The sequence below is a fragment of the Girardinichthys multiradiatus genome, chromosome Y, assembly GCF_021462225.1.
Source record: "Girardinichthys multiradiatus isolate DD_20200921_A chromosome Y, DD_fGirMul_XY1, whole genome shotgun sequence".
In the NCBI taxonomy this organism is placed as follows: Eukaryota; Metazoa; Chordata; class Actinopteri; order Cyprinodontiformes; family Goodeidae; genus Girardinichthys; species Girardinichthys multiradiatus.
Window position 1 is genome coordinate 25359169 of NC_061818.1, and position 144179 is coordinate 25503347.

General features: G+C 39.4%; 4 protein-coding genes across 10 annotated transcripts; all 4 read left to right on the forward strand.

Annotated features, from left to right (window-relative positions):
• Positions 1–2076: 2076 nt before the first annotated feature.
• Positions 2077–14538, forward strand: LOC124863864 (metalloproteinase inhibitor 2-like). Its single transcript, XM_047358396.1, has 5 exons — positions 2077–2532; positions 12747–12847; positions 12947–13055; positions 13178–13299; positions 13431–14538. The coding sequence occupies exons 1-5, from the start codon at positions 2403–2405 to the stop codon at positions 13626–13628; spliced, it is 660 nt and encodes a 219-aa protein (XP_047214352.1). The 5' UTR covers positions 2077–2402; the 3' UTR covers positions 13629–14538.
• A 3893-nt stretch (positions 14539–18431) lies between these two features.
• LOC124864996 (ubiquitin carboxyl-terminal hydrolase 36-like) lies at positions 18432–41846 on the forward strand. 3 transcript variants are annotated; one of them, XR_007037418.1, is made up of 20 exons: positions 18432–18545; positions 23184–23449; positions 23572–23793; positions 26786–26896; positions 28166–28268; positions 28353–28420; positions 30326–30396; positions 30484–30566; positions 30669–30780; positions 32074–32214; positions 32311–32411; positions 32500–32638; positions 32727–33089; positions 34697–34921; positions 35243–35367; positions 35446–36111; positions 36459–36667; positions 38595–38783; positions 38870–39091; positions 39148–39980. XR_007037418.1 is itself a non-coding variant. In XM_047359973.1 (20 exons), the coding sequence occupies exons 2-20, from the start codon at positions 23197–23199 to the stop codon at positions 40120–40122; spliced, it is 3429 nt and encodes a 1142-aa protein (XP_047215929.1). In that variant the 5' UTR covers positions 18432–18545; positions 23184–23196; the 3' UTR covers positions 40123–41846. The 3 variants fall into 3 exon arrangements, 2 of the variants coding, with proteins under 2 accessions (XP_047215929.1, XP_047215930.1); XM_047359973.1 differs by lacking the exon at positions 39148–39980 and adding an exon at positions 39991–41846 and having other exon boundaries at positions 38870–38985; XM_047359974.1 differs by lacking the exons at positions 18432–18545; positions 39148–39980 and adding exons at positions 22191–22209; positions 39991–41846 and having other exon boundaries at positions 38870–38985.
• Positions 41847–46035: 4189 nt separating this feature from the next.
• LOC124864607 (cytohesin-1) lies at positions 46036–93644 on the forward strand. Of its 4 annotated transcripts, none has more exons than XM_047359453.1 (13): positions 46036–46235; positions 76309–76391; positions 79623–79687; positions 81229–81295; positions 81377–81495; positions 83661–83741; positions 83893–84005; positions 84697–84845; positions 84932–85044; positions 90033–90111; positions 90188–90256; positions 90363–90517; positions 91615–93644. In XM_047359453.1, exons 1-13 carry the CDS (start codon positions 46217–46219, stop codon positions 91691–91693), a joined length of 1191 nt encoding a protein of 396 aa, XP_047215409.1. In that variant the 5' UTR covers positions 46036–46216; the 3' UTR covers positions 91694–93644. The 4 variants fall into 4 exon arrangements, with proteins under 4 accessions (XP_047215409.1, XP_047215407.1, XP_047215408.1 ...); XM_047359451.1 differs by lacking the exon at positions 46036–46235 and adding an exon at positions 53396–53561 and having other exon boundaries at positions 84932–85043; positions 90035–90111; XM_047359452.1 differs by lacking the exon at positions 46036–46235 and adding an exon at positions 64207–64452.
• Positions 93645–126842: 33198 nt separating this feature from the next.
• On the forward strand, positions 126843–128317 carry LOC124864481 (suppressor of cytokine signaling 3-like). Of its 2 annotated transcripts, none has more exons than XM_047359278.1 (2): positions 126843–127024; positions 127411–128317. In XM_047359278.1, exon 2 carries the CDS (start codon positions 127505–127507, stop codon positions 128108–128110), a length of 606 nt encoding a protein of 201 aa, XP_047215234.1. In that variant the 5' UTR covers positions 126843–127024; positions 127411–127504; the 3' UTR covers positions 128111–128317. The 2 variants fall into 2 exon arrangements, with proteins under 2 accessions (XP_047215234.1, XP_047215232.1); XM_047359276.1 differs by lacking the exon at positions 126843–127024 and adding an exon at positions 127031–127259 and having other exon boundaries at positions 127392–128317.
• The last annotated feature ends 15862 nt before the right edge of the window (positions 128318–144179 follow it).

Here is a 144179-nt window from a genome sequence, read left to right on the forward strand (position 1 = left end):
TTTTAAGTGGAGTTGCAATGCTTGATATGGTCGGATGTAGCTTTGTTATAGAGTAGTACATAAATAAAAATAAACAGAATCTACTTTTTTGTTTCTGTTCATGAACAAGCCAATGTTAGCACTGCAGCCCAGTTAGCTGTGGCAGGAAGTTAGAAAAGAAGCAATTTAAAACTGCCATAAGGTATTTTTCTGGCTACCAATTAATTTTAAAGTAAGTTTAACATTTCATTGAAGACATTGAAGGTTATTGAAGGTTCACTTTGAACATTATCTAGATGGTCAGTTAGACTAAAAACGAACAAATAATAAAAGTAATAAGCTTGATGCATGGATAATACAGCATCAAAGATTTCCAGCTGTTTTTCACACAGTAATCATGAAACATTCATCTTTAGTGCACAGAAGGGTTGGTGCATGTTTTGGTATTGTTATCGTCAAAAAATGAAAACAAAAATTGGTTATTTTGTTTTTCCTTTCAAAAAACAGATCTCTGAATTGGAATTGCTTTTTTTTATTTATTGAGGTCAAAAACTGGTCAGTATAAAGTTTTATTTAGATTTTTTTTTTTTAGGTTTAAAATTATTTAAAAAAGACAACCAAAAGCAAGGTGAAAGAAAAGAGTTTTTTCTTTATATTGCTAGAGGCATCAAATGCTGTTACAGTAGGAGGCGCTGTTTCTTCTTTTCAACTCAAAGTTATTTTTTTCACCACAAAACAATACGGAGCAACAAGAACACATGACCTAAGCACATATCAAAAATTGTGAAGAGTAAAATAAAATAAAAAGTTTTTGTGCATGTGAGCATCCTCTCCAAAACACTCAACAGTATCATATATGGGCAATGATGTCATAGGAGGTGATGCGTAAATTCAAGTTAAGATTTGGAGGAGGTCAGAATATGAGAATTTTTCTTATTTTAAACAAACAAAACCTGCCCATCCAGTTTTGATCACACAAAATAGACAAAAAACTGCTTGTATTTTAGTTTAATGTTTTGTAATCTCTAAGAAATCCCTAATTTGTGTATTCAATATTGTTTCTGATGAGAAAATCCAATAGTCAAAATATCTATGGAACTAAAAACATATAAAATAAACAATGATGAGTTGTTGTTTTTTTTTAAAAAGTGGTTGTATTTTTATTGCATGTGAGCTGGATGTCAAAAACACATACCCCTATCAAAATATGAGCAGTGACATCACAGAATAGAAAGGAAATACTTTACAAGCACAAGTTTAGGCAGTCAGAATGAGAGAAAACAGGTCAACTTTTTGTTTTTCTTTGCTAGTGAATGTGTTTTACTTAAATTGTTTTGTAGAAACAGAAAATCAAACCAAACCTATATTTTTGCTCATCTGCTTTTAAGAAAAAGAAAATTGGCTGCTATCTCAATTGAATATTTTGTATTTTACTATGAAAATAACTAACCACTCATTTGTCATTGTTGTTTTTTAGCATTTCTGTTTAATGATGATCAAAACATGAGTTGACATTATAAACACAAAGAATTTTCATGAGTATGGACAAGGATATGTTTCCTACGTGATAACCCGCACACTTACCATATTTGCTCAGTGAGGCCATGGGGTGAAGCATTTTCTTTGGTAGATCAAGGTCAGATGTGAAGAGACCCGGAATGTCACAGATGGGGATCAAATGTGTAGTTTTTTTTCCTGGTGATTTCATGTGTTTGGGTTAATATTCAAAATAACAAAATACAATTTTACATTTTACTCCCCAAAGAACAAACAAACAAAAAACATGTATTCTGTTTTGATGTATTATTTTGTGTTTCAAAAAAAATTTTAAAAATTGTGTGCTTGATTTCCATTTCTGGTTTTTGATGAGAATATGTAATTGTCAAAACATGCACGGCCCAGAAATATATTATTATTATTATGATTATAAAGAATTTTGACAATTTGGCAATCATCTAGGAGACATAGGTCAAGTTTAGTTCAAGAAAACATAGATTTAAGAAATGCAGCTTTTCATAAAAAAATAGAGACAATCGGACGCCGGAGTGTGACTTAATTATCCGGTTCCTTGATGCAACACACGTGTGTCAGGTCGGGGCTGACGGAGTTTCTCCTCACATGTGAAAAGTTGGGAGTTCCTGACCTCTCAGCTCGTCGCCCTGAACAAGAGGCGGAGCCTGATGCCAGCACATAAAACTCGCCTTCTCTCTGTGGTGGAAAACAGACGGAGATCGAGGGTGATCGCCTTTGCAGTTGAAAAGATCCTCTACTCTCCTCCAGACCGTCTCGTATTTTGACAGCTGCACCGTCTGTTCCTCACTGAAAGCTGGGGATCACTCTACTTCTTTAGTCTGTAACCTTCACAGAGTACTCTTCCCAACCTCCTCCTTCTAGCCACCTTTGTAAGTTAGAAGTTTTTAAAGATGAGCTGCACGATGAACAGCTGTTTAGTCGCTCTGGCGATCCTGTTTCTGTGGCGTGTTGAAGAAATGGCAGAAGCCTGCAGCTGCTCCCCTGCGCATCCTCAACAGGCATTCTGCAACTCAGACGTTGGTAAGTTCATTTTTTGGCAAATAATTTATCAAGCTGTCTATGAAATGTTGCATTTGTTTATGTTGCACATAAAATGCGTATGGTATGTGGAAAACGTATTAGCAATCTATCTGCTGAATAAAATGTAGGGTTTCCTTCTTTCCGTGTCCCTTCTCCTTTTTCCCCCTATAATCATCTGTTGATATTCCTGAATCTTGCAGTTGCAGTTATTGCACTCTATCTTCTTTTCATTAAAACCATATGCTTTAAGATAAAGCTAAAATAAATGCAGTCAATCTCCAGAAAACATGTTATCAGTATGTTGTAGTTTTTGCCATAGGTATTCTATTCCTACATAAAGATTTAAATAGATTCCTCCTTGGACATTTTTTTTTTTTTTCCAAAAGGGGGAGTAAACATTTTGCCTTCTGCAGAACACCACTTTAAGGAATACCTTGAGCTAACAGGGACCAGCTTGTGCTGCTATTTAAGTTAGGGTTTGCTGAGCCCCCCCCCCCCTTTTTTTTTTTTTTTTAACTCTGCAGCAGCCTGGGTGTGTGGCATTTATACAGAAGGGAACTCATTTAGACATTTTCCTCAGCCATGGCATTCCTAGGCTCTGGAGATTGAAGAAATCACTTTTTTTTTTTAAAAACAGTTTACAACCAATGAAAGGCTGGAGTTTTCTTCTAGTTTTTTTTTTTTTTTTTTTCCGTTTAGATCAGACAGCTGGGAAAAGGGCATTATTTGTCAACTCTGTCGTTGGATTAAGGCCTAGTTTTTGCTACACCAAGTGCGTGAATAATTTGCAGAATGTTGGATGAAAATGATTTTGCTGCTTTGCATGGTTGCATCACTTTGTGAATGTTCCACAGTGTGTGAAATTGTTGTTTTGCCCATGCTGGATAACATTTACAGTGGGAAAAACCCAACATCTCTAATTACAGGCATCAGCCTAGCTACCTGAACACCCCCTCCCTCCCCCACCTTTTTTTTTTTTTTTTTTTCTTCTGATCAGGACAAATCTGGTTTGGAGAGTAGATGGATGTCTAAAGGACTACAGTTAGTTATTTTTAATCATTTAAAGGAACACACTCAAACTCTTATGTCGTTGCCCTTGACTTACAGTATAGACTCTTTTTTTTTTAAATGTATTTATTTTTTTTTTTGTATCTGCTCTGGTTGCAGTTTTACAGTTTCATACCCCTTAGGCTTATCCTTGTTTTGTCACTCTTCAACAACAAACTCCAGTATGTTTTTATTAGGATTTTATCTGACAGACTCACATAAAATAGCACATAGTGGTAAAGTGGAAGATAAATGATGCATGTTTTAAAAACAATTTTACCAATATCTGCAGTTGTAGTGTGCAGGTGTATTAACCCCCCTTTATTCTGATATCCCTTAAATGAAGGCATTGAGGTAGCAAAGAGGCCAATGGTAACTCTGGGGGAGTTGCAGTGATCCACATCTCAAGTGTAAGAATCTGAATAGAGCGATCTTAACCCATGCACTTCACAAACCTGGTCTTTTAGAAGAGTCATTTCTTTAATCTATGTAGGGGACATGGGAAGGATCAGATGGAAGGTGCTCTGTGATCCAAATGTTGCCTGCTGCCATACACCTGACCTAAATGAATAGGTCAATAACATCCTTCTGGTAATGCAATCATCTAATTCAGGTGAATCAGGAGCAGAGACGCATTGAAAACAGGAAGGACTGAGTCCTGAAGACCAGGACTAAGAACCACTGCATTAAAGTACAAAGTTTGTGCAGGTCTTTGAATGAAGAAGGCGCTTTAATCAGATGAAACCAACACTAAATATTTTTGACAAATGTGTAAAAGGTTATGTATAGTGGAAAACACTGCACATCACACTGAAGACACCACTGTGAAACAGGGTGGTGGAAGCATCATGCTGTGGGCATACCGTTCTTCCGCAACCACTTGTAAATTGGTAAAGGTTGGAAAGATGGATGGAGCTAAATGCAGGGAAACCCTGAAAGGGAACTTGTTACAGGCCAAAAAACGGGGGCGAGGTTAACTCTTCAGCAGGACAACAACCCTAATGGTTTAGTTCAAAGCATTTTCACATGTTTTAGGTACAGACCTGAATCCAATTAAGGTGTGGCAAGACTTGGAAATTAATGTTCAGATTGTCCATGTTTAATCTGACCGAGCCAAAGTTATTTAGCAAAGAGGAATTGGGGAAAAGTCATTACAGAGATCCAACACTTTGAGGAACCTGTGTCATTTTCCCTTCATATCACAGTTGTGCATTATTGTGTTGGTCTATTGCATAAAATGGCAATTTTGAAAAAAGGTTTGTGGCGGTAACAGAATATTCCAGATACAAGTCGCATTGTTTTTTTTTTGTTTTTTTTTCCCAACCCAGACAGTGTGGGGCCCTGACTAAACCAAGGTGCTGATAGTCACCTGAACGTCCTGAGTGATTCACTGAATCAGTCTCTGAAGTCAGGTCCTGACACGACTCTGAAACTGACACCTCCGCTGAGGCTTCAGCACCATGGATAGACCCTGAGAAATATATTCTAAACAAAGGTGTCTGGGAGCTCCAAGTCTCTGGCTAAAATAGTTATACATTCTTCCCCCTGTTCTGCCATGTATGATAATTCACTGTAATTGGGATTTGGCATTATATTAGACCAATTTTAAAGAGTCTGGGTGAACTCAAATGGTTTTAGCTGCATCCCAAACGAGACAAGACTTTGTTTTGCTGCATCACTGGAAGATCGTCAGTTTTTTTAAATTTTATTTAAACTGGCAGAACTAACTGCAAACTTTGTTTTTTCCATGATCAGAATAATGATCTGCTGTCTGAGCTTTAGAACATTTGTGAGAAGGTGAAATTATATATTTGTATAGAATTGGTATGCTTGGTGGGATGCAAATTTACTGAATCTCTTGTATTTCCTAATTTGCCCAGATGTAGGGAAACACAGTGTCTGCCACTAATTGCTCAGAGTCCTGCATATGTAGTTCACCAATAGAAGATCTTAAAAATGGAGAACTGGAAATGACAACATTTCTTCTTTTGGAGGAAGATTTAATCAGTGGTTCACTGTAAGCGGAGCTATTGCAGTGGCAAAAACCACTAATCCAGTAGTCTCTTTTTATAAGCTTTTATTGGAGCATGTCTTATTTCTCTCACAATTACAGCGAACTAAATGTGGGCTTCAGAAAGCCTGATGTCTGTTTATCTTATATCAAAGCATGTACCAAAGCATTTCTACCACTAATGAAAATTCATCCCCTGGCTTTTTGCCTGAGGCAGAAGAATGTTTAGGGACCATATGGTGTCCTCATCATGGACTCCTGCACTTCATTTCAAATTTGTATACAGATCATCTGTGCTGCTTTTTATTCAAGAAAAGTGAGTAATTTGAGACCTTGAAAGGAGAACTGGCCTAAATTTGACTTCCTAGATAAACACCGCAGCCCTTCAAGCTGTGCAAACAGTGCTGACACTGAAACCAGGTCTTTCCTTTCTTTCTTACCCTCTCACTACAGCTGCTCGAATCTCCAGTATGTCCTGCAATAAAACACTGGATGCATTTATTCAGGAAACTTGTGGAGAATCTCAGCCTCAAAATTACAAGTGTGATTTACTTGTTAACAACTTTTTTTTTTTTTTTTTAAGTACAGTTCAGAGATTCATTATGCTTGGTGTGTTTTTCTTTTACTTTAATGGTGGTCTGTACATGCAAAAGACCATTCAAGTCACGCAGCCCTGAGTCCAAATTCAAGTTATTCTATCCTACAGAAAACATGTCTTGGAAAAAGCTTTCCATGCTTCCCTTCCAGCATGAAATCACTTTACCATGAAATGTATGTGGAATTTCATTTAGTTCTAAAGAATCAACATGTATGGATAAAATATTTTCCAGTTGGAATCAAGTTATTCATCATAAATTCTTGTTTAGGCAACCTAGTCCAAACATTATATTGTTGTCCATTAAGGTTAAAATGACACTTTAAGATTAAGGCCAACACTGAATTCTGAAACCTACTAACAATGTTGTTCAGCTAGCTTTTATTAGTTTGATAAATCCTGTAGTCTGATTCCTCCAGCAGGTGCAGTTCTAAGTGTGTAGTCTTCAGTCTCTGTCGTGATTTTTATTTTTTTTATTATTTTAAAATAAACACTCAAACTTAATTTTGCAGAGTGATTCAAGTGTTTAAAAAAAAAAAAAAAGTTATAGCCATGTGGGGTTTTCTTTTTTTTTTGTTTTGTTTTTTGTTTCCACAATGATCTAAAAAGCTGCAGAAACTGAGAATCTCTTTAGTTTTTGTTCTGCCTTTGTGGCCTCTCGGAGGAAAGCAGATGCAATTAAATGACATGCATGTTGCTTTTTTCGCCTTTTAAATTTTTTTATTTTTAATCCTCTCCCATGACCAAAATAATGTTTTGCAAAAGGTTATGTTTATTGTTTGAGTAACTGGAAGATTCACCGCTTCCTTCAGTTCCCAGTTTTGTAAGCCTTGTGGCCATCTAAAGGGCTTTGTCAGCCTCTTTTAGTAATCATCACAGCTGAGGATAGCTGTGTATAAATTGTATACCAGTAAAGAAAACCAAATCAACTCGAACAAAAAAACACAAATTACGTGGAATGGAAGTCATGATATAAACGCTGTTGTAGATTTCGATGCTTATTCTGGGCGAAACAGTGGTGTGATGGTTTGCATTGTCACTCCAAAACAAAGGTTGACCTTTTTATGCATGCAGGTTCTTCCCGTGCCTGTGTGGGTTTTCTCCCCACCCACCCACTGGGTACCTAAAATAAAGTGGGATGGGAATATGAATGACTGGATGATAACATTGGTTAAACTGGTGGTATTTTTACATAGTTGATAGGAATGTGTCCTTGAAGGTTTTTTTGTTTTATTTTTTGTTCCTGTATATTTCAGTTTATGGTGTAGTGTCTATGAAACCCTCAGATATGACCTTTTACACACTTAATTTAAGGCTTTCAAAATGTCTTCACCAAGATCTTTAGATCTGGTCAGTTTAACCTCTTATCTCTGACAATGTCCCAAACTCTTCAAGATATAAATGTTTTTAAGAGCTTTCAATGCTGTTATGATCAAAAGTTGTGCATTTGGATGTTTGCCCATACATGTGAAATAGTCCTTTTTTTTTAAAATCCATCTATTTATTTTTCCTTGCTGATAAACTGGAATGATGTGCAATATTATGTCTGGAAAGATTATTGGGGAAGAAACAATTATTTGGATTAATCGACTATAGAAATAATCAGCAAATTTAGTATTGGAATAATCTTTAACTGGAGTATATAGAATCTAAAACACAATATTTATTGCAAGAACAACCCACTTGGAGCAGTAATTAGGAAATTGTGCAAAAAATATCTACATTTTGCATTTTAGATGAGGGGGGGGGGGGCCTTTTGTCTGTAAATATGTTCTATCAGAACTCCTCCAGTGGCATAGCTTTAGCTTCACCTGGTTCAAATTCTGTTTTTAAGGGGGGGGGGGAAGCAGCACCTTTTGAATATTAATCAAAAAAATTGTCGACGGATTAATCAATTGGCAAAATCGTTATTTGCACCCCTATGTTACATAATCCATAATTTATTCATGGTTACTCCTAGGAAATGTTAAATATAATATAAAAATAAGTCTGTCTCTCTGGAAGATGACATGTTGATAAGCTTAAATGAAAAGCATCTCAAATGAGAGTAACATTGCTACAGATATTTTATACTGTTTTGGCACAAAGAATAATTTTGGTGTGGGGGAAAAAAACCCACACAAATGGTGACACTGAAAGAGTGCAAGAAAGAAACAGAATATAGAACCACAAAGGAAGACGAGGCTGACCTAGCCATTCTTTTGGCTTTTTTGGCTTGTTCTTTTGTCTACACTTTAATGTACAACCTGGGTGAAATATGTTAGCCCCCAGGTCTCAGCAACAGGGTGACCCTTGAGTTGGAAAAAAGCCGTGTGCTGGGATTGTAAGACGTGATGCAACAAGATCCGGACCAAAGTAAGATGTTTCCGTTCTTCTGATAAGGTGGCATGCCCAGGGCTCTTGGATACTCCCCCTCCTTAAAACTCCAAATATTATGAGGTTGATTCATATTTTTGCTGTGAAATCACTACTTAAACAGGAGAGGTCAATAAATACTTAAAAGCTAAAATGAATTTTTTGTTTTAATATAAATCTTTTTTTTTTTTTTTTAAACATGATAAATTATTGATTAGAAAAATTTCCCATTCAAATAAGAGGCTAGTGTGTGTTTTTATACAGTTTAACATGGCTTCCAACCCACTACAACAGAATTAAATTTATCATAGATTTATTAGTTTCAGCCCACAGATATTTAGAGTGGTATGTCTTTTATTCCCATTAGCCCCATGCTTTTTGGCCTTTTACAGTCGCCCTACTTTACTTTACCAGCAGTGATCCTATAATCCTGCACATTTGATCAAAAGAGGATTAACCAGTAATCCCCTGCTTCGGCAAAAAACTTCAAGAGTTTCTCAGCACCTATTTAGCATGGGTTCCAATGAGTGATGGGTTGCATGTTTTCTGACCGTGATGCTTCAAAATGCAGTTTTCTCCACATAAACATGAAATGTTTACATTTGCAATGTTTCTTTCACCACTCTGTTTGTGTCTACTGGAAACAAAAACTCAAAATTCCAAAAGATATTCACATTATTACAATAAAACCAGAAACGGTGATGCAATAGTAAACAAAAGTAAGTAATTTAGTAAAACATTCAACAATGAATTGAACATTTTTAAGCCAAAGATTAAGGGTGAGTCTTTTTAAATGGACCCTTTTATAAACTTCTAGCCATTGAAAATCTTATACCTTTCTTATTAAAATCCTCAAGACTGGTGAAAAAGTTGTATGTATTCATATTTTGAACTGCTTGATCATAACCAGGTTGTAGGTTGAGCTTCAAAATGCAACAGCAAAAGAACAGAGGCAGGAGACAAAACAAATGGTAGGTGAATAATTGAATATGACTTTTAAACTCAAACAGGCTCTTCATCCCCTGATCGAAAGTTTATAGCCTCTGAACATTTTCTAAATGGTACCAAAAGTGATTAGCCACACCATTGTTGGTTATCACATCAATAATTAGATATTTTGGGTACGAGTGTTGTTAAGAGGCTGGTGGGAACATTGAGATTGAACGCCCTTCGTAAAACCAACTTCACCACAAGGAACAAACTGATTTCAATCTTTGTAGACATTCCCTGCCTTCCAGTATTAAACCTTTTTTAATATAATTTTAATCAGAGGAACTTGCAGGTTCCAAAAGAGGAACTTTTATGTCCTGGAAGAAGTCTTTTGTCAGGTGCGATCCTGTTGACTCACTCATCGGCATACAAACAAAGGCACTCAGCCACGAGGGATGCCTGCTGTAACATCCCCACATAGCCAGCTACTATCACGCCATTCTCTTGTAGATGCCTTCTTGTATTTATTGGACTGCAGTCAGGATCTGTAAATGGCTTTTTTAAATTTTTTTATTTATGTTGAACTTGCCTGTGTCTTCAGACAGCCCCTTGGATCCCCTGGTGCAGCAGGTGACATTTTCTTTGAGTCTACCTTTTGGTCATATAACTCTAGGGATCTTCCAAAAAATTCAAAATTGTCTTTGTTTATCCTTTTAGAGAAACGGCGCATTGTGGGACTCCTTGCTTGTGCAGCTCAACAATCTTGCCACATTCACACAGGAAACCTTTGTGCCATCAGGGAGTTATGGCAGAATTGATGCCTGATTAAAAAATTGGAAAATGACTAAAAAGACAGTTTTATGCAGTTTTTTTGTTTGTTTTTTTAAGGCTATGGTCCTAAATGTTTGATCAACTGATGAACACAATTTTTGAATCTAAATGAGGTTATTGTTTTGTTTTTTACTTGTTCGTGTTCATCGTTTTTGTATTTTGAAACTTCTTACAATTTAGCTATGATCCACCAGCACAAAACGCAGATTGTTTTAACTTTCTCCTTGGTCTTAAGATTTTGGTTTGTTTGTTTTTTGGCAAATTATTCCATAATTTGGTAGCAGCAATGGAAATTAGGATCACCTCTAACATCTAAAAACATATTATTTAACCTAAGTGCTCTTGCTTTCTGGGCCGCACGGTGGCGCAGTTGGTAGCACTGTTGCCTTGCAGCAAGAAGGTCCTGGGTTCAATTCCCAGCTGGGGGTCTTTCTGCATGGAGTTTCCATGTTCTCCCCGTGCATGCGTGGGTTCTCACCAGGTACTCTGGCTTCCTCCCACAGTCCAAAGACATGCCTGTTAGGTTAATTGGTCTCTCTAAATTGCCCTTAGGTGTATGAGTGTGTGCATGGTTGTTTGTGTGTTGCCTTGTGATGGACTGGCGACCTATCCAGGGTGTACCCCGCCTCTCGCCCATAGACTGCTGGAGATAGGCACCAGCTCCCCCGCGACCCACTATGGAATAAGCGGTAAAAAATGACTGACTGGCTCTTGCTTTCTTTGAATACCTATTTTAAAGAAAAGCAAAGCTTCACCTTGGCTAGAAGTTGCAACTAAAGGAACTGATTAACTTCCCAGCATCTCAAAGTTACCAAAACTTTAAAGTTAAATTCATAAAGCAAGTCATTCACGTCTTGATATGATTAAGACAGTAGTATTAAAAACCTAAATTTCTTCAAATCTTTGACTAAGCAAAATGTTTAGATGTCACTGAACAACAGTGGAAAGGAACATTAAATTTTAAAAAGATAACAAAGGTATAATGAAAACAAGACTGTGCCAAGGATGGAACCTTAAAGAAATCCACATGTGAGAGCTGCTGCTGTATGTCTGTGAATTGAGAAGCTCCTGTTATAATTAAAACAAACGGTATAGATCAACTCTCTCAAAACCAAACATCGTAATGCTCCAGCCATGATAACATGATTCTATTGTCTTACAGTGTCAAAAGAGCAACCCAAGTCTAAAAGCACCAAGATGGCTGAGGTCATTGAAATGTTTTAAGAACTATTTCGGTGCTAGGAAAAGTTTGTTGAATACTGTTTACCTCCAAAATTTTGTGACTGATTTAAAAAAAAATATATATTTTCTTGTCAAACCAGGAATTAAATGGGTACCTTGGAATAGGCTTTTGAGAGGGGGAGACAGACGGAGACGTTTAAATAATTGATCTTATTTGGTAAAGTAGTAGGCAAGTCTTTTATCCAACAAAATCTGCAGCTGCCACCTTGAGAAAGCAAAGACCAAACTGGAATTTGAGAGAGAACATCTGGTTAGCATTAACTCTGTCATTGGTTTCCTCCTCTTAAAAATGTAAACTGTAAGCCCTTTCTTTCTGCTGTGGTGTTAGGAATTTACAGTAATACATTATGCAGGTAATCCAGTGGTATTCGGTGCCATGTTGTGCCCTGAGAATTTGAGCTGCTTTTTTTTTTTTTTTTTTTTTTTTGGGTTTTTTTTTCAGAGCTCATGAGGGAAACATTGAGGCAACATGCAAAAACAATAAAATAATATGTGCTAGATTTGCATGTCAGCACCTCTCCAGATGGCGAGGCTGGCTGGCAGAGAGGCCTGCAGGCTTTTCAAAGACTGCTGACTGACTTCCTCCTACATAGGCCTTAGAAACTACAAACAGGGAGCACATATTCTTCCCTTGGACTGCAGCTGAAACACTCATGTGCTTCTGTCTTCTCAGCAGTTAGCACATGTGAGCCCTCAAATATACAGTGCTTTGCAAAAGTATCTATACTCCATACATGAACACAAACCTCAATGCATTTTAAGATTTTTATAGACTAACAAAAACTACCACATTATTTTTCAAAAATAAAAATCTAAAGTGTTATGTACCTATGCATTGAGCTTCTCCTAAGTTTATTCCCTTGTAAAATCAGCTTTGAATTGCAATCACAACCACAAGTCTTTTGGTGTATGTCTCTACCAGGTTTGCACATAAAGAGCATGAGCAGCTCAGTCAGATTAGATGTGGGAGTGTCTGTGAACATCAATTTTAAAGTTGCATTCATTCCATTGTAGCTCTAGTGAGCTCCTAACACTATTGCACTGTATTTAGCAGATCCATCTGCTGATGTGCTGATGTGTGGCTGTAAAGTGACAATGCTGTTCAGATTTAGCCTAACGTTGTTTTTTTTGGGGGGGGGGGGGGTTTCTCTCCTTTGAAATAAAATCTGTTTAATCTGGGTTGCTATGTTTTGTCCGTTTTAGTAATCAGGGCCAAAGTTGTTGGAATGCAGGAGGTTGACGGTGGCAATGACGTATATGGAAATACCATCAAACGGTTCCGATATGACGTCAAACAGATCAAGGTATGAGGGGAAAGCTGTTTTGGTTCTGTTTGTGACTAAAAGCACCATTATTGATGATGATAAATCTGTTTTTGGATTTTTTTCTGTTTGAATCACCAGATGTTCAAGGGTCCCACTCAGGATATTGATGCAATCTATACTGCTCCATCCTCAGCAGTGTGTGGAGTGACTCTGGGCACTAATGGAAAGAAAGAGTACCTCATCACAGGTAGTGTTTTTGCCTCATTCCCAATTTATTGTAAAAAATTAAAACATTGTTCAAAATGAATCCTAATATTATGATTTTGACCAGATCTAGTTGCTTGACCTATATTATTTTACAAATCGTAGGTAAAATGGAGGCTGGGATGATGCACGTCACCTTGTGTGACTTCATTGAGCAGTGGGAGACTCTGAGCGCCACGCAGAAGAAGAACCTGATTCAGCGCTACGAGACCAGCTGTGATTGCAGGGTACAAACATTGTTTCTAAACTTTGATGAATCTAAAGTATATCTAGATGTAGCTTTGCAATATGAGAGAAAAAGATATATTTATTTCCCATAAATTGGTTTCCTCACCTCAGCATCTTCTGTAACCCTCAGATCACCCGCTGCACCTCCATCCCCTGCATGATCAGCAGCCCAGCAGAGTGTCTTTGGACAGACTGGGTGATGGAGAAAACGGTGAACGGGGAGCAAGCCAAACACTACGCTTGCATTAAGAGGAACGATGATTCGTGCGCCTGGTACAGAGGCAGTGTACCACCCAGAAAGGATTTCCTGGACATTGAAGACCCATAACTCCTCTTCTGTGGAACTATCTGAAGACGGTTGCAGTTTAAATAATCCAACACACACAAAAAAGAAAACAATAATCCTTGTAGACATTTTTTTTTTTTTTTTTTTTTTTTAAGCTGTTGTGTGGAAGCTCTGGTAAGAGGCAAACTATTGTTAATTATGTCAGGTTGCATGTTATGAAAAACTCTGCACCTTTGCCCACTTCAACCCTTTTTGAAGCACTTCCTCATCAACCACTTACACTCCATCTGAAATGAAAAATCTCAGTTTAGTTTACTGTTTTATATATTTCTCCTTCTGTGCTTCTCATCTGTAATGAATTAGTTTTTGTTTTTTTTATTATTTAAACTGAGATTCAAATTTTGAATGCAGCATTCAGAAACTTGAAAATTTTCTCACAGCACCCCCAATTTGTTACAATCTATGCTTTTGCTGTAAAATCAATCCAGAATAGACAAAAATCCACTTTGAATAAAATTTTTGTAAACATTTTCAATAGGAAGGGATCACATTTATTCAAGCATTACAATGAAAACAAGCACACATTCTAATCAGTCTTCTGACAAATAACACCACTGATTTAAAAAATGTAAAAGACCCAATTTTGCATTAGTTTAATAAACTGATTTTGTATTAAATAAAGTAGTTATATCAGTGTTCAATGTCTGACTCGACCTCTTGAGTTGTTGCATATGGAAGGTTTTGTAAGCAAACATTTTCCATGCAGAAATACTCAAAAGAATATAAATTTTGAGCGGTTGTCACTTCGCTTTAATATAAAATTGTATAATTTTTTTTTTTTCCGATGTGATATCTTGTGCGGGTTTCACGTGGGATTTTGGAGAACTGTTTTTTGCATGCATGTCAAGCTCAAACCGTTTTTGTACATTTGGCTATTAAAAGGTTAATACTATGTTGATGTGCTGCATACTGGTAATTTTTAGTATTTTGTGCATAAAACAAGCCTACTTTTATAGGGACAAACTCTTTAGAGTTGGTTGAAGCAGAAATGAAGAATCACTTTGTTATAACTAATTGTTTATGGAAGCAGTTTGAGCTATAATAGAACAATTGACCCTATTATGGCAAACTGCTGCCCCCTGATGGTGAAAAACACAGAGAAGACGAAGACGCACGAGGCAAACCATGTGCCCAGATCAACACTTCATATGAGATGAAACTTGGTTTAATATGGATTGTTTATGACTCAGTACAGTAGTGCATTATATTTATTGGATGTGCCTGACCTGTTTTAAATAAACATACCAATAACTTGCAATAAATTATATTTGACCCTCATTGATGGAATGTTTGTAAATGTGCAAAGTCTTCAAAAAACAAAACAAAATCACACAAGGAAGTGATGAAATTCCTCTAATAATAAAGGAATAAATGGTTGGTACCATTCTATTCTCAGTTCAATTATAATGTCAAACCATATTCCTCATGGTTTTTCTCATTTATTTTTTAGCCAACAGCATTAGCAAGTGTCTGAAATGAAATATCTGTCTGCATTATGATTCCTACTAGTACAAAGAGTAATTCAAGGGCTACAAAAATGAGACTGTTAAGCAGAAAAAGTTCAAGGTTTCACAAAATGCCTCATAAGATGAATTTGTAAAGCAGAGATCCATGATTAAATATTAAGTTCTTACAATTCATGTTCAGGATTTCATATGTTCACACATCACATCTTTTTTTCCCCAGGATATATGACATTTCTGGCTTTGCATCATCTAGCGTACAAGCACACAAGGAGAGCAGCCTTTTGGGTTGTTGAAGCTTGCACTCAATTTAAGCATCAGCTGCCATCTGCACCCCTCAGACCCAGCAGAAGCTGATGTGTGCCTTATTTGAACATATGGTTAAAGTAAATATAACAGGAACTTTTGTTGCCATATTGAAATGTTAAAGTCAGAAGTTGGCAACCTCTACAATTCAAAGAACCATTTTTGACCTTATTTCCTACTCAGTAAAATTTGTCAAGAGCCACAGAGTCTACATGACCCTTCCAAACAACCAACAGCAGATCCAGTTTCATCATCAATACTACAATATAATATTAATTAATTTTATGGTTAAATTAAGAATCACAGAATTTCCAGGTTTTAGAACCAGTTGAACACTATTAACCTTTTTCAATAAGAGAACAAAAACATTTTGTAATGAAATGATGCATATTTATGGAAGATAAAAAGTGGAAACACATGATGAAAATTAGTAAATAAATAATAAATATATTGATTTTTATATAATCATTTATATATATATATATATATATATATATATATATATATATATATTATTGCTTGGACCATTATAGCATTAGTGTCTGTTGTGGAAATCTGTTAATCAGTAGCATTTAACGTTTACTAGAAAACTTCAAAACTCTCTTTTTTTATTTTGTTTAGCCATTCAGAGGATGACTTGCTGGTGGGGTTTACAGGTCCTTCTCAAAATATTAGCATATTGTGATAAAGTTCATTATTTTTCATAATGTCATGATGAAAATTTAACATTCATATATTTTAGATTCATTGCACACTAACTGAAATATTTCAGGTCTTTTATTGTCTTAATACGGATGATTTTGACATACAGCTCATGAAAACCCAAAATTCCTATCTCACAAAATTAGCATATCATTAAAAGGGTCTCTAAACGAGCTATGAACCTAATCATCTGAATCAACGAGTTAACTCTAAACACCTGCAAAAGATTCCTGAGGCCTTTAAAACTCCCAGCCTGGTTCATCACTCAAAACCCCAATCATGGGTAAGACTGCCGACCCGACTGCTGTCCAGAAGGCCACTATTGACACCCTCAAGCAAGAGGGTAAGACACAGAAAGACATTTCTGAACGAATAGGCTGTTCCCAGAGTGCTGTATCAAGGCACCTCAGTGGGAAGTCTGTGGGAAGGAAAAAGTGTGGCAGAAAACGCTGCACAACGAGAAGAGGTGACCAGACCCTGAGGAAGATTGTGGAGAAGGGCCGATTCCAGACCTTGGGGGACCTGCGGAAGCAGTGGACTGAGTCTGGAGTAGAAACATCCAGAGCCACCGTGCACAGGCGTGTGCAGGAAATGGGCTACAGGTGCCGCATTCCCCAGGTCAAGCCACTTTTGAACCAGAAACAGCGTCAGAAGTGCCTGACCTGGGCTACAGAGAAGCAGCACTGGACTGTTGCTCAGTGGTCCAAAGTACTTTTTTCGGATGAAAGCAAATTCTGCATGTCATTCGGAAATCAAGGTGCCAGAGTCTGGAGGAAGACTGGGGAGAAGGAAATGCCAAAATGCCAGAAGTCCAGTGTCAAGTACCCACAGTCAGTGATAGTCTGGGGTGCCCTGTCAGCTGCTGGTGTTGGTCCACTGTGTTTTATCAAGGGCAGGGTCAATGCAGCTAGCTATCAGGAGATTTTGGAGCACTTCATGCTTCCATCTGCTGAAAAGCTTTATGGAGATGAAGATTTCATTTTTCAGCACGACCTGGCACCTGCTCACAGTGCCAAAACCACTGGTAAATGGTTCACTGACCATGGTATCACTGTGCTCAATTGGCCTGCCAACTCTCCTGACCTGAACCCCATAGAGAATCTGTGGGATATTGTGAAGAGAACGTTGAGAGACTCAAGACCCAACACTCTGGATGAGCTAAAGGCCGCTATCGAAGCATCCTGGGCCTCCATAAGACCTCAGCAGTGCCACAGGCTGATTGCCTCCATGCCACGCCGCATTGAAGCAGTCATTTCTGCAAAAGGATTCCTGACCAAGTATTGAGTGCATAACTGTACATGACTATTTGAAGGTTGACGTTTTTTGTATTAAAAACACTTTTCTTTTATTGGTCGGATGAAATATGCTAATTTTGTGAGATAGGAATTTTGGGTTTTCATGAGCTGTATGCCAAAATCATCCGTATTAAGACAATAAAAGACCTGAAATATTTCAGTTAGTGTGCAATGAATCTAAAATATATGAATGTTAAATTTTCATCATTACATTATAGAAAATAATGAACTTCATCACAATATGCTAATATTTTGAGAAGGACCTGTAGATCATTGTTCTGCTGCATAACCCAAGTGTGCTTGAGCATAAGGTCACAGGCTGATGGATGGACCTTCTGCTTCAGGATTTTCTGCTAGAGAGCAGATTTCCTGGTTCTATCAATTACATTATTGTTATGTGGTTTTAATTTGTCTTAATTTTCTTTACATCTGTTTTCTAATTACATTTTTGCAAATTCCTGAAACGAATGTCAGAAATTGCTTTTGTCATGTTTAGTGAATGCTTCTCATGATGTTACTATGTTTATTTTATTTTTTAAACCATGATTCAGATGTCTTTGCTACAGTAAATAATGCATTTCACATACTTCCCATGTTTTCTGCAGGTAGAAAGAATGAAAGTATAATATATAAAGTTTTAGGCCCAAAACATATGAATGTATAAATGTAATTAATTCTCAAAAGGAATGACTTTCAGTTTTTCTGAAATGCTGTTTTTGGATAAGGCTTAAATATTCCTTTGAATGGTAATAAATAAATTCAGGATACCTGTACAGTTTGTCTAGCTATTATATGATTACATCGCTTGCCATTAATTCCACACGTTTTTTCTCTTTTGTCACAGTAGAACTTGTCAGGCATCCATCGCGCCGATTGCGTCAATGGTAAACAGCGAGAGCTGGAAGTCACGTGTGGCTCTCTGCCTACAGCCCAACCTCATCTAAAGCGCTGATTGGGCAAGCATTTTCTGTGACGGCACTGTCTGCGTTGTGGTAGGTTCCTGATCTCTGTCCGTCATTCCTGATCCCGCACCCCCTCATAATGCAGCATGGGCAAAAAAAAAAAAAAAAACCAGATTCGGTAGCTGAGGGAGCAAACTCCTGTTGAGAAATATTTGGCCGATTAAACAAAAGGTGAGTGAACACATGCGTGGAATCCTGTAATACATGGTGTCTATTTTTTTAATCGTAGTTCAGGTTGCCAAACTATAAATATGAATGTGGCTGTCAGAGACTGTTAGCCATCTGGAAGCCTATATGCTAACCCACATTGCAGCGCCCAGGAAGGCAGGAGGCTGTCGCCACGTTAAGTTAGCTCGCTGGCTAATTTTAATACTGCAGCTGTGTCATGTACTGCCGTATAAAACCGGACGGGCTTCAAAAGAGAGACAGTATAATCAGATGTAGATGAGTTAAGCTGCTAAGCTAGGATATGTCTTCGTGTTTTAAATTATCCAGACCGAAAACTGCTGTTGGCGACATTTAGCAAGCTAGCATGGAGGCTGAAATGACTGCCCCCGTAATGCTGAGTTCAAATTGTTAACACAAGCTGTTCACGTTTTACCTAAATGGGTTTTTATTAATTTAAACACTCATCTTAATAAATAAGGCCCATAAACCGTATATTACTGGAATTAGGGAGCAAGTAGGTTTGCTAATTAAGCCTACAATAGTGCCTTATCAGCAGTAGTCATGTCATTTTAGTGGCATAAAGTCAGACAGTTTTAATTCCCAACTCTATACTGTAATTTCAGAATAGTTGCCCGTCAAAACTAATTAGTTTATTTTCACAACCAAAGTTTAAAAAATATAAGAAAACTACAACATATTACAATAAACACTTGGTACTTTACATTTGTTAATTTAAATTTAACACGGGAAAAGTTTCTAATGCAATGCAACTTATGATGCCACGAAGTTATGTATTTAGCCAAAAGGTGTTTTTTTTTTTTTTTTTTTTTACTGTAGAAAGCGATATTTTCACCAGGGATTGGCAAATATATCATTTAAAATTTGTAATTTATTATGATAATATTAAATGAAGTCAAAGTCTAGTGATTGACAGTGTATTCTGCAGCTTGAATTACAGCATTCATAAATGTTCCAATATTTTCAAGTATTGTTAAAGGCTATTGTTGAGTACTGTACGTTATGTAGCCTTTTTGAGAATGAGAAAGTTTTATTGTTAGGGCAGTCGGCACTCTGTACGCAGTGACACATTTATAGCTAAAAAGACTAATGCATTTTTAAACACTTTTTATTTTTAACACTTTAAAAATGGCATCAACAGACTGATAGAATAGTTACATTAATAGGATATTTGTATGTGCAAGTGGATTATATAAGACCTAAAAAAATTCATTTTCCCAGTGATTATTGGAATTTTTTATTTAATTTCCCCCCAATTTCTTCTGATGCTTGAAGTGGGTATGTTAGAAAAATGTTTTAACAGGGGTTTATGTCTAAACAAATGCTGCCAAGATCATACAGCTGCAGAGTTTTAAATAAGAGCTGAATTTCTGGGGTAGTTTGTCTCTTAATCTGAACTTAGATCTATGAAAAGTTAGGACCCAAAATCATAAAAAAAAAAACAAATTAGCAAAATTTCAAATCTTTAATTATTGCCAAATAGTATTTGATACATTTTTTCCAATTTTAGTGGTGAAATGTTACTTGTTTACAGTTTTTGATGAAAGCTGGATCTTGCAAAAACCTCTGTTCCCTAGTTTTCATTTTTGACCAATAAAATGTTTTTTTTGTTTGTTGTTGTTTTTTCATTTTTTCATAAAAACAATAATTTGGGGATATTTCAATAATTTGAAAAAGTGAACAGGACATTGACTGTTGCCTCTTAATTTCAGCACACAAGAGGGCAAAATAATTATTTTCTTTCTATAAATAAAAATTTATCCTACAATAAGGATAACATTTGCTAAAGCTAACACTGAGCTGATTAGTGAAGATGCACCAATCAGTTGGCCAGAGATCAGACATGAACAGTTTTCTTTTGACCAGCTCAGATTTCTGATGGGCAGTTTTAATAAGGGTTATATGCTTTGATGCATAAACTGGAAAAAGTTTTGTAATTTCTTCATTTCTACTTGATTCAAAACAGCTACTTCCATCAAGGAATCTGCGGCACATTCTTTTTCCTGCGTGGGGTATAGTCCTTAAGGATTAAACAAAACTGGAGCTCATACCTCACAGAAAACCAAAAATCGGTATTGGCCAGTAAAGGTGTAATCGGTGCATGTCTTAGAAAAATCCTAGTAGATTTATTCATTATATTTAATTAGGATTACGTTTAAAGGGATTTGTTTTACTTTTCAAGCAACCATTCTAATTATATACTAATAAAACTTAGTGTCTTGTTGAATTTCTCTTGACTTACTGCTGGTTAATTGGATAATTGATTGTAGCTGCAAATCCACAAAATTAATACTTGTATAACAATATTTACCTAGTTTGTTTTCCATATTATTATTGTCATTTTATATTATTCATATATGATCAGGTTTTCATAGAAAAGCTTGCCAGGTGTGACTTTGGTACTGAAGGATGATATCCATAAATTGTAGGGTGATAGGTTAAATCTTTGCCACCACACATGTTGAAGCCTATAAACCGCATGCAAGGCAGCTGCCCTGTGTGTGGTTCAATGCGAAACAAAAATGAAACTGCATGAAATAAAAAGTAGTTTTCGCTTCGTTTTCTCCTACAGCTCTGCATTTAGAACAAATGTTTCTAAGAGAAATTACCTTTTTATTTAACAGCAGGTTTTTAGATGCTAGTAAAATGACTTATTTAAAAAAAATGTTTGTAAAATGAGGTTTTCAGGTTAAACTAATAGTCATCTTTAGAAGATGGAATGGAGTGGGGGCTGTAAAACATGTGCACTGAATCCTTATACACTATGTATGTGCAGCAGACCCCATCTTTCGCACGTGAACGGAATGGTTTCTAAACTATGTGCTGGAATCACATACTTGTCGTAATTACTTTGTAAACACGAGCATGGCCTCAGACATTTCCAATACACGATTGTTACATTTTATTGAGTGTTTTATCACAGCGTATACTTAAATATTGGAATAAAATATTGAGAAAACATAAAATCAAAGAATAATTCTCTAAAACTGTTTGTGATGACATTGAATGGTCTCTAATTTGCCTGTTTTTGGGTCATCAAAAGGGCTATGATTACAACATGGACAACTAGCAAGCACAGAACCTGACAAAAGCATCATTAAACATATTTATATATTTAAAGTGGGGTAGTAATAAAAATGGGGCTGGAGAACTTTAGGAAACGTGTGATATGCTTTAAAATTGGATAAATACATGAATGGCAGGAGTTAGCCTTGTAGATATCAACTAGCAGATATCTCTTAGATGTTGACAGTGTATCAAACCACAGTTGTCATTACAGTATGAACATATGCTATATCATAGTTGAAAAGAACTGATTTGATGCTGTTATTGGCCGACTGTTATGTTTTAGAGAACATGTATCAAGTTCTCCCTCCCAACATTATAATCAGCCAGTTGGATTGACTTTGAATCACCTTGATTCCCACACCTGATAGACTTTAGTGCCTGAGATGCTGAAGCTCACAGAGGGCGATGGGAACATTGTGATTTCCTAATGTTATGCACGCTTAATGAGCAATTCTCTACTTTTTAAAGTTAGGTTAAGGCTTATCCCAGCTCTTACAGGCAGGGGTCAGCAAGGCACGTCACCGGCTCATCACTGGGTTGACTTTGAGGCTACGATGCCAACACACACATAGTCTTAAAGGTAGGTCAGTATAACCAGTTTAGTTATTGTAAATGTTGGGACTGTGTTGTACAAACTGGGACCTAATTCCTGTGAGGTGCCTAAGCGGACTACCATCCCTGCACCAACCAATTTGTATCTCCAAAAGACTGCAATTAGCTGGGTCCCGACAGGCTCCGTTCTTCTTACTTTTAGCAGCTGCATGGGAAGGTCAGGCTGTCCTTGTGCATGCAATGTATGATCATTCCTCCTACTGCTTGATGACGCCACTGCCCGCTCTAATGAGCATAATTTATGTCTGTGTTTACCATCTGCACAGGCCAGGTTTCACTTTGAGAAATCTTTACTACATTTACAGCATCTCAGTTACACAATGAAATAAATAAAATAAATAAGTAAACAGAACGTGCTTAGCTTTGCTATCACCAAGCGTTATTAGATCATTTTTCTATTGACATTTCTTGCACTGTAAGAACTTTTGCTTTAAAATATAGACTCAATATGGTTTTTTTTAGTGCACCAACATACTTAGTCTTCCAAGAAACTGCAAATCAATGTTTTAAAACCAAGATGTCAGCAGTGGTGACTCCTTAACTTCTCATTTTACAGAGATGTAAATACTTCTAACAAAGCAAAAAAGTGTTTAAATGTAACTTGACAGCAGCAGTTTACACCTCGTGATGAGCTGCAATTGCCGCATGTTTGTAGCATCTGATGTCTTGTGTAACTATAGAGGACAGTTGCCAAGAGCCAGCCAGCTCTTCAGATCCATTCAGAGTTCATCTCCTGTAATAAACACTGCTTCTGCAGGTATTTACTGAACTAAATCCTAACAGAAGTGTTAAGAGACACATTTGGCATCTATTTCTACAACAAATTTATTTTTAAACCTCCTAAGAACAAGCGCTCAAACGAGATGCCTTTTTAAAAGTGCTCGACTACTGAGACGATACCACCTACTCCTGTGATGTGATGCTGTCTTTGTTTGTCTGCAGTAATGTTCAAACAATGCCGATAGTGGATAAACTCAAGGAGGCGTTAAAACCCGGTCGGAAGGAGACGGGTGATGACGCGGACCTCAACAAGCTGCTGGCTTCTTCTGCCAAGAAGGTGCTATTGCAGAAAATCGAGTTTGAACCCGCCAGCAAGGGTTTTTCCTACCAGCTGGACAGCCTGAAGAACAAGTATGTGATCCTCAATCCCAGAACCGAAGGAGCCACGGGCCAGAAAGCTGCAGAGCCCGCTCAAATTAAGAGGCAAGGTGAGATTTCAAATGTAGCTGAGGTTACTTTAAAGCAATATCACAAATACAAAACTCTGTAGTCTCAAGATACTAGTTCTTGGAGTTCAGCTCTTGTGCTCTGTGTTGTCCTCCTCCACCAGCCTCTGAAAATGGAATCAGCAGCCAGGGTGACGGGATCCCAGCCCCGCAAAAAATGCTCTTTCCTGGGAACAAGCTCAATCTTAAATGGGAGCGTGTGTACAGGGTGGGAGCTGGTCTTCACAACCTTGGAAACACCTGCTTCCTCAACTCCACCGTTCAGTGTCTCACCTACACCCCGCCGCTTGCCAACTACTTGCTCTCAAAGGAGCACAGTCGGGCCTGTGAGTACTTCAGCGCTGTACTTTTCTCAGCGTTTTGCTTGCCACACATGGCACAGTTTGGAAATTCAATCCAATTGGTGAGTTGAGGGGCCAACAAAAAGAGAATCTTCTTTTTGGACTTTGAATAGTTTTGGAACCGGGTCTTTTTGTAAGTTTCCCAACTTTTGTGATTGCCATCAATCCAGTCTCATTAAAGCTGAGTAATCAGTCCAGAAGAGACTGGTATTTTTAATGAATGAGCTAAGACGGCATCTTTTAAAGGTTAGATAATTTAATTATGTTGGAGGTATGTTTTAAATTGAGATTGTGTAGAAAGTGGTTCTGAGCAGAACTTTGAAAGAACAAAAAGGGTTCCTGGATGGACTAAATAGGATCCCTATTTTTGAAATTTATTTCATGTGAATATGTATTTCTCTTAGGTTAACAACAATCTCATTTGTTTAAGAAGTATATATATATATCTTTTAGTGTTTTTGTCAGCTCTGTATTAGACCTTTGTAGCCTTTTCTTACCAGTTTTTATTGTTTCAAATCATATACCTTTTATTGAGGCTGTAAATTGTCCACTGCTCAAAAAAATAAAGGCAACACTTAAACAACACAATATAACTCCAAGTAAATCAAACTTCTGTGAAATCAAACTGTCCACTTAGGAAGCAACACTGATTGACAATCAATTTCACATCCTGTTGTGCAAATGGAAAAGACAACAGGGGGAAATCTTTGGTGATTAGCAAGACACACTCAATAAAGGAGTGGTTCTGCAGGTGGAGACCACAGACCACTTCTCAGTACCTATGCTTTCTGGCTGATGTTTTGGTCACTTTTGAATGTTGGTGGTGCTTTCACACTCGTGGTAGCATGAGACGGACTCTACAACCCACACAAGTGGCTCAGGTAGTGCAGCTCATCCAGGATGGCACATCAATGCAAGCTGTGGCAAGAAGATTTGCTGTGTCTGTCAGCGCAGTGTCCAGAGCCTGGAGGCTCTACCAGGAGACGGGCCAGTACACCAGGAGACGTGGAGGAGGCCGTAGGAGGGCAACAACTCAGCAGCACGACCGCTACCTCCGCCTTTGTGCAAGGAGGAACAGGAGGAGTACTGCCAGAGCCCTGCAAAATGACCTCCAGCAGGACACAGATGTGCATGTGTCTGCACAAACGGTTAGACACCGACTCCATGAGGATGGTATGAGAGCCCTACGTCCACAAATGGGGGTTGTGCTCACAGGTCAACACCGTGCAGGACGCTTGGCATTTGCCAGAGAACACCAGGATTGGCAAATTTGCCACTGGCGCCCTGTACTCTTCACAGACGAAAGCAGGTTCACACTGAGTACATGTGACAGACATGACAGAGTCTGGAGACACCGTGGAGAGAGATCTGCTGCCTGCAACATCCGTCAGCATGACCGGTTTGGCAGTGGGTCAGTAATGGTGTGGGGTGGCATTTCTTTGGAGGACTGCATGGCCAGAGGTAGCCTGACTGCCATTAGGTACCGAGATAAGATCCTCAGACCCCTTGTGAGACCATATGCTGGTGCGGTTGACCCTGGGTTCCTCCTAATGCAGGACAATGCTAGACTTCATGTGGCTGGAGTGTGTCTGAGCACATCTGTGAGATCATGTCTCGCTCCATCCACCAACGTCATGTTGCACCACAGACTGTCCAGGAGTTGGCGGATGCTTTAGTCCAGGTCTGGGAGGAGATCCCTCAGGAGACCATCCACCGTCTCATCAGGAGCATGCCCAGGCGTTGTAGGGAGGTCATACAGGCACGTGGAGGTCACACACAATACTGAGCTTCATTTTGACTTGTTTTAAGGACATTACATCAAAGTTGGATCAGCCTGTAGTGTGTTTTTCCACTTTAATTTTGTGTGTGACTCCAAATCCAGGCCTCCATTCGTTAATAAATTAGATTTCCATTGATGATTTTTGTGTGATTTTGTTGTCGGCACATTCAACTTTGTACAGAACAAAGTATTTAATGAGAATATTTCATTCATTCAGATCTAGGATGTGTTATTTGAGTGTTCCCTTTATTTTTTTTGAGCAGTCTATTTAATAGCAACCATGTATACAGTTTAGATATGTATATTTATTACACAGCACACAGGCAAAATATTTTAAGCACTTTCTTTGCAGCGGGTGAGGTTTCATCACAGCAAACCAAGAAAAAAAGTCTCAATGCAATCAAGTTTTTTTTTTATTATACAAAAGAATATTGCCTTGCTTAATTTATTTTCATTTTTCTTTATTTTGCTTTTTTTTATTTAACTGTCCCCATTGATAGAAAAACTGATTAATTTCCTATTTACAGGCGCAGGTCGCTCAATTAGAATATCATTGAGAAGTTGTCTTATTTTAGTAATTCTGTTAGAAACATAAAGCTCATAGGCTTATTTCACACAGAGGAATTTATTTTATTGGTTCCTGTTAACTTTGTTGGTTATTTTAATGGCTAATAGCAAAGATGAGTTTCTCAGGAAATTGATCTATTACATAAGACCAATGATTTTTCTATTGTTTTTTTAAAATTCAGAAATGTTTTTTTAGGGCCTTTGACTTGACCTTTGTAGAGCAGACTGCCACAGAAGGTCAATGCTAAAGAATCGGGCTGTTCTTATTCAAGCATACTAATGGAAAGTTGAGTGGAAGGAGCAAGTTTTAGAAAAGCAGACACATGCGACAGGGATAGCCATAGCTCTGTGTAATGAATCTATATAATTTAAATTTCACTTTTTAAATTGAATAACTGAAATAAATAAACCTTTGATATTGTAATATATTGAGATGCGCTAGCAGTTATATGTCAAATTAAAATCAACATTTAGATTAAAGTGTTTTTTTTTTGTAAATTCTTTGTCTAAATCTACCTCGGTCAAATAAAAAAGAAAACAAATTCTCCATAATTTATTGCTTTTATTTAAAAAATTTAAAAAACGGATGTGATTGATATGTATCTTGGTGGTGTTTTGTTTATCTTTCAGGCCACCAGTCAGGCTTCTGTATGATCTGTGTAATGCAGAACCATATCATCCAAGCCTTCGCTAACACAGGCAACGCCATTAAGCCCGTCTCCTTCATCAGAGACCTAAAAAGTAAGACATCCTCAGTATACTCGGCATGATTCTGTCTGAGCAGTTCTGCCCTGCAGTTTTAGAGTAGGTAGAGTCGAGAGTCTGACATGTGGTGGTAACCATTAGGAAATGCATCACATAACTGGAGCCAGTGGGAGCTTTACATGGACATACTGTAGCTTCACTGCAGCCTAGTACCCTACATCCTCTGCTTTCTCCTTATGTGCTGCTGCAACCTTGTCTCCACCTTCTGCACCTCCCCTCCCTCTCCTCCCCTCTTAACTCCCTCCTTCCCCAATGCCCTTTGTGTCTCCTTGTGACTGCAGGCTTAGAGGAGCTGCTTTAGCACAAAAATGTGCGAGCAACTGCTTCTCCTCCCCTCCACCTGGACTCTGATGTAGTTCACCTTACATTTGTTTGTTATGCTAGTACATTTAGAAATCTCAGCATACAGTAAAAAAAGGTTTTTTCATGTGTAAAAACTACCCCCAAAAATGTAAATATACCCCTGCTTCATCACCCAAAAACTGAAAAAGCTGTAACTGGGCTCTCCAGTGGCTAATCTCCCAGTTGCTTTATTAAAAGAAAAAAAAAACATATACCTGCTGACATAACATCCTGCTGATGTCATCCCTTCTCTACTATGAGTACCCCAGATTGGTCATAAATGCTTCGTGTCTTTTTCCTTTTTCCCCACTATGGTATGACTCAGTTATCCATCATTAAAGTGATGCTTTAGTTCTGGGAATGTGATGATGACCACATTAGAATCCTGCCATTTTCCCATCAGGAGACCACAGAAGGACAAAGATCCTACGGTTGCATTAGCTCTAATGTAGGACTTTCCGCATAGATGAGCTGCGAGTCTGCAGAAGCTACCCACTGAGGATTGTTTTTGTAAATGCCCTGTCAAGGCTGCTGATACTGATTTAAAATTTATCTTTAACTGCCAAAAATCTACAATATTTTCTCAATTTTAGGACATAAAAAGTCTTTTAATTGTCTTGAAAATATTTTGTGTCCAAATGGGACTTTTATTTAATCGGGAATTATTTGTAAAATGTTTTTTTAGGTTTGCAGAAATATCTATTTACTAGAAAATACGCACTGTATCAGAACAAATAGCCTGTTTATTCATTAATGACAACTGCAACCAGGGAATCTCCCTTTCTTAAAAACATTACACAGTAATAAAAAATAACCTTTTGTATAAAACTGACATTTTCTTTTTTTAAATCTCACCAACTCTTCTCAGCGTGCCTGAAGTGTTTTGAATATATTTTCCTACAGAAATCGCTCGACATTTTCGCTTTGGAAGCCAAGAAGACGCCCATGAGTTTCTGCGGTACACCATTGATGCCATGCAGAAAGCCTGTCTCAATGGATACCCTAAGTATGTTTATTTATTTTGGTTATTAAAGCTTTCTGGCTCTGGAAGCTTTTGTGGTTTACAGCTTTTTTCCTTCCTGTTGTTTAGACTCGATAGACAGACTCAGGCCACAACACTGGTTCACCAGATCTTTGGAGGCTACCTCAGGTCAAGAGGTAGTATTTTTTTTTTTTTATTATTTATTTTGTTTTATTTCACACATACAGTGCCCTGAAAAAATATTAAGTCTCAATTAACTTTCATGTTTTGTCACATTACAACCACAAACCTTAACATATTTTCTTGGGGTTTTCTTTAATAGACTGGCACAAAGTAGCAAAAATTGTGAAGTGCGTTTATAGTCAGTCCCCGTACGTAAATACCAAGTGGAACCACATTTTGCTGCAATTAGAGCAGCAAGTCTTGTGGGGTGGGTCTCTACCAGCTTGGCACATCTAGAGACGAACATTTTGAATCATTTTTCCTTGGCTAAAATACTCTAGCTAAGGCAGATTGAATTGACATCACCTGGAAAAAAATCAATTTGCAAGTCTTCCCACATACTCCCAATTGATTTGGGTCTGGACTTTGACTGGGCCGTTCAACCAAATGAATATACATTCCATTGTAGTTCTGGTTGTATTTTTAGTAGGGATGCACATTATATCTGCAACAACATCGGTATCAGCCGATTTTAGCCATTTTTTAACATATTTGTATCAACCTGGTAGGTAAAACTGGCCAATATTAACAACCGATGTTTGTTGCCGTTTATATTTTTGGAGGGGCGGGGGGTTGGCCATATGGTACCTGTTTGGTCATGTGATGGTGATGCAACGCAGGGTTGTGGTATGTTTAAATGAATCAGAAAAGCAATGTCAGCGGTCTGATCCTTTTTTCACATGTCAAAAGGGTAACATATATAATCTATATAATAAAGGTAAATAGCGGTTATCAGACGTAACGGCAATATTAGTATTGGATATCAATATCGGCCCAAATTTTCATATCGGTGCATCCCTAATTTTTAGGATTGTTGTCCTTCTGGCTGGTGAACTTCTGCCATAGTTGCAGTTTATTTTTCTTTTAGGATTGTTGTGCATTTAGCTCCATCCGTCTTTCCATCAACTTCGACTAGCTACATGCTGACTGCATTATGCTGTCACTTCCATGTTTAACTGTGGTAATGGTGTCTTTAGGATACTGGATATATACCAGAAAGTTCAATTTTGGTCTCATCCTATTAGAGCACCTTATTCCACATGTTTGCCTGGTACTTTACATGGTTGAAGGCAAACTTGAAACAAGGCTGCTTATTGCTTTCTTTCAACAATTGCTTTCTTCTTGCCACTCCATGAAGGCCAGATTTATGGAGTGCATGATTACAGTTTGTCCGGTTAACAGATTCTCCCACCTGTGCTGCTGTTCTCTGTAGCTCCTCAAGAGTTACCATGAGCTTCTGGGTTGCTTCTGACTGATTGCTCTAAAACCTCTCAACAGCTTAATTGCTGACCTGCCTTTCTTGGTCTTCACTAATGTTCTCGAAGAAATGCCACGGAACGGCTGCCTTTATAAGATAAAAATTACATATTGTGGACCTATTTACCAATTAGGTGACTCCCGAAGGTAATGGTTTGCACTACATTTTACTGGGCTTTCAAAGTAAAGGTCAATAAATATAAATGTACACCACAGTCTAAACCCTGCCTTCTTTTTCTTCCACTTCATGATTATGCACTACCTTGTGTTGGCCTATCACATAAAATCCCAGTAACATACATTGAAGTTTGTGGTTGTAATGTGACACGTTTTATTAAGGTTCAGAGTTGGAAGACTTTTGCAAGGCGCAGTGAATATCTGCATCCAGAACCGTGGACATTTCCACATCTAGCGCTTTTCTTATTGCCTTATTAAATATTCTCCTGCATGTCAGCGTCTATTATTGCAATTGACCATCAGGTCTTGTATTTGTAACGATACATGCTACAATGTTCCCTCTTAAAGATTATTTTTCTGCACAGGCCTCATTTATCCGAGAATCATTCTCAGTCTAAGATAGTATTTTGCTTTTTGTCTTTCAGTGAAATGCTCCATCTGCAAAAGTGTGTCGGACACGTATGACCCTTACCTGGACATTGCTGTGGAGATCCGGGTGTGTTGCATGATTTATTAACCCCTTTAGTTTCCTGTAAATGGAAATGTGCAGCAGCATCACGGTTAAAATGTGTTAATCTTTCAGCAAGCAGCAAACATAGTGCGAGCCCTGGAGCTGTTTGTCAAACCAGACGTTTTGAGTGGAGAGAATGCCTACATGTGTGCCAAGTGAGTGGCGTTTATTTGTTTTCACGGCATGCATAAATATGTCTGGAGGGTGTAAAGAACATTTATTCTGGAAAGGGATGATGTTAAATTAGTTTTCTTCAGGTGCAAAAAGAAAGTTCCTGCCACCAAGCGCTTCACTGTCCACCGAACATCTAACGTCCTCACCCTTTCTCTGAAGAGGTTTGCCAACTTTAGCGGAGGAAAAATAACCAAGGTTAGCATAAACTTTTTGTTTTATTAATATTATCGTTATTCCTTTTTAAATGTCCTGGCAGGGCGTCAGGAAGGTGGGTAGAGCAGGGGGAGGTGGATGGATGGATTTGGGCCTCATCTACAGTAATGTGGGTGCTGCTCTAAACTGACATGGTAAAAAAGAAGTATGGTAGCAAATAGAGATGCAGCGAGAAATCGGCTGGTTAGTCGTTTTGGACGGTTTTTAACTTGATCAGCAGGTCAGAAACTGAAAAATCGTTTTTTCCCTATTAGTTACGACAGGATACCAAGTACTGCCAGGTTGCGCTGACAACTAGGAGTGAGACTCTTGATGCACTTCACTGTTTGATTTAATAACTATTTAGATGCGAGTGTGAATTCATTTATGACAAACAGATTTCATCTCCCGACCCAACTGATAACACCGCTCTCCGGTGTGGTGATGCTGATACTGAGGCGAGAAGACTCGGTGTCATCTTTATTTTTATTTGGGGGGCTGTTCATATATACGTAGCAATATGTCCTTTATTTGTGTCTATTGGTGTTAGAAAAGCACTCCTTTTTCCATGTTGTCGGCTGAAAGTACTTTTTTTAAAAATATCGTTTATGCTAAGAGGCTAATGATTATATCTAACATACACACACACATTAATAACAGTTCCCTGTCAGTGCTTTCACACAAAACCTTTGGAGAGTCTGCTTTGTTGAGTGTTTGACGCTGGCGTGAACTCATCCAAGACCCTGAACCGGACCCTGGCATGGTTACAACTGCTGTTCTCAACACAGTTTATCCAGAACCTGTTTCCACATGGAGCTTTCACAAAATCTCTGTGTGTTAAACCATGGCAGCTAAAGGTAAATGGCCTGACTCCAAAGCACTTTTCAGTCATCCATCCATTCATACACACATTCACACACTGACAGTGGTGAGCTTCATTGTAGCCACACCTGTCCTTGGGCATACACAGGAACCATCGAGCCCTCCGACCACCATCAGTAGGCAAGGTGGGTGAAGTATCTTGCCCAAGGACACAACGACTGAGACAGACATAGCGGGGGCTTGAACCGGCAACCCACCGGTTACAAGACACAACTCTACCAAAGAGAGAAGCTCACGATACACCGATCCATCTTTACTACATCCTTTACCGAAAGCTATGAGATATCTATCATGACTTAAAGAGGAATGTCTGGGATTCTTACTGGACCTGTTTAAATCCTTGACCCAGTCTTTTATAAGCAGAAGATGATGGATGGATGGATGGTGTTATTTCTTTAATTTTCTTTCTTTTAGGACGTTGGTTATCCAGAATTTCTAAACATCCGCCCCTACATGTCTCAGAGCTCAGGCGACCCTGTTTTGTACGGTTTATATGCTGTCTTGGTGCATTCTGGCTACAGCTGTCATGCTGGTCACTACTACTGCTATGTCAAGGTATGCTTAAAGTATCTGTGCATATGTCTTTGGTCTGTTTTACATTCAAGGAGATAATATCTAGTTTAAATGTAATTTTTCCTAACCCAAATCTAGGCGAGCAATGGACAGTGGTACCAAATGAATGATTCAATGGTTCACTCCAGTAACATCAAAGTTGTTTTGAACCAGCAGGCTTATGTGCTTTTCTACCTGAGGTAAGACAGAGCTGATACCGATCAGAACAGATGTCTCTACCCGTCAGGGATGGTATTAAGTTATCTTGCATCTGACTGCATAATGAAGGATCCCTGAATCGAAGAAGAATGCAGACGGGCAGACCACCAAGCAGGGAATGTTGCATTCTGGGAAGAACAGTGCATCATCAGAGCAGATAAAGAGGGCGAACTTAAATGGGCCTCTCTCTTCCCCGCAAGTCACCAAGGTATTAAAACATTTAGTGAAATTATCTAGTTCCGCTTCTTTTCGATGTCAGTCGGAATCATTTAGTCTCAATCAACTCTTCTTTACAGGAACTGGAGCCTGCACAGCTGCGTAAGATCCAGTCTATGGACGGCGGCTTGGGTTTGCCCATTTCCAGGAACGGCGTTAACTCCCAACTGCAGCCCAGACTGTCCAACTGGACGTCATCTTCCTATGTCCCGTCGAAGGTGCCGGGCGGACCCACAGTTATAGAGGAGCCTTTCAAGAAGGTTAAGAAGCCCTCTCCTCAGAGCCAGGCACAGTCCATCAGCACCACGTCAACACCTTCCAGCAACGGGGTCGGGAGGACGGAGGGGGACAAAAAACAAAGCGGGGAGGGCAGGGGGATGGCAGCATCTACCTCATTCAAGTCTCTGTCTGACTCTTCCTCTGCTGACACCACTGACTCGAAGGTACCATAGCCACAAGTATCCAAAAGTATTGAACTTTTTCACATGTTTCACATTACAACCACAAACCTCTATATACTTATATTTAATTATCTTAATTTAGGACCATGTCCAGATTTTTAATAATAGGTTTTAAAATACATTTAGACATATTTTTTAATCTGCATGCTTTTATTTCCTCGGCCGTTCCATAGACTCTCGCCTCTATCAAAGAACCCTTCAATACATTTTTCCTCCTATGTATTATATTCCTTGGTATGAAAATAAATGTAATCAGTCTGAAGTTAATCCGACTTCAAAGAAAACCAGAAAACGGGAGCAGTCAGGAAAGGCCTGACTGGTGGAACTCTTCTTCCAATGCAAGGAAGCAAGAAGCCCCAGAGAAAGGGACTTATCTCCAGGCATTGAGCCTTTCCCTCAAACCTGTAAATAATCCTGCTCCTGAAACTGGTTTACTGGCTTTAAGTCATGTTTAGGCAGTTAAAATCAAATCATTCATGCTATGTTTAACCACTACAAGTTCATCTTATAACGGAAACAGGTATACTTATGGAAGTGTGGCTTGAAAACAGTATGCTGTAGGAGTGTGATAAAAGTTGGGTTACCTTTAGCTATAAAAGCCAAATATAGAAACTCACTAATCAGGTGACTCAACAGTCACCTGATTAGTGAAAAAAAAGAGTCCACCTTTGTTAGTATTTATGCAGCTGTTCTGTTTCTGGCCTCAGAGGTTTATTGGAAAATATTAGTGAACAAACGGCATCATGAAGACCAAAGGTCACAGCAGACGGGTCGGGGATAAAGTTGTGGAGAAATGAAAAGCAAAGTTAGGTTTAACACAACATCCCAAGCTTTGATCATCTCATGGTGCACCGTTCAGTTTGTTATCTGAAGATTATGGCACATCTGCAAACATCTCAAGACAGGGCTGTCCACATAAACTGACCAGCTGGGTAAAGAGAGCATTAAGCGGAAAAGCAGACAACAAGCTTTATAGAAACTCTGGAGGAGCTCCAGAGACCCACAGCTCAGGTGGCTGAATCTTTCAGGACAACTATTGTGGCCTTTATGGAAGAAAGACGTACAGGGTAGGAAGTTCAGATGAGATCAAATTTAAACATTTTAGCCACCATGCAAAATGCTAAGTGTGGTGGCGAACTTGACAGTCCTCGTCGGGCTGAACAAGCTAGAACAATGGTGACATGATGGCGGTGGTGTTGGCTGTATCATGCTACGGGGTTGCTTTTTTTTCAGCAGGGACAAGGAGCTGATCTTAGTTGATGGGAGGAATGGAGCTAAATATGGAGCAGTCCTAGAAGAAAACCTGTTAGAGGCTGCAAGAGACCCGGGGAGGTCCACCTTCTAGCAAGACAGTGACCTTAAAGTTATGGCCGGAGATACAAGGGAATGATTTAGATCAAAGGATATTGATGTGATAGAATAGCCCTGTCAAAGTCCAGACCTAAATACAGATGAGAACCTGTGGAAAGTCCTAAAAAGAGCTCAAGCATAATCAAATTGAAAAAAGTTGCAATAATACATTTGCAAGGTACTGTACATGTGTTTACAGAAACCGTAACAGAACCTACAGTCTCATTTCTTTTGGCCAGGAGTCCATTGGTCCGAAAAGTGAGCCAGTAAGAGAGACTCCGTCTACTCCTCGGAAGGTCTCCGGTAGCTTGGTTTCTCCAGCCCGGAGTGTGGAGCGCTCCCAAAGCACAGAGGAACAAAAGACGGCTAAATTAAAACCCCCGGCGCTCAACAACATCACATCTGAAGCCACCAGCACCATGTCTCCACCGCCTGCCAAGAAACTGGCCCTCTCAGCCAAGAAGGTAGGTTTCATATAATTCCTTACCACGATTAAAGGCAAATATCGAACCTTTTTGTGGTTTATGTAATAAATTATTTCACCAGCTGTATCTGTCTAACCAACCATGTTAGATTTTCTCTTCTTTTTCTTTAGCTCCCCTTTTTTTCTAACCATTTCTAATTCTTCTCTGCCACACCCTTTCTTCCTTGCATTCCACCCTCCATCTTTTCCTGCTCTCCCTTCAACAACCATCTTCCTGATATGATTTTCTTCCTTGTTTTTGTCACATTCATGGCTATTTTTCTTTAGACCACCAAGTTTTTATTTATGTCGATAACTGCAGGCTTACAGTCAGAGTCCGAGGAACATTGATGCTCTGCGCCATTCGCCAAAGCAGCTGCCCACTGTCCCCACGCATCAAAATCAACTTAAATCCCCTGCCGTCGCCTCAGCTAATCACATTGACAGGTATTTTAATATCCAGATTTTTGTTTCTGTTTCTAAATTTCTTGTTCTGGACTTATATTTTTTTTATTTTCTTCCCAGAGTCGGTCCATTCAATCCTCCAAAAGCCCAGTCCTCACCTTTTTCTCAATCATGTGGACCTTTAGTGCAGAAGAGCCCTCACAGACGGCCACCTTTCTTCATATTGCAAAAACCAAAAGCCAGCCTTTCTCACAAAACCAACGGCCTTCACAGTCCAAACCCAATGAGCCCCAAGTCTTCCAACAACCTTAGCTCCGCAGCTCAAGAGCCAGACCTTGACCCTCTGGCTCAACACGTCAGCCCAAAGAAGAAGAAGAAAAGACGACACTCCGAGGTGGAGGGCAACACAGAGATTTCTACATCCTCAGCTTCTGCTGCACAGTCCAGCCCCATGGAGCCAGCGCATGAGAAGAAGTGTAAGAAGAAGAAAAAGCGGAAACACGAGGGGTATGATGGCGAAGATATGAAAGAGAGCGAGTGCGTCCAGTCTCATTTGGACGCATCAAATCAAGAGGAGGATTGGTGTCAGAGCGGTCTATGGAGTCTAACGTCTCATCCTAATGCAGAGCCGTCAGAGCACAAGGTCCGGCTTTCTGCCACTAGGTCAATGCAGTGCGAGTCAAATCCGAAAGAACAGGAGACTGTCCCTGTGAGGAAAAAGAAGAAGAAAAAGAAAAGAATTGAACAGGAGGAGGCTCTGCTGGAAATAAACTCCTTATCACAAAGGTAGATGCAGCTTTGTAAAATTATGATTCTTTTTTTAGTATTTCTATATGAAACTATTAGCTTAATCAACCATTTTGGCTTCCAGCGAGCTGTAGGCACTTGCCTTAAAGCTTTCAGACGTTACCAAATGCTTGCAGCAAGGTTTAGCCACATACTAACTAAGTTTTCTGAAGCAAATCCCATGTGATTAGTTTCATTACTCAGGTCTTCATAAAGTGCTCTGCATCAATTGCTCTTCTTTATCAATGTATAATTTTCCCTGCCTTATAAACATAAAGAGCAGATGCAAGCAGATCAGTTGCCTTTGCTACGTGGATTTCTTAAATGTCTATTTTGTTCCCCAACAGGGACCCAGAGATAAAAACCGCCGATATTTCTAATCGCACCGAATATTTAATAACAATGAACGATGAATTGACCATAAAGAAAAAGAAGAAGAAAAAGCTAAAAGAAAAGGTGCGAGAGGAGAGAAAACTTTCTGATAATGAGTCAGCAGAAGAACTTGCCTCCAAAAAGATCTCCACAGAAGACAGAAAAGTTGGCGAAGAAAGTACAGGTGAGCTTCGAATTATTCACATATTATTTATGCCAGAAAACCTCAGTTAAGTCTGTCTGTTGCACATTGTAATCATCCTTGTGATACGTCTTTTGACATGTTTTCAGCTGACCTAAATTATCAGTTTTCCTCCAAAGGGCTATTTTTTTATACAGGTCCTTCTCAGAATATTAGCATATTGTGATAAAGTTCATTATTTTCCATAATGTCATGATGAAAATTTAACATTCATATATTTTAGATTCAATGCACACTAACTGAAATATTTCAGGTCTTTTATTGTCTTAATACGGATGATTTTGGCATACAGCTCATGAAAACCCAAAATTCCTATCTCACAAAATTAGCATATCATTAAAAGGGTCTCTAAACGAGCTATGAACCTAATCATCTGAATCAACGAGTTAACTCTAAACACCTGCAAAAGATTCCTGAGGCCTTTAAAACTCCCAGCCTGGTTCATCACTCAAAACCCCAATCATGGGTAAGACTGCCGACCTGACTGCTGTCCAGAAGGCCACTATTGACACCCTCAAGCAAGAGGGTAAGACACAGAAAGACATTTCTGAACGAATAGGCTGTTCCCAGAGTGCTGTATCAAGGCACCTCAGTGGGAAGTCTGTGGGAAGGAAAAAGTGTGGCAGAAAACGCTGCACAACGAGAAGAGGTGACCGGACCCTGAGGAAGATTGTGGAGAAGGGCCGATTCCAGACCTTGGGGGACCTACGGAAGCAGTGGACTGAGTTTGGAGTAGAAACATCCAGAGCCACCGTGGGCAGGGTCAATGCAGCTAGCTATCAGGAGATTTTGGAGCACTTCATGCTTCCATCTGCTGAAAAGCTTTATGGAGATGAAGATTTCATTTTTCAGCACGACCTGGCACCTGCTCACAGTGCCAAAACCACTGGTAAATGGTTTACTGACCATGGTATCACTGTGCTCAATTGGCCTGCCAACTCTCCTGACCTGAACCCCATAGAGAATCTGTGGGATATTGTGAAGAGAACGTTGAGAGACTCAAGACCCAACACTCTGGATGAGCTAAAGGCCGCTATCGAAGCATCCTGGGCCTCCATAAGACCTCAGCAGTGCCACAGGCTGATTGCCTCCATGCCACGCCGCATTGAAGCAGTCATTTCTGCCAAAGGATTCCCGACCAAGTATTGAGTGCATAACTGTACATGATTATTTGAAGGTTGACGTTTTTTGTATTAAAAACACTTTTCTTTTATTGGTCGGATGAAATATGCTAATTTTGTGAGATAGGAATTTTGGGTTTTCATGAGCTGTATGCCAAAATCATCCGTATTAAGACAATAAAAGACCTGAAATATTTCAGTTAGTGTGCAATAAATCTAAAATATATGAATGTTAAATTTTCATCATGATATTATAGAAAATAATGAACTTTATCACAATATGCTAATTTTTGGAGAAGGACCTGTATATATGGAAGACTTGTGCAGTTATTTCCTACCACTGGAAGTAAAAAAGGACTTAATATTTATGTATTCACAACTAAAAAAGCCTGAATATTCATAATGTCAACTAAAATGAGACTAAAGAATAAAAGTAATTTAATTAAAATCACATATTGTCATTGATTATGTCAACCGGTCACTGCAGCCGTAACAACAAACTTTTAGTCATTTATGTAAATATAGATTTATCCAGTTTTGGTTTGATCAGTTTCAAGTTGTTTTTTGGGGGTTTTTTTTGTTACATTTGATTGTAATTTGATTATGTCGTGCTTCACCTTTTGGCTAAAACGATAAAAATAATGAACACTACTGGTTTGGTGACTCTGTATCCCCAAACCCCCCCCCCCCCCCCCCCCCCCAAAAAAAAAAAAAAAACTATAACTGCTCATTATGTTTTACCAGACAGCTCCTCATCTGAGTTCCTTTTTCTTTCCGATGATCTTAAGCCTCAGTGGTAGTGTGGGACAGCCAGGTGAGGGACGGGTACAGACGCAGCAAGGTGCCAACGGCTGATGGAGGCGCTTCAGTGAACCCCTCGAACCACGTTGCTTCTGCAGCCTGGGACGGGAAAAGGAGCAGGGATGTTGTGGAAGAGCTTCTCATGAACTCCACGGATAAAGCCTATGGAGCCAACGGTAAGACGTCGCTGCATGAATGCGAAGTCACATGTTGGGACATACGATTTTAGGCGCTCTAACAGGTTTCTGTGTTCTTCACGCAGTCCTCAGCTGGGAGGGGGAAGTCTCTGCTGTCAGTAAGGATGCGATTGAAGATGTCCGCAGTGCCATGTGTGACACAGTGATTGATGAGTGGGATGAGGACTTTGACAGAGGAAAGGTGTGGAAAGAATGAAAGGAAATCAGTGTTGTACAGTGGTTCTAAAAATACGACACACCCCTCCATGTTTTTGATTCTTAAAATAAGAAAAATCATGATAAATCTTTTCCAAACGTTTTCCATCTCTAATGTGACACACAAGTCTCCTGAGGTCCTAGGGGGGAAATGTAAGATTACAAAGCTTTTGCATTAATCAGTATTTAGTTGAAGCACCTTCTGATTTTAGTTCAGTGTTCATCTCTGAGTTCACACCCTCCTTATGTGACCGAAACATCTGAAGAAATCAGTCTTAACCCCAAGTTGTCAGAATTATGAATTGTTAATTCATACAAAAATGTGCGGATCGGTGGATGAAGGTTTGCACATTTGTGAATGTGATTGGGTGAGCGTGGCTGTATTGTAAAGTGTTTTGAGTGGTCGGCTGTTTAAATTCAATTTACTATAACATCTATTGGTACAAAATATACCCTACCCTAGGTTCTACCCTAGAAGAAAAAAGCTAAATCCATGTGAAGATGCTGGCTGAAGCTGGTAAGTGTGTCTTTATCGAGGGTGAAATGAATCCTGTTTCTGTCATAGGTTCCAAAGCCACTCAAGTAGGAAGAAGCCATTCCTCCAAAAGCAACATAAAACAAGTGAGGAAATATTGTCAAGTGAAGATGTGGCATATAGACTCCTACTAAAAAAGAACGGATGCTGGAACTGAATCAAAATGTGGTTCAATAAATGATTAGCTAACGATTGTGCACACTTATGTTACTAGGCTCATTCTTTCTTTTTATTATTACAGATTTGTTCATCTTTTCAGTTGAATTTTACAAGACAAATGTCATATAAAAGATGGAAAGCTTGGAAATGTTTTATTATGGTCTCGGTTTTTAAAGTCTCAAAAACCTGGAATTTCAAGAGCGGTGTTCCTGAACTCTAATGTCATGCTGCTAGCTGTTTCTAGATCTGCATTTATATTTATGGTCTGTTTGACCTCCTGTGTTTTCAAATATTCAGGTGAAGAAAGTTAAGAACTACAAAAGAGAGAAGTGGAGGAACAACAGCAGCATCTTCCAGAAGATCCAGGACAGGCGCAACAAGTGGTCGGTAACACCCGAAGCGAAGCGAGTTTTCGGAGTGCAACGCTGAGGTCTTGCTGACGGGGAAAGTTGGACTGCTACACTGTATACCATACCGTCTGTTCCTCCTCTTTCTCCTGTTTTTATCTCCGTCTGTGTTCATGAATGTTTCCCAATTTTAGAAGAACAATATGTGCCATAAGCAGCCCACTGATAGTCTGACCAGTCCTAAAGTATGAAAGTTGGCTCATTTAACAGAAAAAAAAACATCCTCATGTATTCATGTCACATGAGTTGCTGAGTGTCTACATCCTTTGAGCCTTAGTTACTATGTTATAAACTGCTATAAAATGAAATACACTGTAATTGTGAAGAGTTCGCTGTAACACTTTGGCTGGTTTTACGCAGTCTCTGCATAAGGGCTCAGAAGTTAAGACAGTAATGAAGTGACCTTTGTTTTAACCCTTCTCCTTGATGTTTTCTTCTATACCAAATTAGTCATTTAAGTGTTTTATTTTTTGTTCTCAAGTTGTTTTCTTTAATTGATGATTTAAGTTGGTGCTGTCTGTGCCCTTTGTTTTGTTTTGGACCAAATTTTGCCTGTGTATTGTTTGGTAAAATTGTGGCTTAAATTGTCAGATTTTTTTGTATTTATGCATGTCTGAACAAATGTAATTTTTTCTTTTTTATTTGTCTGTTTGCTTTGAATGAGTTTCATTGCTCTATTGCTATAATTAATTCTAAACTACAGAAAAACAAATTCTGTTTGACACCTTAGTATGCAATTTTCCTTTTGCAGATAAGTGGCTTTACAGGTCATTTTTTATTTTATTTTGTTTTTGTAAAAATGAGCATCTCAGTTGTTCATTCAGAGGACGCCAGTCTGGAAATGGGACCTCATTTTCTACAACAGCTCACCCATAATAAGGATCATTTTAGGCTTTTTATTTTAGACTCTGCATCAGAATGGGATGTGATCTGTTTTTTGTTTCCCCATGTAACTTTTTATCTCTATGCAATTTTTGGACCATCACCCTGGTGACGTAAAAACTGGGCCGAGACTCAGGAACCCGGACCTCCTGCATCACCACTATGTCTAGATTAACCTTCCTCCTGTTTCATTTCAGCGCAGCCATTCTACCTGGACCACCACGTTTGCATCCTGTACATCTTGTAGAAACTGTTTTATACAAATAATTTCAAGTAAGGGGACTATCGGGGGCACAAATGCATACAAAAACCTGTTCTATCAAAATGCTTTGCCAGCGTAGAAGGCTGTACAGTCTGTCTTGTGCTACCTGTATTACCCTTAAATGCTGTAAAGATGTGCCCATGCATTTCTATTCCTACTAGAGGTGTTGTCTTGAATTGGCTACAACACCTATAGGATTTAATGTTATAAATATCTAATTTAAAGAACAAAAGACAGATCTTTAATGTGCTAATACTCAGTTGATGGATGTTGACTTGAGAATTTAACTGCAAATGTGTTTTGTGTATAAGAGTTACCTGTTTTCAAGCAAGTTCTCCTCTGGCCCTGTAGTATTCATACAGAGCCGGAGACGTTGAAGCAGTCTTTGCTTCTATAGGACATTTGCGTTAACTGTGAAATCATAACGTAGGTTATGACTCTCAAAGAGGGACAGAGGAACATTAAGTGTGAATGTTTGCAATGATTCTGTGTTTTTCACCGTATGTTTTTCTGACCAGGAATGAGAACTTTCATAGTGAAAGAAGCTCTTACCACAATACAGTTAAGTTAAGAAGTGCAATAAAGTTGTGACTTTTGTGAAATAGTTGGGGGTTTTTTCCATTTACGTACATCCAAAAATTGCATATTTGTGCACATAGTTTGCAAAAAGGCCGCTTAACTATTTTTTCCATTTAATGTAGGCTAATTTAGAGGATGTTTGACTTATGTGGCTAAGCCATATTCCAATTAGAAACCCTTTAAAGCCCTACATAGAACCAAACACGCACACACTTACCCAATGAAGCCCTTTCTGCAAAAAAAAATAACTGTTCGCAATGTAATGTAGAACTATAAAAATAAAAAAAAAATTGTGCTCTGACAGTTTTGTTCATAGACTTATCAATAGAAAGTTCGGTCGGTGTCAGTGTAAATTATTAAGGCTGAGTTTGACCCAACTACAGGGGTTGGACAATTAAACTGAAACACCTGTCATTTTAGTGTGGGAGGTTTCATGACTAAATTGGACCAGCCTGGTAGCCAGTCTTCATTGATTGCACATTGCACCAGTAAGAGCAGAGTGTGAAGGTTCAATTAGCAGGGTAAGAGCACAGTTTTGCTCAAAATATTGAAATGCACACAACTTTATGGGTGACATACCAGAGTTCAAAAGAGGACAAATTGTTGGTGCATGTCTTGCTGGTGCATCTGTGATCAAGACAGCAAGTCTTTGTGATGTATCAAGAGCCACGGTATCCAGGGTAATGTCAGCATACCACCAAGAAGGACGAACCACATCCAACAGGATTAACTGTGGACGCAAGAGGAAGCTGTCTGAAAGGGATGTTCGGGTACTAACCTGGATTGTATCCAAAAAACATAAAACCACGGCTGCCCAAATCACGGCAGAATTAAATGTGCACCTCAACTCTCCTGTTTCCACCAGAACTGTCCGTCGGGAGCTCCACAGGGTCAATATACACGGCCGGGCTGCTATAGCCAAACCTTTGGTCACTCATACCAATGCCAAACGTCGGTTTCAATGGTGCAAGGAGCACAAATCTTGGGCTGTGGACAACGTGAAACATGTATTGTTCTCTGATGAGTCCACCTTTACTGTTTTCCCCACATCTGGGAGAGTTATGGTGTGGAGAAGCCCCAAAGAAGTGTACCACCCAGACTGTTGCATGCCCAGAGTGAAGCATGGGGGTGGATCAGTGATGGTTTGGGCTGCCAAAAAAGCCTTGAAAGGCTATTGTGTGTTTTCTCAAAAAGAAGAAAGGTTGTTGGAAACTCATCAGCAACCAAGAAGGCTACTAATATTTATATGTCAAAAAATTGTTTGACAAATATTTTCCTAATTAGTTTGAAAAGTCTAAAATTTTTCAATCAGTCAGGGAGATTTGCTTACTTAAAAGAACATGAGATGAACATAATCTAAAAAATACATTTGCTCTTAGGATCAATGTATTGACATTTTAGGTAAATTTGACAAATTATTTTGGATCTAGACAGTATTAGAATCCATTCTGTAAAAAGCGTGATGTAAATTTCAAGTAATTTACTTTGTGCAAGTGTATCTCAGTAAGTTACTGTAAAAAGGTTTTCAGTATCAAAATCGCTACTGTAATTCATTTATAGTACTGCTACTCTACTTCATTTACAGGATTATTGCTGTTCTTTGATTTTGGGTAATAAAATCATGACTAATGCATTTACAGAACTGTTGTTTTGATTTAGATTACAGTATCACCATATTTTCATTTACCGTATGAAAATTACCACTGTAATTGGTCTGACTCTTCTTCCTTATGAAACGGCACACAGAAATCATCCCACCATGATGCACTGACTAACAGAGGAGTTTAGCTAAATGTTTGTTTGTGGCAGATTATCGTAGGCCAAAAATAATCTTAACTGCATTTTCATAGACCAAAGCTCTTGATAGATCTAGCTGCCATGAAACCCAACATGAAAAAAGACACAAGTGTTCACTTTAAAGAACATTACTTGAAATGTACTGACATGTATTTCAATAAACTGTTTATTATACCAGCTTCATAGTCATAAAAATGCCTTTTATCTGGAAGATAACAGATTATTTTAACTTAATGTAATGTCATATTGAAGGCCATTTGACAAAGTCTTGGTCAGAGTGTGATAGGTCTGCATTTGTGTTCTACCTGTCTCTCTTGAGCACACAATAAGGGAGACAGGTGAATGCCATCAATAACTTCATGAAAATGACTTCATGTTCATAAATTGTTGGACTTTTTAACCCATTCACTGCTAGTTTAGCTATAACATCCCCAATATTAAGCAATATATCTGATAAATTATCTATTTGAGTAAAGTCATTTGTCATTAAATTAAATCTTAATTAAATATTTAAACAGGTATAAAACTTACCTGTCAAAAAGCCCACATTTCAATATCAAACTAGTTTTTTTTTTATTGTTCTGATGTAATATTCTAATTTTAAATGTGCTTTCATTAGCTGTAAGCAGAAAATCCTCATTTTAACAGAAATAAACGCTTGAGAACAGTTTGTGTGCAGTTAATGAATATAATGCGCTTCATTTCATGATCTAAGTTACTGAAATAAATGAACTTTTCAACAATATTCTAATCTATTGAATGGGTCTATATATATATATATATACATACATATACAGGGGTTGGACAATGAAAGTGAAACACCTGGTTTTAGACCACAATAATTTATTAGTATGGTGTAGGGCCTCCTTTTGCAGCCAATACAGCATCAATTCGTCTTGGGAATGACATATACAAGTCCTGCACAGTGGTCAGAGGGATTTTAAGCCATTCTTCTTGCAGGATAGTGGCCAGGTCACTACGTGATACTGGTGGAGGAAAACGTTTCCTGACTCGCTCCTCCAAAACACCCCAAAGTGGCTCAATAATATTTAGATCTGGTGGGTGTGCAGGCCATGGGAGATGTTCAACTTCACTTTCATGTTCATCAAACCAATCTTTCACCAGTCTTGCTGTGTGTATTGGTGCATTGTCATCCTGATACACGGCACCGCCTTCAGGATACAATGTTTGAACCATTGGATGCACATGGTCCTCAAGAATGGTTCGGTAGTCCTTGGCAGTGACGCGCCCATCTAGCACAAGTATTGGGCCAAGGGAATGCCATGATATAGCAGCCCAAACCATCACTGATCCACCCCCATGCTTCACTCTGCAACAGTCTGGGTGGTACGCTTCTTTGGGGCTTCTCCACACCGTAACTCTCCTGGATGTGGGGAAAACATTAAAGATGGACTCATCAGAGAACAATACATGTTTCACATTGTCCACAGCCCAAGATTTGCGCTCCTTGCACCATTGAAACCGACGTTTGGCATTGGCATGAGTGACCAAAGGTTTGGCTATAGCAGCCCGGCCGTGTATATTGACCCTGTGGAGCTCCCGACGGACAGTTCTGGTGGAAACAGGAGAGTTGAGGTGCACATTTAATTCTGCCGTGATTTGGGCAGCCGTGGTTTTATGTTTTTTGGATACAATCCGGGTTAGCACCTGAACATCCCTTTCAGACAGCTTCCTCTTGCGTCCACAGTTAATCCTGTTGGATGTGGTTCGTCCTTCTTGGTGGTATGCTGACATTACCCTGGATACCGTGGCTCTTAATACATCACAAAGACTTGCTGTCTTGGTCACAGATGCGCCAGCAAGACGTACACCAACAATTTGTCCTCTTTTGAACTCTGGTATGTCACCCATAATGTTGTGTGCATTTCAATATTTTGAGAAAAACTGTGCTCTTACCCTGCTAACTGAACCTTCACACTCTGCTCTTACTGGTGCAATGTGCAATCAATGAAGACTGGCTACCAGGCTGGTCCAATTTAGCCTTGAAACCTCCCACACTAAAATGACAGGTGTTTCAGTTTCATTGTCTAACCCCTGTATATATATATAATTCTCCAATTAGCCAAATCCTATGCAATTTCATAAACACACCCAAAAGTATCCAAAAATAGAAATAAAACACTACAATTAAATAAGAACGTTTATTTTAAGTCTAAAGTTATATAATTTCTATGATGTATGCAGAGATTATCTATATGCACTTAAGGGTTGAGCAAATGTAAAGGTGAGTTAGAGCGTGACATCAAATCTAGGGCGGGAGGGGCCCAGCATGTGGCCCCGGTTCCTCCCGAATGAGGAGGTGGATCAGCGAACATCCAGCACCGGCCAACACACGCACATCTCAGTCTAGAAACTGAGTGGCAGCTAAGCACATGTAACAACAAACTCAGAAGTGAAGAAATAAAACAAAATCGGATTTCTGAGCGCCGAGGGAGGACAGCAGCAAGACGAGCAGAGCTGGAAGGAAGGAGGAAGTAACGGATCAAGGGAGGCAGGTGTCTGGATCCGCTCTGGGCGCGACGGAGAGAGGCATCCCTGGTCAGTGACGCACGCAGCAGCATCAGGAGCACCAGGGATGGAGGGGGAGAATCACGGTTTGTCTTTGACTCTTTGACGTTCAGCCTTGATACATGTTTCTGACAGCTATGCGCGGGGTATGCGGTGCCAATCAGAAATGCCAGTCTCTAAAGCTGTGCGTGTTCGTAACGCGTATTTAGAACTGTCAAAACCAGAAGTCCCGCTAACCGCAGTGGATTTTAATGCGTGTGTTTATGTAAGGTAAACAGAAGGGGAAAAGTAGCCTTTTAAACGCTTCCTAAAAACAGGTGGCCTCTGTGGAATGCATAGCCAGTGAGACATAAAAAGATCTGCTTGCTGAATTATCACACTGCAGCTCTGACAGCATGGTGGAAATACAGCTTAAAAGTTGCGTCTCTGCTCATCTGAACCCATGGTGATATCATTCCCAGGCACAACAGGATGACATAGCCTTCGGTGATGCTGTCACAGAATTTTGTTTTACTAGAAAATTAAGACGTGACTTCATTTTATGAGGTGACCTGTCTGATGATGTCAGGCCATGATCAGGTGAGGTCACAGGATGGCTCGGCGAAGGCTGTGATTGAGCATCATCTCAATTATTTAGCTATTTAGAGTTTCTCTGAGCTTCGTGCTTCTCAAAATAGAACCTCTGGCAGTGGCCTCATTGCAGGATTTCTTTATGCAGTGTTGACAGGGGGGATGGTGGGGTCAACAACTAGTAGTTGCATGAGAAACTTATAGTTAAATTGGGACGAAATGTGTATTATGCATCCACGTTTAGCTAATTTTTAAGGGATGTGTTGTGACTTATTCCAAGTCTTGACAGTACATGCAGTATGTTTTTTCCTGGTTCTAAGAAAGATTGCGTCGAGGCTGCATTTGCAGGCATCCTTTATTTTCTGGTCTTTTATATTGACAAAGCTCGTACTCGTACTCGTACTCGTCGTCTTCCGCTTTATCCGGGACCGGGTCGCAGGGGCAGCAGACTCAGCAGAGACGCCCAGACGTCCCTCTCCCCAGACACCTCCTCCAGCTCCTCCGGGGGGAGCCCGAGGCGTTCCCAGGCCAGCCGAGAGACATAGTCCCTCCAGCGTGTCCTGGGCCGTCCCCTGGGCCTCCTCCTGGTGGGACTTGCCTGGAACACCTCCCGAGGAAGGCGTCCAGGAGGCATCCGGTATAGATGCCCGAGCCACCTCAACTGGCTCCTCTCGATGTGGAGGAGCAGCGGCTCTATTCCGAGCCCCTCCTGGATGGCCGAGCTCCTCATCCTATCTCTAAGGGAGTGCCCGGCCACCCTACGGAGGAAGCTCATTTCAGCCGCTTGTATCCAGGATCTCGTTCTTTCGGTGATGACCCAAAGTTCATGGCCATAGGTGAGGGTAGGAACATAGACCGACCAGTAAATTGAGAGCTTTGCTTTTCGGCTCAACTCTCTCTTCACCACAATGGACCGGCACAGCGCCCCCGTTACTGCGGCAGCCGCACCGATCCGTATTGGCAAAGCATCTAATGAATTAGTTAATGATTTTATAACAACCAGCGAAAGTGTGAGGTGAAGGTGAAAGGACATTGTAACCACTCTCACTGTACCTGTCAAACTGACAGCTTGGGAACATGAAGGCACAGAGTGCAAGTCATGTCATCACTTCTGTCTCTATGTAAGTAGAGTACACTGCTGTAGTAACCTAGGTCTCCTATTTTCTGATAATGTATATGAGACCTACACTAAAAGGTTTCTCTGGATAATCCGTAGATATTGTTTGATTTTCTGTCCTCTTCTCAAACTTTGCCCTGCTGATGTGGCTCGGTGCTTTTGCTCTAACCTCTTCTCCCTCTGAATTCATTGGGGTGCGGCTCTGTTCGTGAGACTCACTTCAAAGGCTTTCAGCTACTGGGTGTCAAAGTTGCTTTATCTTCTCTTTGCATTTTAGTATCTTACCTTTGCTGCCAGCCCTGTTTCTCTTTGCATAATAAAATGTGCACATACTAAGGAAATGGTGCAACTGTTCCTAATTGTGGTGCTCTACATTTGCAGGTAGGTGTGGTAAATGTGGTTACAGCTGTCATCTATCTGCATGTTTGTTTGATCCTCATCTGCAAAGTGATGTAGTGAGCTACATATTAGCTGCTCCTTATGCTATCCCATAGTCACTGTCAGTTCTTGCGAATCCATTCCTAAATCTTTTCATAATTTGTCACTGAACAACCACAAACCTCTGTATATGTTTGTGCTTTTTGAGATAGATCAACACAAAGTAATGCACAATGCTGTTGTGGAAGGAACATAATACACATAAAATGTATGTGCCATGGTCAAATAAGGCTTAAAACAAACACCCTAAACGGGTTTGCTCACAATGAAACATGGTGGAGGCAGTGTTCTTCTTTGGGAATATTTGTTTCAGCAGTGACAGGGAAGCTGTTTAAAGTTGGTGGGAAGATTGATGAAGTTAAATACAGAAAAATCCTGGAAGAAAACCTGCTAGAGGCTGCAAAGAACTAGAGACTGGGACAGAGTCACCTTCCAGCAGGTTAGTAACCCTAAATATACCGCTGGAGCTATAATAGAAAGGCCTAGATCAAAGCAAATTCATAATTTAGAAGGGCCCAGTCAACATCCAGACCTAAATATAACTGGGAATCTGTGGCAAGACTAGGAAATTGCTGTTCACAGACACTCTACATCAAATCTGACAGAGGTTAAGAATTTCGCATAAAGGAATGGGTAAAAATTCAGTCTCTAAATGTGCAAAACTGATAGAAACATACCCTAAAAGACTTGTCGTTTTAATTGCATCAAAATGTGGTTCTATACAACTATTAGATCAAGGGTCTGAATACAAATGCTCACCATTGTTTTCAGATTTATATATGTAAACCGTTTCTGATGATGCCACCACTACCCTTTACTGTAGGAATGGTGTGTTGATGGTGTTAGTTTCCTGTGAACACTACATTTTGCACATAGACAAAAAATGTAAATGTTTATCTCATCTGCTCGGAGCACCTTCTTTCACATAGAAGATTTTTGAAACCATGTATCATTTTCCTTTTTATGTCACAATTATACAATGTACTTTGTGTTGGTCTGCCACATAAAATTCAAGTAAATTACATTGAGTTTAATGCTTGTTATGTGATAAAATCTGAAAACGTTCAAGGGTGTGAATACTTTTGCAAGACACTCTATTTCTATTGAGTTCCTCTGATGTTTGAAGAATATAAAAAGTCACATCTGTAATTTCTTTCAGACGCATCTTATAAAAAATTTGAAAGAATGCAACTTCAAAGCTTAGGCAAGTCTCCACAAATCATCCACTATCAGGTCAGATAAAACAGATAAGAATAAACCTGAGTACTTTTATGAACTGAACTGATTGACTAAACCAGATTGAAATGGAGTTCATCTGTTTCCTAAAAATAAATATCACAGTAAGAATTACACACAAACATCTGAAGTTAAAACTGGGGACTAGGACTTTCTTTGATCACATTCTGTAGCTTTTTAGTGTATATGTAGAAGGTTTATCATTGGTGTTGTGTATATTGAGTTAAATCCATGAGCAGCAGGGCTGATTCAGCCTCCTCTCGGCCAGTTGTTAGTCACCTCAGGTGGTGTTAGCATTTGGCTGACGTGTGGGAGTTCTTCCAACACAGATCAGTGAAGCTCTCTGTGAATTTTATAGTCAGTGAAGAAAAGTTCTCCTCCTGCATGCATAATCTCTGGGAGACAGACTACAGAGGGAGCATGGAGTATTCTTCCATATCCATCCCATATCATTATTAGACCTGAGGAAACACTGTCTGCTATACTGCAGAAACATCTTAGTGTTGCTTGTTGTACTGAAAATAAAGATGTTGCAGTTGCACGTTTTGTCCACTTGGTGGCATGTGTTGCCCAGGGAAGCTGCTGTTTGGCAGTGTGGCTTTCACACTTCGTATGCATGCAGGAAGTCACACTTCTTTCGCCGCTCTCCCAGCTAAATGATGATGTTTGTCTGACGGTGCAGTTGCACATGAGTCACTCAGGAATGACTGCATCAAATTACGTTTGTAAAATTCAAGTAGTATTAATTTGTGAATGCAATGAACTGTACTCATCTGCTCCTTTCGATAGTAAACAAACCCTGAAGAAACATCCACAGTTAACCACGAGTGTTTAAAATTCAATTTTGTCTCTGTTACTGTAGATATGATGCATTAGTGGGTACAATGGCTCAGGTATTGCATGATTTGGGCTGAACAAGTGTCCATTGTACTAGAAACGCTATTAGTCAGCAAGTGCTGATTTAGGAACCACATGATTTGGCAGCTTTGGCACACGAGCTGTGACATTATATTTTAATTAGAAATAGATATACAGTGCCTTGCAAAACTTTTCATAGAACTTTTTTATGGTTTGTCACATTACAACCACACCTTCAGTGCACTTCATTGGGATTTTACAGGGGTTGGACAATGAAACTGAAACACCTGTCATTTTAGTGTGGGAGGTTTCATGGCTAAATTGGACCAGCCTGGTAGCCAGTCTTCATTGATTGCACATTGCACCAGTAAGAGCAGAGTGTGAAGGTTCAATTAGCAGGGTAAGAGCACAGTTTTACTCAAAATATTGAAATGCACACAACATTATGGGTGACATACCAGAGTTCAAAAGAGGACAAATTATTGGTGCACGTCTTGCTGGCGCATCTGTGACCAAGACTGCAAGACTTTGTGATGTATCAAGAGCCACGGTATCCAGGGTAATGTCAGCATACCACCAAGAAGGACGAATCACATCCAACAGGATTAACTGTGGATGCAAGAGGAAGCTGTCTGAAAGGGATGTTCGGGTGCTAACCCAGATTGTATCCAAAAAACATAAAACCACGGCTGCCCAAATCACGGCAGAATTAAATGTGCACCTCAACTCTCCTGTTTCCACCAGAACTGTCCGTCGGAAGCTCCACAGGGTCAATATACACGGCCGGGCTGCTATAGCCAAACCTTTGGTCACTCATGCCAATGCCAAACGTCGGTTTCAATGGTGCAAGGAGCGCAAATCTTGGGCTGTGGACAATATGAAACATGTATTGTTCTCTGATGAGTCCACCTTTACTGTTTTCCCCACATCCGAGAGAGTTACGGTGTGGAGAAGCCCCAAAGAAGCGTACCACCCAGACTGTTGCATGCCCAGAGTGAAGCATGGGGGTGGATCAGTGATGGTTTGGGCTGCCATATCATGGCATTCCATTGGCCCAATACTTGTGCTAGATGGGCGCGTCACTGCCAAGGACTACCGAACCATTCTTGAGGACCATGTGCATCCAATGGTTCAAACATTGTATCCTGAAGGCGGTGCCGTGTATCAGGATGACAATGCACCAATACACACAGCAAGACTGGTGAAAGATTGGTTTGATGAACATGAAAGTGAAGTTAAACATCTCCCATGGCCTGCACAGTCACCAGATCTAAACATTATTGAGCCACTTTGGGGTGTTTTGGAGGAGCGAGTCAGGAAACGTTTTCCTCCATCAGTATCACGTAGTGACCTGGCCACTATCCTGCAAGAAGAATGGCTTAAAATCCCTCTGACCACTGTGCAGGACTTGTATATGTCATTCCCAACACGAATTTACGCTGTATTGGCCGCAAAAGGAGGCCCTACACCATACTAATAAATTATTGTGGTCTAAAACCAGGTGTTTCAGTTTCATTGTCCAAGCCCTGTATGTGACTGTCCAACATAAGGTATAGCATAATGTATTTTTTAACTTAAGGCGGGCTTTACCTGGAGCATGCTAACATGTTTAATACGCTTTGATCTATGTTTAAGGTCGTTGTCCTATTTGAAGGTGGACCCCCACCACAGTATCAAGTCTTTTAAACTCTCTAACTGCTTTCCTTTAATTTTCTTGCCCTGTATTTAGCTACATCCTTCATTGACCAGCACCTCTGTCTCTTCTGAAGAAAAGCATCGTCACAGCATGATGCTGCCAACCCCAGGTTTTTCCATGGAGATAGTGTGTCCATTGTGATGTGCGGCATTTGTTTTAGCCAGTAAAAGGGGCTGAATCAAAATATACACCGCATTCTCCAGATGCTGTTTTTTGTTATAGTGTAAGAAATTGTGAGAACTATCAAGGGGTTCTAAATACTGCTGCAAGACACTGTGGCATCCCTTTTAGACTCTCACTAGGGTTTTTAAAATATGGATGTGTGGATCCCCAAATAGTCACATCATCTATTTATATCTGTATGCAGTATGGTTGCTGAGAGTATCTTTTGAAGCTTAAGCAGGAAATATGCCTAAAAAACTAGAAAGTGCCTTAGTGCTGACTCTGCCGTGTGCTGTTCCTCTGGGTGATGTGCAGCTGTAAGCATTTAAAGTAGCCATACAGACATTGCAGTTCCTGCAAAGGTCAGGCTGAAGCATTTGGGCCTCTGGCAATGAAAAAGGTCATCAGCAGTTGTCATACTCCTGCACATCCTCCAAAAAATAAAATAAAAGGTGCATACAGTAATGACATCCTAAGCTGAGTTCGGGCCGTGTCGCCATTGGAAGTGTGATTGACAAACAGTTGATGAATTGATCAATGGCTAATCCGGAGTGGCAAGAGATAAAATGCCAGCTCAATAGTGAAAGGTAAACACATGACATCGTTAACTGATTATAAACAGTATTTGTATTGCTGTAAGAACGTGTGTTTGTCTGTGTGATTCATAGCTCCAAGCTTTCATTATTTTTAGTGGTGTATACAGCTTTTTGAGAGAAAATGAGAAGAACCTACAAGGCCAGTGATTGAAATCAAAATCTGCTTGGGCTAGCTGCTGACAGTTCATAACTAAGGTCATGCATGTTTTTCCATTTGCGTGTTCAGTCTGGGCAGTTTGACACTGGCTGCTAGAATATAGTCCTGTAATACCAAGCAGCAACACAGCACAGAAAAGGCGAGAGGGAGGCTGTGACGAAAGCATGTATAATAAGGGGGGAAGAGGGATAAAGCAGAAGTGATTATGGCATCCTGGCAAGTTGCGCTTTCAAATCAAAGGGGAAGAGAAAGTCGGTGAGTGTGAGACATTTTTATTCTTTGCCAGAAAAAGCAGAGAAGTCATGAGACTCGGTCATTTAATGAAGCAAAGTGACTCGGAAACAGCTGGGAGTCTCTCTTCAACAAGGAGTTACTACTGTCAACAGTCGCAGCAAAGTTTCAAGGTTTTCTGAGCTTCCCCTTTCCTTCAAACTGAGCGGCGTGTCGAAGGAGCAGCTTGGCCACTAACGGAGACTTCACACCCAGATACAGAATCCCCCTCTGAGGCTATGGGAACAGTGAGCGAGCTATGCGTGTCCAGCCTTCAGACCTTCTTGTGCCCAGCTGTGAAGACACCTCCAGGTAAAGAAACATCAGAACAGGAATCAATAAAGTGCATACCGCTGCAGTAATTTTTTCCAAAACACTCAGCAATTAGACAAACTACTAATTGACAATTCAGGCATGTCCCTTTGACCCCTGGCATGTACACACCCCTTCCCTGGAGATGGAAGTAGTCGGACAGAAATAGAAGGCGATCCTGGTGACTTAATCCGGCTGTCACTATTTAACCCTGTGTACACTCACTTAAAGAGTGTGAGGTAATGTTTTTACTACTAATCTTCACAGTCATGTTGACACATACAGCTAATATGTAAACACTGAAACCCCAACGAAAGAGCTGCTATTCTGTTTTAAACTTATTGAATAAAAATTCTTCACCTGGACTTGGACCCACTTCCCCCTCCCGCAGTAAAACCCAGACCTAGGTAGTGATAAGGCGGATGTGTTTGCCTCCCTGTCGACTGCGTTAAGAGTTCCAGTTCACTGCAGGTTTTCCACTGGGAGTATTTAAACAGTTTGTTGTCATGACTGCAGCAGCTTTGTTGTTGGGTTGTGGCGACTCAGCTGACAGAGTGTGTACTGGGCGGGAAGTGGTGCTGTCTCTGTGATTTCAAAACGCCTGATTCAGCAGGGTGTTGTGTGAGGAGAGGCTTTTTTTTTTAGCTTTGAATATTTGATGGGGAAGTCATGTGGATTGGTCTGCTTGTAGAATTGAGATGAACACTATTTCAACGACTTTTGTAAAGCTAATAAAATTAAAAAACATGGGTTCTTTCTAAGGAAATTTATTGCAGATTTAATTCAGATGTTTCCTCAGTGTTTGCTAAACTTGGGTCAAACGTTTTGGGGATCCTTGTACAAGATCTCTTCTGACAGAACTGGTGTAACTTAGTCTGGTTTGCTGGGAACCTTTTTGGCACACCTTTCGTAGGTCTGCCCTCGGATTCCTGTGGGACTTGGGCTGGGTTTAAATGTTTCTTCAGTATTTCCACTTAACATTCCTTCGTCATAATTGCACCTATATGGCGAAGTGCACCACTCCCTGCTACAGCATAACACCCACACAACATGATGCTGCCACTACCGTATTTTAAATTTGGGATGGCATACTCAGACTTGCAAGCTTCACCCTTTTTCTTCCAAGTGCAACAATGCTCATAATGTGCGAAACCACAGGATGTGTATCCAAAAATAAAGCCTTTGTCCTTGAGTACATTTGCAAACTACAATCTACTTTTTGATGTTTTTAAGCAATGGCTTCTTCCTGTCTGAGTGGCCTTTCGGCCCAGGACTCGTTTTACTGTGGACTCTCTCTTACCAGCTACAGCCAGCATCTTCACAAGGTTCTTTTGCTTTTTTTCTAGGGTTGATGCACACCAAAGCACATATCTTTTGCAACTACAACCTGTCTCGTTTTTGAATGGCATGATGGCTAACCATTCTCATGGTTTTTGTTTTTGCATCTAAGTATTTGAACAGATGAACTTGGCACCATCAGGCATTTGGAAATTGTGCCAACAGATGAACCAGACTTAAAGACATCTCTGATGTCTTGGCTAATTTCTTTTCATTTTTCCATTATATCACTCAAGTAAGCAGTGTGTTTGAGGTGATCCTCCATTTAACTTAAATATTATAAATTAACCAAAAACTTACAAAGCTAGAAAAACATCAATTGTTTTTTTGTTTGTTTTTTAAAGACATGGCAACCCTACTGTCTTTGAATAAAGTCATAGAAAATATCTTCCTCATTATTCTCATTAGGTTTGATGTAATGCCAAACAGTGACAAAAGGCTTTTGTGTCTTTATATGAGGTGTATTTAAATGGGTGGTTTTCATTGTAGTAACCGTGTGAAAATGAATAGGGAAAAGCTAAAAAAGTGCTCTTACTGGATGACCTCATGTAATGATGTCAATACTAAATGATTTGTCAATCTTCTTTTTCACTTCCCCTATCAATTTAACCAACTATAACCCTAAATCAGACAAACCTTGGAAAATAAAATAAAATAATTATCCACTATTCATAATATGAGACATCAGATAAATTTTATTCATTATTTAGCACATTCATCATCTACTGGCACCCAAATATAAAAGATATGTAAAAAGCCTTAAAATTACTGTTGCGTAATCTGAAACTGGAAATGTTGGAAAAATTCAAACTTCTGTTTTCTTTTTTTTATAAAAAAAAAAGCCCAACATTAAGAAATAAAAGTTCATAAAAAAATAAGAACTGAAGCTTTTTCAAAATCTTTCCCTTTTTTTTTTAAGTTTACTTGTTTTGTTGGGCAAGAGCATGAGTAGGGTGTGACACTGAGGCCCATTTTTATTCATCTCTTTTCAAAATGAGAAAGACAAGAGAACATGCATTCAAGTAAGGTAGATGTGTTTTGATTTTCCAAAATGCAAGAAAGTCAATCAGTCAGGGCAAAAATTAAAATGTTTAAAACTGATGAAAACTGTGACAGTGAAGGACAGTGAAGAGGATGTGGACAGATGTTTTTCAGAGGGCGAGTATGCAACGTACTGGAAATGTAGAAAATGATGTCAATTAACACATAAAAAGGGTTGGTGGAAACCAAAAATCAGGAATTTATAATGTTTTGCCTTTAAAATGTCTGCAATAAACCCTTTGGCAAAGTTAATCAGAGCTCTCACTCTGTGTTGTTTTTAAATATGCATTTTTCATACAATCCTATCTTTCTCTCATTAATAAGCTCAGTTTTGTACTAGTGTTCTTCCAAACTGCATATGTCAGTCTAACCATTATGTGACTCAGCATGCTTATATTGGGTTTCGCGTTTTGTACAACAAATAAATTAGTAATTTAGCTGACTAAAATCAGCACAGTTACCATCTGCAGTGTGAGACAGGTGCACTGTGAAACATTTGCTGAGACCCTCCGGCAGGGAGCCTATAGCGCGCAGACTCCGGGGTCAGTTGAGGACACCGATCCGTATGGAGGCTCACACAAGGCAGACAGCAGCACCGAGCCTTTGGGGATTTCTGCCAGATCAGCTTGTTGCAGAGGAGCGTATGGTACCCCGGTGATGTCAGTCGCTGCTGGCTATTTCACGCTTGTGATCTCCACTTGATGTTTTTCATCTTTTATTACCTTTATAATCAATGAATTTATCTATTTGCTTTGCTTCTCAATAGGATTATGAGAGTAAGTCAAATACAAGGACATTTGTTTATTTTTGTACAAGGGTTATTTTTTGTGCTGTGTAGCTGGCCCTAAACTAACAAAAAAACAAAAACAACTAAAGCATATTTATTAGAGTTTTTCTATTTGTTTTAGAAAAAACAACAAAGCCATGCGTGTTTAAACAGAAATAGCAGCAAGCTGCAGGTAATTTAGGTGCATGATTACCTTATCATCAGCAAGTGTGACCCCCTATATAAAAGCAGGAGTTTACTCTGGATTATACTGGCATTTGCTAACATGATGCCAAGTGCTAGAGACTGGAGATGTCTTCTGTAAACCAAACACAGGATATCCGCACAAACACCCCATACCAACTGTCAAGTATGGTGGTGGAAGGATGATGATTTGGGTTTGACCGAAAATAGGTCATGCAAAAAAATCTAAAGCAAGAATCAAGTTGTTACAAAGGCTCTGTCAAAGTCCAGACCTCTACCTTATTAAAATGCTGTGGTGGGACCTTAACGGTGACGTTTTTTATAACAATACAATATTTATAACACGGCTTTTTCATTGAGGTTCATTCAGAACTTGGAAATGACGCACTCTTTTATAACACCCTAGAATTGAAATAGTGTTCTTTGTTTTGCTTCAGGACTAAGAAAATCAGACAAAATAAGGTCGTTCATATGTAATTTATTGTTTTTTAGTTGTTGTTTGAAAAATAAATTATTTTTAACATAAAGTTTTATTTTATTCCTTTAAAGTGTCCAAACCATCAGTTATGCAGATAAAATTTCCGCATTTTCTGTTATTAAAATATGTAGTATAGATAATTAATTAGTAAGTGTGTGCATACCGAGTAAGGCAGAAACTGGCAGTGAGCCGCCTCAAGCAGGAATGTTTCGGAATCTATAAACAGATGAAGTCAGTCCAAAGATGTTTTCTCACCTCATTATTGTGCTTATTGATTTGACATTTATACCAAATACAATGTTGCTCTCATGGACATGTATTTTAACAAGAACTCTCTGTATTTCACTTTCCTCTCATAAACATTCTCTATGTACCTTTCATCACATGTATTTCTGTATGTTTGCACAGAGTGGGTAATATCCGCTGATTGGCTGCCCGCAAAGTACACTTGTGCAATCATTAGAAACATGATACCAGGATTAGAACGTATTCTCTTATTTCAGTTTCTGCCCTCCCTCTCACACACAAAATTATAGGATGGATTTATCCAAAGGTCTTATTACTGCACCTGTGAACAGAGAGAAGTGGTTTCAAAATCAGCTTATGAGGTGAGTCATGTGGAGGGCAGCAAAGCTAACGCCTGCCCTGCAGGCTGTTTGTAAGTCATTGTAATACAAACAAAGAGAAAATGGGATACTCACTATTGTCATCCCTTTTTAATTTAATTTACATGTCCCTTTTGTCTTTATTTTTGTAAGGTTAATAAATCAAAAATAATATAGTTTCCCTTTTCGGTAGTATACATACTCTGGTTTCCTAACAAAACGAAGGTCATTATTACAAAACTTTACTGGGGTCTTCCTATGTACATTTGTACTATTACACCAAAGCTTTTTTTTTTTTTTATAAAAAAGGTTGAAACCAGTGGTAATAAAAAATAAATGGATAATTCAATTTAATTCAAAAATAATTTATTAATCCCAAAGGGAAGTTAAATGTTGTACTTCATATTATGAAGGTTTCTTGTAGAGCTGTTGTAGATGCTGATGGCTGTGAGCAGGAAGGATCTCCTGTAGCGCTCCGTCTTACAGCAGATCTGAAGAAGCCTCTGACTGAAGACACTCTGTTGTTGTAGGACAGTCTGATGAAGAGGATGCTCAGGGTTCTCCATAATGTTCTTCATTTTATGAAGAATCCGTCTTTCCACAATGATCTCCAGAGGTTCCAGAGGAGTCCCCAGAACAGAGCCAGCTTTCTTTATCAGCTTGTTGAGCTTTTTTAAGTCCCTGGTTCTGATGCTGCTTCCCCAGCAGATGATGGCAGAAGAGATCACACTTTCCACAACAGACTTATAGAAGACATGCAGCATCTTGCTGCAAACACCAAAGGTCCTAAACTTCCTCAAGAAGTACCGTCTGCTCTGTCCCTTCTTGTAGACGACTTCACAGTTGCATCTCCACTCTAGTCTGTTGTCCAGATGAATACTAAGTTATTTATATTCCTCCACTTCTTCTCCTTGATGGAGAAAAAATACATGCTGATGTTTTTCCTAATTTTATGTATTTATTTGCGCAGTCAAAATATTATAAAAAATGTTCGGGCAGTTAAGTAAAAATGCTTTAGTAGCAATGTTTAGAATTATTTTTGATAAAGTTTTCGATTTTCTTTGTCTCTTAGAATTTCACTTGCAGTTAATACAACTGATCAGCAGGGGGCACTGTTAGCGTCTTTTCTATTCGATGTTGAGGGAATATTGTAAAGCATAACGCATCAAAAGTTAATTTATTTCAGTAATTCAATTAAAAAAAGTCGGACAGACAGACAGAATTTTGTCAGTTTCTTCAGTTTTCACTTTTCTAGTTGAATTACAAAAAAAAACAATTTACCTTTCAGTGATATTTGAAGTGGCTGCACAGTAGTGCAGTTGGTTGCACTGTTGCTTTGCTTCAAGAAGGTTCTGGGTTCGACTCCTGGCTGGGGGTCTTTATGTAAATTGGTCTCTAAATTGCCCTTAGGTGTGAATGAGTGTATGCCTGGTTGATTGTCCTGTGTGTGTCTGTGTTGCCCTACAATAGACTGGCAACCTGTCCAGGGTGTACCCTGCCTCCCATCCATAGACTGCTGAAGATAGGCACCAGCTTCCCCATGACCCACTATGGAAGAAGCGGTAGAAAATGACTGACTGGTATTGTAAGTTATTAAGACAAATCCACAAATATTTAGACAGATTCTTATCAAAACTCCCCCACCAAAATTCCATCTTTGTCATGATGTAGGGTTGTTTGGTTTTTGGTTTCGGGGTTTTTCCTTATGTTTTTCACTGTTCAAGTTTTGAATCATGTTTCTGTTTATTTTCCTGGTCATGCTTTTGTTTTGTCGTCTTGTTCATGTTTTGTCAAGTTTAGTTTTTGGATCTGGTTATGCTTTTGCTTCATGTTTTTCTAGTCTCTGTTTTGCTCCAGTCACGTTTTGTTCTGTTAATTAAGTTTATTCAGTTCACCTGCTTCAAGTTAATCTGTCTCCTTACTCCACCTGGTTTTCACGCCATATATTCACACCTGTTCTGTTAGTCTTTGCGGAAACATCTTTCACTCTCATGCTCATGTCTAGCTCTCATGTCTAGTTCTCTAACCAAGTTTTGTTTTTTTGATCATGCCATGCCTGTCTTGCCTGCCCGTTTGTTTTGTTCCTGCCTCCTGCTGAGTGTGAGTTTTTGTTATTAAACCTTTTTTTTTTTCACTTACCATCACGCTGCCTGCTCGTCTGCATTCTGGGGTCCAATTCCAAGTAAACCGTGACAGAACCGTGACAATCTTACTAATTTTACATGTTTTCTTGTTCAAACATTTACAGTAACTGTTGTTTTTAATCTTTTTTTTTTTTACTAATGTTTGTGTCTGAGTGGGCAAAGGGTATTTTGTGTATTTAGCATATTTAAGCTGCAGCTGAATTGTTCCAAACAAAGTTTCTGTATTACACAATGACTGTTCAAATCTATCTATAGAAAATTAATAGTCACTGTCTTTTTAGTCTGCTAGATTTTAACACACGTTAACCTTAATTTGCTAACTTGCCATGTTTAAATAATTAATGATGGAAAACATATTAGGTCTGTAGAGAGGATCATCAGGGTTGACCCTCCTTCCATCCAGGACTTGTACAGGTCTAGGGTCAGGAAATGGGGAGTTAACAGCCGTGGCTGTCACTCTGATGAACACTATGAACATTTTACAGCCAGAGTAGTCAGCTACTCTGCTGTGAAACAAAATAAGCATATTGCCCCAACCTGCCTTTCTTTTTTCTTAATATATACACAACAAAAACAATTTTGATTGCACATACACATACTTTTACATACTGCTCCTTTATCCTTATTTTTATTTCCTCTAATGTTTACATATTTATAGTTATTGTGTTGTACGATGTACGATGGAAATGTACCCAATCACAGGCCACGATTTGAGATGAGCTGCAAGATTTAGTTACGGATTTCATTAAATACCAATTCTTCATTTATTATTAAGATAATAATGCAGTGTCTGTTTAACTATTAACGCCTAAAATCTTCTTTCTATAAGTTATTTCAATGCTGATGCCGACGTTTTTTGAATGAACAAATATGAGGGAAAGCTTGCTGTTTTCAAATAAAAAATAAAGCACACTAACAATACACTTTCAAATATCCAGGAAACAGATTAGTACAGATAAAACATAAAGACTGTTTTGAACCTGCTCCATTATTTTATGTGCTTGGACAAAAAAGAAACCTTATTGTCCGACAATGCAAAACAACGATAATCATATTTTGCATAAACACTGTGTTAACGTCACATTTACTCTGGCTTCAGGAAGCTGCGGAAGACAGTAAACTTTGTATGTTAACTATTAAGTCCTGATCTTCTCCTGTAAAGGTCAAACAGCTCTCTGGTTTCATTTGTTCTGGGGTTTAGGCACATCTGTGCAGCAGTGCTCCGGGGCATGGATGAACTAGCAACAATGAATTGAAACTTTGTGTAAAAGACTTCATTTTCACACAGGCTGCATTGTCGGTTGTTGAGTTTGCGCCACACAACTGATGTATTCATCGGTCACATTCTGCAGATAAGGACTCTGAAGCGAAGATAGCATGCAGAAGTTTTAGAACTATCTTCAAAAAGAGGTGAATCTTCAAAAGCAGTTCAAAAAGGTCAATAATGCAGCAAGATTAATATTTAACTTTCTTCCTTTTGTGCAGTAGTTCTGACCTTACAATGCGAGGCGACCAGACCCATCATGATGTCTGCCTCAGCTGTCTTTACAGGACACAAAAAATAAATAAAACCCAGAAAGGGAAGGCAATAAACATGGCAGAGAGTCTGTTTACCTCTACCTGGCCTCACTCTGGGTGTGTGAGCTACATTCCTCTTCGTTCCACTTGTTTTCATCGACAGGTATGGACAGGCTTTTTTATCTGAGGGCACCATTTTGGTGCAGGTGTTCTATAAACGACATACTGGTTTATTTCCTTTTATAAAGAGGAAGAAAAGGCCTTACAGTTTTTCTCTCATGCACACACGATTTCCCTTCCTAATAGACGAAAGACTCCCCGCCATTGATCACTGGTATCATAAAAAACTAGTTCACAAAGTGTTTGGCTTCAAACCTACAAAAACAGGTATTAAAATGACAACAGAAAACAGCCTTTGCATAACGTTTTGTCAGCATTTATGACTTTTTAACATTTGAATTACAGTTTAGGCCAAAAAAATAGTTATTTGTGATCCTGTTTAGATCCTGTTTGGTTTCCAGTGATCTTCTCTACACCATTTAGTAACTCCTGGCCCATAATGATTTTCCATTCCCGAGTTTGAAACCGACATCTTTTAGGAGTGCTCTGTAATTTGCTGCATCCATTTTCCTGACCAGCTTCTTTGACCCTGCTAAAGCAAAAAATAAAAAATAAAATAAATTATTTCAGCATTATGCTGCCACCACTATATAATAGGGATGATGTGTTCAGGGGGATGTGCCATGACAGTTTTCAGCCCCTCAACATTTTCCTGACATTTTTGCTTTGGTCTCATCTGACCAGATCACCTTCTTCCCCATGTTTGCTGTGTCCTCTACATGGGCTGTGGCAATCTGCAAACAATATTTCTTATAGTTTTCTTGCCATCATATAGTTTTCTTCCCTAATATCCACAGTTGTGGAGTGACTGACTAAAACCTGTCCTGTTGACATAATTTCCCACCTGAGCTGCGGATCTCTGCAACTCCTCCAGAGTTATCATGGCTGTCTTGGTGCCCTTCTGATTAATGTGTAGGATTAATTTATTGTGGATATTCATTATGAGCAGAGGTTGCCCAGAGTCATCAGAGTAAAGGGTGCTGAACACAAATGCTTACCCACTCAGATTTTAACTTTTTACTATGAAAACCATACATTATTTCTCTTCCACTTTGCAACTATCCACTGGTTTGTGTCAAACCAGTCAAAAATGTAAAACAGTTTAACAGAGTTATCAGTGCAGTCTCTTTGCTGAGCAGAAACTGTAAGATGTTAAAATGTGCTGTTTTTTTTCAGTAAGATATCTGGTATGCCAAAAATATGGCGAATAACTGATGTCTATGCAAATTTCCACTGAGATTATGTGGACGGTAAAACATGTCTATAATTTGTGAGTAATGCCATAACATTCAACGGGTGTTCGGAAATGGTTGCATGTTTTATACGTCGTGTGGACAGATTTTGACGCTATTTCTTACTTTTGTTTCCGAGTTGAAAGTCTGAGGGCGCAGAATTTGTGCGCTCTGCGGATGCGGTTTTATGGAGAGTCCTCATATTTCATATTCAGCAGCAGTCGCTGCGTCAGATATTCTCTCCCTGCCCCCACAGAGACTTCTCCCTGAAACCGGAAATGTAGCTGATCACTTTAAATTAAGAATTTGAATTTCATAACTCCCGTCACCACATGGCTGTAAGAAGGCATATTTACTGTAATTAAATTAACCAACTATTTATTTTTGCTCCAACAATTTTCAAAAATTTTAATCAGTATCTTACTGCTTCTTTTCCTGAAGAAAAGGTGGAAACTCACTCAAATCTTCTAAAACGTACCTGTAAATAAAATACCAAATAATTCTTGAATTACATAAATGAAGAAGTACTAAGCTGGTATTCACCCTGAGTGGTACTTGTGATCTAAGCAATATTAATGGATTTTTAAAAATTATAATTTAATTCCAGCTGGAATATTTTGTTAAAGGCAGTAGTAGAAGGTGGTAGAAGTGGAGCAATACAATTAAGAAAATCATTTTGTTAATTGTCATTTTAAAATCTAATTCTGCATGAATTTACTTAGATGTTGGCAGCATTTTTTTCCGTAAAAGCCTACAAAAACAGGCCCCCATTTGACCACCCATTTGAAAACATTTTGGAGCTGCTCATTAATGCACAGTATTATTATCAGGTTAAAATTGGCTTGGATCATACTGGATACTGAGCTGCGAAACATCAAGCACTCAGAGTTTTAACCAAGCTTTTTCCCTCTGAATCTGTTTATTTCTTTTGTGAGCCCTTCTATGTCTTAATAATTGTAGATTTAAAACTAATACATTTATATATCTATGTTCTGGATAATTGTTATTCATTTTGTTTATTATTATGTATATTTTACTGTACAATGCGTTATGTTTTATGTCTGCTACTGTAACAAAAGCATTTCCCGAGATGTGATTATTAACGCACATTTCTTTTCTCTGTTCTTTTATTGTGAAAAGCACAACAGGAAGTGTCGTGATTTGCTTCAGTTTGACGTCCTCCTGGCCCAGGAGGGAAGGCTGGTTAAAGTCCATCTTGTACCTTCAAGCCACTCCCTTTGGACTGACGGCTGTATCGTTCTCACTACGAACAGGCTTTCGTTACGCTTTATCAAACGTTTATTTATTCGTTAATTAAAACTTTAAGGCCTCGTAAATCTATCGGTAGTTGTTAGTAGTCAAAGTTTTTGCTCCAGAAACTTTTTCGGTGCGGACGCGGACTTTGTGACTGAACAGCATGGTGCTGAAGTCGGAAGAAGGAGTCGGTGAGTTATGGAAAAAACAAAAGTCAAGGAGCGACATTTTCTGTCGCCAGATTGTCTTTCAGACGTCTCTAAATAACTGATTTGTTCCTCAGGACCATGACTGTGTGAGTTACTCGTAGAGATTTATGTAACTAGAAAAAACAAACGTGTCTGTTGGCTTTCTTCTGTCCTACTGCTCCTGTTTACACCGTTTTTCACTTTAACTTCACACCCTCTTTGTTAATATTCACTGTGTTATTCCCCCTCATCGCAAACATTCTATCTGCCATTAGCCATTTAAAAGCACATAAAATGAAAAACACACATTTTGTTGTTTGAGGAATCAGCCAAGTTTCTGGGTGAGGCGTTATGATTGCACAGCAACAGGTCGGTCAGACAGGTTCTAAATGCAACAGTCATTGCTGATTAATATAATAAACCCATTAAATTACATGTAACATGGATGTTACAGCGGTTGGCTGTAATGCTTTTTTAGCCAACAATTCTTTCAGACTGTGTTATTGTGTTACTATAATGAGTGAGTGGGTATCTCCTTGGTATGAGACAGAGGGCCTTTGTTGGGGATTCTTTCATCCCCTTTGGTTTGGTTTAGCCTGGCAGCATTATACATTAGCTCCCATGACTTGCGTCACTGTTAATCTTGTTGGATAATAGTTGAACGTCTGACTGACTGAAGCTGGTGGCCTTTTGTTCTCCTGGGCTTACACCGCTTTGCCTCCCCTGAACACACATACAGCTGTTTTTTTTTTTAAACTCACACCACACCAATGAGAGGAGAAGTCGATTCCTTTTGAGTTCATTTGTCTCTGCCACTTAAAAGTGGGTGGTCCGGTGGGTTAAAGTAGTTGTCTGTAATGGTTTTCTAATGAACGGAGCTGAAAGCTCTAATGGGTCCTGTGGTACTGTGCGCCCTGGCTGGCACTAATGCCCCGGTAGTTTGATAATCTTAATCATCTCCCCATAATCACATTTTTCTGCCTTCTTTTTGCATCAGTAGCAGACCTGCTCTGCACTCAGGTCAGCATTCATGCTGTGCAGCTGTAGTGGGAAATGGATTTATTGTACAGAGCAGTACAGCGTAGATTGTTTCATGTTTGGTAGTTGAGTCCATACATGGCTCCCTGCACTGTTGACAGAGAGAGTGGCAGGAGACATTTGTATTTGGAGTACATGTGGACAATTTTAAATGTTTAGTGTAAAGAAAGCCTAATGCAAACATGGAATAAGCAGGCGTAGTGATTATTCCCTGCTATATTTTCTTGTATGAAACAACTGATCACTGATGATATCCACTTTATTTTTGTATCTTTTTGTGAAGGAAAAACATCTCCGGTATTCTCACATACGTCGGAAAACCTCAGGAAAGGCAATTAAAAAAAGACTGGTTGTATCCATTAAAAATCCTTCTTTTACATATGAAAAGAAAATCCATAAAATATTTAGTCTATTTTCTGAGCTAAGGTGGCTGCTTTGTGGTGATTCTGCAGCCTGTGTTGTGCGTGTTTTTTCTCATCATATAAAAGGAATAACTTTTTTTTTTTTTTTTTGCCTTTCTTGAAGTGTGAACTTTTAATCCTCCCTATAATAAGCAGAGCAGCGCACAAACAGGAAGCTAGGAGTTTGACAATGTGCACAACAGGAAATGACTTTCGACATTTTGTGTGTGGGTGAAAACTTCTAGAGAAAAGCAAGACGGAGAGAAACTGAAAGCCATCTATAGCGAAGCTGCATGTTGATAAAAACTAATCTTCCGGCTTTGCCATCATGGGTTGTAGGCCATGTGTATGTTTAACGAGCTGCAGGATGTTGACAATAGAATGTCCCTCGATAAGAATCAAGGCTAACGGCGTCCGGGGGACAAAAGCGTACATTGTGGGAAGCAGCAGCACTTCCGCTTTTGAGGGATACCAAAGAAGGCCTCCACAGAAAACAAATAATGCAAATATAACAGTGGATTATAAAACAAAGCTATGCTGCACTGTCTATAATGATGAATCTTCTGGGTGTCCATGAAGTTGCTGCACCTTTTAAGCTGTGGAGCTTTATTTCTGTTCGCTTTAGACTGAAGCTGCAGTGTTCCTAGGCCTCGCTATACATTTTCCAGCTCTGGTTCCCACCCACTCACATCCTGTGGTCCTGACATTCCTGCTCAGCAGCCTCAAAGGCCTGTGTCGGGACAAGATGTCCAGGGGTCATTTTTTGTCGGAACAGACTTCCTTTCCATCTCCCGTTTATTCTAAAGCTGGTCTGTACCCTGAAAGAAAAGATGCCAAAAGAGAATCAAAAGTTAGTTAATGCCATAAAATATATCGACTTATTTTATCTTGTGCTATTTGTGTTTAGAGAAACTGGAACTTTTAAATAATCAAAGTTTAAATGTTCTTTTCTTCAATTCAATTATATTCAAAAATACTTTATTAATCCCAAAGGAGAATGAAATGTTGTAGCTCATTATTGATTATTATTCTTGTTGGTAATGTGGAAGCAGACATGGCTGCTGGACTCAGCACCTCACAAATCCCTGGATCACATTTACAACTTAGTTTAGATCTCTACGGGGAAAAAAGGCAAAGAATGAATGTCTATCAGTTGTTTCTAAGCTTTTTGCCATGCAGGCAAAAAAATCATCAAGTTAAACGAAGACGCGGGCCCAAAAAATTTCAAAAGAATGAATTAGAAGAGGGTTAAAAACTAAAAAATAATTGTGTACATTTTTTTTTTTATCTGCTCAACAATAAACTAAACAAGATACATGATATATTGCATATTTTGTCTGCGGAATCATATCAGTGAATGCTGTGGCGTCCCATTAAAAAACCTAAATTAAGTCATATTAACAGATCAATTGGCCAGAGATTGGATTTGGAGATTACCCCTTTTTATCAGGTCTGGTCAACGATCAACAGGTCCAAACAAAAAATGTATTGTTTTTCCTTCATTATTAACTCAAATGTGCATCTTGCTTTACTTTGATGCACATTTGAGATAATAAAAATCATATAAAAGTTTGGGAAATAAGATTTGATGTAGGATTAAGGGATTTTCTTCACTGGCCTTTGGATTCCAAACTACCACCTCTATTGAAGAATCCGTAAGCGGTCAAAATTGGGACGGGCAGGTCGGACCTCAAAGAATAGAGGAAATCCGCGTCTTTAAATAACAGGTCTGATGTTGAGCTTTAGTTTTTAAGATATGCTTAAGAGTGAGGATGCTATAAACAGTGGCAACGTAACCAAATAACTGTTATTCTTGTGTTGAACAATGTTAAAATCACTTTATATCTTCTTTCAATATATTGATATTGTCATCTCTGTGGTTAAAAACAAATATCTGTGTTTTTAGCTATGGCGACAATCTTGTTTTTTTTTTTTTTTTTGCAGTTTGTGGTTTTTTGAGACTATTTACAGTGAGATTTTCTGCTGTTGGGGGTAATTTCCACATAATCCCCTCTGTACTGAGTGGTAACACCACTTTAAGTGTGAGCTGTAACTTACCCAACACGTGGATCACATAACTGACACCCAGACATAGGAAGCTCTTTCACTGTGGGGCAGCACAGTTCATCCAATACAGCAGAGGGCTCCAGTTTGACTCATCCATCTCCAAGCAGACATGAGACAAGCTCCCACGTCTTTTCACGTCTGCTCCGTGCTACACGCACGCCCCGGGGGGAGTGTATTACTCATTCTGTAAAAATTTGGTCTGTGACAAGAAATTCTGGGAACATTGCACTATTTCTTGGCAGAAACGTTCCCATTGGGGCCATTTTTACACCCAGTTGGTGTCCAGTACAGACTGTGTGTGTTAACTCAATATGGGAGGTGATAGTTGGAGTAGGAAATGGTGACTAACAAGAGCTCTTATTAAAAGTGTACACAGTAATTTTTTGAATTATTTGTCTGAAAACCTATTTTTAAATGTTCTAACTTAGTTTTGGACAAATGTTTATGCTTTAGTCTTTATAAATTTAGTCTTACCACTTCCTCTGCTTGAGCCTCATGTAGATTCTGACAAATGTGTCGGCACCGCTGATAAAGATGTGCAAAAAAACCACATTAAATAATCTAACCTTTTATTGCCTCACAAAAATATTTACTGAAAAAAAGCTCCATATTTAATTTTTGGAGGGGAAAACAAAATCCATTGGTAAAAAAAAAAAAAATCAAAAATCACTACTTATACCCCTAACAATCCCTGTTGCCTGAATGTAACTTAAGCATTTAAAAAAAAAAAAATCTTATTTTGCATCTTTAAAAGGATAGAAAAGAAAAGAGAACATGCAGTTCAAGGAAAGCAGGTAAGTGTTGATCAGTAAAAGTCAGAAGCTGGTTACAAGAACATTTTACGTAGCTTAAAATTCCCAATATCTACAGTCAGACAGTTCATCCACAGTCCACCATTACCACCGTAAAAATGTTTGCTACTGGGCTTTTAACCTCAGCAGTGTCTCTTTTGTCTAAAGAGAGTAAAATGGCAGTAAACACTACATATGAGTTTGTGTGAAACAACTTGCGAATATGTAGAATAGAAGCTCATGTCCATTGTTAAGTATGGTGGGAGATCTGTGATGCTGGGGGACTGATTCACTTCCATAGGTCTATGGAACCATATGGCATCATGGACTCTGAAATAGTAGGACTTTTAACTGCTCAAATTCATTTCCACATATTTCAGAGTGAGATTGTATTCCAGCAATTAAACAATGAATTTACTTTATAGATTTTTACTCATCGTTACCCAGGGTGCCAACATCATTTGTTGAGAGAATAATGGTGTTGCTTCTTGCCTTATTTTTTGCCATGTTGTTTAGCTTTTTAGCTCCATATTTGTTTTTCTGTGAGAGGGGATGCAGCGAGCGGAACGGCCACTGGGTGGAGCCTTCATTTCGTGGTAGTGACAGTGAAGCGTGAGTGGGGAGGGAGCGAGGTATGCGAGTAAGTCTCCTTCCCAAATGGACTGTGTCTGTGTCCGCGTGCTGCGAGCACATTGAGAGAGAGCTGGTAGCTGGGCTGTTAAACCTCAACAGTATCTCTGGTCCTGCCTGGAGGAGCGGGCTCCCTCTGCCACTTGATGAGGATGTCTGTGGAATAGGATCTGACTCCTTTATCACCAAGACTAAAAAGAAGAGCTGGAAGGAGGGAAACTGGAGAATATCTTATTCAGGTTTGCACTGAAACATCTTTCTTTGGGTTTCTCAGCTTGTGTTTCTTTCCAGTCCACAACGCTGATGCTGCTGTTTGTCTGGGGGACTTTGCTCAGATTTCATTACCTCGTGCTATACTGTAACATTCTTGGACTTTGTTAAATCAATAAAGCTGTAGATGATCCGTACTATACAGTAAAGCAAGGACAGAAATCTACCACTTGTGATTTGATTCATCTGTATGAATGATTCTCCAGCCTGGCTTGTGGCCTGTTCTAGGCGCTTTAGTCACTGACACTTGGGATGAGTCGAGTAACGGTTCAGTGGGCCAAGAATTGGGCAGCTGGTTGCTGTCAGCGAGGATCTCGGTTGTTTCTATGAAGTTGGGGGTTATAAAGGTGTATAATGTAAATTGTGTGTAATCTGACCCAGAAATCCAGTCCTATTGAATGATATCTCTTTATTTGAATACATCAGAAGGTAATTGAAATGCTAATGTTGAAGTATGGAAACTCAAACCCTGTGTTTGAGCTTTGTACAGGAATGTGACTGTTTCCAGACACAAAGAGGGAGCTATGATCATCCCACCACTCTTCCCACTGACTGTGTTCTCCTGCCAGTCGCTGACCCACGCCTCCTTGGCTAAACACAGCGCTCCTTCTCCTGTCAGCCGCCTCCTGCAGTCCCCTGTCACCTCAGTTCCACCTACCCACAGGCCAGGTCAAGTTCGACGCTTCTTGGCATTTTTGATCCAAACTGCTGTTTTTCAGTTACTGGATCTTTGAATCTGGAGGTCATAGTTGACCAAGTTCCTTTGGTTAACCACATTAAACACTGAAATTTAGATGACCAGTGTTTGATTGCGTGGCTTAAAAATATGAGTGAGCTGCCTTGGGATTAGCTTTAATAATTAGGTTCAGTCTCACATGAGAGATCACATCTTTTTTTGTCTGGTTAAGCAGCTAAAAGCTGCAAAGAACAGAAAATCTGCCAGTGTTTGTTTGGAGGACCTCTGTGTGCTGATGTCTGTACATTGGCCTGCAAGAACTATTGTCTTCATGTGTTTTGAGCTGAATTCATTAAATCTTATCATGGAGTAAGCTGCCTTTTGCCTACTGTTGGAACACATATTCAGTTGGAGAATTAGACAAGTTAATTTAACCAATAATTTTTAGAAATGCATTCATTTTGCTAATTCTTCTGGTCATTTATTACTTAAACTGGGTCCAGAGGTGATGTCACACTGTGTGTGAAAGTGACCAGTTATTAAACAGGGTTTTAAAGTTTTGATTTTCCTTTTGTCAATAAAAAAAACCAAAAAAAAACATATCGAAGGTTTACTGGATCAGGCGAATGACGTGGCTCTAAATTGGCTCTCAGGTTGTGGATAACAAAACGGGATGTTTTAGAGCAGGGGTTTCCGAAGAGGGGGTCGTGAGACACCAAGTTGGGGGGGGGGGGGGGGGGGGGGGGGGTTGTGAGATGATTATGTGACTGCTGAGGAGTATGGAGGGCCAAAGGGGACAAAAAAAAAACATAAAACAACTATCATGAAATAAAAATATGTGAATGTTCCATGAAATAAATACATGTACCAAAAACAAAAACGGCTAGAAGATGATATATTTGTGCATCTATAATGATTTCAAAACAAAATCCTCTCTAGAGGATACCAATTGAAATTGATGTTCTCGGTATATTTTAGTAATGAGGAAGACGGAGGAGAGGATTTGAAGCAGCATGATGAAGCTGGTAGAGAAGGGTTCTAATGAAGCCTAATGGAAAGTGTGCAGGGGCCTTTAGGGATGTTATTTATCCTCACACACATGAAGGAAAACCTTGTCTGCGCAGAACAAATGGTGTGAGGAGAGGGATCGTTCATGTGTGTCATTCACTGTGTGCACTTCATCCAAATGTAATCAGAGTGCAGGCAAACTAACACATGCTTGCAGAAATGGCTCCATCTTTGGACAAATTGTCTGTCAGCAGATGTAGTTAGTGTTGAGATATAAATCTTTTCACTTATAGGTGTACATGTTCTCATTGCACTCTTCAGCCCCCTTATTAAACATATTTTTTAAGTGCACTCATGGTAGCTGCGTAGATTAATTATTTGGTACATACATGATTTTTCGTGCCCTGCGTTTGTACCTTGAGTGATGTTCAGAGCTAATTTGGGTCACATCTGAAGTGGTGGGAGGCTGAGAGGGGATCTTCTCTGCACACAGAATTCTAATTTCCTTAATTTCCAAGGAGAATTCTTCTGTGATCTGGGTGGAAATGAGACGTCTGCCTTCTCTGCCTGGATGGAAATCAGGATGGGTATTAGTGGCTTTCTCCCGCTGCGGGAGACGGAGCTATAATTGATATCTCCCTTGATGTAACCCACCGCAGTCCTCTCTGCTGACCCAGCCCTCACTAAAAATGGATCAGCTTCAAGAACTCTTAAAATACAGCAAAATGCAAAATTGCAGGGCACACATACGATCAGAACGTAAATAAAAAGTGAATTATGTCTTTTCTTTATTTGATAGCATGATGCTCGGCTTTATATGAAAAAAGCAGTATGCAGCAAGCCCGAAAAAGGCATCACTTACTCTAAATAAATCGATATTGACTTTTTCAAGTCATAAATCTGGACTGAAGAGCACTCTGAAATAATGAAAACCAGGACTAAAAGTTTATACTTAATACACTCTTGACCAGCCACAAGGTTTAGTTTTGATCTTTAAGGACTTTTTGTGCCCAGCTTTTTTTCTGATGGTAAGTTTGTCTTATAAAGTTCTCTGATTGAAACCAAGTGACTTCAGTGTCTGAGCTTTATTTGCATACTGTAGATTCTCTCTGAAAAACAGTTTTGAGTCACTTCCAGTAAGAGTAAAATAACATTCATGTTTCCGTGCACTAGTGCAGCATATATGAAGCAGTCTTTTGAAAACGTGCAGAAACAGCCATTAACTTCTTGAAGACAAATACTGGTGTGACAGTAAATGTTTGCTAGCGTGACTTTAATTTGGGGACACAGTTGTCTTTACCGTAAGCAAATTTTATACAGAAGGGAAAAAACAACAAATGCTGTTGAGATCCACAGTAAGAGAAGAAAGAGAAAGCTTCTCTTTATGGATTTCTCTCCTCTCTTTGGATTATGTCGTATCTTGTATACTTTGGCCAATCATGTGAGTCAACTCTGTGCTGCGTTAGACCTGGAATGACATTTTAATCTTTGCAAGGTCAGATGTGTAAAGGTTTTTTTTTTTTTTCAGCCATCCAAAGTTGCATCAAGTGTCATGCAACAAGAGCAAAACATGCAATCCATAAAGAAAAAAAGAATTGGCTGCTTGCTCTTTTATGGAGGCAGAAGTTTTAAATTCACCAGAAAAAGGATTGAAATAAAGGAGTTACAAGATTAACCACATTTTAAGCATGTATCCGTCTGACTTTTGTAAAATGCAAAAAAAAAATGCATAAAAGTAGAAGCTGGTTGATGCATTTATAGACCAAAAAAAGTAGGAGATCTTAGATTTGATGGATTTAATGAAAGGGGGTAAAAATAATTGATTGTTCAGCATTTGACCTGCCCATCAAGGAAACATTAGCATAACCTAATCTCTGGTCAGTTGATTGGTGAATCTCTAATACTTTCTTTTAAATATGTGGAAGTTATTTATTTTTTTCCACTTTTTTGCATTTTTATTGGATTTGTGTTTTGTTTATGATGATTAAAAATTGCAAGGGGAATTTGGCTACTGTTGAGTAGTTTGTAGCTTCATGTCACAGTTTCTTGGTCCTTCAGCCTCTCTGCAGCTAAGTAATTCACAGTTTCTCTAGATGTGATTCCGATACATCCGACCGGCTCAAGAATTTAGATTTGGACAGGAGTGATGAAAGCATTTTGCTTCGTCAGTGCATGATGCAAACAATAAAGGTGGATGTACTCTTCCTTCCTCAGTCTTTCCTCATGAGTCATTAGTCTCTGTTGCTTTTTATTTTCACTTTGTTTTACTGAGCTTTATTTTTAGACAGATGCTTTTTATGTGCCTAGTCAGTGCAGAACTTTGCAGACTAAGACTTGATCAGTGCTCTCAGCATTTACCTAATTGGATGGGCTGCCCCATGATTTGCTGAATAGTGGGACATTCCCAATCTAGAAAGGTCCTATAATGTTAAGTATTTTAGGTGGATTGTAGAAGGTGATAATTGGTGTACTAGCATAGACAGACTGACTAGTTGGAGGTTCTTGTAGTCCTCAGTGGGACAAGAGAACAGATTTCATCCTAAAAATGATCACTTTTCTCTGTTTTTCTCAATTTTTTCCTTGGAGCTAAATTATAGTCTTTTTTGGCTGCTCATCTCCTGTCCGTCTTTCTAGTTTATGGAATGTTGTGGTTGCCTCGTATCGTGCCTGACTGCTGCATACCTCATAGTTATCATATTTCCAGTAAGGGAACTTGGCTAACTGCTATAAGATTGCTGTTCTGAAGCATCCTCGTCTTGTATCGATATAAAGTTCTCTTTCAGAAAAAAAATGAAAACGGTTGCACGGGTATGGGTTCTGGTTTGTGCAGAATCAAACGTTGCTTTATGTGGATGCTGACAAATGTGTTATGGATGGTGCTGTAGGTAAGGAAGCATGATGTGTGGAAGGTCAGCCTCAAACTGCCTCAGGAAGAAAACATGGTTTTGTTGTGGTCGTCTTTACCAGCTGACTGACAGGCCTCAGTTTTGACCTTGCTTCTATTGTCTATTAATCTTTAGTCAGACATTAACAGACATTCCAGTAAATGTCATGGGTATTTGCCTCAAGGTGTTCAGGCTCACATTCCCACTGTTATTCAAAATAAGTAACCTCCTTTATTCAGATTGCACTCTAGGTGAAAAGTTCACTTCACGGATTGATGGAAAAGGGACTTTTATTTATTTATTGGAAAGCTCTGAATTCAGAAATCTAAGACGTGGTATCGAGCATTTTTCCATGCTCCATTTCCATCACTTTATTACCATTATTTTGTTGAATATTTCTAGAGTTCCACAGGGTCAAGCTTCTGTTCCAGACCCCTGACCCTTAAACTCTGCCGCTGTGTAAATAAAGAGCAGAGGTCGGAGGGCAGAGGAGGAGTCACAGAAAGAGGCTTGCATTATTAAAATTTGTAATCGCAATTAAAGCTGCACAATATATTGAACTGCAGTCGTCACAATATCAGTGTGCACAGTATTGAAATTGCAAAGAACTAAGGACAAAAATTTAAGTGTTGGGCGTTGTCGCTTATCATATTGATAATATATTTGGCCAGTTGGTTAAACTCTAACTGACCTAAAAGCCTTGACTTCATCTTTAGTGGTTGAGATGCAAAAACTAACTAAAAGAGTGGTGGGGACAATATGTAATGGTAAAGAAATAAACAAGTCACCAAAATCACATTCTGCATTGTAATGGTAGCAATAGTATTGCAATTAAATATTTTCCTGAAATCATAGAGCCCTTTTCACAGTTATTTTAGACAATCCTGAAAGCACATTTATTCAGGATTAGTTTTGCTTTTGCAGTGAAGTTGTGACCGTTGCAAATCTTCTCAATGCTGAAGCTAAGCCCTTTTTCTCTTTCTCTGAGCATTTATTTAGCAGTGGTCTGGTAACATCAGTGAATACCTAAATGGCAAAATGAGGAAAGTGGTTCATCAAATAATACATCATGCTGTAACTACATCCCATAATCCATGAAAGTCATACTGGTTTTTAAAAAAGGCTTTGTGAGCAGAAACTTGACGCTGTTTGCAACTATTTGACCTGTGGGGTACTTCCTGTCTTACTTCAAAATAAGAGTCTCAAAAATAGCTAGTGTGTGCACTCCTAAAGCACATGCCGTCCATTTCTGGGCCTCAACAGTTACTGGATTGGACAGATTTTAGTTTGATGAGAAATTGTGTGATGTTTTTATATCTTCCTACTAGCTGCATTATTGTATCTAATCTGTTACATGTGTACTACATTATTTCAATAGGTATATTTAGAATTAGCTTACTGCAAGTTAACCAATGCGTTGTAGAATTATGGCCGCTTCATATACAAATATTGATGCGAGACCGTTGTTAAAATGGGAGACTCCTTCTCATGTCCATCAAAGGAAAAGTAAAATAAAGCCTTTTCAGCTCAACAGTATAAGTCGCTGGAAGTGAGCCTGGGCTCAGACTGATATTACAGAGAGTGCTGATGCTGCTTTCTGTGCAGGTAGCATCCATGCACATGCACATTGTGTTTTAACCAGGACACGTTGCTCGACCCCCAGCTGATGGCACAGGCCAAGCTAATTATAGGCCCATATTGTGAGAGAGACGGAAACACTAGCGGCACCTTTTTTAAGCCCCGTCACATTTGAGCTCCACTGAGCCGCCCTGAGATTTTTATATAGTCACCCAGGTTTTTTGCTCTTCAGAGTGCACCTTATTGCTGCAGATTTGGGTCCCAATTTAGGTTTTTAATAAATAAAATCATCACCTTTTCTTTGTTTTCATTTAGACATTTTATCCTCTGCTGCTGCACTCCAAAATTCCTTGCACTGGCTTTGCATTCACCTTTTGGTTGAAAAAAAAAATATTAGAAAGTATAATCAGATTTTGGTTCACTGACGCACCCCTCAGGGATATACTTTAGGAATAGACGTGTATAGATAAGCCTGCCGATGCTAACCTTTCATCTTCTCTTTTATCTCTGTCCAGTTCCAGACGATCTCACCCCGGCGGAGCAGCAGGAGCTGGAGAATATCCGTCGGCGAAAGCAAGAGCTGTTGGAGGACATTCAGGTAATGCAGAAGAAAGACAGGGTTCTGATAGAGTCGGGGTATTAAATATATCATTGTAAAATAATGTATAATGCATTTAATAATATAAAAAAACCCAGAAAAGGTAGAAAAATGAATGAAATACATTTTGGGTGTCTTTATCTCGACACCATAAATGGTATGAAATAAAAAAATAATATTAAAAGTTCTTTGCTTGGAATGTTGCTTATTTTATCTCAGAATTGTCTTATCCACTCCTTGTCGAATGTGAGGTATTTCCTACCAACAAGTCACTTCCTTTGAAAGTGTTTTCCCCTCATTGCTCAAAAGTTTATCATCTGTAAGTGTCAATGGAGCAAGCCTCTGTTTATCTATCTATACATCCATTCATTCATACATCTTCTATACCGCTTATTCTATGGTGGGTCACAGAGCACCTGGTGCCTATCTCCAGCAGTCTATGGGCGAGAGGCAGGGTACACCCTGGACAGGTCGGCAACCCATCGCAGGGCAACAGAGAGACATACAGGACAAACCACCATTCACATCTAAGTGTGTGACAACCCTTAGGTGTGAATGCACGTAAGGGCACACTTAGGAGTGTGGGCATGGGACAAACAACCATGCACACATTCATACACACTTTAGGGCAACTTAGAGAGATCAATTAACCTAACAGTCAGGTTTTTGGACTGTGGAAGGAAGCCGGAGTACACGGTGAGAACCCACGCATGCACGGGGAGAACATGCGGAAAGACCCCCGACTGGGACTCGAACCCAGGACCTTTTTGCTGCAAGGCAACAGTACTACCAACTGCGTCACCAAGCAGCCGTCTATCTATACGTACAAGTCCTATTTTCTGAGCTTATTTAAATGCCGTTTTGAATTCAAAGTGGGTGTAAATGAAGCAAGCAAATGGCTCTGTGACTTGAAGTAGGCAAGTGGTCAGTGAATTATTTCTGCAGTCAAATCAGTTCTGCTGAATTTCCATAGAAATGGTTTATTTCATTCCTGTCCAGGAACTCTGCACTTATTATTGTAGAGTGCAGCTCAGGTTAGCCCTGTCACTCAGTAACCAGTAGTAGTAAGTGAATATCCCACCAAGGGGGCAGGCTAGGGGGGACTTGACTTGTGCTGACCCTTGTGGGCTCTGGAGGTCCCTCATTTTTATGAGTGTGGGACATTATTGCTGCCCTTCCCCCTCCTCCCTCTTACCACTGCTGCCTGTGTTCCCCCACCCTCCTTGCCCCCCTCAGTTGTCTGCATACTGACCCCCCTTTCTTGTTTTGTGACTCCCACACCCTTTTTTCTGCTGCTCCTGTGGGTCAACCCACCACAGCCCCTGTCTTTTTCTGTATGAGGACTGTCTTTGTTTTTCGAGGCAAGCATCTGAGGAATGTATTGTGATTGCACAGGCCTTGAAAACACAGATGTGTCTTTTGTGGTTTATCTTGGCTAAGTTAGTTTTGTCCATATGGAATGATATGCTATCACTGAAGCATGGCATGAATAAAGCTGCTCGGTGAAAGTAAATTTTAGGGGTGTCATTATGCATCCAGCTTTTGAGAAGAGATTATGCATGTTGTGTAGTTCACTAGAAAGAGAGATTTGGTTTCACAAATTGTGCTTTAAAGAATCTGTAATCAGTGAAGAATATTTTTGTTTAGGGTTGACTAACATGTATTTAACTTAGATTTTAAAACTATAAATGATCAAATGCTGCACACACTTATTAAAAAACTACATAGAAGTCCTTTAATGAAGTGCCGTTGAGAACCTCTGAAGCAGATCTAGCATCATTAGTGGCTTTTAGCCGAACCTCTGGCAAACTGCCGCTAACTGTTAGCCAGCTGCTGTATATTCCTCCTATTGCCTCTAGATTAGTCACATCTTGTCTGTCACTTTGTCAAACAAGAAGTCCTTATTCGTCAACTCCATCAAGACATTGACTAAGGAACTTCTTCCTTTGTTATTCAACAATAAGATTTTTAAATATAAATATAGGGAGTTGACCTCAAACTGCACACATTCGCAAGTGACTTTGCGCATGATTGTGGCGGCCTCTCTTGCTCGGAAAAATTGATTGTTTTGGTCCATGCCCTTTGATGGAGGTTTCATTTGATTTTTGACATAGATGAGGATATTTTTCAGTAGGGCTGTGCGATATCAGTAAAACATGCAATAGTTTTGCAACGAAGATATGACTTGTAATAAACATTTTAGTTCAAGAGAGGTTTATTGCAGTTACGAGCCCGTAGATGGTGAACTGCTTGGGATTTATATAATTAGCTAATGTTATTACAATCTGAGCAGTTATTTTCTATACTAATGTTGCATTTACTGATATTGCAGTGACGATAAGTTTGCAAGATATCTTGTAGCCCTAGCCTTCTGGGATTTATTGGGGACTGGTTGTTGGATGGTCCGTTGCTGAGGTGGTGGCTACCCAGGCTGGACGGAAATACCCATGATAACCAACTATACAACTCTTTGTTACCATGGAGATTGAATGTGAACTGGTGGGTGGACATTATTCCTGACCAAGGAGTTGCACTTGCTTCTTAGGCATTTCCTCCTGGGTGACAGGTGCTCCTCCCCTCCTGAGCGCTGTTTGATCTAACATTTAAATGACGATTCTGCTGTACTGATGATCTTTTGGATAAGAGTAAAAAAATTGCTTTTCAAATTGTTTCTTCATCCTGGGAGCCTATTATAGCTCAGATCTTCATCACCAGAGGAGGTCGCAGCTGGAACTGGACAAACTTCACTTTAACAAGAAATATTTTTTGACATTGCGAATTCTTTGATGAACAACATCACTCCCCTAGTAAATGGTGCTTGATATGCTTAAAACATCCAAATATTACATTATCTGTGCTGCACTCCAGTTTTCCACTCCTCCATCAATATGACGTCAAGTTCACACTCATCTACTTATCACCATTACGCCAGTCTGGCTCCAGCACAATCGACTTGATCGACAGAATCAGCCTCTAAAGCCATCAGTAAAGTGCATCATAAGATACAATCGACTTATACACTGTTTAAATCAGTTTATATTGAGGTTGTTGCCTTTTGAGCTCTGTAAACATGTGAACCAGGAAACCTGGGAACTCTCAAAGATCTTGCCTTTTCTTACATATTCTTTGCTTGTTGTTTTGTGTTTGTTAAGACCCTATAGTGTCTCACTGTGACATTGGTGGTCAGATGATTCGCAAGTATTTTAAGACTGCTGTATGTTTTCATTGCAGCGGCTGAAGGATGAGATAGCAGAAGTAACCAGTGAGATTGAGAACCTTGGTTCCACTGAGGAGAGGTAAGAACAAGAATCAGACCTAACCCGTCCCTTTCTGTTTTGCCTAAGTTGGCTCATTGCATCCCTTCTATTAAGTTAGCAGAATTAAGCTGTCAATTATTCATGTTTGATGGCTAACTTGAGCTCTCAATCACTCTAAATGCCCTCCATAAATTGACTTTGCTTTTAAGGCAGTTTAAATGTTTCATCAGGCACACCCCCCATGGTGGGGGGCTCCATTGAATAATGCAGTGGGTGTACTGGCAGAAGCAGACAATGGATGATCTCAGGAGATTTGGTCTACTTAAGTGGATAGGGATCATATCAGCTTTGAAAAATTTCATCTAACACTTTTTCACTTGCATGTGGGGAACCCAGTGAGGATCCAAGTACTTTCTCGTGATTTGATTTGTTCAATGTAGTAAAACCCCTCCAAAAAGCTCGTCTTATCGCTGCTTAGATGAGTGCCGGACTTTGGCATTCAAAAACCAAAGGAACACTCATATCATTGAAAAGAGGTGGTGACGTCTCATCAGCTGAGAATTGAGGCGTGCTTGGACCCCTGAATTATTCAAAGCCTGAAAAATGAGACATTCCCATATGCAGCTCAACCTTTTAACATCTCACTTGATCAGCATCACCAGCCCCTGCCAAAAAGAAAAAATGTTGGGGGGCGGGGGACCCTCTAAACTGAATACATTTATTGTGGCTGTCTGTTCCCTGTTGATTTATCCAGCAAGGACCAAATCAAAACAGTTTGTTGAAAAGATTTGACTCGTTTGACTGATGAGTAGCATAAAATTGCAGGAAATATTTGCTGCTCTCTTTAAGTTTTGCTTGTTAAGGGACATAGTCATAGAAATCTCTTGGTTGTGTCTTCTTTTTTTCTCTCAGCGGTTGAAAGTTTTTCATATTTTTTACCAATTGTAACATTAAAACCACAAATTATAATGTATTTTATTGTTTTTGTTTTTTAAACTAACACAAACAAGTGCATATTTGTGCGTTTTTACAGACAAAAACCTGAAAAGGCTCGCATATAGGCTCAACTTGTAGAATAGGTCAACCTCCGTTTGATTGGATGAAACGCAACTGGGAACAGCAATTATCAAGTCTTGCTGCAAATTCAACATTGAATTCCCACAGCATGATGCTGCCACAACTGTTTCACCATAGAGCTGGTGTGTTAAGGGTGATGATCAGTGTTTGCACAAAAGCCAAAAGGTTCATACATATTTTAGAGGTATCAGAGTAGAGGGGGCTGAATACAAATGTTCTGATTTTTACCTGCTAATAAATAGGAAGACCATGTATAATTTTCCTTCCACTTCACATTTATGTACCACTTTGTGTTTTTGGTTTATTTTTAATTCCTGCTAGATAAATATATAGTTTGCAGTTGTCACATGACCAAGTAGAAGTAAATTCAAGCAGTATCAGGCAAGGTACTGAAGTTGGTTACAGAAAAAAGCATTAGTATTAAAAAAATACATCTCTGTATTACACAATATTGTGTTAATACCAAGAACAGCTAAAAATATTGCTCAATGTTGACTTTCTAGGAAGAATATGCAGAGGAACAAACAGGTGGCCATGGGCCGAAAGAAATTCAACATGGACCCCAAAAAGGTTTGGAGCTGCAAAAACAAGTATTTTTCCTGCATGTTTTGATGTGCAGGGTTTACTTTGAAGGCCTGGTCTCTTTTACAGGGGATCCAGTTCCTGATCGAAAATGACTTGCTGAAGAACACCAGTGATAACATCGCTCAGTTCCTCTACAAAGGCGAGGGCCTGAACAAAACAGCCATCGGAGATTACCTTGGAGAGAGGTCAGCAGAGTGCTTTCTTTCCTCTTCCGCTCTTTTGCTTTTGATCCGGTTTTACCAGCACCCATCCACGAGTGTGACAAAAGCACTGAGAGCATAGTTTTGCTATTACTTTTGTCAGGCCCACACCCATTCCTTTCCCAAACACTGAATACTTGTTCCACATTAAAAGCATCATCTCAAGACAATGCCTCTTACTCAACAGTGGTCGTCCATGTGTCTTTAATTAGTAAACTCATCAGTATCGTGACCAAGACACACACAACCTGGGAATGCATGTGTTTTAAGCAATTAAAGATATCACTGGAGAGTAGAGATTATAAGAAAAGACTGAGCTCAGAGTCCAGTCTGCACAGCTCAGGGACTGTTGGGGAATTAGGGCTGTGCTCGGGGTGGGATCCGCTTTGAGGTCAGACATGGAAATGGAGTTGATGGAAGCCCTCTGCTGGATTTTTATCAAGTCAGTTAAAGTGTTTTGGTTTCTTCATTGCAAGGGGAGTCTTGAGATTCTGGTGGTCATTTGTCCACTGAAAGTGGTGACTGGATATGAAGCTTGGCTCCTTAGAGCCTCTCCATCATGGCCAAAGGAGAGATCATTTACTCTAAAGGAACTTAAGGGTGGGATGATCTCATGATCTAGTTTACATAAGTGAACAGTGGTGGGGGATATATAGTCCCCCCTGTTGGATTTGTGGAGTATCACTGTTTTAAACCAGTTTTAAGTATATCAGAAACAGAAAAAGCCCACAAATACATATTTTAGGTTGTCTGTCAAGGACCTTTTACCAGTTATCTTTGAGGTTTGACCTGCAGATTCTGGTTTTGGCCAATCCCATTTCTCTTGCTAAGGAATTTAGACACTTACTTACAAGAGTTGCACCGATCAGAATTTTGTTTCTGTTTTCCGAACTCTGGTGTTTGTAAAGCTGCCCTGCTCGTATCAGTTTACACAGAGTCAAAATTTTTAATAAGATCTGTAATATAAGATGTTAAAACAGTTTTTGAAATATATTTTCTAGCCTTTGTGAGAGATCATTGATTATTTCTGTTAGTAGAGGTTACATTTTGCCACCATGTGGAAAAGCATTAGCTGTAAAACCTGCTTAACATTTAAAAACTGTATTAAACATCTTATTTTAGCTGTTAGCCTGACTAGCAGTAAACAAACAGCAGTTTCTATGTGTTATATGGAGAATGTAATTCCATATCTCAACTCTAACATTTCCTGAAGGCTGCCAAAATTTCCAAATCCAGCATTTTCCATGTTGTCAGACAGAGGCTGAAAGCTCAAAAGAGAGGGAACCTTGGTGGCGCTTTGTTTAGCCTTCCTGTTATCTACTTTGTCTTGCACTCTCTCACTGATGCTGAACATAGATGACTTTAGGTCTACTTCACTCAGCAGTAACTTCCGCACCAAAGGGGGGTGTTGTCAGCACTAACAGCTGGTCAGCAGAATTTGATGATTTCCAGTTTGATCTGCTGATTCTGGTCACCAGACATTTTCTCTCTCCAATGCGAACTAATTTGTATAAATTTGCTTGAATTGGAAACTTAACTTTTCTAAACATTGACAGTACGAAGGGAAGAAATGTGCTGCAGCTTCCTTGTTAGCAGTAGTAACCCAGCAGAGAAAGAACTGATCAGAACGCTCTCCCAATGTGTGCATCAAAGCATATGTCCCGAACTTTCATTTGATTAATACTCGACTCAAGGCAACGTGCATAAAAGAAGATGATTTTTAAGAGCAATACAGGTCACCAGCTTTGATGCAATAAATTAACATATGGTTTTCCATAGTTCTAATCAGAGCCAAGCAAATAAAACTGGTTGATTCACTCAAATGTATTCATAAATCTCTAATATTTATATTTGTGTATATTCACAAAATCTCGAAGGTTATACATTTCTCTTTTAAAACCTCGTTTGGCAATCTGTTGCTTATTAGTAATTGTAGTTATTGTTTATAAAGATACAGGAGAATAAAAATGTCATTTTTATCTGATGTGCTAGGAAATTGTATGTTCCTCTATTCAAGTAACACTGGATTAAGATTATAATCTTATAATTATCACTGAAGGTAAATCTTGAGGATATTTTGTCTTGAGTAATAAAGGCATATTTACTTACGATTTTGCTATAACAAGCTTATCTTGTTTTGTTTCCCTCAGAGATGAATTCAACATCCAGGTTCTCCATGCTTTTGTGGAACTTCATGAATTCACAGACCTCAACTTGGTTCAGGCCCTGAGGTAAAATGTCTCCATTTTAAAAAAACCCCACATATTTGCTATTTGCAAGGATGCAGCTGTTAGCTTCAGACTCATGCAAGAGCGAGGCAAAGAAATCCATCTCCTTCAGAGGGAGTGGGAGCGTTGCTGATTAACGTGCGTCCTATAACAGGCAGTTCCTGTGGAGTTTTCGTCTGCCGGGAGAAGCCCAAAAGATCGACCGCATGATGGAAGCCTTCGCTCAGCGCTACTGCCAGTGCAACCCTGGTGTTTTCCAGTCCACAGGTAAATTAGTTGTGTCATACAGTGCTACGTTTTTGCAGCCCTCCTGTTGAAAGGTATGTTTGATATAATTTGTATTTTATTTTGAAAATGACTTGATCTTGAGGAATTCCACAAAAAGCGTGGAAAACGTGTAACCACAGTGCCCAAAGGGTTCACCGAGACCGTGCGCAGTATTTTGTTACACCTGGGGAGCACACCCAGTTGAAACCTATATGTAAAAAAACACTGACTAAAGACTATTAGGCCAAGATGTGGTGGCCAGTTAAAGAAAATCATTTCAAAGCAGCTTCATTTGACAGACTCCTTTTCCGCTGAGCACGTGGCTTCTGGAAAACGATGCTCCCCACAGACAGGCACTAACATGCATGCAGATGGATATTAATATTTAATGTGCTTTCTCGAACCTAACAGTGCTTATAAAGTACTGCTGTGTCAGCCGTGTTGTCCCTCAGCTCATGCCTGATGCACGTTTAGATGCACATGAATGCTGTAGTGCCCACATGCAGTCTGCCCACTGATCGCAGACAGTGCTACAGCTGTCCACTCTTCGGCGCATGAAAGCACACTGCATTCAGCTCAGCCAGTTTACATTCATATTTAATCATATTATTATACAGTGGAATCATTTTTATGATAAAACCTTAACCTTTCACCATCTTTTAAACAGCATGGCTCTTGTTGTATGTTACAGACACATGCTATATCCTTTCCTTTGCCATCATCATGCTAAACACCAGCCTTCACAACCCCAATGTGAGGGACAAGCCAACTGTGGAGCGGTTCATCTCCATGAACAGAGGCATTAACGATGGAGGAGACCTACCTGAAGACCTGCTCAGGGTGAGAAGACCTTCCAAACTCAACCTCTGGTGACCGTTCCTTCTACATGTCTTTTTATCAAAGTTGATCCCTCCTGTTTATTGCAGAATCTATACGACAGCATCAAGAATGAACCTTTCAAAATTCCCGAAGACGACGGCAACGACCTCACACACACTTTCTTCAACCCAGATAGAGAGGGCTGGCTGTTAAAGCTGGGTGAGTTCGATATCTCTAATGTTCCTCTTCTCCAGGAACGCTCGGGTTTTAGATCCTATACCTTCAGATAGAAGACTTTTTGTTTTGCAGTTTACGGAGAATGACATCTCTCTCTTCTGAGTTCTATGGTCCATGTGTGTGTATGAGAATAGGTGTGTACGAACGCAACACCTGAGGGTGTCTCTGCCTGCTTTAATGTGTAACGAATCCGACCAGAACATGTTGAGACATTTGAATTATTTAAGACCTTTACCTAAACTGGGTTGCAAGCACACACCTGGATCATGATTTTTGTGATTTACAGTGCTTTCCAAAAGTGTACATACACTTTGAACTTTGCTATGTTTTCTAATGTTATAGGGATTTATTTAACAATAGAAGGAAAGTGATGCATGGTTTTAAAAATGTTGTATTCGTCCCCATTTGCTCAGATACCCCTTAATAAAATACACAACAGCGAGTTGCCTTAGAAGCCCACTAATTATTAAAGAATTCAGCTGTGTAGGATTTCATCTTAGTATAAACTCATTTGTCCTGTGAAGGTTCAGAGGTTTGTTAGAGAATATTAGTGAACAAACAGCATCATGAAGACCAAGGAACACAGCAACAAACAGAACGAGGTTATAAAACAATATATCAAACATTGAACATCCCAAATAGCACTGTTCTGTAACTGCAAACCAGCAGAGGCATGAGTGCCATACCTACACTGATGGGCTAGGCAGACGAAAGAGCCACAGTACATCTGGAGGAGCATTAATAGGACAACTGATAGTCGTGCACTCAACAAAACTAGCCGTTGTGGAAGAGTGGCAAGTAGAAAGACATTGCTGGGGGGAAGGAAGCAATAAGGTGTCCAGTTTAAAGTTTACTGACATGTAGGGGACACAGCAAGCACGACAAAGAAAGTGCTTTTGTCATATGAGAAAAAAATTAGATGTTTTGGCTTACATGCAAAATTTTATTACCCTGCACATGTTAAGAGCGGCATCATGCTGTGGGAATGCGTTTAGTCCGCAGGGACAGCGTAGCTCCTCAGAGTTGGAGCTGAATATGAGTAATCCTGGAAGAAAGCCTATTAGAGGTAGATTTGAGACTAGAGCCGAGGTTCCCCTTTCACCAGGACAACACTAACAAAACATGGTTCAGACCAAAACTAATTTATGTGTAAGAATGCCTTCGACAAATCCAGACCCAAATCTATTTGAGAATCTGTGAAAATCCTGTAAAGGTTTGTGTTCACAGGCATTCTGTAGTCAGTCTGCCTGAACTTGAGCTTATCTGTGTCAAAATTTCAGTTTCTACAAATCCATAGACATACCTCAGATAACTTGCGCTTGTAATTGCAGAGAAAGGTGGTTCTACAAAGTGTTGACTGAAGGCAAATAATGTGCACTTTACAGCTTTAATTCCCAGTTGCATAGATTGAAGTTTGGTGACAAAATGTGATATAAGGGCTAACCGTTACACATCCTCTCTATCCCCTGACTCTTCGGCCTTTGTTTCCTCTCAGATTTTTTTTTTCTGTTGTACAGATTCACTGTGAATACGGAAGCCAACATGAATTTGGAAGGAAAAAAACCGAATATTTACTTCACGGTGAATTTTTACAACCAGTTGTTACATTGATGCGAAGAATTACTTTCTCCAATGACTCCTAGTGGGGAGAAATGAGTACAATAATCACGGTGGAAGGTCAATTTCTTGACATAACTGAAATAAACCCAAAGTAGAGGCTTTTTTTCATGTAGTGCTTTACAGAAGCTGTCCACATTGAGTGGAGCGCCCTCTTGTGGAATGTAAAGCAGTGCATCAAAGCCTCACTGATTTAGAAAGGACTGTGGTGATATGATTTCCATTTAATTTGATTTATGTTTTTTTTTCACCCCTCTTCGTTTGTTTGTTTGTTCCCATGATTTTGGCCGTTGTCTTTCCTCAGGAGGTATGTACACCTGCTCTTCCGAAAAAGAAAAAAACTAGTCCATCTCTCGGCTATGGGGTGCTTTTGGTGGTCTGCCATGCTTTTTGTTTTGTTCCTCGTGTTTTAAATTAAATTCAAGGTTGTGTCACTTTTCGTCTCTACATCATCTCATTTGAAATTGCAGATGTTTGTCTCTTCCGTCTGTCAACATGCTGGTGGTCTGATCTTCGCTGGGTGCTCACTGGGTGCATTCACCACCTTGTAGGCTCGAACTGGGGGAGCTTCTGCTTTGTGATCACTCTACTGAGCAGCTTCTATTCCTCTGTATGCTCTGGTGGTGACCCTCTTTGAACTTCTTTTTTTGTTTGGAAGGTGCATTATACCTGTTAACATTCTCTGAGCACAGCAAAGACCTTTCATAAATAATCAAAAACCCAAATAGTCATTAGAGAGTTGCTGTCTGATTACTTGGAAAGGTAATACTGCATCTTTTCATCAGCGAAGCTCTGCTCTCCTTCTCTCATGCTAGAACTGGATCTGAAGGGTAAAAATGGCTGCAGCCTGTTTTGGTGGACTGGAATAATCTGTGGGGGGGCAAGAGTGTCTCTGAAAACTGACTTAATTTGCAAAAATACAGAAAACAACAAATGAGAATGATCTGCCAGAACTATGAGTGTCCTCCTCTCTGCAGGGGTAAAAACATGACCATTTACTTGTAATCTAAAAGAAAGCATGCTTCCTTTTAACCTCCCACAGTCCTATCTTGCCTGGGTTACTCCCTCCTCTCCAGCTTCGTTCCAGTCCAACAACATCCACACCCCTCCCTGCAACAGCATGTCGGGGTGTTTCTCCACTTTCCAGATGCTGTTGCAGAAGGGACTCTGTTCTGTTTTCTTTGATTGTGAGGAACCGACGTGGCTCATCAAACCAATTTCAATCTGGAAACAGCTCAATAAGCTTTGTGATTCTGCATCTGTGTTTTTTGTTTGTCTGCTTTGTTTTTTTTTTTTTTGTTGTTCGACGTGTGGAGAGGAGCCGCAGATGTCAACAATGTCTGTAGATGCTAAGCTTAGAGTCTGGAATATGATTGGATATCATATACAGCGTCTTCGCTGTAATATGATGACAAAAGTGTGTTCTACGTGTTTGTACAGAAGTCTCCTCAAAACCACACCTGCTGGAAAATGAGTTTTGCTGCGCACCTTTTTTTTTTTTCTTTTCTAACATCGGTGATGGGATTTTCTTGTCTAGACAAACAGGAAATTCAACTCTAAGACGCCTTTAGAGACGGCAGCTGTCAGTCCTGTCTTGCCTGGGCTCTCCTGTCTTACTCAGTGGGTCGACATCCCATTCCTCCCAGTGTTTAGTTACTCATCTGCTTCTGTAATCAGGTTTCCCCTCGCAGAAAGTATTGGTGACAAAGAGGCCAATAGGTCAATTGCAGATCAACGAGTGCAGAGTTACCCACCAAGCCCCCTGTGGCTCGAACCTAATCCTCAAACACTTATCTTACGAAATCAGATTAAAGTAGACCGTTCACACCTGGCATTAAAATCCGTCCTGAGCGATCAGATCTTAGTTTCCTTCTTTTAGATGCGAATAAACACAGAAACAAGTCACTCAGTGGGCTGTCAGCTGATCAGCAAGCATTGAACAAAACATAGTAAACATTAACCAGGTCTACTGATGTTTGCCTAACATCGCATATACGATATTATGCAGACATTAACATGGCTGAGAATCACCTGGGTCTTTGTGTAGTTTTTTTTTGCTACAAAACTCCTAATGAGCTACATTATCCAGCTTAATAGACACAGTGACAGAAGTTAAGCAGAAAAAAAGGGACTCTTTATAAAAGTCTATTATGGGTAGAGATGCACCGAGAAATTGACTGACCCTGATGAAACTATGTGATCCAGTCTTTTTTCTGATCAGTGAACACACCATGACTACGTGGTCTCATGTCCCAGTAGCAGCAACACTGTTCAGTGTGGAAGGTGTTGAGGGTAAACTCAGTCGTGTTTAAAACTGAAGTCAGGGGACGCACAGAGATGTAAGAAGCTTGTACCTGCAGTTTATTCAGGTTGCGAGAAAGATTGAAAGTTTCGGCAAATAACAGGAAGGTTGAACGGAGTACAGGAGAAAGTGCTCTTTAATCCTTTCGTGTTTTTCATAATCAGTCATGTAACATGATAGATTTGTATATGTTAGTTATCAAGCAGTTAAGGAAAGTCCACATTCTCCTGGGAGTACATAAAGTAGCTCTAATTGCTACAGTACATACATTGCTGTAGTTTAAAATGTTAACTCTGTAAGCATTTTAGGGTTTTTAAAATAATTGAGCACTAAAATTTTAGACCTTTGTATAAAATAAATCCTTTATCCCCCAAAATTCTGAACTTTTAGAACGTTCCTTGAAATATCTGTTAATTTATCCAGCAATGTTTTTTGAATGTATCTATAAACGCCCATTTAATAACTTTGTTCCTTGAGGGGAGTCGCATCAGGTTGCTCTTTCAGTGCTAAACTAATGCAGATTGTGTCCCAGACCACTTCTGTGCTTTTGAGTGCGTTCACACCTGGACTTAGCGCTGTCCAGATGTGATCAGATTGCTCAGAACAGATGTTAGTACCGGGGCTGAATAGGGTCTGAGCTTTCATAAAATAATCTGGGCTCATTTCATATTTCTAACACTGTATGCTTCAATTGGCCAGCATTGTTATATACATGTCCCTGTGAATCAGCAGGATAAATGAAAAGACATATTTCTATTTTAAAAAAGCTGGAAGAGATTAAATACAAGTAGATTTAGTCTGTAGTTTGTGCTGTACGAGGCGAGGCAATCGTTTTGAATTGTCCACTAACTCTAAATACTGTGGTGAAGGGGATAACTTGGTGACAAGTGGTGTGGTTAATAGTGTAAGTGGTGTGGAGCCGTCATCTGTCTGTCTGCCCATACATCTGTCTGCCTGTCTGCTGCTCCACTCGGTGCTTTTGGTGCTCGTCTCTTTCTCCTCATGCCCTTGTCTTGCCGAGCCTCAAATCTGATTCTGGCTGTTTGCTCCACAGGGGGCCGGGTTAAAACATGGAAGAGAAGATGGTTCATTCTCACAGACAACTGTCTTTATTACTTTGAGTACACCACAGTGAGTATCACTGTTACCTGATGCTGTTGCACATTTATGTGCAGAACATGGTTATTTACGCTTTTTATTTTTTCAGGACAAAGAGCCCAGAGGAATCATCCCATTAGAGAATCTGAGCATCAGGGAGGTTGAGGATAAGAAGCCTGTAAGTAGTGCAGCCTCTAGTGGTTCATCTAGATTTAGCAGCGGTTTTGGCTTTCTTTTTTCAGACTATTCTTCATGTTTCTGACCTGTCTATTTCATTCCCGCAGAATTGCTTTGAACTTTTTATCCCCGACAACAAAGATCAGGTAATAAAAGCCTGCAAAACTGAGGCGGATGGCCGCGTTGTCGAGGGCAACCACACCTTCTATCGCATCTCTGCCCCCACTGCAGAGGAAAAGGAGGAATGGATGAACAGCATAAAGTAAGTATTTTTATCTCATTTTTTGTTGACCCATAACAATTTAGTTTATTGTGAAAACAAACCTAATGTCAGGTTGTTGAGTTGTTTTTGACTTACAGCGTCTTGCGAAAGCATTGACACCCCTTCATCTTTTTTAATTATACTTGTCCTGTCATTAGTCATGGTGGTGGTAGCATCAAGGTGCAGTGATTTTTTTTTTTCTCAGCGGGGGTCAGAGTTCATGGAAAGATAGATGAACAATCCAGGAAAAACATTTGTTAAGAGTCTGACAAAGACTTGAGATGTTCACTTTCCAAAAGGCAAATGAGCCTAAACACACAGCCAGAACTACTAATGTTTTTTGATCAGGAAGCAAAAACCAAAGACCTTGAGGGTCAGGTTTCTGCAACTTTCAGAGGGGTCACTGCTTCAACACACTTGTTTCATGTAATTAGCTCATTAGCACAGCTCTGCAGAGCTTGACTGCATGCTGAGGGGGCAATTTAGCCATTTGATTCAGGTATGTAAGACTAGGACACATCTAAAAGTTGCAGGAACCTGACCCACTCCAACCCCTGGGTTAGATCCTAACATGTTCACGTGTTACAATGGCCCAATAAAAGTCCAGACCTAAATCCAATTCAGAATCTGTTGCAAGGATTGGATATTGTTCACAGACAATTTCTATCAAATCTGAATACGTTTGAGCTATCCTGCCAAGAAGAATGGGCAAAACGTCTGGTGTCACTAGATTTGCAAAGCAGATACCCCAAAAGACACATGTGGCTACAGTTGCAGTGATAGGTGGCCCCACAAGGTATTCTCTCAAATGCATGTCACAGACCCACAGTTATTATTTTTATTTGTAAAGTTCTGAAAACATTATTTCTTGCCACTTTAAATTATGCACTGCTTTGGGTTGGTCTGCTCTATAAAATCCCAACTAAATCCATTGATTTCTGTGGTTTTATTGTGACAAAATGTGGAAAAAAGTCAAAATGAAATTTGATGTACACAGGCAGATATCTGGTTATATTACAGCACTGTGACGGTGCAATAATTTGCACACTAGATTACTTCGCCTTTATTTACATTTTCCTCTGCATCTTTTTCCACAGAGCTGCTATTAGCAGGGACCCCTTTTATGAGATGCTTGCAGCCAGGAAGAAGAAAGTGTCGTCAATTAAGAGGCACTAGAGCCGATCGGCTCCTCCAACGTTGCACTTGACAGAGAAGGGGGGTCTGCCTGTCTGCTTCCCCCATCTGGGTCGGTGCAGAGGCCATGGTTGAGGCCTCCCTCAGACCTCTCCAAGGAATTATTTAAGGATTGGCTCTGGAACTCTACAGGCTGTAAAAAACAGGAAGCATGCTGGGGATTTAGATAAAAGCCGGGGGGTCAAAGCTTCCTCCAACCTTCTGTCTCAATGTCTTCTCTTGTATTCACTCACAGCTTTGAAAGTCTCAGGCTGGAAGGGAGTCTTGCTTGTAAAATCCCCTTTGAAAAAGCTTTAAATCGACACACGTCATTTTAACTCAGCAGGTCTGACCCAAGCGTGGCACCACCAACCAAATGACTCCTCAACGATCTTTTCTGACGTGCTTAAATATGTTTTAGTAACAAGTATCTATTTTGTAAAGCTTTCCTTGGTAATTCCTATTTGCTTGTCCACCTTTGGTCATAATAGACTGTTCCTGTGGCAGGGATTGCTGAAAGGCTGTTTCACATGGAGCGTTTGAGCAATTTGGGATAGTTTAGTGGTTTTTTTTTTTTTTAAACTGTAAACCCTTCTTTTACAAAAAGAGTTGCCACTCGGGAGATTAAAACAAAACAAATGGGAACCTCCTCAAAACAGCAACCATTCAAATCTTTCCTGGACAGTCTTTCCTGAAGGTCCTGGAGATGCTTCATGCGGATTAGTGGCTCATTAGGAAGATGAGCATCTCGATCACCTGAGTCTTTTGAAGTAGAAATCTGGCATTAACTACATCAACATTTAAAACAATGCACCTCATCCTGAACTCACCATCCCCACTGTGGAGTCTGGTATTGGCAGTGTCATGATGCGGGAATGATTTCTAGGCTAATGATTCTAACAAAACAGTCATAGCTCAGCGTGTCTTTGACACAGCTTGTGTGCAAGTAGAATACCGGAGAAAAGGGCAAAGTTTCATGGAAACGTAGTCGAAACAAAGAGAGACAGATATGGAATAACCAATAAAAATAACTTCACTATTGTTGTGGTTAAAGCACAGAAAGCCAGACTGGGCCTTTGTAAAATGGGCCTTCTCTGTCTGCATTTCTAATTATCTCCAGATATCCAGTTCACACCCAACCACCAAAAGCTGAGTTTTGAAAAATCTCTGTTGTCATAGAGAATAGGATTCCCTTTTGTGAGTAAGTGTGGACAGAGACTTAGTTTCTTTCTCAAACTTTTTGCTATTTCAATGAAATGTAAGCTCAGTATCACTGTATGATACTGAAGTCATTTAAATGTTGGAGAATGTTAATGCTTGGCGCTTTTGAGAAAATATGACTGGAATTGCTGCTGGTTGGCGAGCCTAATTTAGTTTCTTTACCCTGTCAAGCACCTGTTTCTTATGTTTTTATTTTATTTTTTTATTTTTTTCTGTGCTGCGTTGGCTTTTTGATTGTTGAACATAACCTCTTTCTGTAAAATACTGTAAACTTCAGGTTGTTTGTGTTGAAGCCATATTGTAAAAAAAAATGTATTGCTGTTGAAGCTCTAAACTATGCCTGTAAACGAGTGGGATGTATTTCATCTCAGGATGTTTTGTATGAAATGGGGACAGGGCTGCAGCGGTGACAAATTGAAAATACAATCACAAATTTTGCATTTATTTTTTCTATTTTTTTTTCTTATCCAAAGTCAATAATTTGTTCAGTTTCCTGTTTCTAGTAATTTCTGTCGATGCACTGCTTACAGAGAATTAGGAGGAGTGCAGAGCAGTCAATTCTCAACAGTATTGTTTTATTTATCAAAGTTGTATATATTTGAATATATAGTGGGCATTTTGTCCTTAGTTTTGTTAGTTTTGACATTGTTTTTGTTTAGTACACTGTTATAATATTTCAGAATTCTTATGAATACCATTTACTCAATTTGAAATAAAGCCTAATTTGTCTCAACATTGACTCTTATGGAATGTCTGGCCAGCAGTTTCTGAGGTACTCCAGCAGGTGGCAGTGTAGGATAACGGCACTCTCTCCATTAGTTTATAGGTTGAGATACAGGGGTTGGACAATGAAACTGAAACACCTGGTTTCAGACCACAATAATTTATTAGTATGGTGTAGGGCCTCCTTTTGCGGCCAATACAGCGTCAATTCATCTTGGGAATGACATATACAAGTCCTGCACAGTGGTCAGAGGGATTTTAAGCCATTCTTCTTGCAGGATAGTGGCCAGGTCACTACGTGATACTGGTGGAGGAAAACGTTTCCTGACTCGCTCCTCCAAAACACCCCAAAGTGGCTCAATAATATTTAGATCTGGTGACTGTGCAGGCCATGGGAGATGTTCAACTTCACTTTCATGTTCATCAAACCAATCTTTCACCAATCTTGCTGTGTGTATTGGTGCATTGTCATCCTGATACACGGCACCACCTTCAGGATACAATGTTTGAACCATTGGATGCACATGGTCCTCAAGAATGGTTCGGTAGTCCTTGGCAGTGACGTGCCCATCTAGCACAAGTATTGGGCCAAGGGAATGCCATGATATGGCAGCCCAAACCATCACTGATCCACCCCCATGCTTCACTCTGGGCCTGCAACAGTCTGGGTGGTACGCTTCTTTGGGGCTTCTCCACACCGTAACTCTCCTGGATGTGGGGAAAACAGTAAAGGTGGACTCATCAGAGAACAATACATGTTTCATATTGTCCACAGCCCAAGATTTGCGCTCCTTGCACCATTGAAACCGACGTTTGGCATTGGCATGAGTGACCAAAGGTTTGGCTATAGCAGCCCGGCCGTGTATATTGACCCTGTGGAGCTCCCAACGGACAGTTTTGGTGGAAACAGGAGAGTTGAGGTGCACATTTAATTCTGCCGTGATTTGGGCAGTCGTGGTTTTATGTTTTTTGGATACAATCCGGGTTAGCACTGGAACATCCCTTTCAGACAGCTTCCTCTTGCGTCCACAGTTAATCCTGTTGGATGTGGTTCGTCCTTCTTGGTGGTATGCTGACATTACCCTGGATACCGTGGCTCTTGATACATCACAAAGACTTGCTGTCTTGGTCACAGATGCGCCAGCAAGACGTGCACCAATAATTTGTCCTCTTTTGAACTCTGGCATGTCACCCATAATGTTGTGTGCATTTCAATATTTTGAGTAAAACTGTGCTCTTACCCTGCTAATTGAACCTTCACTCTCTGCTCTTACTGGTGCAATGTGCAATCAATGAAGACTGGCTACCAGGCTGGTCCAATTTAGCCACGAAACCTCCCACACTAAAATGACAGGTGTTTCAGTTTAATTGTCCAACCCCTGTATCTGTCTGCTGTATCTCCTTTAATACTGAACTTCCAATTGAAGGCAGTCTTGAAATTGAATCGTGCCCTCTTTTCCGATCAGGCTCTTTCTTAGCGAGCGTTGCTCTAGCCACACACTGAAACAAGCCTGCCATCTGTTACTGTTTTAACCCTGCCTTTATTTACCGCTCCATAACATTTCATATTACCTCACAGGCTCGCATTTTAAAGTATTTATGGCAGAAAATGCCATGGCAGTGGGGAAAAGGTTGATATTTACAACTGAATATGTATCATGTTCCATGATGCCTGGAAAAGCAATCAATAGAAACGAGTTTCTCAACGGGACACTCGTGCAGGAAAGAGCGAGGCATAACAGTCATACTGGGCATCAGAGGGCATGTTAGAACTAATGAAGTCTAAAATGCATTAGTATTGACATGTACCCCAATGTTTTCTGTTAGTGGGTCCCAGTAGGTTTGACTGTGATTGACCCATAGAAGGTTACATTTTACTAAGTACTGCAACCTTTAAATATTTTGAGTCCTGTTAAATTTTTCCCCAAATTTTCATCCAGTTTGTGACCTTTTTAGTGTGCTGAGCAATGCCTAAACTTCAGACTGCAATGCGTTTTTATTAGGATTTTACCATTACACAGCTGTGCATAATTCTTAAGTAGAAAGAAAGTTAATAATGGCTTTCAATTTTATTTTTAGAAATAAAACTGGAAGAGTGTTTGTGCATTTGTATTAGCCCCACTTTTCTCTGATACCTCGAATACAGGTGTTGTGTGAGCACCAACATACTAGACAGGTTTAAAAGCGGGGTTATGTTATAAAGCAATATCCCAATCTTTGAACATCTCACTGAGAACCATTCAGCCCATCTTCTGTACAACTGCAAGTTTACCAACACATGACTGTCCATCTGAACTGACTGGTCAAGCAAGGAGAGCATTAATTAGAGAAGCCACCAAAATGCCCCTGGGAACCTTGGAGGAGCTGTAGAGATGAGAATGACATAAGTCCCATTTGCAGTTTTCTGCTAACTAGGTGGTGGCCGCATCATGTTGTGGGGATGCTTTACTCAGCAGGGGCATGGAAGCTGGGCAGCGATTTAATGGGAGCATGGATGGAAGTAAATACGTGGCAGTCATGGAACAAAATCTGTCAGTTGCTGAAAAGGACTTCAAACTGGGGTGAATGTACGTATTATTATCTCACAATGACAGAGCCAATTTCTTAACTTGCTAACATCATATTTCAGTCACATGGTTCTGCGTGGAGTCTGATGATCTTAATCAGATGATTATGGTGAGTGTAAGCTAAAGCATGAAAAAAATGAAATTTTTTGACTGTCAAGGTTGTGTCAGGACACATCTGGGAAATAAAGAATCAGAATCAGCTTTATTGCCATGTTCGTACATACAAACAAGGAATTTGACTTCGGTACACTTTGCTCTTTGGTTTTGTTTTTGCATTACAGAATATACATATTTACAATGTACAATATACACATATATTGTGTATATTGAACGGCAACTCGAGCAATGCACAAAAGTACAGAAGCTTTCATCATTCTTGTTTGACCAACACCTTTCTAGATATGGTTGCTTAACCAAACTAAGTAATCAAGGAGAACGTTCCCTTAGGCATGTAGGAGAACCTTACAAGACGATGTGATGATAAACAGGACAAAAAGATAATCTTTATTTGTATTAATAAATGCACCTGAAATGATATTACAATGTAAGAAGTAAAAAAATGGATCTCTTTCAGACTATCAGTGGAAATTTTGCTCAAAGCAGGGCAGACACTCCAAAAACATCAACCTTACAATCACATTTAAAACCTTAATTGTTTAACAGAGTTTACTTCCCTACATTGAGAACAGGAAACATTGTCAGAGTCAATGGAAAGGGGTAAACTGGCCTCAGGATTTCTGGAACTGCATTTATTTAAGCCAAGAACAACCCAAAGCATAAAGCCAAGCAAATAAAGGAGTGGCTTTAAATAAAGTAAGTTAAAGGTAAAGCAGCCAGACTCTCCATCTAAACCCAGCATAACTGTGGAAAGACCTGAACTCAAAAGGGCTGTGCTCGCAAACTTTCAAAGACTTCTCCAAGAAGACTGGGAGAGGAAAGGTGTTCCAAACTTTGTTGGAATGTTGCTTTTTGTTTCCAACAGTGCCTTAACAAATATCAAACACAGGATGGAAATGATGGAGTTGCAGTATTTATTCATTAGCATGAAGCGTGAAAAAACAAAACTCTATGAACTCTGGACATGATCCTGTTTACAAGGAATGTATTTTCTGGCTTTCTGTGTAATTTAGTGCTGGCACTTCCAGTTATTGTTGTATTTTTTCTAAGCAAAATGTCCATTAAACATCTTTTAGTAACTTAGCAGTGGCAGGCAGCAATAACAAACTATGGCTAAAAAGAGCCTAAATGGATCCCTGCTTTTAATATTATGCTATGGACCATTGCCTTTAGCTTTGAGTAAGAACATGGATGGAAATTATAAAGCAATTTGTTTCAGATGTGTTCTGAGAAGACCAAGATTCCACATTTGCATTTGTGCATTTGGTTTTTAACTTAAAATTTAGCTTTTTAAACAAGATAAAAAAACAAAGCTAAATAAGACATGATTACCTGTAATTCGTCTTTACATAGCATTTATTCAACAACATTTTGCACTTCTGCTGTAAAACAGGATGAAAGTGATGAGAATTACAGAGCAAGGCTAAGGAGATGACTGTGGCTGATGGGAAATGAGAGACATGCTGCTGCAAGAAGAGAAACAATTTACAAAAATGTGAGCATTTGCAGTGGTTGTGAAGAAGCAGCAGGAGTGGGGAAGTCTTTGTTTTTCTTTATCTGAGAGGTTCCTGCTGAAGCAACACACAGAAAGGCTCATCTTACTTGTGTGCTTGAGGTCTTTGTGTTAACAGGAACAGGATAAAGGCTCAGTCTTGCAGCAGAATAAGTGGTGAGAACAATAGAAGGAGTGAGCACATGCTGTGCTGTACTGAAATAAAATCCATGGAACATAATGTACCCAGATGGATTTAAAGAAACTGGCTTAGCTCACCTGAGATCTTTGTTGTGAAAACATTCAAGACCTCAGTATTGAGGTCTGCAGCTGCTCTTAAAGGCCAGGCAGCAGGATTCTCCACCTCCTAAGTGGAGACATGTGAGAACAGTCGGGTCTCAATTATGCCCAGACTGCTTCCCAGAAGCTCTGAATTCCTCCCCCACTGCCTCTGGGCCCACCACTGCAGAGGAAGGGAGCAAACCACGGTATCCTTAGCTGGCCGTTTTTGTTCCTGAGCCTCACTCAAACAAAGAATGCAACACACACACACCCAAGCATACATGCACATATATGTTTACTGCAATCCAATTCACCGCTGCACTAAAGTTGTTTTTACAGGTATTTTGGGTTTCAGGTCTGGACACAATACTTTTGGCTTGGCAGATGAGTCATCGCTCATATAAATTGTCATAAGCTCATATATGAGAACAGTCAGCTTGATACAAAGCTAAAAATAAATTGATAAATGGTAGCCCTTTGCAGCTCCTTTTTAAAAATGTTTTTTTCAGATCTGCCTAAAGTAAAAGATGCATGAGTACATTTCACGTGCCGTGATGCCAATGGGTGTTTTGTTGCTTTACTGGAAGAAAAATCCTGTTTAGATCATTTCAAGAATCCTCCTGCTCTGCTAGGGGACACCGAGTTCTATCCTCAGGGCAGGACTTCTGAGAAAAGGAGTTTTGAAAGCAGCCACAACAAAGTCTCTTGTTCACCTCCTCCCCCAACAACCACTATCTCCTATGTTCAAATATATCTGCCTGACACACAGCTGTACATGATTTGCAATATTTAAACTTCTTCAATGCACCTATATTACACTTTATATTAATGTAAACAAAGCTGAAAACATGCCTATTACAAAAAGATGGAAAATGTCAGTATTCTTTACATACATGCATCTGTATAAGTTTAAAAAAATCTGGTGTAGCTTTGAGGAAAACAAAATATAGACCCATTTTTGGTTTTGACTGAAAAACTGTAAATAAAATGGAGATTTTTAAGCAATCCAGCAACTTTTTTAGCTTGTCATTGACAGCAATGCAAATGACCCCATAACATATCAAAATAAACAAAAATAGGTGCATAAACAGCTTTGACAGAACAGGCAGGATACCCAACAAACTCATACACTTTTCTATGAACAATACTCCTTTAAACGCAATGATAAACATCCAACATCTAGCAAAAACATTAACAGTCTTTAAATGAAAAGTCAAATATTTATTTATATACTATATTAAAAAATATTTAAGCAAAATTTAGAAAAGCTGAATAAATGTAAAAAATGAAATCAATCAGTCATTTTCTACCGCAGGGGAGCTGGTGCCTATCTCCAGCACTCTATGGGCGAGAGGCGGGGTACACCCTGGACAGGAAAAATGAAATCATTTAACTACAAATTTAGGTAAATCTATTAAAATTCTGAATACAGGTAGATATACAGGTTAATAATTCTAGTGAAGTCATAAATTAATACATTAATTCATCAGCAAAAAGATAAATCAAAAGTCAAAAAAATGAAAAAATAAAAATAAAGATATATGGCCAACAAAAAACTAAGCAGAAAGATAAGATTGTTAGAATAAAAAACTCATATTAATGGTGAATTAAAAATTGTTTTCTATTTTGTTTTAAAAATATTCACACTCTCAGCAAACCTTGGATCATCATATTGTTCAGATGAATGTTTTAGTTCAGGGTTGGTTAACAATCCGCTTTCAGAAGACCTGAGGCTTCTGGAGGCCTCATAAAATAAAATCAATTCCTATTGGGCATGGACTGTTGTGAGTTTCTGTTGTGTCAGGAGAAAAAATACTGCAGTTTTACGGGAAAATTTAAAGCAAAATGTGAAACATGGCTGCCGCTATTAATGTAAAATATTGATTATTACAGTAAGAAGAAGGACTTCCTCCAGTTTCCACTCCAAGTTGTGTTTCTTGGAAGCAAAGGGAAGCTGTAGTTGCTTTGTTCTGGAAGGACTTTAAATCATAGAGATAATATCATTAATTTTTATCTTTAATTCTGATAAATAAGATGGACTAAGACTTTTAAGAGCTTCATAAAACCATTAAAAGGATCCTAAAATATTTCCTTTAAAACTGTCATGAAATAATTAGTAACATATATAGTATTTTACTGATGAAGACTAACAAAAATAATAGCAGATCTTTAAAAAATGATGTTTTCATCCCTATTTTTGTAATAAAAGACCACTGTTCTTTCTTGATAATTTCCCAGAAGCTGTAATTAATATTGACACAGTGACCTAGATACTAAAACAAAGTCATAAGAAATTGTTTGGGAACAAACATATTCTCTTTTACTTTTCTATTACAGTCATAGCAACTGAAGTAGGAGGTTTTATGAGCAGTTGTAAACCGGCCTCTGCTGCTGATTAAAGGACCTGTAAATAATTTAACAAACACACACAGTGCATAATTTCAGTTACTGGTAACTGTGTGATTACAGCTGAGAAGTAATGCAGCCACTGTCAATCATCCTGATGTTTGTTCCTGACGGGAATCTATGCAAAAACTTGGATTTTATTGAGCAGACTCGAGTTGGGAAATATACATTGTTTGTGTGCTGCATTGATTTGATTTGCAGCTCAAAAAGAAGGATCTTTCTTTTACTTTTTCACATTTTCCGGTCAGTGAGTTGCTGATACAGAGAAATGTGGTAACTCAGAAAAAGACAGAAGGTTGTTTGTCCCAGTGGGAAAAAAAGGAATGAGGGTGGCTCACATTCTGGGAAATACTTTCGTCGTGTATATGAAAAGAAGCACATTTTGTCCCACTCAAATAGTTTTGCATCTTTATCTCACGTCATGATGAACCATCCTGCTTGTTATCTTTTGCTCATTGTTGCTTGTTGTGCATCTTAATTACACAAAAGCCTGGAATGTGGATAAGCTGGGTGAGATTTCTGCAACAGGGACGTTGTTTGTTTACATGCAGGAGGTGGCGGGCTGGGGACAAACTATTCTGTACTTCCAAAGATGTTGAAGTTAGGATGGTATGAAGAGAGACAGGGGTCTGGAATGACTCCAGAAGAATTTCCTGTCTACAGGGAATGTCGGGTTAGAGGGCGGCCAAAAGAAATGCCTTTCAGAAGGGCGTGGGGACTGCAGAGATCCTTTGAACTCTCTGCTTTAGGACCAGCTAACTCTTTCCTTTTTCTTATTAAAATCAATGACTTGATAACAAGAGATCAAGAACATTTGCAACTTTTCTGTGTAAATAAATGATGATTGAGATTTCTTGGAAAGGAAAAACGCATGCAACTTCGAAATTAAATTGGTTTGTTTCTTTTAGAGTGCAGAAGTTGGCTCAAGAATATTGGAGGCCCTAAGCAGAAATTTATTTGGGGGCCCAAAACAGTGACATATCTTTCAAAAATGTATTTCTATTTATTCTCATGATTATAGCTTATGCCTAAAAATTGAAAAAGAAATCTAATACGGCCTGCATAATCATTTAGAAGACTTTGGAAAGCACAAAATGTCATTGCTGACTGTTCACAGAGGACTCTATCTAAGCATATTAATGGAAAGTTTAGTGGCAGGCAAAGTCATGGTAGAAAATGAAATAGGCATAACTGATCCTGATGTCAACACGTTTGCAGTCAAAAAGTTAATTAATACATCATGCCAGCCCTGGTAGCAGTAGCATTTCTGCTCAGTGCAACTGTTGGGAAGATATTGTTGAAGACGTCAGTGAAACAAAGAGAAAAGCGTCAACAAGCCAAGAAGGAACCCAAAGGAACAGGATACAGCTGGCATCTGACTGGAAGAGAGGAAACAGATACTCATAGGGGATGACAGAGGAGATGAAAAAGCAACTCACTCAAGCATAGCCTCCAAAAAGGATGACACCTGCATGAATGTTATGACTTCATTATGCGTGCAGCGAGGGAAATCTTGTGCAAGGTCATTGAGGCCTCTGTCATAAACACATGTGGAGTCGCTTAGTCAGACAAGGCGGGGCTATCCTCAAAGTATCCTCAAGCACATATGACTGAGTCTGGCAATCCAGCCAATGTGGGACGTGAAGGCACTTTTTCATTTAGTGGAGTTGCTGATATTTTTCAGGTAAATCCCCTCTGATCCACCTAAATGTGACTGTCCTCTGTCTAGCACCTTTATCAGTAACCACAAAATAAACACAGCACACACGCTAACTCTGTCTGGGACATGTCAGGCTTACTGGCACAAAGGAGGCTCAAGTTAATACCACCGTGTTACAAAGGAAGCGAGTATTTCAACATTAGTATGCCCTTTTATGCAAATTGAACATCATTTGCGTATGATTGCAGCATATGTGCACATGACCTCTAGTTCTTGTTTAGGCTCCATTTTTCCCCACTTAAGTGCTTTTTAATGAGTTGCTCGTAGTAAACAGCACCCCTGTGTGAGCCCACTGTTAATTCCATAACAGACTTATTACAATTGGCCCAAATTGAAGCTATTTTGGGAAATTGAAGGAATCAGACTCCTCTATTAGCATTCTGATTATGCCATGTGCTCTCTTTGTCTCCAAGCATCTGATATGGATAAATAGGTATTACCAGGAAAAACACCGCCACGTAAATAGACAAGCAGCACTACAGTAGTCACGTTATATGAAGTGATGCAGCCTGACTGTTTGTAATTTTTATGTGAATTCCAGTTGATTATGAGAAATTTGGCAGCTTGGCATGCAAATCATCAGGAAGACAATACTGCACTGCATTAACTGAAGGCTCCTGTCAGAGTGTTAATGAGTGTACCTTCAGTCTGCTCGGACTCCAAGGTGCAACGTGTTTGGACACATATGTTTTTGCTGATGTTCTCCGCTGAATAGGACACGATAGCAAAGTTGCAGATTGCAACCAGCTGTAAATTCCCCTCCCCCTTCTAAACTCAGTGGAAAATCTATAGTGCTTGTAAAAATAAAAAAGCTCCACCACCCTGATTCCCTTTTAGATCTGTCTATTTGGGCAAAGGATGTGCTTATAAGTGTTTTTTTGGATTTTGTTGTTTAAGACAGTCTATCAAGAGTTCTTTAAATTATAATATACTGATTTATTCCCTTGGACATACTTTATTTCCAAGTGCATAGATGTCAAAATAACCAGCTGCTAAATCCAAGTAATCAGCTCCGCCAAGGACACAAAACATGGAGCCAATAATATGCAAACCTCATGTACAAATACAATCCTTTTGGATTCGCAGCGGTTTTGCAGCATGCTTTGTGTGTTGGGGCTGGAAATGGCAAGGATTCCATATAAAGCTGCTTTGTGTCTCCAAATAAAATTAGGTTTATTCCCAGCATGCCTTGTTGTCATACCAATATTGCAAACATGACTATTGGTCAATGTTAGCATCTAAAGTAATCTGTTTTTTCTCTGTAACTCAAAAGAATCCTGGACTTTGCCAAAAGGCATTTAGGTCTCTCACCCCTGACCCTCTGAACAAACACTTTCCTGTAAAGTTCAATGTGCTTAGATTCTTTTAGCTTGCATTGATTAACTAATTAATTGGTGCTGCAGTTAGACAGGAAAGTCATATGTTCTGAGGGGCATTAATTAACAGCTTCTGTAAAATTTACGTTAAAAGTAAATAAAAGTCCCGAGTAATTTTTGGTGAAATTATTTATTTCAGTCAATTACTGACAGTAGGTGAAATTACAAGATTAAAATGTTAACAGAGTCATATATTTTTTGGTGCACTTCTCATTATCTTATTGTGTTATTACATAATAATAATAAACCAATCAAGCAAAAACCTTTTTGGATTGAAATAGAAGTAGGGTAGAACTACCAAGCCCCAATGGATGTGGTACTTTACAGTTCTGGAGAAGAGCTCACTGTTGCAAAGTTGGCAAAATCAACTTCAAACTATTCAAAAGAAAGGAAAATGCGAGTTATTTGATGTCCCAGAAACAAAAGAAGCATTGTCTACTCACAGCGTTTTGTTCTACTCCTCTTCATGTGTCAAATTTAGGATTGCCGCAGTCCTTCAGTTATGATGAACATTTTATGTCAACTGCACATTCAGAGTACTGTCACTTCATGACGATAACCTTTATTCAGAGGGAAAAGTTTAAATGGCTTCCAAACAACAAAAACCTAAATGTGTTCCGGAGCTAATGTGTGACATAGTTAAACAAAGAGTCATAAAGGTTAAACTTGAAACCAAAATTATTTATTAATAGTCCCATTATAAACATTTAATATAGCTAAATATAGCTTGCCTTTATGCCTTCAGCAAAAAAAAAAAATGCATACGCATTATTTTCACACCGAATTAAAAGTCAGAAACTGAGTATTCATAGTAAAGTCCTCTGAGGTGTTCTAACATTGTAATAACACATACAAATTTATTCAACTTTGCAAACTTCTAGTTGTTGATTATTGAGGTGAAATTGTATCAGCATTTGAAAGGCTGGAGTAAACCTGTTTATGCTTCGGCCCTTTGCAAATAGAAATAGGTCTTCTCTGGGCTTCCAGCTATAGAGAAGTGTGAACATCTTCAAATTACACACAGGCTCGGCTGCACTGTTTGCTGGGAGACTGAAGGAAGTTGTGAGTTTTTCAAGCAGGAGTTTAATTGCAAAATATTGCTGTCAACCTGTCAAAGATAAAGCACTGAAGAGGAAGGTGGAGAAGAAGGAAAAAGCACAACAAATGGTTCATGAGGTAATATAAATCTTCAATAGTCTAGCACAACTAAAACATTCTGGCTTTAGATTTTCAGTGTGACTGGCAAATGATAATGAAACTGATACTACAGGAGCAGAAACTGGACACATTTACAAAGTCAATTATTCATCCTACCACTGATGTGAAGTCAAAACCTATTTGCCAAGTACTAAAAAAGTAGAAGCGTCATAGTTCCCTTCAGTCTGAAATTAGGTTTTCCTAATTTCCTACAATCAAATGCATTCAACTGGTCATGGAGGCCATAGGGTCCACATGGCAGGCCTAATCTGGTGTGTAGGGGATCTTATATCAACACTAAAGTTGTCAGCGAAAAGCTACTTTTTGTCAAAGGAAAACAAGATGAACATTAAATAAAAACTAATGCAGAATGACTAAACAAAATGAACAGAGTGACTGAAATTTTCGTCAAAAAGGCGACACAAATCGGAAAATTAGCCAGTGAGATTTCATTTTTGTATATAATGCAGATCCTATTTGTGATTTCTGGTTTTTGAAATGTTATCGCAAAAGGAAATTCAAAAAAAGCACTTTCAAATTACAAAAGTTAATCTGTTTATAATGAAAAATCTAAATCTAATCTCGTCCATCCTTGGATAAATATTTCACTTGGATATAGAGAATTTCCCTCAAAGATGTAAATAGTCCTTAAATAATGCATTCCTCTAAGACAGTGTTTCTCAACCCTGGTCCTCATGGCTCACCGTCCTTCATGTTTTAGACGAGTCTCTGCTCCAGCAGTTCTGATTCAAATGATGGCATGACCTCCTCAGCACCATCATGTGCTGCAGGACAGTGGGTCCTGAGGACCAAGGGTTGAAAACTAAAACTTCCTATTTTAGTTGAATAAAATGTAACAAGATTTAGGAGATTAAATCTAGACTAAAATATTTTAGTTAAAGAACCATAACTTAACATAAATGAAAATTTGCTTTACAACACGTGTTCCATTGTGCTGGAAAATTGTTGCTCATCATGGAAATTGCACAAATAGTACTTTTTTATTCATGGTAGTGTGTTTCAGGCAAACTTTGAGTAGCCCACTTCCTGGAGTGAGATGCAATGCCTCACCTGAATGCTTCACTGTCTGCAAGACCTTTACCAGGATTTATGTTTTCTTTCTTAAATTTACATACAGAAACATACACTCTATTCCTATCAGGTAGACTGATTCAAAGTCAATTACATACATTCTCATATGACCCCAGTTATAAAGCAATGCAGTCAAGCTTAGATTATAATTCCAACCTTCAAAGAGTTTTCTTTCTAAGAAAACATAAACGATTGCATTTGATCACTGGCTTTGCAGCAATCCCTCCTCCTGAATGAACAGGTAACAACAGTGGACAGTCAACCAGACTTCATTGGAGACAAAACCTTTGTCAGTCTGCTCTTGATATCTTTCTTGGAGAAAGCTTAAATAAAATGTCAGCAAAGTCATTTTGTGCAGTGATAATGCCATCCATCATTATGTGCTTAGTCTCTATGGTAACCAGCTGTTCTACATGTCATTCTGCAATGGGTTTTAAGATAGAAATTTACCACCACATCAGGATTGCTTGTAGCCGACCTGGATGCAACGATGTTAGCGGCTAGCCCCTTATCAAATCACAGGTGGATCCAAACAGTTTGAAAGAGGGTCAAAAACTAAAACACAGCAATCTCTTAGTTGGGTGTATACTGTATACTTTCCAACCCAACCAGATAACCTTCTGAACAGCAGCTTTACAACGATTGGTCCACAAAACTTTGTGTAGCGCCTTGCCTGCAATGACAACTTGCATCAGTACTGACTCCATGGCAGTCAATTCCCGTTTGGATGCCGATGAGTGGACTTGCAACCATTTCAAAACTTTCTCAAAGAAAGTTTCTTCAAAGAAACTCCTAATGATGGTCCAGAATACACATCAAAAGCTTGAGAGATGTACCTTCTACTGGACCAATATGAATGTCAAGCAGGCCAATGCTCTCTTTTCCACCCAGAGCCATGGGACCTTCCTGATCCAGGATAGTTCTGACTGTAATCACCTGTTTACTCTCAGCTTCCCGCCAGAGACAGGAACCAAGAATGTGCAAACAGATCCTAAGTATGTTGATAGTGTTCTGCACTTTAACTGCGTCCTTAAGATGACTGAGTACTACATCTGCCAGAGGAAAGGGGGCAATGTCCACTACATCACCAATGGAACTGAAATGATTCCTGTTGAGCTCATCAAGCCTTTCGACTTTTCCATGTAAACCTTGCAGCATTGACACAGAAAAGAAATCTGCAGACACTCAGAGGCCAGCCTCCTAGCTTTCCTCTTAAGCAACTTGAGAACTACAATGATGATAGCTGGAGTTGTTAGTGTGGGTTATGCTGCACTGTGGCACAGTTGGTAGCACTGTTGCCTTGCAGCAAGAAGGTCTTTGGTTCGACTCCTGGGTGAAGGTCTTTCTGCATGGAGTTTGCATGTTCTTCCTGTGCATGTGTGGGTTCTCTCTGGGTACTCTGTGTTCCACACACAGTTCAAAAAACATGACTGTTAGGTTAAATGGTTCCTCTAAATTCCCCTTGGGTGTGAATGGGTGTGTGTCCTGTGTGTCCCTGTGATGGACTGGCCACCTGTCCAGGGTGTACCCCCCTCTCACCCATAGACTGCTGGAGACAGGCACCAGCTGTGCCTATCTCCATATTCCATACTGTGACCCAGTATGGAAGAAGCGGGTATAGAAAATGGATAAATGGTGTGTGTCTTCCACGTTTAAAAGTGTGATATGGTGCAGAATGTTTTGTTTTGTGTTGCTAGAACTAAACCAACCCTAAGGTGAAGAAGGGCTGGTTTAAGATTTAACCTGATGGTTGAAATGGAATGGAAATTTCTCAAAATGTTTGCTAATTTCCCATGTAGCCCGCCCACATCATTTTACGGTTACCTTGAATGAAGAAGTGGCTAAACGAGTTGTTGCTGATCAAATTCTGGATGGGGCAAGATAAAATGACAAGGTTCCTCCTCCTAGATAGATTTCTGGAATCAGTTGTTTGTTTATATTCAGGAGAATTGGGGCTGAGGACAAATCATACCATCCTTTCAACGCTTTGAAGATATGATCGGACAAACAAGAGAAGAGGAGGCCAGAAATGGGATTTGTTTTAAAAGGAGTGCCCAGTTAGAAGGAGACAAAGACAAAAGCTTTGCCGAACCAACTGTGGAGACATCTTTCAAGATTTAGTTTTAGGACCAGCTAGCCCTATTCTTTCATTCATCATGGAAAATAAATAATTATCAGAATCAGAATCAGCTTTATTGCCAAGTTCATACATACAAACAAGGAATTTGACTCCGGTACACTTTGCTCTTTTGTTTTGTTTTTGTATTACAGAATATACAAATTTACAATGTACAATATACACATTAGAGGGTGACACGGGAGTGGATTTTCTCTCCTGTCCCATCCCGCTCCCACAGAAAAATGTCTTGTCCCATCCCAATCCCAGGCCAGCATAACGAAAAGAATCCTGTCCCGTCCCACCCCTGGTAAATTGACTCCCACTCCCATCCCGCTCCCATTCAGAACGACTCCCACTCCTGTGCCACTCCCATTTTTGTTTAATTCATTTAGTCTTTTGGCAATTTCTTTGTTTGAAGGACCAGTTAGGTGCCTGTTTTTAGCTGTAGTAACGGCCAGTTAAAGTAAAAAGAATAATAATGAAGAAATAATAAAATATCAAACAAGGAAACAGACCATGTCTATCTTAGTTGAATAAACAAAATGTACATAGTTGTATTTTACTCCTTTATTAAGTGATTGTTTCCTTTGAACGATGACATCAGTTTTATGTTTCAAATTGTTGAAACAAAAGAAAAATGCACCTAGCAAGAGAACAGTACTTGTTGAACAAAAGTGCAAAAAGGCATTACCTTCACAATTTAGAAACTGTACCTCAATGGTTCACAGCCCTGGTCCTCAGGGACCCCTTCCCTGCAAGTTTTAGATGTGTGTCTGCTCCAGAACACCTGATTCAAATTCTGACATGACCTCCTATACAGGCATCAAGAATGGAGGGTCAAACTGGACAAATTTAATACAATAAAATCATCATTAAATAAATAAATGTTGTGAATGTCCCATAAGCGAAGTAAATGTAACATGAAAGAAATGTAACATTAAATGTGCCATTAAATTAAAGGTACCATTTATTTATTTACTACATCATTAGAAACAATAAATGTACCATTATATCATGAAATGGACTATTATGCAATTAAATGTGCCACTGAATAATTAAGTATAATTTTAAAGACGACATGACGTAATTAGTGGTACACTTAATATTTAATGATGTATTAAATAAATTGTACATTTAATGGTACATTCAATTTTTTTCTATTTCACAACATATTTATTTAATATCTTCCCTTGATGAAGCCTTTCTATACGCAGCCGGCGAGGGGACAAGGGGGATTGTTTTCTCTTTTGTGTCCCCACGCAATAGTCTTTGCGTTATATCGCAATACTTTGTGGGATAGTTTCCAAACCAGATAACTGCAAAATTGAAACAAACACTACACCTGTTTTGAGATTTATTGAGTTTTATTTTGAAATCGGCCTTAAATAAAATGATCTTCAATCAGACTAAAAGACAGTTTTTATCCACAAGCTGTCAAACAAACTTATGAAATCTGGACCATAAAACTGCATGAAACCACATCTGTGACACTTTATTTCCTTATTACTGCTGCATGATGCGTACTTTTTTTTGTACGCAGTGTTTTTGTTTTTATCGTGATTTGAACGGTTCTTCTTATCCTAAGCATTTAATCGCATTGTTGACAGCGTGTTAACCTGCATATGACAAATAAACCAAATCAATCACATATCAGTGTTTGTTTTATGAGCAGTTTGTCATCTGTGCTGTTGCTCCAAAATGCCAAACGCAAAAGTATTGCGTGGAGACGCAAAAGTAATAAATTTCCCCATGTCCCCTCACGGGCTTCCGTACCTTACCTCTTAAATCTTTAGAGCACATGCAGCAATTTTGTTGGTCAGATGAGACTTGACACATGTTGGTACTTTTGGTTTGATGAATGAAGAGATGCAGGGCTGATTTAATCCAGAATCTGCCTTACAAGTGTCCCTTAATCACTGGTGTCCTTGATTACAACTAAACACGTTTTACAAGCAGCAGACTGCGTGTTAAAACCGCTACATTCAACTCTCCTGAAGTTCGGTAATATTTGTGACTTTCCTGTCAGCTCTATGAGTTTAATAGATAAGACCTTACTTCTGACTTTACGTTACAAATCCAATTTTACCACATCCAGTTCTCCACCTGCGTTTGTTCCCTCCATCCTGAACGCAGGTGGAAAACATCGATCAGAAGCACTGTTGGCTTGTGGGTCTTGTAGTTCGTTTGACTCACATTATAGTATAGGCTTCTTGGAAAAAAAAACTACACAATGGCGGCGACGATTCAAGTTTTATTTTCTTAAAGTTTATAACAAAGTCTCAGTTTTACATTTCCAAAGACAATTGATCCTAGTTTATTTCCCTCCTATTAGTTAGCTCCCGCTCCCGTCTGCTCCCGTTCATTTTTTATCCTGTACCGTCCCAATCACGTGATCTTTACTGATGCTGTCTCCCGTCCCGCGGGTTTCCCGTGGGAATCCCGTGACCCGTGGGACTCCCGAAAAAATGTCAGCCTCTAATACACATATATAAATAAAAAGGTGCATTTGCAACATCTGTATGCTGTTGTTTTATACTCTATTGAATGTTCATCAGAGAAACAGCCTGGGGGAAGAAACTGTCTCTGTGGCGGCTGGTTTTAGTGAACGGTTCTCTGTAGCGGCGGCCTGAAGGTAAAACTCTAAACACAGATAGAAGCAAGGACACAAATACTCTTTGGTGACAACAAAGAAGATGAGAAGCTGAACTTCAAAAATTAAAACCTTTCTACAAGATCTAATAGGCTGTGGTATGACTTCATTGTATATGCAGTGAGATCTTGTGCAAGGTCAGCGAAGACTGAGTCATATCACATTTGGAGTCATTTAGTGACAGAAGCAGGAACTAAGATGAAAGTATTCCTTTTGTCGACTAGAATAGGTTGGTATCCTCATGCACATTTGACTGAGTCACACAATTTAGACAATGTAGGACATGAAATAAATGTGGTTTGCCATGGTTTAGAGGAAATAATTTTATTTGGGTTCCTTAATAATACTAGCAGGATATTTCTAGATTAATTCTGTTTGATTCACCTTTAGGTCCCTGTCCTCCAGGAAGCACACAAAAATGAGCTGGTATCAGCACCCTTATCTGGAACCACAGAAGGATACAGCCCATACACACTAATTCTGTCTGGAAAATATCACGCTTACTGGCACAGGGCAGGCTCAAATTACTACCATTGAGATGCAGAGGAAGTGTGTGTTTCTATATTTGCATATATTTATGCAAACTGATAGCCATAATATTATTCCATGTGTCTTTTTGGGCAGCACGTTTTTGCATTTTAGGACTTTTAATGAGGCCCCTTCAGAACACAGCACCTCTCTGATGGCCAGCTATTATAGTGCAGAGTTATTGTGATTGGCCTAATAAAATGTATTTTAAGGATTTGTGGGGCTCAAAGTTCAGTTTTAAGATTTCGATTGTGCCATGACTGCTTGCTGCCGAGGATCTGATACAGATAACTAGTCAGTGGTGGTAGAAACATGCAAACAGAGATAGACAGGCAGAAGCACACCAGTCATATTATCTGCACTGATGCAATCTGAATGTTTGTCATCATGATCTGAACCCCTGTCGCTCTGGGGATCGTAGCAGATGCGCACTCTGTGGAGGCAGAATGTGATGATTCCTGACAGTGTCACTTAGCTGTATTTTCGGTCTACACAGGCTACATAGTGCATGATTGTAGGTCTTGAGATGTGCATTTGAGAAAATTTACTATAGTAAATAAAAGAGTCATTATCAAATTATGTGGCCATGCATTTAATTTGATAACAGGGTGCCTTTTTCTAATTCTCCCAGTCATTGATACTTGTACTCAGACATATCTCACCAGTTTGGTAGATCAGTATAAAATGGGTTGACAAGTGGCAGTTCCATTATTATTGGATTTTAATCTTTCTCTTTTCAATGAACTGTCTAGAAGCTAAGGTTTCACACTGCAAAGGACTTCTTGTTCTAAATGAAATGAAGGCCAGCAAAGGTATCAGTGAAGTATCTGGCTGCAGATGTAATTCTTAGGTCAAAATGTTCTTATGTCCCACATGGGAAGGTGTGTTGAAGTTAACCCACCAATATTATGCCTCTGATCCACCCCAGGACGAAGTTACAGAATTGTGACTACCATGAGCTGTAAGAGTAAGATGAGATGGTGGAACAAATGTGACATGGTGATACGATACAAGGCGTAAACAGCTGCGGATCAGCAGACTCTGCTGCAGATAAAACCATGTTGGATGGAACACAACAGCTTTGCTTGTATTTAAAGCACTGAACGCACATAGACAGCTTGCATTATGACCACAGCACACTACTTAACCAAGCATTGGCAAAATCTCTAACATGTCTTCATCAAGTGAATGTAGAACCATTTGGTTCTGCAATCCCAACTGAAAACTTACATGGTGCATGATCTTTTAGGAACTTGTGTGACGTGATTGAAAAAGGGGGGGGGGGGGGTGGGTTGTGGTTGTCTGGTTACTGTGGACAAAAGACCTACAAAGGGTTGTTAATTCAGGCAACCTCAGGCTATACCTACAATCATTCTACACAAAAAATGCTATGTTAGCTAATCTTTTCTCTGTAGGTTAGGCGCTATGTGAAGTTTAGAACTCCACATGAATTTTTAGACATACTGTATGTCACCGTTTTCTGTAATGTCAGAGTGAAATGTCATTGTCTCTGAATTAGCAGCGATTCAAATTTAGAATCTGTAAAAATCGAATTCATATGCTGAACACAATGTTCGTAGGAAATAATGACAGCGTCTGGGCCAAGGCCAGATCTATTTGGTTACATTTGCATTAGTTAACTTCTTTGTCAGTGTCACATGGTCCGATTCCAGGAATTGCATTTTTACATGTGGCGGGAAAAAAAAAGGTAAATGATCCTCTCTCCAAAATGTATGTGAGACAGATACTAAAGCCTTGACAAATTCAAGCGCATATCTCTAAGAAATGAATGCTTTGAGTCAGACGGACAGGATATGCATCCTGTCACAATAGTTTAAACTTTTCTTACCATCTTATTGTGTTTCTACTTTAATATAAACACGTTCAAACTAGAAGCCTTGCTGAAGCTACATTTACCAAGAGCAAGACCGGCACCAGTCCTCATAAATGGACTATTACGTGGTGCAGTTCAGTTCTAGAGAAAGGGCGCTGTGGTTGGAATATTTGGCAAGACTGCAGAAACAATTTAAGGCAAACCAGGAATTATAGAAACAAAACCCATCATATATTCTCATAAAATATTCTTACAAACTGATTGCTGAAAAATGTTTAGCAGTTGACAGCTTTATACATATTAATTGTATTTATTTATTTTATAAAAAAAGATTTGAAAAAAAATTTTGAGGATAATTTTGCTAAACGCCCTTTTTGTAAACACTGCAATCAAATATCAGCATAATTATGTGGCTGCAAAGGGTAAACGTTAATGTGCTCTCTGTTCTGCTTTTGCCACTTCCCAGAAGACAGCTGTTGCAGCCACAAATAGCCACATGATATGCAAGAGGAATGGCAAAGGCTGCATTTCTTCAAGGCAAATGTAAGCTTGGCCCATTGTAACCAAATGCAGACAAAACAGCAATAACAAAAAACTACACGACACTGTTAGACCTTCCAGTGCTATATGCTCCATTACAAATGTCTTCTGCTTTTGCTTTTTGTCATACTTAAATGATCCATTCAACCAAAGTTTAATTGTAGAAACAAAAACAAACAAAACACAGTTGTTGTAGGATCTCAGCTCCTCTCCTCCTGGTTGGTTCTGGCAGCTCGTTATCAGCAGCTGCAACTCATCTCCTGATGAGCTCATGGGGCTTCTTAAGGCAGCTGCTGGTACAGGCCTTTGCTGGAACATAACCTCTGTTATGTGGACTGCCTTTCTGCCTACCTGCCCGGCTACCTACCTACCTACCTACCTACCTACCTACCTGCCTGCCTACCTGCCTGCCTGTCTACCTGTCGACCTGCCTATCTGCCTACCTGCCTGCCTGCACCTGGTAATATTCCCTCCTAAGGACTGCACTGTAAATATACTCACCATCAGCACTCTCTCCTTGGATTCCTGGATTCCGGCCTCCTCCCCTGGTTCCTGGACTACTCCAACTTAGTTTCCTAGGCAAGCCTACCCTAGAAATAAACCTCACTTACCGTCTATATCCTGTGTGTTGAGTCTGTTTTCATCCTCTGCTTTGTTCTACTTTGACTACCTAAGTGATTCATGATAGTATGTTCCAGCCATCTAACATGTCAAAGAACAATTCAGATAATGAACAGACTTCCATTAAAGAACGCTTACAATCTAATGAAACCATGCTCCAACAGCTACTGCAACAACAAAGGACTACAGATTCCCATCTCACAGAACTTGGTGGTATGGTTCATGCTCTAAGTGAAATACTAACCAAACTCTCACTTGCTTCTCCAACTCCTCCAGTTCAAATAGAGAATCCTCAATCGTCCACAACCCTCTCTTCTGGGATCCGTGAGCCTGACTTCCGTCCGTCTGAACTTTTTGATGGTAATCCTAATAACTTTGGTGGCTTTTCTCTCCAGTGTGAGTTCGCATTCAGTCGTTCCCCCCTCTCTTTTCCCTACTGCTGCCTCCAAGATTACTTATATTGTAACCTCGCTAAGGGGACCTGCTCTGCGCTGGGCGCATGCTTATTTGGCATCTAACCCTGTTGAGTCTCTTAGTTATGCTACTTTTTTCAGTCACTTTAAGAAGGTCTTCGACCAACCACTCCAGCAGGAGGCAGCGGCTAAGAGAATACTCACCCTCAAACAGGGAAGGAGAGCGTTGGCGGAGTTCGCCATCGACTTCCGGGTGGCAGCGCAGGAGGTGGGTTGGGATGAAGCGGCACTCAAGGGTATTTTTGTTAACTCCCTTGCAGATCAAATAAAGGACCAGTTGGTTTTGAGAGATGAACCCGAAAGACTGGATGAATTAATCAACCTATCGATCCGCATTGACAACCGTCTGAGGGAGAGACGAACAGAAAAGGACTACAATTCCCAGTGGCATCACTCTCTGGCACCTCGAACCACTTTCCTCGACGCACCCACTTCTGTTCAAGCTACAGAGGGGTCTACGGAACCGGAGCCGATGCATATTGGCCACACTCGACTCTCCCCAGAGGAATGACAACGGCGCTTTGCGGCTGGTCTTTGTTTATATTGTGGACAAAGAGGACATTTCATCGCAAGATGCCCTAAGAAGGGAAAAGAGAGAGCTCGTCAATAAAACAGGGGACGTTGATGAGCATATCCCATTCTTCCCCTGTCTCCCGTCTGTGTTTTCCGGTCACTATTATTGTCGGCCAAGAGAAGTTTCCTGTTGACGCTTTTATTGATTCTGGTGCTGAACAGAATCTTATTTCCTCGGACCTGGTTAATAAACTTCAAATACCCTCTCAGCCTCTCAACCACTCCATTTCTGTCACTGGCATCACTGGTCAAACCATGTCTCAAGTGAGATTTAAAGTTCCTCAGCTTCACATCATCACCTCTGGTAATCATCATGAAAAGGGTGAGTTCTTTATTATCTCTTCCATCTCTCCACAATTAGTTTTGGGGTTTCCTTGGTTGCAGAAACATAATCCCACTATTAATTGGGTGGAGGGCAGAGTAGAGAGATGGAGTAATTTCTGTCTCCAGAATTGTTTAAGAACTGCCATCTCTCACTCTACTAAACAACTCAAACCTCCTGAGCCTGTTGATTTATCCAAAGTTCCACCTGAATACCATAATCTCGCACCTGTTTAGTAAACAAGGGGCTCTTTCTCTACCTCCGCATCGCCCCTATGACTGCCCTATTGATCTCCTCCCAGGCGCTCCACTACCATCCAGCAGACTCTATAATCTCTCCGGACCCGAGAAAAAGGTCATGAAAGAATACATTGAGGATTCTTTAGCTTCTGGGATCATTCGTCTGTCCACCTCCCCTGTTGGCGCCGGATTTTTCTTCGTGGGTAAGAAGGACGGCACGTTAAGACCTTGCATTGATTATAGAGGGTTGAACCAAATTACTATTAAAAATAAATACCCGCTACCACTTATTGACTCAGTACATGAACAATTACATTCTGCCAAGATCTTCACTAAACTCGACCTGCGCAATGTTTACCATTTGGTCCGGATCCGTGAGGGTGATGAGTGGAAAACAGCTTTCAAAACCCCTCTAGGACATTTTGAGTATCTGGTCATGCCTTTCGGTTTGACTAATGCACCCGCTGTTTTTCAGGCTCTCATTAATGATGTTCTTCGCGATTTCCTCAACCTCTTTGTTTTCGTTTATCTGGATGACATTTTGATTTTTTCCCAGAACATAGAACAACATCACCAACACGTCAGAACAGTTCTCCAAAGGCTTTTTGAAAATCAACTCTTTGTTAAAGCCGAAAAATGCGAGTTCAGCGTCACATCCGTGTCTTTTTTGGGTTTCATTTTTGAAGCAGGCAAATACAGAACTGATCCCGAGAAGACCAAGGCAGTGGCAGAGTGGCCTACTCCAACTGATCGCAGGCAACTTCAAAGGTTTCTGGGATTTGCAAATTTCTATAGGAGGTTTATAAGGAACTACAGTCAGGTCACTGCACCCCTCACTCAACTCACCTCCTCTCTGAGAACATTCCATTGGACCCCAGAGGCGGAAAGGGCATTTGGTGAGTTAAAGACTCTATTTTCTTCTGCGCCCATATTGACCCATCCTGATCCATATAAACAATTTATTGTAGAGGTTGATGCTTCTGACATTGGAGTAGGGGCCATTTTATCTCAACGGTCCTCTGTGGATGATAAAGTACATCCATGTGCCTATTTTTCTCGTCGCTTGTCTCCAGCAGAGCAAAATTATGATGTGGGCAACCATGAACTTTTAGCCAATAAGTCGGTGCTTGAGGAATGGCGGCATTGGTTAGAGGGTACTGAAATCCCTTTTCTCATTTGGACTGATCACAAGAACCTCTCCTACATTCAAAATGCCAAGAGACTTAACCCCAGACAAGCCCGTTGGTCTCTGTTTTTTGCTCGTTTTCATTTCTCTATCTCCTACAGACCCGGTTCCAAGAACACTAAGCCTGACGCTCTCTCTCGCCAGTTCTCTCATTCTGACCAACCTAAGACTGAAGCCTCCATCCTCCCGGACTCTTGTATTGTGGGCGCCCTCACCTGGGCCATTGAGAAGGACATCAGGGAGGCACAGAGGTCCGAACCTGACCCAGGTACTGGCCCAGTGGGCAAGTTGTTTGTTCCCAACTCTGTCGTCAATAAAGTTCTGGATTGGGTGCACAACAATAAGCTGACTTGTCATCCTGGGGTGACTCGCATGACCACATTTACCAAGAGGTATTTCTGGTGGCCGACTATGAATCTCAACATTAAAGACTTTGTTGCAGCTTGTCCCACATGTGCTCGAAACAAGAACACTAATCAACCCCCTGCTGGTCTTCTTCAACCTCTGCCCACCCCTAGCCGTCCCTGGTCCCACATGTCCATTGATTTCATTACTGGTCTCCAGCCATCTGACGGTAACACAGTCATCCTTACTGTTGTTGACAGATTTTCTAAAGCAGCCCATTTTGTTCCATTATTCAAGCTCCCGTCTGCGTCGCACATACTCAGTTTTGTCACATTATAATGTTGGCGCGTACTTAAGGGGCGTTTTTAGGGTCTTGATATATTGGGAGCTTTAGTCCAGAACCCTCCTTCCTCCTGATCCATCTTTAAAAGTTGCCCTTTATAGTCTCTGTTTATGTATTTTGACCACTATGTTTATTCCTCCTGCTACCTGCTGAGTGGGGCTCACCCCGGCCTCAGCATAAATGGTGAGACCGGACAAACGGTTCCCAAAGAAAATGTTTTTTCTCCAGCTCTTAGGAACCAGTGATACCCAGACCTTTAAAGGGCTGTGCCTATTCTCATAGAATCTGGGGTTATGTCACCCCAGATTCATAAGAGAGAAGCATAAAGAGAAGCGTAAAGTGCGTAAATATGCAGTCAGAGGCGCCCTGCGCAAATAAACAGGGAGGGTAAATAATCTCGTCAGGGCGGAGGCAGACATGACAAACCTGCTGTTGTGGACAGTGACGACACAGCTTAACAAACTGTAACAATCCGGAAAAGCAGCAACAGAACATAACAGAAGGAAAAACATCAGCAGCAGGATCATTCATAATGACGCAGCGCAACAACCTCCTGCGTGCTTCAAGCGGCCAGAGCAGAGGGCAACTGTTCGCTACACGGGAAAACGCGCAGTGCCAGGCCAGCTCTGGTTCTCACTGAGCCCACAGGAGGATCCGCCATTAGACCGGTAGTATAATGATAAACAGGGGTGTTTTCATTGTTAATCTGATGAGTCAGATGTAATATTTTCTTACTAAAATTAAGAAAATAAAAAATTAAAACAAAACCTTGTCTTCTGTTTTGTCGTTATGTTTTTGAACAGTTTTTGCAGAACTTCTGCTGACAAAACAACTGTTTTTCCCTTTTTTTCATATTAACCAATATTGTCTTTAATAAAAGAAAAAGTAAAACAGAAGTTCTCCATTCATTAAAAACTGTTTAGTGCGTCCTGGGTGTCTGGAGAGATTACAGGTCCTTCTCAAAATATTAGCATATTGTGATAAAGTTCATTATTTTCCATAATGTCATGATGAAAATTTAACATTCATATATTTTAGATTCATTGCACACTAACTGAAATATTTCAGGTTTTTTATTGTCTTAATACGGATGATTTTGGCATACAGCTCATGAAAACCCAAAATTCCTATCTCACAAAATTAGCATATCATTAAAAGGGTCTCTAAACGAGCTATGAATCTAATCATCTGAATCAACGAGTTAACTCTAAACACCTGCAAAAGATTCCTGAGGCCTTTAAAACTCCCAACCTGGTTCATCACTCAAAACCCCAATCATGGGTAAGACTGCCGACCTGACTGCTGTCCAGAAGGCCACTATTGACACCCTCAAGCAAGAGGGTAAGACACAGAAAGAAATTTCTGAACGAATAGGCTGTTCCCAGAGTGCTGTATCAAGGCACCTCAGTGGGAAGTCTGTGGGAAGGAAAAAGTGTGGCAGAAAACACTGCACAACGAGAAGAGGAAGATTGTGGAGAAGGGCCGATTCCAGACCTTGGGGGACCTGCGGAAGTAATGGACTGAGTCTGGGGTAGAAACATCCAGAGCCACCGTGCACAGGCGTGTGCAGGAAATGGGCTACAGGTGCCGCATTCCCCAGACCTGGGCTACAGAGAAGCAGCACTGGACTGTTGCTCAGTGGTCCAAAGTACTTTTTTCGGATGAAAGCAAATTCTGCATGTCATTCGGAAATCAAGGTGCCAGAGTCTGGAGGAAGACTGGGGAGAAGGAAATGCCAAAATGCCAGAAGTCCAGTGTCAAGTACCCACAGTCAGTGATGGTCTGGGGTGCAGTGTCAGCTGCTGGTGGTGGTCCACTGTGTTTTATCAAGGGCAGGGTCAATGCAGCTAGCTATCAGGAGATTTTGGAGCACTTCATGCTTCCATCTGCTGAAAAGCTTTATGGAGATGAAGATTTCATTTTTCAGCACGACCTGGCACCTGCTCACAGTGCCAAAACCACTGGTAAATGGTTTACTGACCATGGTATCACTGTGCTCAATTGGCCTGCCAACTCTCCTGACCTGAACCCCATAGAGAATCTGTGGGATATTGTGAAGAGAACGTTGAGAGACTCAAGACCCAACACTCTGGATGAGCTAAAGGCCGCTATCGAAGCATCCTGGGCCTCCATAAGACCTCAGCAGTGCCACAGGCTGATTGCCTCCATGCCACGCCGCATTGAAGCAGTCATTTCTGCCAAAGGATTCCAGACCAAGTATTGAGTGCATAACTGTACATGATTATTTGAAGGTTGACGTTTTTTGTATTAAAAACACTTTTCTTTTATTGGTCGGATGAAATATGCTAATTTTGTGAGATAGGAATTTTGGGTTTTCATGAGCTGTATGCCAAAATCATCCGTATTAAGACAATAAAAGACCTGAAATATTTCAGTTAGTGTGCAATGAATCTAAAATATATGAATGTTAAATTTTCATCATTACATTATAGAAAATAATTAACTTTATCACAATATGCTAATTTTTTGAGAAGGACCTGTATGTGATGGCTTTTCCTGACTGGCAATGCATTCAGAAAACAAAACAATGACTCTGACAGGCTGCCACAGGTCCTGATTATTTTATTATTTTATTATTTCAAATATGTTCACACGAACAGAGAAGGTCATTGCTGTTCTTTTCATCTGCCTGCATTTTCTCCACATAGTGACCTGCCATCGGTGCGCACTGCGCATTGCTGTTGCAAATTGGAACAGCCTTTGGGACATGCATGAATGACAGACAAATAATTAACACAGCTATTTGCAGTTTTAGTGAGTTAATAACACAGGGGGGCGGACTGATTTTAAGGGTGTTTCAAAGGTAGACTTGGTGGTGTTCTCCGGATCCTTGTCCTGTTGCATTAAGCAAGAGCTCTTGGTTACAAACTGATGGCTGGACATTCTCTTCCAGGATTTCCTGATAAAAAGCAAAATCCATAATTAAATCAATTACAATATGCCATCTGGGAGCATCAGAGCAGCCCCAGAACCTGACAACACCAACATGTTAGACTGCAAGTATGATGTATTTTTCTGAAATGCTGTGTTAGTTTTGCAGCAGATGTAACAGAGTGTTCAAAAGTTTTTTGTCTCATGAGTCCACAGAATATTTTCCCAAAAAGCTTGTGGATTATCAAGACCTTTTGGCCAACAGTGCTTTTGACCTTTGGATTCTCCCATGGATGTCATTTCTGCCCAAACAGTCTCTTTCTTGTTGAATCGTGAACATGGACATTAACTGAGACAAGCAACACCCGTGTTTCATCAGATGATATTCTTGGTTCTTGGTGACTTCCTGCATAAATTGTCAGTGCACAAGGTAGTTTTGCTTTTATGGCCACTCCTGGAAAGACTCACCACCATTCCATGTTTTTCCATTTGTGAATGATCACTGCCAGTGCCTTCAAAATAACTTTGTAACAATTTCCACATTGACGATTTTCAGTCATTTTGTTTCTCATCTGTTCTTAAACTTCTTTAAACAAATTCGGAGTAGGATGGATTGCTGTTTTGTTGCCTCACAGCATGGATTTATAAAGGATTGTTTGAGAGTTTGCCCCATTTCATTTACAGAACATGCCTATGACTTTGAAGATGCATTTTTAATTGTGAAGCAAACAACAAATAGGACAAAATAAAAGAAACCCCCCTGATTAATGCCCTCCTTGCTGGGTCTGTGGGTTTTGGTGGGCAGCCCTCTCTTGGCAAGTTTGTTAGGGTACCTTGTGCTTTCCATTAGAAGATGATGGATTTAATGGTACTCAAAGGGAACATCAAAGATTTTGATATTTCTTTATAACCTCACTCTGACTTGTACTTTTCAACAACTTTATCCCTGAGTTGTTTGGAGAGCTCCTCGGTCTTCATGGTGAGATGCGTCTTGCTTAGTGGTCTCGCTGCCTCAGGGCCTTTCAGGAAAGGTGTATTTACACTGACAGGTCATGAGACACAGAAGTACATAATTTCACTAATAATGTGACTTTTGAAGGAAATTGGTGGCACCAGAACTTTTTAGGGGCAATATGCAGTTTTCAGTTTTTTCTTCATTGCAATTATATTAGCCTCCAGGCTCTGGACACTACGCTGACAGACAGCAAACCTTCTTGCCACAGCTCACATTGATGTGCCATCCTGGATGAGCTGCATTACCTGAGCCACTTGTGTGTGTTGTAGAGTCTGTCTCATGCTACCACGAGTGTGAAAGCACCACCAACATTAAAAAGTGACCAAAACATCAGCCAGAAAGCATAGCTACTGAGAAGTGGTCTGTGGTCCCCACCTGCAGAACCACTCCTTTATTGAATGTGTCTACACAATGGACTCCTGGCAGAAGTGGAGGATTGTGTGTTTGTCGATAATGTCAGTCGAGGATGTGTATATAATTGGATGTTTGATATCAGGATTTCTGCTTTTTGGAGTCAGCGGTTACCTGGCATATCGAGAAATTCGGAAAACGTCAGCAGCTCTTCTGGCTGTTCTGTAAGGCTGCTTGGCATGTGTGACGGATTTTCAGGGCAATCAACACTCAGACTGAGATGTTATGTGAGCTGAATCGCAGACTGGATGTGATCCTAGCATCGCAGACAGGTTGCGGTTCCTGGACTCAGGGGTGAAATGGGATAAATCTTGGAGAAAGTTGTTCGCTTGGATCTGGCGAAAGACCAGGAATTTGGCTGTTTGGATTCTCCATTGAGAAGCACCAGCGAGACTCTCAAGGCTGACGGAAAATTAAGAGTCAGCCTAACCCAAATAATTGTTGTTTTCTGAATCTGGCTCCCCTGCACGGCCTTGATGGCTGGCTATCTTCAACTTCTCCTGGAAGTTATGTAAACAAGATGCTCTGCTCCCTCTGCCCCCTCACTTCCCTGAGGACATCTGTGGAGCTGCTCAGAACTTTGTGGCCGGTTGATGAACATTCCAACGAACCATCAAGGACAATGGTCTCTGTGACAGTGCTTCATGGACTTACTTGCACACACTCACTTGCACACACACACATGCTCAAGCTAAACATATGCACCCCCTCACACCACCTTCACCGTTCCCAGCATGATGTTGTTTTGTAAACTTGTTGCTTCTTTGTGCTGAGGGTTTTTGCAATCTCAAACTGTATCCTGCTAAGGATAAAGTGTGAAATATAATTTTTTCCCTCTACTTACCTAATGTGGCCTCTTTTCTCATCTAACAAGGGCAGCACCTGTGAGTGGGCAGCAAAGCCTCGGTGACCCGTTGCCCCTTGTCTTGTGTCATGATGTATGTTTGGATGGGTTCTACTGGAATTCTAATTTCCCCTCGGGGATCAATAAAGTATCTTTGAATTGAATTGAATTGAATCATATAAAATAAAATTAAACAACATTTAAATTAGAGGTTGAAATGTAACAAAACAGGTAAAAAGCCAAGGGAGGTGAATACCTTTGCAAGGCACTGCATAAATCTTCACTGGTTACGGTAGGATGGAGACTGATCATTCTGAGAACATAAACAGTTTATCTGTAAAAAAAATATTTCAAGAAAGGCAATCCCAATTATTCCTGGTGTCACTGGATGTGTAATAAGACTGTGCTTCCATTATCTTCCTCTGAAGAACTGGGCTTGGCTTCACGGGAACACTGTGGCATTCTCATCTGTGGTGGCCAAACACGAGAGCTGAATTAGATTTTGGAAAGCAACAAAAAGTAAATAAAGGAAACAAAGCCTTACCAGGAAATTATCACTGACTAACTGGCAGAAGTGGTCATGTCTACTAAACAAGGAAGTTTCACACTGACACACATATCAATGGAAAATGCTCTAGAGCAGACTCATTCTGACATTAGAGCAAGACTACAGGTGAAAGCAACAACTGCTACAGTGTATGATTATCAGATAGGCTTAACAGGAATTAGATTGACTGATATGCTAGGAACTTCCTGGTATGTCACCTTATCAGTGACAGTTAACTACACAGATCTGAGTTATGTGAGGGAATCTCTATTTCCTTTGTCTTCTGCATGGTTTATTCGGCTGGAATTTTATGCAAAAAAAACAAAACAACTTCTAAATTTAGTCCAACATCTGTCCATATTTCTATACTGTGGACTTAAATTGAATTCAGAATTTCCATTATCAGCTGTTTAAACTCCAGTCACTCTTGGTCAGCACCACAAAAATCCCCCTTTGGTTTGGTTGGACAATGTTGAATATTTTTATGTTTTTTACCGCTCTTTGCTGTCGCTCATCCCCAGTGGGTTTTGGGAATCATTAGCTACAGTAAATTCTGAGTCAGTGTGGGAAAACCTAAACAACTGCCTTTTCCACTAAACAGCGGTTTACACCAGCAAGCTATCGTCCATTGCCCTATTTTATAAAAAATTCTGTTGCCACAACTGAAATCAAATACAAATATGAAAGCAGCGGAACATTTTGATTTATTATTTATTCCATAAAGCAACTCAAATAAGAATTTAGGAATACAGTCAATACTAGGACCCACAGGCATTGACCGCCTGGCCAGCAACTTCAGGTTCGACGTCTGCCTTCAAGCTTTGAAATTATGGTGTACTTACAATTTACAATTCAAAAGTGTAAGTCACAGCACAGTGTGTACTACAAGCTAAGTCAGCATACTATAATAAAATTCCTAGTGGTTTCCATGGCCATGTGAAGAACAAAAAATGCAGGGGGGATTCTTTTCCCAGCTCAAAGCAGCTCCTTTTCCTTCCATTAACTCCAACCACGCACCCAAAGGGAGGCCTTGATGCTAGATAGATGCCTCACAGTGATGACACAGTCAATTTTCTGGAAACAAGTGAGGTGTTAGAAGCTTATCAGGGCTCACCTTCCTTCCCTTTCCCCACCCAAATGGGGTCTGAACACCTGACTCATCTCTGTGGGCACAGCTGGTTCTTAGCAAGGCACATCAGGCATGTGCTGGCTTGTTCCTGCAGGGTTTCATAATAGAAAAACTAAAAAAGATGACTTGTATCTGCTGCAGTGGGAATTTACTCATTTATGTAAGGCTTTCCCAAAAAGGACCCTGGCTTTTTGATTAAACAAGGCCACATACAGGGGTCTAATCTGTTTTATAGTCACCTCCTGAGTTAGCAGGATGGGAGTTGAAAGGGGTGGTATGGGCACATTTTCAGTCACACTGACGTTGCCAAAGACAAGCATCATTTCAAAAACGACTTCATTCAAAAGAAGTACAAAACCGAGATAAAATAGGGAAGTAACAATAAAGGAAGTTTTATTGACAGATTGTCAGAATTCAAATTGAAGTTACCAGCAAGGGTGGAGTTTCCCAAAACTGGCTTATGTAGTTTGAGTAATGAAGAGTCAATAAAAAAGAAAAGAAAATAGATTGCCTTTGTTTAACTCCACTGGAAATATCACTACTTATTGATGTCAAACAATCAAACCATGTTTGAATAAAACATGTCAAACAACTTTGAGCAGTACAAAGTGCTTCACAAGTAAAAACAGATGGCCTCACCCTGCCCAAAACTGTAAAAACAACTCAACAGTTAAAAAGTAACATGTACTATTAAAAATGTAAAAAAAAAAAACAAATAGGGAAAACATATAATTAATTAAAAATAAATATTTCCACAATTAATTAAAAATATTAGTACATTTAAAAAACTGACTAAATTTGCAAACATTTGTTCTTATGATTAAATAAAAATGAAGGAGTTAAAAACATATGAATGAGCACAGCATAGTATGCAATATTTTCTTTAGGGTCACAATTCCAATTCACAGTGTTTTTAAATAAACTGCAGCAAATACATACTACTTAAAAGATTATTTATTTGACTTGGTCTTTTTCTGTTTGGAGTGGGGCTATTCATTGCAGAGAGTCAGCTGGAGTTTGCAGTTAAATTCTTTATTAAACATGACTCCAGCACTAAAAGAAAAGCAGCAGAAATTAGATGTTTTGGAGTTGCCAAGGTAAAGGCACAGAGGCCTTCCACCCTCAAAGACTTGGAGCTCATCACCAAGCAGAAGTTATTAAAATATCAGTGGAAACATGCAAAAAGCGTGTTTCATCTAATGTTTCCACTGACGGGGTCCAATTGCTGTAATGCCAGTAAAGAGGTTCTCATTGAATATTGAGAAAGGCATAAATATGTTTTCAAATGCTATTTTAATCCATTTTAATCTCTTGTTAAATTGTTTTATTATCATTTGAGAGATACCTGTCTCATTTCCAATACAAAAAAAAAAAGAAAAATCTTCTTACTGTGACTTTATTTGTGTTCCTGACTAAACTTAAAACTCTAGAAATACACATCAACATACATGCACTAATCTGGAAAAGCATTCCTGCGATGAACTCTGAGTTCCATTTCCTTTTCTACCAGAACCAGTATAGACTTCTTCAGCAACCTGAAATTTTGGGGACAGAATGTTATCTTTCTGTGCAATATATCACCCCACTCACTAACAGGTGTGACTAAGATACAATGCTATTGTCTTCACCTGTTAGTGGTTAAAATGCTTTGTCTGATTTTGTGCTCCTCACTGTTCTTTTTATGTACTTGAGACAGTGCATGCATAAAAATGAATATTTTATTAATGCATGAACTGTTAAAGTGGCCAATCAGCATAGCTCGCTTGCCATTTCTGAGATTAATTTACCGAAACTATTAAATCTGCCCTAAACAGTGCAGGGAACGCATGTGAAAACAAACCTGGCAACACTGGGTAAACAATAACCCTGGCTGCCCTTGGATACCAGCTATTGTAATGTCCCATAAAGGTTTGCGCCCTCTATAGGGCACATTTGTGTCGGCAGGTGCTGTGAGCAAGAGTTACCACGAATTTCTCAGAAACCGAGAACATAAATTGTACCGAGCAGAAGTGAATCATTAGCTTACTATAAAGATAAAAAGCAGAACCTAAGCTAGAAGTAAAAAATTAATAAATACACAATATAGAAGGTTTGAAACTTTAAATAATGATCTGTTACTAAAAAAACTGGTTTATAGGGTAGGTTACTCTGTAAATAGCCGGCTGCTTGGAACTCCTGAACCGTCAAGAAAGGCAGGGGGAGGGCACTTCTCAGAGCTGGGCTGGAATCCTAAAAGAGAGAAGAAAAAAAAAAGCTTCCTGTCAATCAGCCAAGAGGAGTTTACTGGAAGAGGAGGCGGAGCTCTGTGTGCGTATATGAAGAGTCGCATCTGCATCTTTCCGCTTCACTCAGCTCTCTGCTCTGTAGATCTGCACGCAGACGGCAACTGCTGAAGCTTGTTGTTGGGAAAAAAAAAAAAAAAGACACTTTAAAGGAACTTTTAAAGCACATGGTTACTGTGAAGAAACATCTGCCAGTTCTAAAGGATTTAAACTGAAAAAGAAAAAAAGATTTGGAGAACCAGTTTAAGGTGAGGACCGCTCTTTGTTATTCTGACTCTGGATTTTAAATAGACCTTACATCATGTTTTAGCTGTTTACCGGACCGGGTTAATCTGTTTAGAGAAGCCGGTCGCCACATGAAAATTGCGCACAGAGGATTACTTGACTTTACTGGAACTGATCAAGATGGCTCATTTCTTATAGATTATAGCAGTTATAACAGTTTTCTCAAATGTTCTTTAAATCTGATGGCGTTTCTTCTTTGAGTTAAGGTATAAAACGTATCTCTTAATTGTTTAATAAGACATAATTCCGAAATTAGGCATCAGTTTGTGGAAAAACAGTTTTATGAGTTACTCACAAATATCTTATTTTTGTGGTTTTAAACAAATTTTTTTGTTTGTGTCCTCTTCAGGTTTTTCATTCCTCTAAATATTGCGTCCAGAACCGTCGGAACCTCAGTTCACCTTAATTTGCTGACCTTAACCTCTTGTACTGCCCTCTGTGAGATGGTAACATACAGCAAAACTGATTCAGCTGTCGGTAACTGCCTCTCGGGTGCCAAGATGGGCATAGGTTACCACTACAAGACCTTTGTCTCAGAGGAACAGTTTGTGATGGTTATGAAGACACTACAGAGGCTCAGAGAGTGTGACTTTTTCTGGAACACCATTACTGGAAAGCAGTCCAGTGTTCTCCTGTCTTCGCACTTGCCCGGTACCTTCCTGATCCGGGAGAGTTCTGACAACCAGCACCTCTTTACCCTCAGCATTAAGACGGAGATGGGCACCAAGAACCTGCGCATACAGTGTGACGAAAACTCCTTCTTCCTGCAGACGGATCCCAAGAATATGGACATTGCGCCACGTTTTGAGTGTGTTCTCAAGCTTATCAATTACTACATTTGTCAAAGGAAAGCAAATATTGCCCATTACATCGGCGCTGGAGGGGAGAGGATCCCTCTTGAGCTGATCAGACCACTCTACTTGTCCATGTCGTCGTTGCAGCACCTTTGCAGAAAGAAAATTAACAAAGACTTGGACATTTCTTCTCAAAAAGACCAGCTGCCTAGCACAGTTCGAGATTACCTTAATAAATATGATGTTGATATCTAGACTCAAAGACTCAGGCCAATGACAACTGGGTGGTGCCAATACAGCTATGGGAGGTCATCTGTGTACGATGTAGCAGAGACAACTGAATCAGGCCCAGAGGAGCAAGTCAAAGTGTAAAGTCTCTTAAACCTTTGAGAAGAGACAGCAAGGAGATTGAGAAGAGCAGCTTTGTGATCTGGTGATATGAAAAGAGGGATAAGCCATGCCCTCCTCCTCTGCTCCAGTGATGCACAACTCACTGAGAATTGAAGTGAGGATGACAGTCAGCTGTCTAGAATGTGATGACACACAGTTCCCTTTGCTGCTGCTACTGATTCTAATCAGCACGCTGAGAGAATGAGTTCACCTTCACAAGCCTTAGAAAACATTTCTGGACTGGCGGACCAATAGTGTGGACACTTGTGGTTTTTGTTTAAGGATCAGGTTAAAATACATTTTGTTGTAAGGGTTGTGTGTTGATTTAGAGGATGGAGGATTATGCCAAAATTGCCAGAACAACATGGAAATGTGTTGGAAAACAGCGGTCCTCCAGGATCCTACAGGAGAGTAGTAGTGATCACTCTTTAGTGATGAACAACATATTCAGTGCCTGGAGACAAATTATAACATCGGGTATCTTTTTTTTTCTTTTTTTTTTTTCATGTAAGGAGAGTAAATAAAGTATTTACTTCCTTTTTTTATACTATGTTTACATTATAAAATAGTATTTTATTTTTTTATTTTCATGGTTTTGTCAGTGTGTGTGTGTGCTATCTTTTATAAAGATGTTTTTTTTTGTTTTTTTTTTGTCCCCTAGCTGTGGATGCTTGAAGATATCTGAGAAGTTTGACAAAGCTAGCAGATTAATACAACTTTGCACTTATTTATGTTTAAGCATATCATTAATTTATAATAAAATTGATATTTTCTATACAACCAGTTCTTGTTGTTTGATCTATATATTCTATGTTTTGAAAATACCCAAAATAAATAAAAGGGATTATCCTAGATGCAGGCAATGGTTTCAAGGTAGAAATCTAATCTATTTCCAAATCACTAAAAACTAGAATGTTCCTATGGTTAAAAGACATTTTAATCAGATGCAAAAAAAAAAAAAAGCAATGGAGTGACCAGAGTTTTTTTTTTTTTTTTTTTCCAGCAGTTCTCCCCTTCCCCCACTTTTTGTTGCACCCTGCCACTCAGTTGACTGAGTGAAGGCTCTAACACTTCTCTCTTTTAAAAGAGAGACAAATTTGGCTGTTAGGACATTTTTATGGTCTGAACCCTAAAGTAAAAATGTGTTTAATTAAATTTAGAAGTTCAGAAATGTTTTTTCTATATTTTTGCTTAGGTCTAGGAATGAAAAAAAAAAAATAGATAAATGCTACACATACCTGTTACTCTAGCAGCAGGAGGGACAGTTGTTCGTTCTGTTTTGTTTCATCATTGTTTAAACCATGCCACTTTGGCAGATTTACTTAATGTTATCATACAATAAGAATCTCATGCAGCTCATATTTGTGTCATTTTCAGCTGAAATTTTCTTGCTACAGATGCCAGGCCACAACTTTGCTGTTCTGAGTTCATGATTTCCCTCTAAATTAATCGAAGCGCTACCTTTTACCCAGACAGAAAACCACAGCTACGTGTGCTGTAGTTTCAAAGATGCTAGGCCAACACCTGTCTGCTTGTTACCACAAACTGGATCAAGAGCTTCAACTTTCCCTTTTGGTTATATATTTACCCCAAGTACTATATTAGCTACGCTGGAGGGACTCTGTCTCTCGGCTGGCCTGGAAACGCCTTGGGCTCCACCCGGAGGAGCTGGAGGAGGTGTCTGGGGAGAGGGACGTCTGGGCCTCTCTGCTGAGTCTGCTGCCCCCGCGACCCGGTCCCAGATAAGCGGAAGACGACGAGTACGAGTACTATATTAGCTTAAGTGCATGTCTCATTCTTATCTCTTAAAAATGAAATAGCCTTCCCTTACCAGAGAAGCTGATCACTGACAAAATACTCAAGAACTTTCAAGCTATGAGCTAGTTTTCGAGAGAAGTGCAAGGTGAGTCGTTTGTACTTGTGTGACTCACTGTTTTTTTTTGCAGGTGTTGATGTGACCTGACAAGCTTGTACAAGTACAACCATAATGATGCGGCAGTGTGATTGTAACCTAAACGTGTGATAGCTGTTCTCAGAATGCCCCCTACCCTGCAAAACATCCCGCAGACTTCAAAAACATGCGAACAGAAACACTTAAGCCTGAAGGAACTTAGACACAAGGCAAGGTTTATTGTTTTCATGTGGTGTAACATGAATGCAGAGCTCCTTGCTTCCATGGAACAATATTTACTATCATCAAAGACAAGCTGCAGCACATGCTAAGCAATGCAGTGACTAAAGGAAGTACTTTACGCAATATCCAAGCAGACCAATTAGGCAACAAGGAAATTGTTCCTGGAATTTAGTAGGGCAGGTTCTTTCATTCTGAGTTTTGCAGTTAGTTTTCCTGATCTCTTGAGTTTTGTTTGTTTTGTGAAAGTTTCCAGGTATTACTTTTTTGTCTCATGTTGCAAAACTCTTCATTTCCCCTTAGAAAGCCTCTAGAATGCCTCAAATAAATGAATCAGTCTGATTTACTATTTCTGCTGTTTTGTGTTCTTAGGTGCATTGATTCAGCTTAGGGAAAACATGCTTTTATTCTCCGCGTCATGCTTTTACAACTGCACTATATAAGACTGCACAAAGTAACACATTAACATTTACTGTGAGATCTTAAACAGATAGACAAGCAAATATCAGCAATAAACTATAAAATATTATTGCAGAGAATAAGGCCTACCTTTTCTGTCTTCAAGACAGTTTTGTATATGATTTGATTTCCCTTAGCATGAATTATCTCTTTGTTTTTCTTGAAAGTGTACGTAACAAAGCCGTTAGAATTGTGGAAAGCGCCCTTAGACTGTGATAATGTTCTCAGAATGGTCTGAGCTCCATGCATGGAAATGCATATTATTTTACAATTTGATGCATTTTTCTGACGTGGATGGAAAAAGATACAATGTTTTCATATTTTGTTCTGAATAAATATCTGAAAAGTGTGGTGTGCATTTGTGTTTAGCCCCACTTAATTAAATGAGCTGTTTAACCTTTTGCTTCATTTATTATAACTAAAAGTATTTTGGGGTATGTTTTTAAAAGCTTTGCACATCTAGAGTCAGACATTTTTACCTATTCTCCTTTATCAAAAAGCTCAAACTCAGTGAGAACGGATGGAGAGCATCGGTGAACATTATTTTTCAGATTCTCAGTTGGATGTTTCACATATACCAAAGAGTTTACGTTTGGCCTTGTCTGACCAGAGCACCTTCTTCTACATCCTTGCTTTAACAAGGCTTTAACATGGCTTGTGTCAAGGTATAAACTGTACTTCTAAAGATTTTCTTTCAACAATGGCTTACCTCTTGCCACTGTACAAGCATGTTGTTGAGTGAACAAACCTGCGCTGTATATCTTGGCAGCTCCTTGGCAGCTCCAGAGTTACCAGGCGCCTCTTTGCTGCTTCTTAGTCTTGCCCAGCCTGTCAGGTCGGGTCAACGGCTATGTCTTGGCAAGTTTGTCAATGTATAATTTTCTTTCTTGCATTGAAAGGTACCTTGTAAGATGCTCAAAGCTTGATATATTGATTTCCAACTCCACTCTGCTTTGAACATCTCCACAACTTTATCCGTGATCCAGCTAGTGTTTTCTTGGACTTCATGATGCTATTTATTCACTATTGTTCTCTGTTTCTGTTCCTTTCACTTCATGACTTTGCATCTCTTTGTGTTGGTTTATTAATAAAATCCCTGAATAACACGTTGACACTTGTGGTTGTAATGTGACAAAATGTAAAAACGTTCAGAAGGTATAAATACTTTTGGAAACCACTGTATATATTCTTTGCATTTGCATTCTTTGCATTTGTGGAAGGCCAGTGAATGATTACTGACTCTGCAAGTTGATCTGTAGAAATTCTCTGGTAGACTTTATTCTTGCTATTCTACAGAACATAGTGTGCTAGAGAGTGCCATGTTACACAAATCACAAATATGTCATTGTTACGCCCTCAGCCTTTCACATTCACCTAAGGCAGCCATCTGAAAACTTCACAATTCCAATGTTTTTCTCAGGAAGTACCCACATAGCCTCTGCAGTTGACTCACAACAAAGACTAAATAAAGGAAATATTTATTTTTCGTTATTGCTTTTGTCACAATTTATTGCTTTTTCAAATAAGTTTGTTTAAAATAGAACATGTATTGGCAATTTAATCCTTCAGTTTATGAAGTGCAAAATACATTTGTGTTTCATGTGGCATGCAGGGCAGAGACAGCTCCTACTATTTAGCAATAATCTTTTTAATATTGTTCTGACACATTTAAAGTTCCCTGATCACGGTCGTAGTAATTTACTTGATGTCACAATAGGACATGTTATAAAATTGGACCTTATTTAGTGAGATAATTGGTTCTCTCTAGACCTTAATGTACTGGTTTATTTTGGCAGTCCCACATAATTACAAATGAAACCATTAAGAGCAAGTGGTGACATGTTTGCTGTAATTTCTTTTTTCTTTTGTTGGAAGGCACAGCTGTGAAAGGCTCTGTATGCACAGGTAATATTAGTTACAGTATTTCAGTTAATTGATGTTTTGTGATAGATTGGGGCTATGGCTCACCCATTGACTGACCAGCCCCTATTCATTCCAAACATAAATTAAGTATATTCAATAGATTGATAATTTGTTTAAACTCTGATATTAATTGATTTGAAATTGAGTATGTGATATATTCTTTTCAACGCACTCTTTGGTGGGCTTAATTATTTTAACCCATGTTCTGTGTGGAAAACCTTACCCAGTAAGCTTGGTCAAGACCCATAACTCAACCATGTTGTGTTAAATCAAACCAAGGCTGAATTGATCTATATCTGACTGGATTAGCAAAGTGACCCACAATGGGTTGTTATTTACACGTGGTTTTATACTGTGCAATATTTCCTAGCTTTGAAATAGAGGCCAGTTCACAATTGGTCGTAAAAACAGAGACATGGTTGTAAAAACAGAGCCAAAACACCTAATTGGTTAGTTTCAAGGTTGTCCCTGCAGTTGCTACATCTGTTTTACCCTTAAAGAAAGATACTGAAACCTAGTAAGGGGAAGATACCTAAATGATATCTGCTGGGGAGCATCTCATACATTTGTCTGTATTACTTTTGACTGTGGTTAAGGAAGGGCCTGGTGTCAGGTGGATGAAGGATTTGCATAATCTTTAAAGAGGAAATACAAGCATTTTGTTAAAACAGGTCCCACAGGTGGTATATCATTGCAAACTCTGAGTAAATAAGAAAATGTGATGTGTTCTGTGGTTGATTTAGATACAGGAGTGAGGTACAAAGGCAAATGTTAAAACCCTTGACTTTCAGCTCAGGAACAGATTTTTCTATTTCCTGGAAGCCACATGGTGGTGGCTTATACTTAACCATGCGATAAGTTATTTTGTCTTCATGTCTTGTACAGTAAAATTCAGAATCTTTTAATATTTTACACATGTTCTTGGACCTTTTGTGAATCTCTATTTGGTCACAATATAACCAAATAGAAAACTTGTTCTTTCCTGGTAAAGGGGATAAATCAGCTCATTGAATTGATCATTGAAATTATTTTAATCCGAAAGCTTTTGGATTAAAATAATTTTTTAATGTAACAAATAAGGAGTTAATGTAGTCCACATGGTCACACCGTACAGTCACTCTGTTTCTCTAAATTTATCATTCCAAGAACTTTGAAAGGCTGCAAAACAGGGTAGCTATTTAGCCTCAACAATCCCAAAATATCTTGCCAAACTATGGCAACACTGATGGAACAACAGGAAGTACACAGCAGCATCCGTTATTGGATAGAACTTGGTTGAGCCCCAGTTCAGAGCAACTTCTTGAACTTTATCCACCTGCATTAATAAAAACCTATTTTGCATTAGTTCTTAGAATTACTTCTAAGAACTACTGCTGTTTAAATATCTTAATTCAACTTCTCAAAAGAATGGCAACTACTTGGAAAAAATGTTGTTCCCTTGATACAACTGCATTGTTTCTGATTATTGAATTACTGAGTAGAAAATAACTGATGGTTACAGGTAAACCAGCCTTAGTTTTTAACAATGTAAAGCAGGTTCCTGGAACTTGATGAAAACAGGACATATTCTTGTGAGATTATTTGACTTTATTATATATTATTGAGCTTTAATTGTTCTTTGAATTTCCTGTTTTATTTGTAAAGCTCAAAGTATTTTGTTCCTTATTCTTTTTAAATTCCCTTATTTATTTTGTCCTTTGATTGTTATTATGCATTTTTGGACCAAACAGTTCTAGGCAGTCACTTACAGTGAACTGGGGACTACACAGTAAACAGGAATACAAACTGATTTCAGGGGCATTTTTTATAAATCTGCAATGGTTCTGATGCCTTAACCATAAGCTTGACATTTTAATCATACCCATGGACTCTAATACTTACAGTTATTGCTGTTAAGTGTTTAAAAATCTTACTTACATTTACATGTGCCATGTAAAAGGCCAGAATTGCATTTATGTGTCGAAGCAGTAAAATAAATGTGGACATTCGAGACCAGGCACAGGACAGTAATGTCACAGATGGTTGCAAAAGATTGAACTGCAAGAAAGGACCTTATAAGCATTTTAGATTTACAAATACTCCCCAGTTTCTTCTGGGCAGATGCAGAGACAGCTACTTTCCATGGGCAGTGGAGACGGAGCAGCTGCTCAACGAAAAACATACCCATATAAATGATTTTATTTAAAGATGAATTTGGATTCTCTTTTTCCCTAGTTTCAGTTGCTTTTATTTTGAGTTTTGGTTGAACTTTGAGTTTGTTTTTGTGTAGTTTTTGTCTTTGTCTTGTGTCCCAGTCAGGGAAATATTTTCTTGTTACAAATCTGACTTTTTTTGTTGCCTCACTGTGGATTTTATGGGTTGGATGTTTCTTTTATTGGACTTTCTTCAATCTTTTTTTCTGGCTATGTCCCTCTAGTAGGACACCATCATTCTCTAACCCATAGATGTGGACAGACAAAAGAATGGGTAGTGAGTTGTATATGTGTTTGTGGTTTATTTTCCCTCCTTTGCTCTGTTTGACCTCAGTCTGTGCGTATGCAGTGCACTGATTGCCCTTCTGGAGCCCTTGACTGCACTGCGGATAAACACTGGAAGCCTCTCTCAATCTGTTTACAATTCCACAACCTCTGGTTACCATGGAATCGGTAGTCAATGGGCTCCAGATGCCAGATGTCTGAGCCAACCAGGGAGAAGCTGTGAGTCATCGCAACCCGCAGATCCCTCCCTCTAAGCCTCTTCTCGCACACATTCGTCCTGTACTTTATGTGTCTTTAAGTTTACAGTTAGCTCTCCACTCTGCTCCTGGTCACTGTAACACCACAAACACGTACCTTTGTCTCTACATTTTTTTATATTCTTAATCATCTGCTGCCTCAGCATCATTTGGCTGAATGTTATTAGAACGTAAAGCTTTGCTTCTAGGAAGGATTGGTTTCTAAGTAGAGGGGAGATAAACAGATGAGAGAATGCTGGAAAATTAGATCTTGTTTGAAAAGCATTGTCAGTGATAGATGGCAAAGGCGCATGAATAATTCCTGCAGCTCCAAAAAATGTGAGCAGCATTTTCATTTTCTTTAAAGCTTGCATAGGATACTTGTATGAAGGATAAAATCTGGTTTTATAGTAGGCAGACGTGGTGACTCACTGCACGAAGTTTATTATTTCTACTCCTTTATGCTTACAATGAGTTCTGCAAACATTAAATGAATAGTTTGTTTTTTTAAGTTGGGTTGTGCAAAGTGCTTGTTGACAGTCAGTCAGAAACGATTTATGACTAATTTGTTTGAAGTATCATTAAATATAATGATAAATGTATCATGGTTTAGGTTGTAGAAGCTGAACTAGAAACCTTTGTGTATTTTAAGGCGATTCTATGACAGAATAAAACAAATTGGTACATAGCTGCCACTGGTTCATGGTTTTAAAATGTTGTTGTGCTAAAAATGTGGAGTACATTTGTGCAGTTACAACTGCAAGTGTTTGCCTCTATCAGCTTTGCACAAATCGACTGAAAATTTACCAATTTTTCTTTACAAAATAACTCAGTCCTAATAAGTCCATCAGATTAAATGGAAAGTATCTATGAACATTGATCACCACAAATTCTCAGTTGGATTTAGGTGTGGACTGCATCATTCTAACACCGGAATATTATTTGAGATCCACACAACTTCATTGCAGTTCTGGCTGTATATTTAGGACTGCTTTCCTGCTGGAAAATGAATATTTGCCCCATCACAATACTTTCTAAGCAACCTCTTACAGGTTTTCTTCTGGAATTGTCCTGTACTGAGCTCAATTCATTTTCATGTCATCTGCTTCTCTTTCCCGGCTAAAAAAAAAGCACACCCACAGCATGATGCTGCCACCACCAATTTTGTGTAATGTGAAGCCTTAGTTTTCTGCCACTCAAAGCATTTTTATTATGTAGGCCAAAAATTCAACTATGGTCTTATCTGACCACACCCCCTTCTTTCACATGCCTACACAAGGCTTCTGGCAAACTGCAAATAGGAGTTCTTATGGCTGTCTTTTACAGCATATTTCTTCCTGCCATTCCTCTATGAAGTCCAGAAGGCCAGATTTGCAGAGTGCACGGCAAATACAAGGGTTGGACAATGAAAGTGAAACACCTGGTTTTAGACCACAATAATTTATTAGTATGTTGTAGGGCCTCCTTTTGTGTCCAATACAGCGACAATTCGTCTTGGGAATGACATATACAAGTCCTGCACAGTGGTCAGAGGGATTTTAAGCCATTCTTCTTGCAGGATAGTGGCCAGGTCACTACGTGATACTGGTGGAGGAAACAGATGTTCTATATTGGGCTGCACCTCTCACTAAGTACATTTTACATTCATAATTACCGTGTACTATTTTGTAAAAAAAAAAAACAAAAACAGCTGCAGGTGTATAAGCAAGCAGGGTGTAATCTTTTATTCTCTTCATCCTTCTTTCTCTCCTCCACTCTTTCCTCCTTTTCTCCCCTTTTTCCCTTTTGCCCCATCTCTCTCTTTTTTGAGCTTCTTTTTTCCTTTTCATTTCAGTCTCCGTGTCCGTAACAATTGAAATATTCCCAAAGAAGTTTATAATAAAGTTTATTTTATAAATATCAAGCAGAGCTTTAAAGCATTAGCTGTGATGCTCTGCTGGTGAAAGTAAATCTGTTGGGCAATTTCTTGGCACTCAGACAACAATTCTGAGCGATACTCTGCCGGACAGGACACGTTTAAAAAAAAAAAAAAGTACAACAGAATAGTTAATCAAATTCCTATATCAGTGCAGTAAGGTCAGTGTTAGCATCAGAAAAATAAATGTAAAGTACCTAGCCAGTAGTTTGGTCTGGTTCAGCAAACCAAGATAATATGTTTTCACCCGATAAGATAATTTGCTATAAGGACATTTTGTATCTCTGGTTTTAGTTTCATTTAACAAAAGACACTAAGTTACAGGAACACTGTCAATTTACGCAAACCACTGAAACTCTTTCTTTCTATTGCACATTTCCCTAAGGCAAATATCAGTTCTTTGTAGCTTCTGGTGAGAGTATGTAAACAACACCAGCTGAAGAGAAATAGCTGACACTCTTTTTGCATTGCTGGAAAACACCCTCTGAGTCACAGCTACAAGAAGAAACCTTTAGTAGCACCGAAGTGAAATGACACAGCGTTAGTAAATTTAGGCAATACGTCAGTACGCTGTTCAGAAGCCAAACTCGCCTGTCACTTAATCTTTATGAATAGGTTTATCAATAAAAATATGGGTAGAGTATCTAACTGCATTTCATTATTATTATACCTAAACTTAAAAAGTATGTTTAGCTTCAATTAACTATATACTTGATTAAATACAGTAATACTACGAAGTAGAGCATCAAATCAACCCTCCAGTACGGTACATTGGCTGTCAAAAACAGTAAACACCTTTGTAAAAATGGCTGCTTTTTGTGATAAAAATGAAATAAGACTTCCTTCCAATAATCGTGTTGCCTAAGTGTAAAGAACCATTAACTAAAACTTTGTTGAATAACGTTTTGATTAAGGTTCAGCATTTATTATTTATGAGTTCACACCTGCTATTAATTATCATAAACCTGACCAGCCTGAAATAAAGGTCAGCTGTTCTTGTAGGATTTTCTTCACATTTGCTGATTTGCACCCTTTTAATAACTGCTGTAGTTTGCAGAGAGGTTATAAAGGATCCCGTTGTACAAAGGTGTCACTCAGGAGAGGAGACAAACAAGTTCCACTTGCATTACCAACACATCACATGTTGGTGGTGGCAGCATAATGCTCTGGGGTTAATTCTCCTCAGATGAAACTGAGGTTTTTGTCAAGATGGATGACGTTATGTACAGCTCTAAATACCAGCTTGTAACCAAAACATTCAGGTGTCTGCTAGACAGCTGAATATAAAGAAGGATTTATTTTTCAGCATCACAGCAAGTCCAAACATTCTTCTATATTAATAAAATATGTTTGATGAGAGATAAATTACATTTTTGGAGTGGCTTACCCAAAGTCCAGAACTATATTTCACAGACACTGTGTGGGGTCTCCTTAAGATGTATTCTAACAATCGGAGAGATTTTGAGAACTTTAACAAGGTAATATGGACAAATATTAGTCAAGAAAACTGAATAAATTGAATCAGAAGGTGCTTTGACAAAGCACTAGTTCAATGGAGTGCACACTTAAGGCTCCATCATAGTCCCACTGCGGGGTGTTGCGCAAGACTCCGCTGATGGAACGCAAACCTTAACAAGCGCTTTAGGTGTTTATACTTGATGCTGACGTTGCTGCAGGATTCTTTGAAAACATGGGGTGATATGCTAGATTACCAGTGGAAATGTAATGAAAGAGAGAAGAAATGCTTCATGTAACACCAGAAATGGCTGAGCCCATTATGGAAACATTTCTTATCGTGATTCTGCTTCTTGCAAAGTTTCAGATTCATAAGACTAAAACAATGAAGAGGAAACCACTTTTTGACCTCATTGTAAAGGACCTAAAACTGTACAATTTCAGACTCTTAACAATAAAAAAGTATTACAACTTTAAACACCGTTAATGCATACAATCTAACTTTGTATCTCACATTTACCTTTTTTGTTGGTTTTTCTTTTCTATTACTCTCTTCCTTCTGTTCATGAATAAATGATTTATTTGTTTGCGTGAAGTGTTTATTGTTGACAGTATGTGTCATCGTTTTTACGGCCGATTTGACCCACATGCAGAAAACACTCAAACAGAGAAACGTTTAAAGAATGTATTAATAATTTGTGAAATGTACAAAGAGCGAAGTTTCCAGGAAGGCCTGACTGGAAGGGAAAACAAGGCGAGTTCAGATCGGGATACAGACTTGCTTATTTTGTGGTTAGGCTTACTATTCGGGTGGGGCGATCCGCCAGGGGGGAGATGGTTGCGAGTCTGAGACAGTGAGGTAGTGGTGATTCTGTTGGGGCTTCTTGATGATCCAGGAGGAACCGTAGGAGGGTGGACAGGGTTCGCTTAACCAGACAGAGAGGTATCCAGGCAGCCCGCTGCATGGAATGAATCCAGAGTCCAGACAGAGGTTTTCTTGAGATCTCCAACAAGTAGCAAGACTGAGGTGCCTAAGACAAGGTAAATAGACTGTTAGTAAAAATCCTCATAAAACAATCACAAGATACAAGGTATATGGCCAGGGAGTACAACCACAAAGGGCAAAAACACTCAGGTGCGGAAGTGCAGGTGCGCCGCCCTCATATTGTCCTCAATGAAGAACACCTGTCACACCTTCGGTCCTGCAGCTACGTGGCCGCTTGTGGTGGAAAAAGGAAGCAGCAGGCACGGAGACAACCAGACTGACAGTATGTTCCTTGAAACTCTACAACATGGGCAAACACTTCTTGCTTACAAAACGGGGAAGAGAATGAGCACTTTGTTGGAGAATCATCATTGGTTTTAAATGAGTCAGCAGCACAAGTAATTACTCTTTAATCTGCCATTTTGTATTGCTGATATCTTCATCCTTGGGTTTTAAACTGGTCAGCAGCCGTTATATTGAGCGAGTGCACATTAATTGCTACTGACTTTAATCACACTGCACATGACCTAGGGCTTCTCCATTAGAAAGATTTATTTTTTTCTATATGACAACAGAAACCAGGACATTTTCAAACCCTTACACTCTGGAAGCTGTTCTCAAATTGTGTCATTTTCAGAGAACAGAAAAAAAGCAACTAAACTGTTAATTAGAAAACGATGTGTAAAAAGGGCCTTATTATTTAATCTTTTTCTGTTATTTCCCTCTAACTTATTAGTTATTTTTTTCTGATGAATTCTACTGGATAAATGTCATATTATATGTTTTATCATGGTTCTCAAAACCTTGTCATTTTAATACGGGTGTGCACACTCTTGAGAGCAATTGTATAATCACAATATTTTCATTTGTAAAAGGATGGGGAAACAAATGTCCAAGCCAAAAGAAATAGATGAAAGCAGCTTTTCTAGCAACGTTGTGGCTCTTGTGATAATTAACTTAATCAAACACATGTTGAAATGTTCCACAGCCTCTTTTGAAAAGTTTGACGTTTTGGGAATTAGATAAGATCTCATCTAACCTATGTCTTTCTCATTTTGGAACAGAGTATTCCTTTTATATGTCAGGATTTCTCATCTATGCCCTATGATTACGTAAGTTTGGAGATGTCAGCTCCATTCATTTGAAGATTCCACATTGTTATCATCAAGGCAATCAAACGCATGCTGAGTGAAGTATTTGAGCTGCTGCTTACATTGGCAATGAATCAAAATTTACTATCAGCATATGATAGCAGAAAGTACTTTTCTGCTATCATATGAAAAAAAGCACTTCCTGCTTTTTTACCCTCCTACAAGGCCAAGTACTCCTGATAGTATTTCAAGTTTGTTCTGTATAATGAGTAGGACCCAATTAAAAGCTGTTTGACATTTAGCTTCACCCACGCAACCAACACCCAAACGGAGAACCCAAAACAGTCACGGCTGTCTCTCTGGTAACTGTGCAACATGTCAAAGAGAGAGCAACAACTGGCAGACAAACAGTCTGCACGTGGGGGCATAAGGGCCTTCCTTAGAAATTGCCTCATGGTAGGTGATCAGAAAGATGCATCCTCAGCATACCTTCTGTGCATGAAAGTGTTTGCTCAGTCTGTTTAGTCTTTAAGGAAGACAGGCGATGTCATTCAGAACTATCGCAAAACCCTCTTCTCAACATTGGTACTCATTGGGAACTAAGCAAATATCTCTGTTGTAAATAAAAAAAACTCACTGAAACGCACTATATTTGCAGAGAAACCCATCTGGCAGATGTATGCAGGCTTTTGAGAAAACTACCTTATCTGGTGCCTGAACTGAACACCTGCTCTTTACTGCCATTTTGCAGCATCTTTATCTCTGTATATGACACATAATAAAGTCATGTGAACATTCCTGATCAGCTAAATGATCTTTTATGTAATTCTTCCTTCTAACTGGAATCACAGAGGTCATGTGGATTTCCAGTATCAGCAAAGTATTCCTGCTAAAGCTATCTGCCCATAAGGCTTACTGAGATAATTGAGTGTTTATTAAATGGTCATATAACTTTGTCAAACAAAGACATGTGGGAGGAGCAAGTGAATTTCAATTACAGGCAACAACATTGAATGGATTTTGTCTGTGAACAGCAGTTTTCAAGTCTTGCCACAGAATATAAATGGGATTTTGGGTCTGGACTTTGACTGGGCTAGTCTTTCCTGCTGGAGAGTCTTTTGAGGCATATTAACTTGGATTGTTCTGTATTTAGCTTCATGCATGCCCCCATTAACTCTGACTAGCTTCCCTGTCCCTGCTGAAGAAAAGCATCCACTACAGTTTCAGGGAAGCGATAGTGTGTTCATTCTGAAGTGCAGCAAAACACATATCATTTTGGAAAAACCTGAAGATTGCTCTCATCTGACCAGAGCACTTTTTTTCCACATTTGCTGTGTCCCCCACAGTTGCACACTGCACTTTCAGATTTGCATTTGCAAAACAATATGAAAACAATGCATAATTTTCTTTCCACTACAAAAATATGCACCACTTTGTGATGGTCTGTCACATATAATCTTGTTAAAATACATAAAACTTTGTGGTTGTAAGGTGGCAAATTGTGGAAAACAGTTCATAGGGCTGTTAATGATTATAAAATGTCAAGTAAAAGGTCAGATAAACAAAGATAGTACAGAAAAGCACATAGCTCTGCTTTTCACATCAAAGAATGTATTGTATTGTGTAACGATTCCACTAGAGCGTGTCTGGCAAGAAACCCGAACAACGTGTGGAAACTCAGAGGAAATCAGGTGCCATAAATGGAAGCATTACAGATACTGTAGCAGAGGGCTTCAAGCTGTGATAGAGTTAAGTCCTTTCCTACTTTTGCTTGTGATTTTGGTTAGCAGTTCTGTTAAGGCCCCTGTATCCTTAACTTTCCACTTCCAGAGATGCACATCTTTGGTGGTGTGTGTTATTCAAACCATGCAACTTGGGAAAGTTTTCAGGAGGAGACATAGAAATATTCGCCTCAGGCTTAGACAATCATCTTTCTCTCCGTTTCCAATGAAAAACGTCTGAATATATTCTCCTGATTCAGAAGAAAAGCAGTCCCTCCCCTGCCTCATATTTATAATCCTTAGAACTTTAGACATGGAGCCAAAGAGAGCAAAATATCAAAATAAAGCTCTTCACTGTTTTTTGCAGAAAGGTATACTAGTAATAACAAGCAGCTGCCTTGGAGATGTACACTGAGGACATTTAGATCTCTCAAAGGAAACCACACAGCACAGAGAATGCTTTGGAAACAGCTGCTACTTCCATGGAAATGCAGGCGTAGGGAGGGGGGAGCAGCAAGACACTGTGCAGTGTTTCCTGTTGCTCTGCACGCCAAACACACCTCATATGCGAATTGTGCATGTGTCCCACATATAAAAGGACATATTTGTTCTCATTGTTCAAATTCAAAATGGATGTTGGTAAACCTCACCTCCCTTTGTTTCTAAGAAATGCAATCAAGAGAAGTTTGCCTCCAGGGCTTTCTGCCAAGGCATTTAGGTGGGATAAGGAGTGGAAAAGTCTATCTGACTCGCTGAATACAGGGATTCAGAGCACAGCTGTACATCTCTGGACTGGGGTTGGATTAACAGCTGAATCAATTATTCTCTGGGGTTTTCCTCATTTTCCTGAAGTTTAGTTTTCTCCTGCTGCTTGTTTAGTTTTACCAAGTTGTTGTTTCTTTTAAATAATTCACAGCACAAATACAAAGACTTAGCAAGTTTTACGAAACAAAACTTAAAGGTTAACTTGCTCCGTATTCATTTTAAAAGAGCTTTGGGGTTCTTGTTTTTCATTTCCATTGTGATAAAAAAGGTTCTGTGGAAATTAACTGGAGGTTTGATGTGAGATAGCCAAACTTTTTGTGCAAGAACAAACATGTTTTACTTCTCTATAGACACCTCAGTCACAAGATAAAGAGCAGAGCTTCTATTTCAATCATGTCTTTAATGTAATAATTTAATCTTTCTATTTAATCTCCATAGCACATATATACCTAATAAACTCAAGTAATTGTCTTTGCATAAATCTTCTTTAGGAGCTCAGTGTTGCTTTTCTGTGTTCTCTAAGAAGAATGGAAAAGAAAAAGGAGCTTTTATTATTTTTTCACCCTAGTTGCAAATGCTCCAAACGTAAGTACATCTGCATGAAATTATTTGAAATTTATTTAAGTTTAAAGGAATGTTTTCTTTCTGGCTTCTCTATTTACAGAGGTGATACTTGTTATAGTTATAGGTAAACTCCATGCAGAAAGACCCCCAGCCAGGAGTCAAACCCAGGACCTTCTTACAGTAAGTCAACAGTGCTACCAACTGCACCACCA

Bases quoted from the DNA above. Each gene is read 5' to 3' on its own strand.
- LOC124864607 (XM_047359451.1), top strand. From the start codon at position 53,489: ATGGGAACAGTGAGCGAGCTATGCGTGTCCAGCCTTCAGACCTTCTTG. The intron at 81,496-83,660 runs GTCAGCAGAGTG...TGTTTCCCTCAG, and splicing joins GGAGATTACCTTGGAGAGAG to AGATGAATTCAACATCCAGG. The intron at 84,006-84,696 runs GTAAATTAGTTG...TGTATGTTACAG, and splicing joins TGGTGTTTTCCAGTCCACAG to ACACATGCTATATCCTTTCC.
- LOC124864481 (XM_047359276.1), top strand. From the start codon at position 127,133: ATGAAAATTGCGCACAGAGGATTACTTGACTTTACTGGAACTGATCAA. The intron at 127,260-127,391 runs GAGTTAAGGTAT...AAACAAATTTTT, and splicing joins TCTGATGGCGTTTCTTCTTT to TTGTTTGTGTCCTCTTCAGG.
- LOC124863864 (XM_047358396.1), top strand. From the start codon at position 2,403: ATGAGCTGCACGATGAACAGCTGTTTAGTCGCTCTGGCGATCCTGTTT. The intron at 12,848-12,946 runs GTATGAGGGGAA...TTGAATCACCAG, and splicing joins ATGACGTCAAACAGATCAAG to ATGTTCAAGGGTCCCACTCA. The intron at 13,056-13,177 runs GTAGTGTTTTTG...TACAAATCGTAG, and splicing joins GAAAGAGTACCTCATCACAG to GTAAAATGGAGGCTGGGATG.
- LOC124864996 (XM_047359973.1), top strand. From the start codon at position 23,197: ATGCCGATAGTGGATAAACTCAAGGAGGCGTTAAAACCCGGTCGGAAG. The intron at 26,897-28,165 runs GTAAGACATCCT...ATTTTCCTACAG, and splicing joins CTTCATCAGAGACCTAAAAA to AAATCGCTCGACATTTTCGC. The intron at 34,922-35,242 runs GTAGGTTTCATA...CGATAACTGCAG, and splicing joins TGGCCCTCTCAGCCAAGAAG to GCTTACAGTCAGAGTCCGAG.